We start from the raw sequence: 144,179 nt of genomic DNA, 5'->3' as shown, positions 1-144,179 counted from the left end.
ACATCAGAAGTGCACTTTATCCCTGAACGGTATATTAACTTCTAACATTTCTGACTTCCAGTCATGAGAATTTCAAAACCAATTGCATATAGCAGTGAGGCTTTTCACTTTTAATGGTGCATTCAGAAGGCCAGCTTTTCGTGTTTTCTATGCTATCTTCATTCATCCCATTAACTACTATCAGCTCTGATAGAAACCATCCCTTCTTCTTATAAAAAGGAATACCATACTAACTTGCTTCTTGCCTCTTAAAGAAAATATTCAGATCACTTAGGTAAACCATACTGAGAGAGAATATGTTGACTCCTGGTGTATATTTTCCCCAAACCATCTGTCAGCCTTTTATTTCCATTGAGTTTGGCTGATGGTTTTTAGCTTGGGCCCCAGTGGTAAGACTCAATATAGGACACTTCTTCAGAAATGTTATGGTACTTTTATGGACATTCTATTGTTATTTAGAAAACACCTACTTTCTTAATTTTTTTCAACAAAGTTTCTGAATTTACTGAGGCTTCCCAAACCTTTCAACTCTGTACATAATCACCTGAAACCAAGTTGGTTGAGTTTATTTAACAAAGGGCTGCCTATACCAAATTCTGTCCTACTTTTCTTTTGCGTTCCACATGTATTTGCTAAATCTATGTAATTTGGTATTTCGTTTCTCCAGAACACAATGCCAGTCTTGTGTAACCAATCATCAACAGCTTCAGGCCAACTGGCATGTAGAAATAAGTAACACAGCGGGAGGAAAATGCGAAGCCAGGTTGTAGAGTGGAATGGGCCGGCCAACATGAGATCTCAGAACTAAGGATTCAGCTACATTTTTGCTCCTGTACTTGCCTTCTTTCAAAATGGTTCTGGGAAAAGTCAAGATGTCACAAAATGCCTCCATTTCCACATCTAGCACAGAGCCAAGGTGTAGTTTGAGATCATATCTATGAACTTCTCCTGTCACTGCTTCACTCTGAGGCTTTGGAAAACCACTTCTCAGTTTCTGTCTTGTTCTATTGAATATATTCTGGAAAAATATGACATAAGCTGACATGATAGAAGTCAAATCTATGTTTTCATAGAAATAGTGTAAGATGGATTATACCCATCTTAATAAAAATACTACATTTACTTCTTCCTCCCACCCTCCCACTCTTTATTCTTTCCTTAGGAAATATTGAGTATTTAGTATACAGTGGCAATTAAGACCTCAAGTATCTTTTATGTTGTATAGTATGAATCTTTAAATAGTGTATAGAAATTACACAGAGCAACTCTGCCATCAGCAATAATTACATTTAAGTAGTTTATCAAAGTATATAAATAAAAACTTTTAAAAATCTCCATCAGTTGTACCTTATTTTGATGGTAATGATCAAGATGGCAAAAGAACACTTTCAAAAATTTAGCTCAACTTTATCCTCAAAATATGTTTGTTGAATTGAATGATGTCTATGGGATTCAGAAGGGCTTAGTTGAAGGGATTTATTTTTTTATTTATTTTTTATAAATTTATTTTTTATTGTTGTTCAATTAGCCAACATACAGAATAACACCCAGTGCTCATCCCATCAAGTGCCCCCCCCAGTGCCCGTCACCCAGTCATCCCCACCCCCCGCCCACCTCCTCGTCCACCACCCCTAGTTCGTTTCCCAGAGTTAGGAGTCTCTCATGTTCTGTCTCCCTTTCTGGTATTTCCCACTCATTTTTTCTCCTTTCCCCTTTATTCCCTTTCACTATTTTTTATATTCCCTAAATGAATGAAACCATATAATGTTTGTCCTTCTCCCATTGACTTACTTCACTCAGCATAATACCCTCCAGTTCCATCCATGTCGAAGCAAATAGTGGGTATTTGTCATTTCTAATGGCTTAGTAATATTCCATTGTATACATAGAACACATCTTCTTTATCCATTCATCTTTTGATGGACACCGAGGCTCCTTCCACAGTTTGGCTATTGTGGCCATTGCTGCTAGAAACATCGGGGTGCAGGTGTCCCGGCGTTTCACTGCATCTGTATCTTTGGGGTAAATCCCCAGCAGTGCAATTGCAATAGATCCTAGGGCAGATCTATTTTTAACTCTTTGAGGAACCTCCACACAGTTTTCCAGAGTGGCTGCACCAGTTCACATTCCCACAGACAGTGCAAGAGGGTTCCCCTTTCTCCACATCTTCTCCCACATTTGTTGTTTCCTGCCTTGTTAATTTTCCCCATTCTCACTGGTGTGAGGTGGTATCTCATTGTGGTTTTGATTTGTATTTCCCTGATGGCAAGTGATGCGTGAAGAGCTTTAAAAGGAAAATATCTGGGGCAGCCAGGGTGGATCAGCGGTTTAAGCGCCTGCCTTCGGCCCAGGGCGTCATCCTGGGGTCTCCGATCAAGTCTTACATCAGGATCCCTGTATGGAGCCTGCTTCTCCCTCTGCCTGTGTCTCTGCCTCTCTCTCTATCATGATAAATAAATAAGATCTTTAAAAAAAAAGTAAAATATCATTTATGATTTCCTGACTACAGAGTATTACTTGTTTATTATATAAAAATGGGAACTTTCTAGAAAACATGAGGAAGAAAGTAAAAATTGTGCATAATTCTATTACCCAGAGATAGCTAATACCATTAATATTTCGATACATTTCTTCTGGCCTACACACACATATATATATAGAGCAAAAAAGAAATATTATTATATATATTTATATAAAACAAAAAACCCCTGAAACAAAATTGATATCAGTTTATGTTAATTTTAAAATTGCTTTTAAAATTTAATATGTCACAAACATTGCTTTTAAGTAATAAAGTTTCATAAAATATGATTTTTAATGGATTACAAAATATTATGTGAATATGAATAAACTGGATATTAAGGTTATTTTAAAGTTTTGACTACTATACAAAACTTCTAATTAAGTATCTTTATATATAAATCTTTGTATATGCCTTTGACCATTTGTAGGATAAATTTCTATTTTTTTTTTATGATAATGAACATTTATTGCGAGGTTACCATATTACTGGCCTGGTTGCTATTGTGTTTCCTTATATGCCTTATCTCATTGAGTTGACTCTGGCTCCTAGCTTCTAGCATTATGCTCACTTATTGATGAGGAAACTGAGGCTAAAGAGATTATGTGACTTGCTCAGGGTCACGCACCAGGGAATAAAAAGCTAAGAGTTCAACTTATAATTATCAACAACTATGAACAAAAGAAAAAAAAAAATCAAAGTTTTTCCTGAATGGACAAGAGCCACACAAAGTGCAAAGAGATAGCTGAGGGTTTATATGGGAAGCAAAGTATCATCTTCCTCAGCTTCTCCTTACTCCTTCAGTTTCCCTCTTTTTTTTTCTCTTTTCCTATATATTTAAATTCAACTTTGTTAACATATAGTGTAGCATTGGTTTCAGGGGTAGAATTTAGTGATTCATAGGATAAATTTCTATAAGAAGAATTACTGGAACTACTGAGCTATAGGGATGATTATTTTTTAAGTTAGGCTCTTTTTTAAAAAAGGTTTAAGTAATTAAATAACTAATTAATTAATTAATTAATTTGAGAGAGAGAGAGACAGAACACATGCTCAAGCAGAGGGAGTGGCAGAGAGTGTGAGAGAGGGAGAAATTTAAACCCCACACTGAGCATGAATCCTGACCTGTGGTTCCATACCATGACCCTGAGGTCATGACCTGAGCCAAAACCTACTGAGCCACCCAGGCAGCCCTATTTTTTAAGGCTCTTAATTTCCCTTTATTATATTTCAACTAGAAATGGATGAGAATGATTACATCCTACATATATTTTTTTTTCATCCTACATATTTTTAAATGTTGGATATAAAATTTTTAAACTATTGTTTTTTGGAATATTTAAGCAGAACCTGTACTTAGATTATGGAAATAATAATAGACATGGTCTGAGAGAAAGAATCTTGAAATATTTTTCAATTAAATTTACATAAGCATTATTCAATTTATTAGTTGCATGGATAGTTAAACCAATCAAACCAGCTAAGCCACTGAGTCATAGAGGGTGACTGGAAATGAGACTCTTTCCCATAATATTTCTTACAGAGGGTTATTTAGTTTCTGCTTGAACATTTCCAAGGACTGGGAGTTCACAATCTCACCAGGCAACCCTCAAACTTAGTCTTAAATTATGTAGGTCAAGCTTGTGTGTGTGTGTGCTTGTTCACCTTTGGGTCTTTGGACAAGATCCAAACACACCTCATAGCCAATTTACCATTTGTTGGTTTACATTTCCCACAAATTGTGTGTGTGTGCTTATCTCCTCCATATTTTAAAATTTACGTTGAACTAGGGACCATCCTAAAAGAACCTAACAAAATTATGGCACTAGATATAGGTCAGTTTCAAGTTACCTAATTATGGTGTTATGCTTGACTATGTTGGGCTGTGTATCTTACCACCTAGAATGATGAATTAGTTATAAGGAGAATGGCTCCTTGTACCACAGGCATTCCCTGCAATAAGGACACTGGGGATTGTATCATGTAAAAGTTCCTAGTATGTAGAATTCTTGGAAGAAACAGTATACTTGTGGGGTTGGCAAACATGATGATTTCTTAGTTACTGTGTTGTTTAGTGTTACTTTGATGATTTCATTTACATCGTTCTTATTTACAAATTATTGCACAAAAATTATCTTTGATTTCCCAAATAATGTTGTGAGATAAGTGTAATAATTATGTTATTATTATTATTTGTATGATTATCTTTTCTCCATTTTTTTTCCATTTTTTGAGTAAAGAAGTCAAATGTCTTGCCAAAGTTTACACAGCTAGTTAACTTGAAATGAAATCAGTACTTCAATTCAAGAACAGAATTTCTGATTACATATCTTGTGTTCTATTCACCTCTTAACATAATGTAGTATTTAGACGGTCCATTTTTTTCTTACCTTGCTCATTTTTTTGGATTTTTTCTTTCTCATATTTTACGGATTCTTTCTAATTCTTTCATAGTTGATACAAAATGTTACATTAGTTTCAGGTGTACAACATAGTAATTTGGCAAGTCCATGTATTGTACTAAGTACAGTGCTATTACTATACCATTGATTATATTCCCTATGCTATACCTTTTATCCCTGTGACATATTCATCATGTAACTGGAAACCTGTATCTCCTACTTCTCTCTACCATTTTTACCTAGCCTCCTCTACACTTTCCGGATGGCAACTAGCAATTTGTTTTATATATTTAGCGGGTCTGTTTCTGCTTTTTATTTGTTTGTTTACTCATTTGTTATTTTATTTTATTTTTAAAAAGTTTTTATTTAAATGTCAGTTAACATATAGTGTAATATTGGTTTCAGGAGTAGAATTTAGTGATTCGTCTCTTACGTAAAACACTCAGTGCTCATCATAAGTGCCCTCCTGAATGCCCATCACCATTTAGCCCCTTCCCTACCCACCTCCCCCTCAGCAACTCTCAATTTGTTCTCTACAGTTATGAGTGTCTTATGGTTTGCCTCCCCCCCTTTTTTTCCCTTCCCCTATGTTCATCTGTTTCTTAAATTCCACATATAAGTGAAATCATATGGTATTTGTCTTTCTCTGATTGACTTCTTTGCTTAGCATAATGTACTCTAGCTTCATCCATGTCACTGTAAATGGTCAGATTTCTTTTACTTTTTTTTTTTAAGATAGAAAGAGGAATGGGATGGGGCAGAGGGAGAGGAGAGAGAGAATTTAAGCAGGCTCTATGCCCAGTGCAGAGCCCAACGTGGGGCTTGATCTCGCAACCCTGAGACCATGACCTGAGCAGAATCAAAAGTAGGTAGCTTAACCAACTGAGCCATTCAGGTACCCCAAGACTTCATTCTTTTTGATGGCTGAGTAATAGTCCCTTATATATATATTCCATTATATATATGTATATATACACATATATACCACATCATCTTTATCCATTTGTCATTGATGAACACTTGGGCTCTTTACATAATTCAGCTATTGTTGATATGCTGCTATAAAAATCAGGGTGCATGTGCCCTTAGAGTCAGTATTTCTGTATCCTTTGGATAAATACCTAGTAGTGCAATTGCTGGATCATGGGTTAGCTCTATTTTTAACTTTTTGGAGAAACTCCATACTGTTTTCCAGAGTGACCACACCAGAAAGCATTCCCACCAATAATGTAAGAGGGTTCCCCTTTCTGGGGAACCAGCATTTGCACCAGCATTGTTGCTTCCTGTGTTGTTAATTTTAGCTATTCTAATAGATGTGAGGTGGTATTCCATCGTGGTTTTAATTTGCATTTCTCTGATGATTGTTAATGTTAAACATCTTTTCATGAGTCTGTTGGTTATCTGTATGTTTTCTTTGGAAAAATGTCTATTCAGGCCCTCTGGGTATTTTAAAATCAGATTATTATTATGTTTTTGGTGTTGAGTTGTGTAAGTTCTTTATATATTTTGGATATAAACCCCTATTAGGTTTTTAATGCTTATTGATTTTACATGATTTTACTATGAAGTAAACATCTAAGAGTTCTACATAGGCTTAGTATTTCTTTTTTTTTTTAAGATTTTACTTATTCACAAGAGACACATGCAGAGAGAGAGAGAGAGAGAGAGGCAGAGACACAGGGAGAGGGAGAAGCAAGTTCCATGCAGGAAGACTGACGTGGGGCTCGATCCTGGGTCCCCAGGATCATGCCCTGAGCTGAAGGTGGCACTAAATTGCTGAGCCACCCAGGCTGCCCAGTCTTAGTATTTCTTAACCAAAGAATTATGTTCAAAATGCCAAGTGACGTGGGTCAGATAAAGTTGTTTTTTTAGAGAAGTCTGCAGTTGTGTATCATGTCCACATGGCCCAAGCCATTGTTTATTTCAAGTTTATACGATTTTATCAGCAGAAGAGAATAAAGGCCAAAACCTTTCTTGTTAGATTCAACTGCCAGTCACACTTATCAGAGAGAAAGTCTATTGCTAGAGAAATCACGAAAGGCAAGTGGTGACTGTATGCTGATATTGGGCATCTTTTGCTGTTGAAGAAGAGAGTAGATCAAGTTGGAGAGATCAAAGATGACCCTTTTTTTGTGTCTAATTCATATTTATTCATATGCATCTGCTGTATACTTATAAACAGTGGCATCTAGGAGATGGAAGACAGAGGGAACATAGGTATTCCCTGAGCCAGTTATGACTTTTAACTCCTTGAATAAGAGCACTGGAGTGAAGATAAAGGTCATGTTGGAAGTGAAGTATCAAGATTTTCATTAGTCCATGAATCAGAATTTTATTTCAACCTAACTCTTCATGCTGGCACCCTAGGGCATAGTAAAACCGAGTTCTAATCAAAACAGCATAATGAAATATAATCTAAAAAGGAATAGGTTTATAGGTTAGCTTTCAAAACAGACAGGTGTTTTGTTATTTTAAGAATAAAATTCTCTGACAAGTTTCTTTTGTAGTTGAATATGATCTATAAGATGCATTTTTTTTTTCATAGAACTACAAAAAGTCCCATAGTAAGGAGTTTAAAGGTCACATAAATAGAAATGAAAATGAGACTTGGAAAATCTTTCGAGTTAGAAGCAGTAGAGGGCAGAGCTAATATAAACTTTCTTAGGCATCAATATGCATTCTTTTTTATGTGGATGAACTGATTCAACTCAATTAATTAGTTTATTTGTTTAATTAGCAAATATTTATGGAGAACTATCTATGTGTCCAGAACATTACTAGGTTTTGGTCTTCTGTTGCCACAGTTGGAAAAGAATTCAGAAGGGAAAAGGTGATTGTGAACCGACAGAAATACATCCAGTGATTGTATTGAGCTATTTGCATAATACTATTTGCACTATGTCAGGGGACATTGTCTATGGAACTGGTGCCTTTATTTTTTAAAAATTCCATGATGCCAATAAAAATTCCATGATGCCAATATATACAACTTTTATAAGATTAAAATGCATTAAATGTAGACTATTTTTAAAACTGACAATAGCATGTGTTTACTTATACAAATTTATTTTATTTCCTGAAGTTTGAGTCTAAATCTTTGTCATTTTCAGAATCTAGCATTTCTCCTGAATCATTTTTAGTGTTCACAGTGATGCATAATATAATAATGACAGATGGTTTCCTATAACCCATACTCCTGCTCTGGACCTCCTTAGCACTAGGAGAATGACTGGCTACTATACCTTTGAGACACATTGAAGAATACTATGTCTAAATTTGTTGTTTCACTTTTTCCTTACTTGATTTATGAATTTCTGAAAAGTCTCTGAAAGGTAAACAACCCGATGCGTCTGATAGGCAGGTGTTTAGACCTTCAGAGGCAATTCTTCATGGATTCATAATAACCTTTCATAGCTCTAAAAATTCTAGATCAAGAGATCTAGCTAAGTTCATACGTGTAGAGGCCATAACAAATTACAACACTAGTTATAACACTAGTTACATTAGTTACAATAATAACTAGTACCTTGCAGATGGCAAATTTGTTTTGACAGAGATTGCAGAATTAATTTTTATTTCAGAAATAAGTATAAAAAACATGATCTTAGAATCAAGGAAATAGAGTGATTCAAACAGAGGGGGGCATGTTGTTTCGTAGGAAGGTGACTGGCTGGGCAAATGAGTTGGTAAACCTCATCTGTCCCTGCCTGATGTCTGATAACCTTTTAGCTGCATTTGGCCCCTCTGAGGGTAGGTGTGTATGTTTGTGGTTGACTGCTTTGACGTATTCCATTTCTATTTCAAAACACCACAAGCAAGAGTGTCTAAACTAATTTTATCAATTACACAAAAACACGGAAAGCAAATGTGGATACAGCAAGAAAGTCAGGGTTTTAAAGACATTAATATTTTCTGCTACCATCAATTTTTTAAAAAAAGCACTGAAACAAAACCAAAATATAATTTTTTTACTAGAAAAATTCAACACTCATATATAGAAGTTTTAAGAAAGAGTATTTATTAAGTAAAAAGTATATATATATTTTTTACAGCTAATGATATGCTTCAAATATACCAAAAGAGAAAGAAAATCAAAATGTCTTATTTCTGATACTTAGTACAAATAGTGTGCACATAGAACCAATGTGGCTGGCTGGTTTTCCAGTAATGATGCATTATCAATGTCAAGGAATAATTTATGTATAAACACAGTCTTATTGCTTTTATTCTAGAATTTACAGGAAAGTTATAAGCACAATGTAAAGAACGTTTTCCCTGATTCTCTTGAAAGCAAATTACTGATATGATGCCCTATATCTTTTAAATATTCTATGATATATTTCCAAAAAATAAGAGCATTTTCCTAGATGTCCTCAATATAACCATCAAAATTAGAAAATCATCACTGCTACATTACCACCATATAAAATGCAGACACCATTTAAGTTTGCCAATTGTCCTGGTAATATTACTCTTTACAGCAAAAGGATCCAGTGCAGAATCAAATGTTGTTTTCAGCTGTCATGTATATTTGTTTCGTTAAGTCTGGAAAAGTTGTTCCTCTTTCTTTCCTTAACCTCCATCATCTTGACACTTTTGAAGATTACAAGCCAGTTATTTTGTAGAATGTCCATCAATTTGGATTTGTGTGATGTTTCCCCATGATTACATTCAAGACATGCATCTTTGGCAGAAATATCAAACAAGTGACTTCATTCTTCTCATTGCATTCTACCCAGGGAAGCACAGTTTCTATTTGTCCCATTTCTGATAATGTTTTTTTTTTTAAAGATTTTATTTATTTATTTGAGAGAGAGAGAGAGAGAGAGAGAGAGAAAGAGAGGCAGATACACAGACAGAGGGAGGAGCAGGCTCCATGCAGGAAGCCTGATGTGAGACTCGATCCCAGACCTGGGATCATGCCCTGAACCAAAGGCAGACGCTCAACCGCTGAGCCACCCAGGTGTCCCTCTGATAATGTTTCTGATAATGTTTGTTCACTTGATTAATATAAGTGTCTACTAGTCTTCTAAAGTTGCTCATTTTCCTTTTGTAATTAACAAGTACTTTGTGGGAAGTACTTTGAATCTGTGAAAGTATTGCATTCCTCAGCAAACTTGAATTAATTTATATACTTGTTTATATCCATATGGATTTATGTTTTTCTACATTATTCCATGGACTAGAATCCATTGCTACCATTATTTGATGTTTCATTCCCCCCACTGGCTTTTGCTCCTGGAAGCCCCTTAATTTGGCTTTTGATCTTTTAGCACATCTCAGTGTGAATGTCCTTTATACCTCACTTGAAATCTAAAAGTATACCAGGTTTCCCTCTTGCCCTACCTCTTGGATACCCTCTTTTCCTTGCTCAGCCCCTGGCACCCTGCTCTGGGCATTTCAGCTGCATTCCCTCCCCTCCTCTCATAAATGGCATAGACTTCTTTCTTGCCCAGCCCCACCTAATGGCTTTTGGGGTGAATCGTTCAGGAGGGGAAGAGGAAGACAGAACTTTTGTTGTCATGGTTGTCCTTTGGTGCCTCTTCTAGATCTTCATTAAGTCATTCAAAAATGTTTGAGCACCAATATTTTGCTGGGTACTTACTTTGTCTAGTAGATACAAAGATGGGTCACCCAGTTGACCCTTTGGGAGTGTAACACAGCAAGGAAATTAAAACATGAGTATAGCCATCTGGAATTAATGGAACTAGTGCTCAATAGAGGAATGAGAGAAGAGAAACAAAGTTGTCATTCTGCCCACTATTGCAAGGAAAGCTTCGGAGCAGAGGGTGCATTCAAGCAAAGAGAGGATGTTCCAGGCTAAGGCAACAGTATAGATTAGAGGCAGGAGAGTCTGAAAGTGTGTGGAATCTTTAGGGAATAATAAGTGCTTTAGCATATTTGGGATCTGGAGGAAAGTGGAAGGAAATGAGATGAATATATATTAAGATAAAAGCAGGTAAAAGAAAAATTGGTGCCTGATTAGAAGGACTTTGAATGTCATGTTAAAGTTTAAACTTTGCATATCAGATGAGATTTGTGTTTTAGAAAGATTACTTTGGCAGCAGTGTGGAGGAGAATCTGAAATTACATGAGAGACCAATTTAGGAGAATATTGTTCAACCTTTCTTCCTAACTGAGAGGCCGAGGTATGGCCTACAGTAGGGTCTTTAAGAGTCAGGGAAGATGCAGGAATTCTGTGTCTGAGGCAAAGACAGTGGTATGCTGGTAAACCAGCTTTCCGGAAAAATAAAAAGTCCTGATCTGCAGGACTTGCTGAATCTCTGAGGTGTACATAAATATGCCTACTATGGCTACTTTCAAGCTCCCAACATCTCATTACTGAACAGAATTAGGAAGAGATTAGCACGGTCTATTCTCCCAGCAAGTGCAAACTGGCTCTAGCGTACTACTGGGAGGCGAAGAGACTTTCCTTTAATGTGAAAAGAAGAGAAAAGAAGCCAAAGTGAGTGTCTTAGTCTGTCTAGGGTGCTATAACAAGCTGGGAGGTCCAAGACAAGGTGCTAGCAGGTCCAGTGTCCGGGGGGGGGGGGGGAGTGGGGCGCAATTTCTGATTTGTAGATGGCTGTCTTCTCACTGTATTCCCCTGTGGCTGAAGGGGCAAGATTGCTCTCTGGGGCCTCTTTTATAAAGGCACTAATCCCATTTTCGAGCTCCAATTCCAAGGCCTAATCACTTCCCAAAGACCCTATCTCCCAGTACCATCACATTGGGGGTCAGGATTTCAACATATGAATTTCGAGAAGACACAAACATTTGGTTCATCGTAGGGACATAATAGGAAGTGGGTCAAAACCTTGATTTTTATGGAACAGGTCAAAACCTACTCTGCACCAGAAGTAGCTGAGGCCATCAAGCACTTGATGGGACTTGATCCAGGGAGCAGCAGGACATAGGCCTGGTTCCGGTTGCCCAGAGAGGAGATAGCGTGAATGACAAGCTGTGCCCCTGAGGGAAGGTTTTCTGAGAGCAGATTGACAAAAATCAGGAGCAAGCTCTGCTGCCCTAGAGGAATGTAGGGCTGTTGTACTAATCAGGAATGGAACTATGTGACGAAGCTCCTCCAGGGAGGGGTTCAGACCAGCGGCAAGCTAAGCACTCAGAGCCTCCTCACAGTATGCTAAGATATTGATTCCTTTAGGCCCTCAGAGTGATTTTTGGGGACATTTACACCATTCTCTGCCATATACTTCTGAGACAAGGAATAGCTACCAGTTTGAATTTGGGATAAGGAAATAAAAATAGCAAATAATAATGGGTAGTACTGAGCTACTATTGTCTTACAAACACCGTTCTAAATACTTTACATATATTGACTCTTTCATCATCCTTCATTGTATAGATGAGGGAATTTAAACGCAAAGATTAGCTTGTTAAAGTCACATAGCTGGTAGGGGGACAGCTATGGAATGAAGCATGATAGTTTGACTCGGTAGCCACACTCTACAGGATACGTACTCTGTTATATTGGGAAAAGGGAAAAATGCAAGGAGGACAAAGTATTGATATCTCAAAATATTATCCCTTGTGTAAATTAGGTCAGTTCAAAGCCTGGCATAAAATAAATGTGCAATAAATGTTTTTTGAACAAATAAATGAAAAAACTTCTCTTACATCACTTAATCTTTTTGAAATGTATGTTTTATAGTGTTATATATGCCTGTCCTTCTTTTTAATGTTGGGTATCTCGGCATTACAATGATGTTGAATAGTGCGTTGTATTTTCCCAAACAAGAATTTGAGATATACCAGAAGAATATGCATTTCTTCATTTTTGAAACATCGTGCCAAGTGTTTTGCTTCTGGACCAGGGAGCTCTTCTTCATCAGTAGACTTAATTAGTTCAATTAGTCATTTACAAGAGCTCTTTCTCTCTTGACTTATTTTGCCCTGAAGAATTACTTATGAGGCAGGCACGCCTGGCTGTTACTGCTGAAGCGTTTGTGAGGTGACAGTCAGTGCTCTAGGAGTCTGCCTTGATCTATGGGCAGGGTCCATATATCCTGCCTGAAACAAGTGCTCTGGGATCTGTCTTTACCTTCCTTTGAGTTTATTGTTTCAAAAAAGTCTGCTTTGTGGGAGAAGTCAAGAATGCATTGTTCCATCTCTATGACGAGAGGCAGATCTCCCACTAAAAGAAAAACTGCATTTTGAAAGGCTGAATAGGTTGGCACTTAAAAGGGAATTCCAGCTGGTTAATTTAGGGTGCTGAGAAAAAGATCCAGCATAAGAATGCTCTCTGGCAGTGGGCCCGTAGCATTTTCAACTGATTGTGAATTGGAGAGATTTTCATCACGTTAAGAACATCGCTTTTCACTATTGTGTTCTTCTGACATAGAAAACAAGTGAGGATATACAGGTTAGACCTGGTATCATAGCTACACTCATGAACATGATCAATGACAGTTGTATCAGAACCAAAGATGGCCTCATGCTTGCTGACATATCTGAAAAAAAAAAAAAAACTGAACAAGAATTCAGAACTATTTCTACTCAAGGTGGTTTTTTAATCCTTGCCTTCTGTTTTTCTTTCCTTTTGTATCTTAGAAACTATTTTAAAACTATGGAGAGAGGTTTAGGTAAAAGCAAACTTCAGAAAGTTGTTAATTTCCTGTGTTAATTTTTTTCCCCAAGTGGCTTGACACACAAAAAATTCATATGACCAGGCAACTTACCAGGGCAAGCGTGGTCCTTGTGATGGCTCAGCAGTTCAGACCGCTTTAATCTTGTCTACCAACTCCATACAAGACCTCCACATTCTTGGATGAAGATAAAAAGAAGCTAACGGGTTGTTAGAAATTTTTCATGGTTTCAGCTTGGAAGTGACACATACCATTTCTGCTGCTATTTCATTGGCTAGAAGTTTTCTTGTGACCCTATGTAACTGTAGGAGTCTGGGAAGCATAGTCTTCCATGTGCCTAGAAAGAAGAGAACTAGATATTGGTGAGCACAAAGTGGCAGCCGTAGACATGTTATCCAATGAAACTCACCAGACATCAGCATAATCCAAATGGCATGTAGTCTAAGTGAACATGATAAACTCCCAAGTTTGCTGCCACCCTACAAACTAAGTGGAACTCCTTCCATTGTGAAGTCCACTTCTTGTTTCTATGAAGCGTTAGAAGTTCCCAAGATGAAGTTCCTCTCACAGAATATCTGCTTTTTCCCTTTTCTCTTATTCTATGTTTTAGCCAGAGGAATGCTGCTCAAGTCCTTAGGCAGAGCCTGAATTCCTTTTGCAGAAGCTGTAGCCCTGGGAACTGATGTATTCATCAACACCTCCAGATGGGAATTACTTCAACTCTGAATCTTCCGTGCACTATCGTAAAGGTATCCAATGTTGTTATGATGTGGTTGGTCTCAATACCATTTGTGCACATTTTTTCTGGGTTTCCTGACATGGTTGTAGGACTGGTCCCTTCCCCCCACCCCCTTGGGGTGACTGTCTACTTAGTCTCCAAAGGGAAAAGACAAATTTAGGGATGACTGGGGCAGGTATTGGTGTCCAGGAGATCCAATATTTATTCATTCCATTTCTAACATACTTTATGGTTTTGTGTAAATACAAGTTTCTGTCTGCTATCATGTTCTTTCCTTCTGAAGAACTCTTTTAATATTTCTTATGCTCCAGTGTGCCTGGGTGGCATAGTCAGTTAAGTGTCCAGTTCTTGGTTTTGGTTCAGGTCGTGATCTCAGGGTCATGAAATTGAGCTGAGTGGGGCTCTGCACTTAGTGTGAAGTCTTCTTGAAATTCTCTCCCCCCGACCCTCCTGCTCATGCTCTCTTTCTCAAATAAATAAATAAATCCTTAAAAACTATTTCTTATAGTGCAGATTTGTTGGCAATGAGTCTTTTCAGTTTTTGCTTATCTGAGAAAGTCGATTTCTCCTTAATTTTTTGAAAGACATCCTTAGAATAGAGCAATGGGTTGACAGTTTTTTCTTTCAGCACTTTTAAGCAGTACCCCATTGTATTTTGTGTTGCATGTTTTCTGATGAGAAGTCTACTATAATTTTTTCATACTGTAAGGAACAGTAAAGGGTCCAGGATTTTACTCTACTTGCAGGCTACAAGTTTAGCTCACTACAGGTTCATCGAAGCTGGCAGATGATACAAGACTCCTGAGGGAGAAACAAAGAATTTTATTACTCATGGCACAGAAAGTAGCATGAATACCAGTATATTTGCATGTGTTCCACTTGCCCCCAAGTCCTACAATGACAAGGCAAATGGTCCCAGAGGGACCTCAGGAGAGGAACCCTTAATTTAGGGGAACCAAATCTTTTATAATGAGGAGTAAGCCTGTTTGACCTTTGTTATGGAGAGAGACACTGTATCTTCTATGACTGGAAGCAAACCTGCTCTTTGCTATAGCAGGAGACAGCATTTCTGTCTTAAGTTGTTTTGTATACAATTATACAGATAGTCTGTAACAATAGGCAATCAGTGCCTCCCTTTGTGAGACATTTAGAAACAAGAGACAAATGGAGAGTTGTCTCCCAATTGAAAGTATTTCTCCCTTTTTTCTTGTCTTTAGGATTTCCTATTTGTGTTTTGTTTTCATAGTTTGAGTATGAGGTGCCTAGGTGTGCATGCATTTGTGCATACACATGTGTTTTGTTATTTATTCCAGCTTAGTGTTCTCTGAGCTCTTGGATCTGACATATTCTTCATCTTTATTACTATGTTTTTCATGCCTAGGACTTGAATCTGATTGCTTTTCCTCTCACCCCCCCCATCACCCAAAATATAATGACATATAATTGACATATAATATTGTGTATGTTTAAGGTATACAATGTGATGATTTGATATATGTATATATTGTGAAATGATTACTACCGTAGGGTTAGTTAACACCTTTATCATCTCACATGATTACCATTTGTGTGTGTGTGTGTATGTGTGTGCATATGATAAGAATATTTAAGGTCTATTCTCTCAGAAACTTCAAGTATATAACATAGTATTGTTAAGTATAGTCACCATGCTGTACATTATATTCCCCAGAATTTATTCATCTTAAAACTGGAAGTTTATACCCTTTGACTAGTATCTCCCCACTTCTCCTTGTGTGTCAGCCCTTAGTAGCCACCATTCTATTCTTTTTCTGAAAATTTGTTTTTTTTTAGATCCCACATACAAGTAATATTGCACAGTATTTTTCTTTCTTTGTCTCATTATTTTACTTAGCATAATTCCCTCAAGATCCATCCATGTTTTGGGTGGCTGGGTGGCTCAGTGGTTGATCATCTGCCTTTGACTCAGGTCCTGGAATTAAGTCCCTCATCAGGCTCTCCACTGGGAGCTTGCTTCTCCCTCTGCCTATGTCTCTGCCTCTCTCTCTCTCATGAATAAATAAATAAAATCTTTAAAAAATCCATTCATGTCTCAAAACACACACACACACACACACACACACACACACACCATATTTACGTGCATAAAAAGATGGAACTTTGCCCAATAATCTTTTTAAGCAATTTCTTTCCCTACCTCAGAGATACCATATGTAAATGCCTCTCAATATAAAGCCATATGTAAATTGCCTTTGGACCTGTCATGGGTTGAATTATATACTCCAATAATTCATGTGTTACAATTTTAACCTCTACTTACCTCAGACTGTGACTGTACTTGGAGACAGAATGTGACTATCTGGAGACATAAGACAGAGATGTTTAATGCTCTGTCAAAAGGTAATCAAGTTAAAATGAGGTTTTTAGGTTGGGCCCTAATACAATATGGCTACTGTCCACTTATAAAGGGAATATTTGAGCAAAGACAGGCACAGAGGAAAAATAATGTAAAGACACAGGGAGGAGGAGCACCTGGGTGGCTCAGTCAGTTAAATATCTACTTTTGGCTCAGTTCATGATCCCGGGATCCTAGGATTGAGCCCCACTTGGAGCTTCCTGCTCAGCGGAGAGCCTGCTTCTCCCTCTGCCTCTGCCCCTCCCCCTACTCATGCTCTCTTCTGCTCTCTTGCTCTCTCAAATAAATGAACAAAAAATGAATCTTAAAAAAAAGAAAAGCACAAGGAGGAGACAGTCACCTGTAAGCCAAGGTGAGAGGCCTGGGACAGATCCTTTCTTGACACTCAAGGAAACAATCCTGCTGATACCTTGATATTGGACTTCTAAACTTCCAGAACTGTGAGACATGGGTTTAAACCATGCAGTATGTGGTACTTTTTTTTTTTTTTTTTTTAACAGCATTCTTAGAAAACTAGTGTAGGAGCTGTAGGCATATACTTCATTCAGTTCTTAGTGCTGCATAACAAATTACCTCAAATCTTTAAGACTTAGAACAACCATTTTATTACGTTAATTGATTATTTAGGTCAAGCACTCAGACTGGACAGTGTGGATGACTTGTCTGTATTCCATAACATCTCCTCTTCAGCTGGAAAGACTAAAGAGACGGTTGAATGGAATCAGCTGAAGCCTTCTTCATTCACACGTCAGATCTGGGGCTGGGACAATGCAAAGACTGGAGCTACTGAGCACTACAAATGGCCTTTCCATGTGGCTTGGTTTCCTCCTACATGTGGCCTTTCCATAACATCTTAATGGCTTTAGGATAGTTGCCCTTGCGTGGTGGTTCAGTACTTCAAGCATGAATGTTCCAGTGTATGAGCAAAAGTCGCATTACCTTGTAGAACCCATTTTGGGAGTTAGCCAGAGTTACTTCTGCCATTCTCCTTTAGTCTAGGTAGTTACAAACCTGTCTAGATTCAAGGCTGAATGTGAAGGAGGGCAATGTGTGCAATGTTTTAAAACATTCTCAATTTCCTGTAACTATTTCCTCTGTAAAGACAGCTGTGTTTAGTCCAAAATATGTTATTCTTTAATACTAGTCTTTGCAAGCCTTAGTCCACATGAGGTTAGAGAACTAGGGTAAGGTCAGACTAAATAATGTCTAAAAGCCAAGAGGAGAAAGCTAGAAGTGATTAGGTCAGAAAATGAAGATTGGCTTAGCTTTTAAGAGAAAATATATGATGTGCAATGAGTGGAACATTTTATCTTCTTTATAAAAAGAAGATCAGATGCACCAAAGTTATTCTCTGAGAGTGTTAATGTGGGAGACCTCACAAATCAACATCTTAATCAAAGCCTCATGCCCTAAGCTAAGGGAGAGTTCACCTGAGCCAGAAGCTCACTTGACAGAATCAGAAATACTGAAACTTACCTGTCAAAAATTTGGTTACAACTTGCAGTTTTCTGTAAAAGTCAATGCCAGATCTATGCTGATGAGAATGAATATATGATATACCCAATGTGAAAAAAAGACTCCTGATGTACCTGTAAATCAACCGAACACCTGGGCAGGGTGATATGCTAGGTGTTATGGCACATACTGAGATGTGTTAGGATATCTATTCTTTTGTTAAGTAAGTTATCATTTAGGCACCAACGTGGGTCCTTTGGTTGTTAAGCATCCAACTCTTGATATTGGCTCAGGTCATGATCTCAGGGTGGTGAGATTGAACCCACTTCGGGCTCTGTGCTCAGCAGCTGAGTCTGCTTGAGATTCTCTCTCTCCCTCTCCCTCTGCCCCTCCTCTCCACACTCAAGTGAGCTCTTGCTCTAAAATAATAAGTAAATCTTTAAAAAGGAATTAAATAATAGAACAATCCCCATAATAAGCTGAAATAACAGAAGTACAGAAAGTTAAGCATCTTAGCTAATAAAGGCTAGAGCTATGTTCTGATTCTGCTGTTTATTTTAAGCAAGAGCTCTTGCTATTATCATTAGTGCCTTTTTAATGAGAAATTAAATGATACACTGGACTTGTCTTTGAAAAACAAGAATCAATTTGACCAATGGCTTTTGATTATAAAAGCAGGAGGCACGTACAAGGAAGAGCTATCATGTTTCAAGACAGTTTTCATCTGTCTAAAGTGAAGAGTACCAAACCTAATTTTGAGTGAGTAGAGTGTGAGAGTCTCTGACTTTCAGGAAAAGGATTCCAGGTATGCTGGGATACTCTTTGAATATCAATTTGCTCACTTACAGTTCACAGCTTCCATTCTACTTAGGTTGGAGCCATGTCATTTGTACTGGCTGAGGCTGAATGTTGTAAAGTCATTTATGTGAGTTCTGGGATGAAGCTTAGACTGAGTTCATGTTTTCTCTTCTCTGTCTTGGTCGTGAGACCACATGCTGAGATGTGAGTGTCCATCACCTGGCTTCCTGAATAACTAGGTCAAGCAGAGGCCCTCTGACCTGTATTGGACTTGAGTGAGAAATACATCTTTACTGTGTTAAGACCCTGATAATTTGGGGGGTTAATTTGCTGTTATGGGAAAATATGGCTTATCATGACTAAATATACCAAATAATTCTATGAAAGGTCTGAGAAGCAAAACTAGTGTTGAGAATAATTGGAGAGTAGGAACTATACTTATCCATCTCTAAATAATTTTTAAAAAATATTTCAAGTTATACCTTATTATAAGATAATATAAAATGATAAGCAGTTAATAATTGATCAATGATAATGTATTATACGTTAATCAATATGATATATTTCAAACAGAGAACTTGGTTTTTATAGATAAATCTCAGGGAAATGTCTGGTTCTCCTGCTTCAGCTGATCTCTCAAATTTTCTCTCTTCCCTACAAAGTAGAGATGTTGGGGCTCTTGCTATAAAATGCAAGTCATAATTATCTAGCTGGTGAGAGTCCCTTGAATTGCAGGAACATGCAGAGGAGAGGCAAATCAGCCCTAAAGAGCACCCCTTGTTAATTCAACCTAATTTTTAGGGAAGGAACATTCACAATTTCAGAAAAATATTTTAAAATGAATGATGCAGTTCTACTTTTTAGAATTTCTTTCCCAGACTATTTCCATGTTTCTACTACCAGTAAAAGCTTAGTGGGTTTAAAAATAAGTGAAGGAAAAAGAATAGCTTGCTTTCTTACTGAAAGATAGTCAAAAGTCAAATTCCCTGCCTTTCTGTTTTACCAAGAGATGATACAAGACATAAATGTATTCCAACTCTGCAAATTTGCTGTGCAGTATAATTTGATGTTTGAAAGATCTTCCTTGGGATCTCATCCAAAGAGTTGAGTGACTATTTTATTAAAAGGGCCTCTTCTCTAAGGTGATATTTTGAATGGATCTTGGGGACACTGGGGTATTGTAAGTCTCTTTTTATAAAATCTTGGATTGGCCTACCCATATTTTCCTACTTCTAGGGATTACCAGAAGCTTGAAAACAAGTCTTTGTCTAATGTAGACAACTATACAAATGCATATGTCATTAAGTTATAAGTAATATAGGAATGTTCCCTGGCTGATTATGAACTTCTCCAGCAGACCTGACTTCTGGGTTTATAATTTAAGGAGAGATACACCTAAAATGTATGTTAACTGAGGTAGATAAAAGGAAAGTTTAGATTTGTGTTTATGTATTACTCTCTGTGGTGGAATATTTCTTTTAAACATATGTTTGGTTAGTACTTGAGAATGTTGGGGTTGTACAGTGCTATATTGACAAGTCAATACTCCTAAAAATATTATATTACCATTTTCTCAGAAAGCACATGGACATAGGCTACTACCAAAAAAATATTGTCAGTTTTTGAAAGGCAATGTATCTTCATTCATAATTAATATGTATGTGCAGGTATGACACCAAAGATGTAATGGTAATAATTTTTGTTTTCCAATGCAAATGCCTGGTACTGCTGCTGCGGCATTGGCACGTAAATAAATCAGGCCTAGTAAATCCAAAATCATTCTCCAGGCAGGGATTCTACTAAACTAATCACCCAAGTAAACAACACACCACAAAGAGTAATGGGGAAGCCTATGAAATCTGAGGGAGTAGGGGGTGCTTGCTGGGAAGGAAGCAGAATCGACACATGATGGGTCACCCATTATTAAATTTGGAAGACAGATCAAAGTTCCTTTCCAGCCTAATTAGATCAAACAAGGTGCTATTTGCTGTTTGTATTCATTTCTGAAAGACAACTAAGTTTATGATGAAATATCTTTGTAATATATTCTGGGAGACAGGATGCTTCGGATGCTGAATGTTGGCAAGGACTAAATTGTGGTAATATTCTATTATAGATCCTGGGCAGGGCTTTTTAATTCTGTAATGAATTCAGGAAAGAATATAATGAGGTTGCCTTCTACAAAGCATGATGTGACTGGGTGAACAATACTTCAACATTCCAAAGATGGGGGATATGGAGCCAAGGATAAGCCAAGAGATGGGGGCATTTCTGTGGCTAAACACCATCTCTTTCTCAGTTTTGCCAACAACAATTCCTTCTGACCTTCTGGTTTTATTTATTTATTTAGTTTTACACTAATGTGCTTAGCAGCAGTTTTGGGTAATGTATTCACATTCTCTACACAGAACATAAATCCTGCAGATTTTTAAAAGTTGTGTTTAAGACTATAGGCTTATTTCTATCCAGATATAAAAAAAATATCTCTAATGATGTTCATTTAAGGCATTACCTCAGCTGAGGCCTGATTATTATACTACCTTTCAGGATTTGAGGGGTGGATTGATCTACCAACCCCATATTATAAGTCAGCTTGTTCAGCAGTGTGTGCTTCAGCAAGATTTGGCTCGGGTAGGGTCAGAGAAGCATCATGATGTCTTTTGGAACCCACTGGGATAGGATTCTAGTCTTGGCTCTTTCTTGGGGCAAATAGACTGGGCCAAGGTTTTTTGTATCTAAAGTAAGAAACTGGACTAGGTGTTCTTGAAGTTTCTTTTACTTCCTATAATCATGATGAGATCATGGAAGCCTCCTATTTATTCCTCCCTATTTCCTAAGCACTTTAGAAAGTCTTATATAATAATGGTTTCAAAAGTACAGGACTGAAAAAAAAAAAAAAAAGTACAGGACTGGAAGGGACTCTGAGTAGAATCTAGTCCCTTTTCCCAGCCGGATTTAAGAATTTCAGATAGACGAAGTTTCGATCAAGTTAAAGATATTGGGGAGATAAAAATTAATGAGTATATGTTGAACATTTACCACATTAATTTGATCCTCAGAACAACACTGGCAGAGGGTTGTTACTGATCTCTTTAGCAGCCAGTATTCTTGGGCTTGCTGCTGAGCAGTGTTATTTGGTGGGCGAGGTGTGGAGCTGGGGTTCGCACCCAGTTCTGTCTACTTCCAGAGTCAGAGCTCTTTGCCCTAAGCAGCCCCCTTAAAGAATACTAATTGAAATAAGTTCTTCTCAGTACAAAAAATTTGCTAGTAAAAACATTTCATTTAAATGACTATGAAGTGAGAAAGATATGGGACTAATACTATTCCCCTTGTACAGATGTAGATAGTGAGGTTTAAAAAGGTTATGATGTATCCCAGGTTATGCGTATGTCAGTGGCAGCATCAAGGGTGAAGCTCTAGATATTTTCTCCTTGACTTTCCTTTCTCTATTAAGTGTAGAAAAGTCTCGTTGAGAGAGAGTCTAAGGTAGGGGTGAGATCATGTCTTTGAAGCCTGAGCTGGGAGGGTGGAGTGGTAAATGCTAGCAGTCCTTTCTGTATGTGTGCTTTGTTTTTTTTTTTTTTTTTTTTTTTTTTTTAAAGATTTTATTTATTTATTCTTGAGAGACACAGAGGGAGAGAGGCAGAGACACAGGCAGAGGAAGAGCAGGTTCCACTCAGGAAGCCCAATGTGGGACTCGATCCCAGGTCTCCAGGATCAGGCCCTGGGCTGAAGGCGGCGCTAAACCACTGAGCCACCCAGGCTGCCTTGTATGTGGGCTTTGAGTCTGTTCTCTCAGCTCTGACATGTATATAGCAATGGGTACCTCACAGTATTGCTATGGGGTTACATGAGATAATACTTGGGCAGAAAAGGGGCTCAGTAAATATTGTTTCCCTTGTCTTCCAAATGGGCTAGGTTTGGATAAAAACAGACATCAGTGGCTCATCTTTACAGTGATGTTATTATGGCTGGAAATGGAATATACTGATTTTTCAGTTTATTGAATATAGAAGGTCTTCATTGGGCCGCATTTGGAGTGTCCAGGACACAGTCAATTTATAGCCATGATTACAGACACAAAATGATTTTCAAAATAATTCATCCCCATTGAATTAAAAAAATGATATACACTATTAGTTTCAGGTGTACAATATAGTGATTCAGCAATTCTATACATTCCTCAGTGCTCATCAAGATAAGTATATTCTTTTTTTAAAAAAGATTTTATTTATTTATTCATGAGAGACACAGATAGAGAGAGAGAGAAGCAGAGACACAGACAGAGGAGAAGCAGGCTCCAAGCAGGAAGCCCGGCGTGGGACTCGATCTTGGGTTTCCAGGATCACGCCCTGGGCTGAAGGTAGATGCCAAACTGCTGAGCCACCCAGGGATCCCCAGATAAGTGTATTCTTAATCCCCTTATCCTATTTCACCCATCTGTCCCCTCTACCCTCTGTAACCATGAGTTTGTTCTCTATAGTTAAGAATATGGTTGTTTGTCCTTTTTTCTTCTTCATTTGTTTTGTTTCTTAAATTCAACATATGAGTGAAATCATATGGTATTTGTCTTTCTTTGACTGACTTATTTTACTTATTTCACACTGTACCCTCTAGATCCATCCATGTCATTGCAAATGTCAAGATCTTATTCTTTTTCGCGGCTTATTCATATTCCATTATATATATATAATGTATATATATATATATATATAATATATATATATACACACACACACATACACACACCATATCTTCTTTATCTTTTCGGCTATCAATGGCCACTTGGGCCGCTTCCATAATTTGGCTATTATAAATGACACTGCAATAAACATAGGGGTGGATATATCTTTTTGAATTAGTGTTTTCATATTCTTTGGGTAAATACCCAGTAGTGGAATTACTAGATCATATTGTAATTCTATTTCTAATTTTTTGGGGAAACTTCATACTGTTTTCCACAATAGCTGCACCAGTTTGCATTCCCACCAACAGTGCACAAAGGTTCCCTTTCCTCCACATCGTTGCCAACACTTGTTGATTCTTGTGTTTTTGATTTTAGCCATTCTGACAAGTATGAAGTAATATCTCATTGTGGTTTTGGTTTGCATTTCTCTGATGATGACTGATGTTGAGCATCTTTTCATGTGTCTGTTAGCCATCTGCATATCTTCTTTCCAGAGTTGTCTTCAGCCACATTGAAATTTAAGCATAAAGACAATATTTAAAGAAATTTTAGTTTCAAAAACAAACCAAATCTGTAAACAACATACACAAATGTACTTAATGGCTTGTATAATGTTGACCTGTGAAATAGCATTCTTTTAATTAATCCTGGTGTCTCCATTTCTTTCGACAGATGGTGGTGGTAATTATTTAGTATTAGAAATAAATGTCAATAAGCATCTTTCACGTTGACCAAAAAAATGCTTTTAATGTGAACATTGGAATTAAGAGCTCTTAAAATGAACAACTAAAATATTTTAAAAATCACTCCTTGATTTTAATATTAATCCAGTCTGATGTAGGTGAATGTGCACTGGATTATTTAAGCTGTCAAAAGGGTCGTGTATACATGGCATGGATTAAGCATTGTTTGCTTGTTTTAAGTAACAAGAACCTCCTCCAGCCACATGCAGCTATTCACAGTATTTCTCAAAAAACTTCTAAAGATAATTCAGAAATAGTCTTTAGTCTGGGTATCCACCAGAGGACAGTAAAGTCCCAGTTTTCTTTTCTGACTGGTTTCCTTTCAGATGACTGCAGTTGGGTAGTGTTCTGAAGCTCTCAGGTGGCTGACATGTAATTGCAGACATTAAACATTTCTGAGGAGAAACATAAAATGTATTGTGAGGTCAATGAAATTCTTTGTCAAGATTTCTCTGCAGATCTGACCCTTTAATATGACAGTGCAGAACTGGAAGATATGCCTAGCACTCATTGACTGGTGGTATCATGCATACAGTGAACTTCATGGGTCAAACATTTTTGTGTTGCTTTATTTTGTTTGAATAACCACAGTATTCTCTGCGACTGTATTAGAGTAAGATTTTACCTGGCTGCTTATAAAGGAATTATTTTTTCCAATTGCTTTTGAGCTTCTGCTTTCTCTTGAGTACTGGAATTTTAAAAGATGGAAGGAGGTTTATGTTCCTTCTCCCTACACCTCCAATTTCCTTCCTCCCTCCAAATTTTTCTTGGAAGTTTTCTGGCAATTTGGCTTATGTGGAAAACAAAGATCATTTTTCTTTTTTTCTTAAGAGAAATAAATCCTCAAAGGTCACAAAGGAATGTAGAGAACTATGGTGGGAGTCTGGTGCATTCCCTTGGTGTTTTGGGTGTCAACCCTTGTTTAGGTGGATGGAAATGCTATGTGGAACTTTTCAAAAAGGTTGCTGTATAATGCAGGTGCCACAATAAGCTATTTGTATGGTCAAATTGGAGTAGAATGCTATGGGCATAAATAGTTCAGAACCACTAATTCCTATGTTTTTTTTTTTTTTTTTGAGGAAATCATGAAAAATCTCGTGCAAAATAATGGAGTGTGGCATACCACTGTTTTATTTGTGCTTTCTGCAGCCACCCCATTGTTTGTGGTCCATGCTGGAGCTGACCAGGAGGCAGTCACGTTACATAACGTATCAATGACCTAGTAAATAAAAGGAGAAAAAACTGCAAAGGACTGCACACACTCACACACACACACACTTGCATATTTTTAGTTTAGAAATTCTTAAAATGACCTATTGTAGGTTTAGCTCCAAATAAGTGATGGTTCTGTGGCATCAGGAAACCCTTGAAGGTAAAGTTGCAGGATTTTGTCCTTCTTGGAGAGTTCCCAAATCAGAAGCTCTTCAAGGTAGACTCACTTCATGAAGGAAATACCAGCACTTATCCCATGGTAGATCCTCAGTACACAATTGCTGAATGAATGAATGATGTGGATTATTTTATTTATTTACTTATTTATTTGAGAGACAGCATGCAGGAGAATGGCAGGGGCTTGAGGGGCAGAGGGAGAGAATCTTAAGCAGGCTCCATGCTAGGTCGAGAGCCCAATGCAGGGCTCGATCTCACAACCTTGAGATCATGACCTGAGCTGAAATCAAGAGTCTGATGCTTAACCCAAAGAGCCACCCAGGTGTCCATGATGTGAATAATTAGCTTTTAAAAATAAGGACCAAATAAAAAAAATAAGGACCAAATCAATTGATTATTTGCACTAGACATACATGACCTATATATTTTCCCTTTGCAAACTGCAGTTTTTTCCTATTAAAAATATTATTTCAGTCCATTTATTAAGTTTTCCTATTACTCTTTCAGAAATGATTGAAATCTAATCTTTATGACATGAGTACATTATACAATAAACTTAAATAAAATATAAATGTCTTTAATAATTACCTGCTCTGCTAGGTATAAAGAAATAAGTAAAGAAATAGGAATAAACAAACCTTGCCCTTGAAGTTTACAATATAAATGGGGAATTGATGCCAACCCACATGAAAGTACTAAGGATCATATAAGAGAGTTTATCATTCAGAATTAGATTTCTTTATTGAAGATTAGGAGTATAATTTAAGTTAGGAGTAGAGAGAAAATGATGGAGACAGATGCGGTTTAGTGAAACCATGAGTGAGGTAGGATTTGAACCAGATATTGGAAGTAGAATACCACGAGGCAGGAAGGTGAGGGGTGTCCAGGGCACTAACTCTACTTAGACCCTGAGGCAGCCTTTACATATACCTTTGTCGAGTGCCTGTCATACTCTGGTAATTATTAACCTGGATGCCCCATCTCCCCTATTAGTGGTGTAAGCTATTCAGGGGGAAGGCCCTGTCTTAAATATTTAGGAGTCCCATAGTAGAAAGTTAATAAACACTGATTGCATAAGGGAGTAAGACTCAGAGCTGGAAGTGAGTTTGTCATGTATATGCAAGTGTAGGGTAAAGAGGAGAAGATGGGCTCAGTCAGGAAATGCCACTGGCTAGAGCAGAACTTGTGCGGAGAATATTAGAACCAAGTTTGAGAGGCACTGATGGATAGTACCATCAAGGTAATCAAGGAAGAATTTCAATGAGATATGGTAGCAGTAGGGATCCACTTAAGCAGGAATGTGATACAAAGGTAGTGCTGTAGGAAATTAATCTGGCTGTGTTGTACAAACTATCCTCAAAATTGTAAAACAATAGGATTTGACCATACAAATTCTTCTAAATCAGCCATTCTTGGGATGCCTGGGTGCTCAACAGTTAAGCATCAGTCCAGAGCGTGATCCTGGAGACCCAGGATCAAGTCCTGCATTGGGCTCCCTGCATGGAGCCTGCTTCTCCCTCTGCCTGTGTCCCTGCCTCTCTTTCTGTGTCTTTCATAAATAAATAAATAAAATCTTTTTTAAAAAAAAATAAATCAGTCATTCTTTTTCTCTAATCTAAAATAGTGGATGTATGTCTGTAAGTTAGTGATCAAAGAGAGACAACTTTTCTTTCTATACAAGAGAAAAAAAAATTATCCCTAAAAGACACAATAAAGTCAGAAGAGGAACTTTGAAACAATGTGGAACTTATTTCTTGAGCATGTTCCAAGTAGATTCTTATTACTTTGCTATTCCTAATTTTAGCAATGAACAAGGGGGTAATAAATGACAATCATTAACGTGTAATGAATAGACTTATGTGGAGCATGGGGGAACTGCAGTCTGAAGCAAGAGATGGTTATTCTAACAGGGTGATATTGAAAGTTCAGAGGAAAAGTTCCCTCAATATGAAGATGTTCTTACCAGGAATAGCTCCTACTGTCTACAGAACAGCATTTTTTTACAGAGGGGTGTTATAAAAAGGAAGTGTTAGAGAATGACATTAGCAAATTAGCTGTTTGATTTGTGACATGTGTGTATGTTGTTCAAAATGAGCAAAGCAGTCACGACTATGGAGTTAGGCCCTGAAACAGGCCTCCATCTGGGCTGCACTTGCAGGCAACCGTTGGGGACTTTAGTGGAAAGACATGTGTTTGGTTGGCAAGAGTTTATTAGTTTAGCCTTTTCACCTCATTTGTAAATGTGGGAAAAAAATCATCATTCAAGGAATATTTGGGGATTATTCATTCCTTCAGGTTGATTCAAATACCCTAACCCAGCTATAGTTTTCTCTCTGCTCCCTTGACTGTCCCTTCCTGTGTTCTCTCTCTCTTTTTCTAAAGGTTTTATTTATTCATGAGAGACACAGAGAGAGGCAGAGACACAGGTAGACGCAGGCTTCCCACAGGGAGCTTGATGTGGGACTCGATCCTAGGACGCTGGGATCATGCTCTGAGCTGAAGGCAGACACTCATCACTGAGCCACCCAGGAGTCCCTCCTCTGTGTTCTTATAGATTTTATACTACCTTATTTATACTGATCATATTGTATTTTTACCACATCCCATTTAATTTAATTTAATTTAATTTAATTTAATTTAATTTACTTACTTTTTTAGAGGGAGCGGACAGCCAGAGGGATAAGGAAAGAAATCTCAAGCAGACTCCCTGCTAAATGTGGAGCCCCAGGTGGGGCTCCATCTCATGACCCTGAGATCAGGATCTGAGCCAAAATGAAGAGTTGGATGCTTAACCCACTGAGCCACCCAGGTGCCTCAAGCACATTCCATTTTAATGGCCATTATGTCTCTCTCCATCCACTAGACTGATTTTCTTGGGGGGGGGGATCTACATTTCATTATCATTATTTTTGTATCCTTAGAACAATTACCCTGGGAAGGGACAAAAATGAGCGCTTTGCTGAGAACAGCATGGTATGGTCAGAGTGTAAGCTTTGGGCTCAGATTTATGTTTACACTTCATTGATTTTTTTTTAAAGATTTTATTTATTTATTCATGCAAGACACAAAGAGAGAGAGGTAGAGACATAGGGAGAGGGAGAAGCAGGCTCCCTGTGGGAAGCCCCATGTGGGACTCAATCCCAGGACTCTGGGACCATGCCTTGAGCCAAAGGCAGACACTCAACCACTGAGCCACCCAGGCATCCCTACATATCAACTTAGACAAGAGTTGAGAATTAGGCAAAAAACATTTTTTAGACTTGTTTTTCACCACTGAAAAAGGAGAATAATGGTTTATACCATACACAGTTGAAAAAAGAATTAGAAGAGATAATGTGTGTTACTGCAAAGATGAGGGCCACTATCATGATCTCTGATTTTCTCTGAGCCCTCAGTGTGACTCAGAAATCCTGTTTCCCTAATAGCACCTCTTTTTCTATTCCCTACAGCAGTCCTATATCTTCACCTGTCCACTGATTATTTACAGCCAGGTGACATGTATACATGTAAAATTAATGTGTCTAAGGTTGACCTCATTATCCTAAACTTGTTCTGCTTCTTGTGTCCTCCAGCTAAGTAAATGTCTATCCACTCTATGACCTGGGCATTTGTTCGTGATTTCTTCCTCCTCTTTTCTCTCCAGACCTAATTAACCACTAAGCCTTGTCAATTCATCCACTCTCTTCCCTTTACCCACTTCTACTACCCTAGTCCATAGTGTCAACATTCTTTCCTTGTTCTCCATGATAATCTGTAAATGGTTATCCTGCTTCCACAGTTGTGTCCCCTTCCCATCAGTTCATGTTTACAACACACAAATGTGAAAACTTCTAGACCATCCATGTTTGGGCTGTGTGCATCTACATGACCTTTGTGTTTCCTTGTCATGGCACCAATTGTGATGTATTAGGACACAGGTTTGTTTGTAATTTTTCCTCTCCTGTGAGCTCTCTGATGGAGGAGAATCATGTTTGCCCTGACAGCACTGTATTGCAAGCACAGTAGACCATAGGGATGCCATAAACATTTATTGAAGGAATCAAGGAACAAGGTAATTAGCCCAGCTACTAGAATATGGTAACTATTCTCTTTTTCATACTTTTTATTTTCATTCCTTTTTCTTTTTTTCCTTCTACTTATCATAGTTATTGAATATAATTGCCATCATTATTATCATCATCACCATGATAATTATAATAATCAATCATCACCTAATATCACCTCTACAATAGCCCAGAATAGCTAGAGACAGCTGTAACCAGGTTGGTAGGCTAACAGAAAAGGCTGCTGGAGCACTGCGGAAAGGCATTCAGAAGACATTAGGGGGAAAAGAGGGCATTCAGGACTCTCCTCTGACCCCTTGTTCTTTTATTTATTTATTTTTTTGAAGGCTTCTTTTGGAAGAGAGTAGCAGGTACTCTTCTCATACTGATCCCCCTGGAGCATCAGCCTGATGGCTCCTGGTGGAAACAGGAACGTGGACCACATCTCTGGTGGCCTAACCATGGGGCTCCAGCTAGTTTGCCTACAAGGCCAGGGTTTTGAATCAATTAGATGAACTTCATTCTTCATTTATTGTACATTGGTTCTCATTTTTTTCTCTTTCAGTGTCTTCTTGCTCTCTTTGTCCGTAAGGACCCAGTACTCCCATGCCTGGAAATGTTTAAGTCTATGCCCTTAGATACAGAGATTAAATGAAAAAAGATTAGGCAACTTGCTAAAAGTCACATACAATTAGCCATTTGCACAATGGAGGCTAGATTTTGGGTTTTCTGAATTTCAGGCTAGCCTTTTCTGCTATATTTATTTGCTAGATGAAGATTCACTAGCTGAAATGCATAAACGAGTTTCGAAAGTAGCAAAGTGGGACTGTGTGTGAGTGTATGAGCAACGTGTATATGTGTTCTGTAGGTAAGCAAGTATCTTTTGTTGTTTATTCCCTTCTTGTTGTCTGCCACCATCATTACCCTCTTCATATTCTCTTTCATTTTCCTCTTATCTTCCACTTCAGTTGCTCCATTCTGTGCCTATATTCTTCTTTCTCCATAAATTGCTCCCTTTCTAATGTCCTCTTCACTCCTCCCCAAATTCTTATATCCTTCATCCTTTACCTTCTTATTTCTCCTTTCCCTGATAGCTTTGAAGGTTCAGTGGGTCCTTAAAAAATATAAAATGCTAGATTTTTAAGGGACATTAAAGGTATGTAATTTTGATTAATTTATACTATAGCCAGTTTTATAAGGACTATTTGATGGCCAATGAGCCTTTGAAAAGTCTTAAAGATTGTTTTTTTTTCTTTCCTGAAATGGTAACATTACATTTTTTGAGTAAAACTATCCCAAACACTTGAAGACCAAATTTTTCTTGGGAGTTCTATTTCTTTGCTCACAAAAAGGTCGCTTTGCCTGTCTTTGTGTTATGGAAGCTACATGAAACTAATCCTCTGAAAACTGTGAAGCAGGAGAAAACTGTTTCATATGTATCTATGTCCAGTCCTTGAGGGACAGTGGCAGGTTTGGGAGGGCAAGAATGTGAACACAGATTAAATTAAGAGAGAGAGACAAACCATGAGAGATTCCTAACTCTGGGAAACAAACAAAGGGTTGCCGAAGGGGATGTGGGGGGAGCGAATGGGGTAACTGGGTGACAGACACTAAGGAGGGCACTTGATGGGATGAGCACTGGGTGTTATACTATGTTGGTATATTAAATTTAAATAAAAAATTAAAAGAGAAAGAAAGAAAGAAAGAAAGAAAGAAAGAAAGAAAGAAAGAAAGAAAGAAAGAAAGAAAGAAAGAAAGAAGGAAGGAAGAAGATTGTTGTCAAGATAGAGTCTGATAATGGCAGGAATCTGGAAAGGCAAGATTGCTGGATGAAGGGAAATTTAAGGCTTGGCCCAAGGGCTTGGGACCTTTGCTGACCAACGGGCAGAGATTAAGGCTGGTGAGCTGTGAGGCAGGCTCTGGTGCTGAGTCCAAGGTCAGCTATGAGTAAGGCTTCTTTCTCTGCTGGCATACTGGAGCTCTCTTGCTGTCCCTTCTACATGGACAATTCATGTCTCCTCTATCTCTCATGGTAGAACTAACTTCCTAAAGGGCCATCCTTATTCAAACAGAATCTGAACATGAATAAAAATATCTGAGTCCTTGTTTATGGTGGATCATGTGTTGTCAACGATATATGGCTATATGTCCAAGGAAATCAGTGCTTCAGCTCCACATGTTCTCTCTCTCCTTTTTTTTTTTTTTCTAGATTCTATCTATTTATTCAAGAGAGACATAGAGAGGCAGAGACATGCATAGAAGGAGAAGCAAGCTTCCCAACAAGGAGCCTAATGCGGAACTTGATCCTGGGACTCCAGGATTGTGACCCAAGCCAAAGGCAGATGCTCAACTACTGAGCCACCCAGATGCCCCCCTCATGTTCTCTTTTAGCAATCCATCTTCTGTGGTCCAGCACTTTCTGGGAGTGAAGAGGAAGGACAGTGATAAGCACTGTCTATCTAGGGTTCCTCTTGGCAAGAGATTAAGGTACTGAGCTTAGTAAAATATCCGAACATCTGAATTCAAGGATACCTGGTTGTGTGTACATAACCTATGCATGCCTCATACATCTCCTGTCTGGAGAGTCTGGACTGCAGGTTTTTCTGTGGTTTCCATTTATAGAGATTACACAAATTTTGGAGGCAGATTGCTCTGCCACTTTTTAACTTTGTCATCTGGGACACATTACTTCAGCTCTCTGTTTCGTAGTGTCTTCAACTTTAAAATTGGGATAATAATAATGAATTAAGTACATGTTACTATTAGCTATTATATTTATCATGTTTATACCTGTGGGTGTGGTTATGGGTCCAGGTTGACATAGGGAAGATAGACTTTGTGGAGTATTGAATACAGTTTGAGACTATTGGGAAAATAATGTTTTCAGGTCTATATGGTAAATTAGGTAGATTAAATTAATGACCTAATCTGTGGCAGGTTAAGGCTGAGGACATCTTCTCTCCTTTTACTGCATTGTCCTGTACTACAGAGGCTGCAGATTCCAAAAGTACATTTCTGAGACATCTTTCTGCCTAGAACCTTAATCAGTTGACCTTATGATTTGGACTTTCTCAGTAAGGTTTGGAAGGCAGAAATGAGAAGGAGGCAGTCACCCTGCTGGCAAATCTGGTAGTAGAGAGACTTTTTTCTGTAGCCTTGTTTGAGTCTGATCACTAGCTCCAATGGGTATTGAATGGCACTTGCTTTTTCAGTTCCTAACTTTCCTGATTGGGCTGCTTCCCCTGGATGACCAATTCTGCAGGGGTTTCTGGGAGTGCATCCTGGAGACTCAGTGCTGTACTCCTCCTCTCAATGTTGTTCACGCTCAGTGTCCTATATCACACTCTTTCTGCTGATTGGTTGTGGTTTGTGCTTTCTAAGCCTTAATTTTAGTCTAGAGAAGTGCAAAGGAAAGAGCAATGTTATTTGATTTTCCAATGCTGGAAGAGCACAGCTATTAATTTTATGGTCTCATTTGATGCTGTACCTGCAAGTACATTCCTAGGATTCTTTATTTATCAGCTTGGGCTATGAAGACTATCTTAGCCCTTGTAAGATAGATAGATATTTTCTATATTTATTCATATTTTTCTCAAGTTGACTACAAGAGGGAAATCTGACTATCAATCATGGTATTATTAAGACATATAATTATGTGATGGGACTTGGGTGTCAGGTAATAAGTCATCTTAGCATGGGAAGATTATGGTCTAATTGTTCTGCTGAAACAGTATATGGTGTTTACTATTTTACAGTTGCAATATTCAGTGAATTGAAGGGATTTATAGTGTGGTAATGAAGGAATTACTTAAGTTGGGACCATGTTTTTATTTTCATATTTTGATAAGATATCAACTTACGTTTTGAGGGATGGGAAAGAGATTCCGCTAGAAGGGTTAAGTGAGTAGATGCCCATGGTTGAAAATCTAGCTAAGGATTAAAATACTAGATAATATTTGAACAACAACTCTTGCTGTGGGGTTCCTATGTAATAGAACAAGGTGGGCACAGCTGTGCTGATTTGTTGCAGGGTTGAGTAAGATTATCCACGATGACTCTGAAGAGGGTTCTCTCTCCATAGTATATGTCAGTGGTAGCTTGGAGTTGTTCAAATGTACAAGCTAAACAGTTAAGCACATGTCTTTGTATTTTCAAAATCTAGGCTCAGTGGAAGTGCTTACATAGAATAAAACCCATCCCCTCAGATGCAAAAAACTAACTACTGGTCCAAGGGGAGGGAAGGGATTGAAGGTAGGGAAATGTGGTATTAGAATATCTTCACAAATTGAGGTCCAAGGTCTTGTGGGTCTCCTTGGTGAAATGGTAATGAGTATCTACAAGTGAGTAGAAGGCCAAGAATTTTAGTCATACACATTGAGTTTGTGTGGGAGTTGCCAGGACCCAGCTTAACTGAGTCTGTTTCTGTTTAGTTTAGTTTGTTTGCTTTGTTTTTTAGATTCCTCATATAAGTGAAATCTTATGGTATTTATTTTTCTCTGTCTGACTTATTTCACTTAGCATGATACTCTATAGGTCCATCTATGCTGTTGTGAATAGCAAGGTTTTATTTACATGGCTGAGTAACAGTCCATTGTGTGTGTGTGTGTGTGTGTGTGTGTGTGTATCTTTTTGAATTCATGTTTTCATCTTAGGGGGTAGATACTCAAAAATGGAATTGCTGGATTATATGGTACTTCTATTTTAAAATTTTGAGGAATCTCCATAGGCTTTCCATGGTGCTACGCAAATTTATATTTCCACCAATAGTACATGGAGCTTCCCTTTTCTCTATATCCTTGCTAAGTCTGGTTATTTCTTGTGTTTTTTATTTTATCCATTTTGGCAGGTGTGAGATAGTACCTCCTTGTAGTTTTAATCTGTATTTCCCTGATGATAAGTGATGTTGAGCATCATGTGCCTATGGGCTATCTGTATGTCTTTTTTTGAACAATGTCTATTCAGGTCCTCTGTCCAATTTTTAAAGATTTTATTATTTATTCATGAGAGACAGAAAGAGAGAGGCAGAGACGTAGGCAGAGGGAGAAGCAGGCTCCCAATGGGGAGCCCAATGTGGGACTTGATCCCAGGACCCTGGAATCACGACCTGAGCTTAAGGCAGAAGCTCAACCTCTGAGCCACCCAGGTGCCCTTCTGCCCACTTTTTAATTAGTTTGTTGTTGTTGTTTTGAGCTGTATGAGTTCTTTATATATATTCTTCATATATATTGGATATTAACCCCATATCAGATACACTATTTACAACTATCTCCTCCTATTCAGTAGGTTCCATTTTTGTTTTGTCGATGATTTACTTCACTGTACAAAAGCTTTGTAGTTTTATGTAGTCCAATTTGTTTATTTTTGCTTTTGTTGCCTTTGTCTGAGGAGACATATCCAAAAAAGTATGGATAACACTTCATGTCAGAGAGTTTACTGCTTATGTTTTCTTATAGGAATTTTAAGATTTCAGGTCTTACATTTAAGCCTTTAGTCAATTTTAAGTTTATTTTTGTATTTACTGTAAGAAAGTGGTCCAATTTCATTCTTTTCCAGGTAGCTATCCAGTTTTCCAGTACTTTTATTGAAGAAATTTCTTTTCAGTGTATTTCTTGCCTCCTTTATTATAAATTAATTGACCATATAAATGTGGGCTTATTTCTCTATGTATTCTTTTCCAATGATCTTTGTATGTTTTTGTGCCAGTATCATACTGTTTTGATTACTATAGCTTTGTTGTATAGTTTGAAATCTGGCAGGTTTGGCAGATGGTACCTCCAAACCTCCAGGAGGTACCTCCAGGTTTGTTCTTTCTCAAGATTGCTTTGGCTATTCAAGGTCTTTTGTGGTTCCATAACAATTTTAGGAATATTTATCATAGTTCTATGAAAAATGTCATTGGTATTCTGATATGGATTGCATTAAATCTGTAGGTTGCTTTGGGTAGTATGGACATTTTAACAACATCACGTCTTCTAATTAATTAGCTTTGTATTTTTTTCCCATTTATCTGTGCTATCTCCAATTTCTTTCATCCATGTTTTCTAGTTTTCAGAGTACAGGTCTTTTACCACCTTTGTTATATTTATTCTTAAGTATTTTGTTCTTTTCGGTACAATTGTATATAAGATTGTTTTCTTAAATTCTCTTTCTTATAGCTCATTATTAGGGAAACAAAACAGATTTCTATATGTTGATTTTTTTTAATCTTGCACTTTTACTGAATTCATTTATTCTAAGTTTTTTTGGTGGAGTCTTTAGGGCTTTTTATATATCTGCAAATAGAGTTTTACTTCTTTCTTACCAATTTCAATGTCTTTTATTTTTTTCTTGCCTAGTTGCTGAAGCTAGGACTTTCAATGCTTCATTGAACTAAAGTGGTGAAATTGGACATCTTTGTCTTGTTATTAATCTTAGAGGAAATCTTTTAGCTTTTACCCGTTGAGTATGATGTTAGTGTTGGTCATATATGGCCTTTATTATGTTGAGGAATATTCCCTCTCTACACATTTTGTTGAGAGTTTTGGAATGGATTTTGAATTTTGTCAAATACTTTTTCTGAACCTATTGAGATAATTATATGATTTTTATCCTTTGTTTTGTTAAAGTGGTGTACCATGTTGATTGATATGCAGATGTTAAACCATCCTTGCATCCCTGGAATGAGTCTCACTTGGTGATAGCATATGATTCCTTTAATGTATTCTGAATTTGGTTTGATGATATATTTTTGAGTATTTTTGCATCTATGTTCATCAGTGATAATGGCCTATAATTTTCTTTCTTTCTTTCTTTCTTTCTTTCTTTCTTTCTTTCTTTCTTTCTTTCTTTCTTTCCTTTTTATTTTCCCTTTCTCTCTTTCTTCTTTCTTTCTTTCTTTCTTTCTTTCTTTCTTTCTTTCTTTCTTTCTTTCTTCCTTCCTTCCTTCCTTCCTTCCTTCCTTCCTTCTTTCTTTTCTTTTCTTTTCTTTTCTTTTCTTTTCTTTTCTTTTCTTTTTTTCTTTCTTTCTTTCTTTCTTTCTTTCTTTCTTTCTTTCTTTCTTCTTTCTTTATTTCTTTTCTTCTTTCTTCTTCCTTTTTTTGTAGTATCTTTGTCCAGTTTTGTTATCAGGGTATACTGGCCTTGCAAAATGAGTTTGGAAGTATTCCTTCCTCTTCAACTTTATGGGAATAAGCTGAGAAGGGTAGATACTAACTCTTTAAATGCTTGGTAGAATTCACCTGTGAAGCCATCTGGACCTTGACTTTTATTTGTTGGGAGTTTTTTGATTACTGATTTAATTTCATTACTAGTGATCATTCTATTCAGATTTTTATTTTTTTTTATTATTCAGTCTTAGAAAATTGTACATTTTTAGAAAGTTATACGTTTCTTCTAGGTTATCTAATTTCTGTAGTATTGGCTGTAATTTTTCTTTCATATCTGATTTTATTTATTTGGGCTTTCTCGCTTTTTCTAGATGAGTCAAGCTGAAGTTTTGTTAAGATCTATAAAGAACTTCTTAAACTCAACACCAAAGAAACAAACAATCCAATCATGAAATGGGCAAAAGACATGAACAGAAATCTCACAGAGGAAGACATAGACATGGCCAACATGCACATGAGAAAATGCTCTGCATCACTTGCCATCAGGGAAATACAAATTTTTTAAATCTTTTCAAAGAACCAGGTCTTAGTTTCATTGATCTTTCCTATTTTTTGTGTTTGTTTTATTTATTTTCACTCTGATCTTTATGCTTTCTTCCTTTTAAATTTGGTTTAAAAACCAAGTTTGTTAGTCCTTATTTACCAGTTCCTTATTTACCAGTTCCTTATTTACCAGTTCCAGTTCCTTTACCAGTGTAAATTTAGATTGTTTATTTGGGAATTTTCTTATTTCTTGAGATAGGCCAAATCATGAAAATTTCCCTCTTAGAACTGTTTTTGCTGCAAAATTTTGGAAAATTTTATTTTCATTTTCAGTTGTCTCAATGTATTTTTAAATTTTTCTTTGATTTCTTCATTGACCCATTGGTTATATGTTGTTTAGTTTTCATGCATTTGTGTTTTCCCCAGTTTTTTTCTTGCTATTGATTTTTGTTTCATATTGTTGTGGTTGGAAAAAATGGTTGATATGATTTCAGTCTACTTTAGTGTATTGAGAGATGTTCTGTGGTCTAACATATGATGTATCCTAGAGGATATTTCATGTGCATTCACAAAGAATGTATTCTGTATATTTAGATGGGGTGTTCTTCATGTTTCTCTTAAGTCTATCAGTCTAATGTGTTGTTTAAGGTCAATGCTTCCGTATTGATTTTCTCTTTGGAGAAAATCTATTGATCTATTGATGTATGTATCTATTGATGTAAGTTAGGTATAGAAGTCCCCTAGTATTATTGTATTGCTCTCTATTTCTCCCTTTACTTTTGTTATTAATTACTTTATATATTTAGGTGCTTCCATGTTGTATGCATAAAAGTTAAAACTGTCTTCCAGCTCACTTATCTGTGCTCCTATTTCATCTATTCTGCTGTTGAACCCCTCTAGGATATGATTCAGTTCAATTATAACTTCTGTTTGCTACTTTCTTATATTTTTTATCTTGTGTAGAACTTCTTGGTTATTCATCTGTTCTTCAAAACCAGTGAGCATTTTTATGACCATTACTTTCAACTCTTTATCAGACAGGTTGCTTATCTCACTTCATTAAGGTCTTTTTCTGGGGATTTGCCTTGTTCTTTGGTTTGGAACATAGTGCTCTGTCTCCTCATTTTGCCTTTCTCTCTGTGTTTGTCCATTTATATTAGGTGAAACAATCATCTCCCTCAGTTTTGAAGGAGCAGTCTTATGTAGAAGCTGTTCTGTATGGCCCAGAAATGCAATCTCCCTTGTCACTAGAGCCAGGAATTCTATGGGAATCTTTCAAATGGGCTCATGTGCCCACTGGGCTGTAATAGGGCTGCAGTGACTACACTGGGTAGATGGCACTTGGTGTGCTTATCTGTTCTGGTTATGGCTTGGGTGCTAGGCAGGAATGGCATGGTGCAGAGTGCTCAACCAGCCCAGATATGGTATGGGGGTACAGAGCATGCCTTCTAGTACTAGCAGGCTAGAAGGAAGATTCCAAAGTGGCACTTATTCGTTCTATCACCAACAAGGTAGGATGAGATGCAACAATGGCGTCTGCCAGTATTTTTTTCCCTTATAAAGATGTATTTATTTGTTTAATTTTAGAGAGAGGAGTGGGGGGGGAGTGGGGAGAATCTCAAGCAGACTCTGCCCTGAGCACAGAGCCTGATGCAGGGTTCAATCTCACTACCGTGAAATCATGACCTGAGCAGAAACTGAGAGTTTGGACACTTAACCAACTGAGCCACTCAGGTGCCCCTACTACTTTTATCCTTATATAAGTCCCTACAGGTTCCTGTCCCTTTGGCAGCCAATTTAAAATGAGTTAGTGGGTTTCTTTTGATTGTGGTCTAGGTGCTTTTAAGTCTGTTTATTTTGCACTGTGTCTCAGGGTGAGTGGGTTTGTATGTAAGCCCTTTAAGGGTGGGGTCTTTATTCTTTGTGGTTCTCCTGATATTAATCCTGTTGAGTTTTAAAACCAGACATATTGAGGGCTTGTCTTTTCAGAACAGGCCACCAGTGTGAGGTGCCTTATTGGACCATAATCCCTTTGCCCCTTAAGGGGGAGTTCCATATTTTGGGATCTCTCCCAATTGCAGGGTCACCACACCATGTCTGGAGGAAGATCCTAGGTAAGGCTGTCTCTGCCTCTTCCATCCTTCTTGATGAGTCTCTTTTGTCTTTTGTTGTGGGGGCTGTTAACCTAGTTCTTAGGTCCTTTTCAGAGTAAGATTATTGTATGTAGCTATAAATTTTTTGTGTCTATAGGAGAAGGTGAGTTTAAGGTCTTCCTTTGATGCCATTTTGAACCCCTTACTATCTCATTTGTATATTTGATCTTCTCAAAAGACTAGACTTTCATTTTCCTGTTGGAGTGGAAATCTAGACATCTGTTTTTAGATAGGCTTCTAAACATTCGTCCACCTTCACCTCCACTTTGGAGCTATATGGTTCCCCAGATCTCTAAGGGTATTGCAATTTTAATCAAATTGTTGATTGGCTTTCTTTACTACTGACTGAGGAGTTGTCTCTCTTTGGTCCATCAATCAATTACCACATGACCCTCTGCTTTCCAACTCTGGTCTTTTCCATCCTTGTAGGTCTTGGCCCTGAAAAGTTCCTGTACTGATGTTTTTTTTTTTATTTTTTATTTTTTAATTTATTTTTATTTTTTTATTTTTATTTATTTATGATAGTCACACACACACACACACACACAGAGAGGCAGAGACACAGGCAGAGGGAGAAGCAGGCTCCATGACACAGGCAGAGGGAGAAGCAGGCTCCACGCACCAGGAGCCCGACGTGGGATTCGATCCCGGGTCTCCAGGATCGCGCCCTGGGGCAAAGGCAGGCGCCAAACCACTGCGCCACCCAGGGATCCCCTGTACTGTTTTAGTGGAATTTTGAAAGAGAATGAAATTAGGTATGTGGAATCTTAGTTTCTTTCCTAAGGCTGTTTCTTGGTCCTGAAAGGAGGTAGCTACATCTCCCATTCAGAAAGCCTCCCTTCTGTCCTGGAGAATGTGGGATTTGGTGGCCTATGGGCTAGTGAAGAATCAGATTTTTATTCATAGCTGTATTGTTCTCTGAGACTCAGTCTGCCTTATGGGGTCAAGACTAGTTTTCCAACAACAGGGCCCCAATGCTGAATCTTGTCACTGTCATCGTCGACTTCTTCTTCTTCTTCTTCTTCTTCTTCTTCTTCTTCTTCTTCTTCTGTATCCATCCTTTATTCTATGACCATGTGCAACCCTAGTTAGTCCCCTATCTCAGATAACCTGAATTGAATGCTTGCTTCCCTGAGGTTCCCAGAGCTTATTTTCTGGAGAACTTAAATGGGGCTAGAACTCCTAGAAATTTTTCTATGCCACTATCATATTTACCATTCTTTTACTTCCTCTCCAGATGATGGGTTACCTACTTTACTAGATATTTTTCAAAGACTAATAAAGCTGTAAAATGCATTATACCTTAAAACCTATTTGCTTTCAAGCACTAACTTTCTTACACCTATAGTTCAAAGAGTAATAAAGGTGAAATATTCAGGCAGTATTTTTGACAGAGAGTTTCTTCTTTAGCATCTGTTTATGTAAAGCCACCCTAGGAGAACATTTTAAAATCTTTGTTCTCATTTGAGACCTAATCTAGCTAATTCTATTGGGAGTAAAGTAAGGTAAGAGTACAGAGTTTTTGTGTTCCAAAGAGAAGATGCTGCTTTGACAATTTGGTTCTGCAGGGTTTCAATGTACTGATATTCCAATCTTGCAGAAATCAACAAGATTTCATGGAATTTGAAGTCAATTGAAAGACAGTCTGTTGGAATCATTTCATGAATTCAAAGCATTCAGAGAAAAAATGTTTGCTTAGCTACGGTGATTGAGAAATTGAAGGAAGCTAGAGTAGTATGTCATGCTTGGTTATGTGCTGCTCTGATGCCAGTTCAGAGTAAAAGCTGAACTTTGTTTTTGAAAGCCACCATGGAAAGTGGAAACATTGACTGTGGATTGCTGAGTGGTGGAGTATTATTTTCTTTTTCAGAAATAGAAGCATCCTTGCTTTAGTGGGCAAGGGAGATAGCATCAATCCTTACTATTGTAATAGAGCTCAGTTGCTTTCTTTTTTTTAATTTTGAAAGAGTAAATATTTAAATAGGTAATACAGAAAAATTATTGCCAGTTTTCTTCCATGGGCCATGGTTAGGAGTTAAAAGAGAGAGGCAGAATTTGCATATGGAGAAAAAAATATTATAGGAATTATATGTAATTCTTTTAAAGTAAGGACATTGAAATTCTTGATTTGCAATTGGCCAAATTGAGCAAACTTTTCTCTGAAAAGCCATTTTAAGAGAAAAAAATTATGAATTTTCTTAAGCCCTGTGATTAGAGTGTAATATGTATTTATGTTCCCCCCAGGCGCCACACAATAAAAATGGTTAAAACCTTTAGTCCTTTTAGTAGTTCACAGTTTTATTGCCAAAGTTATTTTGTAGATTTTATGCTTAAAGCAAGGTCAGTGTATTGCACTGTATAAATTATTCTAAGTAATTGCTCAGTTATTTTATAGCTTAGTCACAGGATTTTTTCATTATTAAACGTAGCCTTTCCTTTAAAGTTAGGATGAGAAGGGCAATATAAATCACAGGGCAGCTTGCCATTGGGGGTTTTAGTTTTACCTGTGATAAGGGTTTAATAACAATCTGGCCCAGACACCAGTTCCCTCTCAATTACCTTTCCACATGGGCATTAGTTCACACTGTTTATTAAAAACTCCCCTTGTAGTTTTTAAATGGAGTGTTTCAGATTAATGGCCCCCATGGAGTTTAACTTCATTGCACTTCATTAAAGCTAGATTGTACAAAAGGTTACTTCAATTAAATCCAGAACGCGACCTTAAATCTGTATAGATTTTTTCAGAAAATGTGATAAAATTGCTCTGCCAATCCTTTGAGATTAACAAGGCAACATCCCTTTCAGTAACTGAAGTGAAAAACTTGTGAGCCTGTTCTGAATTTTCATATTGCTATACATTTGGATTTTACAAAATTAGAAATCAATCCATGGAAAGAGTCTGGAGTTATAAATGGATCAAGTTACTGGAGAACAGACCCACCACGTGGGACTAGAGAGTTTGTGAAACCTTTAGTTATGCTTGAATAGATGCTGTAAGTCTGGTACTTTAGAAAAAAATATTTTTGTTTCCCACGTAATAAAAATATTTTTCTAAATAGCTTGGCTTGTGTCTTCCAGCACAGAAAGCAATATAAAATTCTCTGAGAGGTTTTTCTCCCTTGGCTATTCCAAACTGTAAAGCATAGCTTGTGGCAGTTCCTAACCATTGTTTCCTCTGAAAATTCATGGTAATTGGAAGCATTAATTACCCATCCTACACCCTGAGAATGTAGCCTCATTATCTTGAGGCGATGTGTGAATGGATGCTCATTAACACCATAAGTCAATAGCTCAATTTTATCTTTTTGTGGGTTTCAGATGACTCTGTGAAACCAGCCCAGATCTATTTTCTCCTCTTTTTGGATAGATGAGATGTGAGAGTAGTACAGTCTCTCAATCAGTAGTTGTATCGTGCTTATAATTTTAAGAACTCTTATATTATAAATAATTTTAAAAATGCTATTGATTTTTACTCTTAAAAGAAGTTAAATTGAAAATTACTAAATGACACTGTTATTCTTAGTCCTTGTATGTCAGAGCTATGGAATTTCTTCCTATACCTGAATTTGTATTTTTGTTGTTCTGTTGTTTTTAGCTAGTATCTTTTGCTTTTCATCTAGTTTTTGTCCACTTTCTATGACTAAAAGTGGCACTTACAAAGGGGATGCAAAATAATCTAAGCATTTATTCAAATATCTCACATATATATCTGACAATATTCACAGCCCACTTATGCACAGTCAGTACTAACCAAAGAGAGAAGAGGTGATGTTATCTGAGAAAAATGACACAAAAACACTTTGACTGGATATACTCACATATAAGTAACTTCTTTGGGTGAAGACACTGAAGTACTGAGTTTAAATATGATATTGTATGAAGGGTGGCTGAGCCATTAAATGATTACCACTAATTAACAAGTTAGTTTATTAAACTAGCATGTTACCCATTTGGACCCTCAGGGAATAATCAGAGAACGGATATATTATATTTTGACTTAAAGAAATCGGAAAGTAGGGAACATGGGCTACTATAAAAAGAAAAGCCCCACCTTGGAGTCATAGTGGGATAAGGATTTCTGGGCAACCAGAAGAGAGCATGAGGACCCCGAACACCAGATATTTGAAGTGCTAAAATAAGGGATAGGAATTTGAAGTGAGCTGAAAGCAAACTTTTTTATTTTAGAATTTGGTTTTGGGCCATCCTTACATACTGTAGGTTGGCTGTTCTCAAAGCGTGGTTTGGAGAACCTTGAAAATTCGTGGATCCAGGAAGTCAAAAATTTCACAATAATATCTAGAGCTCCTTTGCTCTTTTCACTCTTGTTCTCTTCCAAATATACAGAGTCATGTTACTATAACAGACTGACTAGAGAAGCGGATGGGAGGATTTAGTTGACTTCTACTAAGCAAGATTAAAGAAATGTGAAAAATTTGAAAATAATGAGCTCCTCTAACTACTCTCCTTTTGTTTTGGAAGATATTTTTCATAAAAATATGTTACTTATGTTAATATATATTAAACTTATTATTGTTATAAACTGAATTAATAAGTATTTCAAAAATTATTAGTTTTAACTATTAATTTTGATTTTAATATAGTAAATACCAGTAAGTAGAAATTAAATAAACAAAAGCTCTTTGAAGTATTTAACTTTTGAGTTGAATGGACTTCTTTTTTTATTTTTATTTTTTAGAGAAAGAGAGGTAGGGAAAAGGGCAGAGGGAGAGGGAGAGGGAATTTTAAGCAAGCTCCATGACCAGTACAGAGCCTGATGCAGGGCTTGATCTCATGATACTGGATCATGACCTGAGCTGAAATCAAGAGTCTGATGTTCAACCCACTGAGCCACCCAGGTACCCCACATGTAATGGGCTTCTGATCAAAATGTTTATGAGATATTCTTCTAGGTGATGAATAGACTCCTCCATACTATAGTTTGTCCTATCAAGAACTGTCTGTATGGAATGCTGGCACTTGGAATTTTGAAGTCCTGGAAATATCTTTATGCATGTACTTCTCCAAATATGGGGGGCAGAGGAGGGCAGAAAACATTTGCTAAATGGCTTTCTTTTATCACTAGAGTAAATACAAAGAAAGATGTTTGTGACTGTGGGGGTGGTAGGGAATAAGTAAGAAATAGGAGAATTAAAAAGATTTTGAGTGTGTTAAACAGGCTTACTCCTCATTTTTTTTGGTGTAATAATTAGAATATTTAGCCACTGAAAAGATTTTAGAGTGAAATATCAATTTGTATCAGACTTAATTAAAATTGAAAAAGAATGTTTGGAAATATAATGTCTCAAATGAGTATGGATGAGCAGTTACAAGTTGTGACCTGCCAGTTGAGAACTGGAAATAATTGGGATTCCTTGCATTGCTATGAGGCATGGAGGTGGGCATTGTGTAGTGATGTGCTGAGTGACTAGAGCAAACAGCAAATGGAGCAAAGCCAGCTCATAAAATGGATAATTAGAATTTAGTAGTACTATTGAGAAAAATTTTGCCATATGATTAAGCTGCCCAATTCAACTGACTAGACTAGTGGCTTTACTTTCAGGTAGGAATCAATTGGAAAATCCCACTAAAGGACTGTGATTGCTTTGGTTGGGATCATATGCCCAATCCTTGATCAGTGAGCAGAAACCAGGTGGAGTATGATTACATCAACTTCCACTATGTCTGTACAGGATGGAGAGGCAGAGGAAATCGTTCTCCCCATGAAGTGATGTCTTATTTGCAGAATAAAGGAGAAGCACAGGGTAGAAAACAAGCAAACAACTTTAGTCAAGTCCTAAATAACTTTGCAATTGGATTCTTATAATAATTTCTTTCACTGGTCTTTCCCCTTTAGTTATTCCCATCATTGCCAGATCAATAATCAATCTAAACCCATTAAATCATAACAACTTTGAAGTTTATATGCTGTACGTTAGATCTCCTGGACTATTTATCTACTGGTTCCAAGTTTGTACCTTTAAACAATGTCTCCCCAATTCCCTCATCCCTATTTGCCATCATTCTACTGTTTTTATGAGTTCAGCTTGCTAGATTCCATGCATAAGTGATACAAAATTCTCGGAGAGTGATCTTAATTTTCTTGTTTCCAAGTGGTTAGAAGAACATTTTATTGTTTTCCTGGCAACAATTACTATTTGACCTTCACAACAATCCTGTTAGGCGGATAGGGCAAATGAATCATACCCAATAAATAGATAAGGAAATTGGGGCTTAAAGCATTAGAAAATTTGTCCAAATTCACACATAGTGATTAAATAAACCAGTGTTCAAATTAAGATATTCTTAATTCAGGCTTGCCTGTTGAAGATCATTTCTTTACATCAACTAGAACACATGGCAAAGTGCTGGTATTACAGGTGCTGAATGTGTATTTATTTGAAAATGAATGAAAATACTTCTATGTAAACAAAGTGAAACAACTTATTAGTACCATGAGGCAACATTCACTAGGAAAGAATAGGATACAGACTTTTTGTTCCTCACTGATAACTCTGTCAAGCTACTAAACTAATTTCAGTTTTATGATTTGGAAAATGAGCATCATAATTCTTCTTGATGTGAATTAAGGTGTGACTGGACCATGAAGATTCAAGAGAGTTTATTGGAATGGTCATGAGTCATAGTCATAGGGATGAGAGTTTAGGAAGATAAAAAGCAGGAAGATTAGGATCACAACCAAGGCTTTCAAGGTCATACCGTTATAATGGAGGTGAGAACCTTGGATAGATCCCTGATCTACAGCAACTATAATTGTTAGAAAACCTTCCAGGTTAACATCTTTTATTTACATTTAGGCTTTCCTGGGTGACCTCTCACCCAGTTAGAATCCTGTGGTGTTGGTATTAATTTCTGAGTTTGGAGGAAGAGCATATCAATGAGGTACTCATTTGCAAATATTAGAAACCAATTTTGGCTAATTTAAGTTTAAATTCATTAGAAGTGATATTAGAAGAATCAGTTACAAGTCTTGAGAACCATACTCAAAATATCCAGGAGCCCAGTGAAACCAGGAAGCTTTGAATAGCTGCTTCCTTGATGCCGCTGTGCTATCAATGCCACTGTTACAATGGCTACAATCCTCCTAGCTTTGCATCACTTTCTCAAGATCCTAGGCCTGGGCAGAAGCTCTGATTGGTCAAGCCTTGGTTATGTGCCTCTGCTCAGCTCCTGGGAGCAAAGAGATCAGATGTCTGCTCTCTCTTTGACTTCTGTAATGGGAAACGTTCCAATTAGAAAATGTGGGCACTGCTTTTTAAGTTTTATTTATTTTGACTATTCTTTTCTCTGGACTTCAAAAATTCCCACTCTTTTAAAAGCTGGGTGGGCTCTGGAGTCAGCCTTGACCTTTGTCTTTCTATTTCTTACCACTTACTACCTACCAGGTTATAAAAGTTGTAGCTAAGGTTCATTGAGTTTGGCAAAAATCCAATGGTTACAACTCAGTTTTGGTCTTAGTGCTCTGCTTACTTTCCAGGTCTCTGGTTTGACTTAGGTTTATAATTCTTAGTATTTTTTACTTTCTTGCCAGCTCACCAGTGTACTTTAAAAAGGTTTAAAGATATTGTGCCTATTATATTACCAGTATGCCTATCTAGTATTTCTATAACCATACACAGAGAAATAGGAGTTAGGACTAGTTCTTTGTAATTGCTGTGTTAAAAAGAATAAAAATATGTGTATGGGAGATAGTGAAAAAAATGATTCCTGGATGTGAAAGAAGGAGGAGGGAATATATTTAAATAAACATGTTCAGGTGATGAATCAATCAACAGGGCCAAAGGGCTATTAATCAATGCACAGTAGACAGAGCCTAATATATACATCATGACATACTTTATTTGAAGTATTTATTGTGAGCCTGGTATTTCTTCAATTTACGTACTTCTTTATAGAATATTATCCCAGGTACACATAGACTTGTGAGATGAAAGAAGCAGATGGTAAAAATCTGAATATAACAACCATATCAAACCAATAGTATGCATTGGAGTTTAGTGCCATTTATGGAATCAGCTTCTGGCTGAATTCTCAGCATATCTCAGCTCTGAGGCCTAAGTAAACCCCCCAGGTAGATCTTCATGAAGAGAGCCATGCTGAAGTCAAAATGGGAGTCCTAAAGTTAACTTTCTTTAATGACAACTAGAAGATCAATGGGAAGAAATTGTTTCTATTCCTATAAGCGGTAGGATTGAATTTGGTCACCTTTCACTAAGTTAAAAAAGTCTAGCTAATGGAGTGTATTGATGAAGAAAAACATAATTACACATGTTGTTAAATTGTTCTGAACCTGCCATAATGGCTTCAGAGGAACCCTTGACTCAACTCCCATCTCTAATTCGCCTGTTGAATATGTCAATGTAGGCATGCTCTCTTGTGTAAGCCTGAACTGCCACACAAACTCTTCATGCCTCTGTTTCCCTCATACTGTATTTTGTAAACTTGTCGTGAGACTTAAAGTATTCATAAAACTTTTAGATATTATGTAGAATACCTAATTGATGCTAATTGATACAATACATTGATTCTAATGTAGGATTAATTTTTCATAGTTCTGCCACTTAAATTATATGATCAACTTGAGCAGTACACAACATATAGTATTAAATTGCACTGTTGAAGCTGCCAAAGGTCAAATAAATACCTTTCCTCCTGTAATACGTGCAATCATGTTTCATTTAACCAGCGATATGGGAACATATAAATGACTTTTTCAGGTTATTGAAAGTTACCCCCTAAAGAACTTTAACTTTTTCAAATTTTAACTTGTTTGAATGAAAAGATTGAAGAATTGCATGGCTCACCTCCTGAATTTAAAGATAAAAAGCATAAAGATTAATCAAATCCATGTTGCCATCACACAGATGTTCCTTTTATAAATATAGAATATTGAATACAATTTAAAATTTATAAAATTACCTCCTATTATTAGCATAAACACTATTATTACAGCCTTCGGTGTGATGAAGTATACAAAGAAGATTGTGGAGTACGTGGATGAATCAAAATTTTATTTACATGCTTGTAGAAAATATGGAAAACATAAAGAAGAAAGTAAAAATGACCTCACTAGGTCACTAGAACCTCACTAGGCAGACATAATCATTAATTCTTAATAAATTAATATGTTATTGTCTATATGCTTTTCTAGTACTTTCTTAACTTTTTAACATATCGTGAACATTTTCTCATAGCCTTTGATTGTCTTAATTGACTTACATTCTAATGATCACAGAATATTCTATTGTATGGTGGTATCTTTATTTTCTTTTTTTTTTTAAGATTTTATTTATTTATTCATGAGAGATACAGAGAGAGAGAGAGGCAGGCAGAGATACAGGCAGAGGGAGAAGCAGGCTCCATGCAGGGAGCCCGATGTGGGACTTGATCCAGGGTCTCCAGGATAACACCCTGGGCCGAAGGCAGGTGCCAAACCGCTGAGCCACCCAGGGATCCCCTATTTTCTTAATCTCCCATTGGTCGACATTTATATTTTCCCAGTATTTAGCTATTGTAACCAATGCTGTAGTGAATATCTCTGTGCATGAATCCCAATGGACATCTTAATCAATTAACATATTCAGCAAGACTTCATGGAGCACTGGCAACATGTTGGGCAATATTCCAGGTGTTTGGGATACAAAAGAGAATAAGCCTTGCCCTCGTAGAATTTATATTCTAGTAGGTGGAGACTGACAATTAAAGCTGTAACCCATTGTAACTACTTTCAGATGATAGTGATGTTTTGTGAAGCAGTGATTCACAAATTTTTTGTTGTCAGGATTCCTTTACATACCTTAAAATTATTGAGGACTCGTAAGAGCTTTTGCTTTTATGGGTTATAACTATCTATATTTATTATATTAGAAATTAAACTGAGAAATTAAAAAACTTTATTAACCCATTTAAAAATGATGAGCCCAATATACTTTAAAATACTATTTTTATAAAAATAACTATATTTTCCAAAAAATCAGTGAGAAAAATTGTTTTACATTTTTGTAGAATTTTTTAATGTTTGAGTAATAGATGGCAGCTGGATCACATATCTTTCTACATGTAGTCTGTTGTGATAAATTGTTTTAATTGTATAAGAGAAAACTCAGCCTCATATAGATATATAATTAGAAAAAGGAGTATTTTAATAACTTTTTCACCTATTTATGGACATTCTTCTTTGATAATTCACCAAAGCTTGACTAGTAAAAGCTTCTTAAAAGTTAATTACAATATAGAATCTGAAGTTATATCGATAAACTTTCATCCTATTATATTAAAACTCACTGTTGTGTCTTGAATGTTGAATGGATTTGTTATACATGCATGATTTTGTAATATTACATATTAGTCATTTTGAAAATATTGGTTATGACTTATGCATATCTTCCAAATATTGTTCCACTTTAAAATATAATACTCCAAAATCACATTCATTTCTCTCATCACCAATATCATTAGAAAAGTCTTGAAGTATCAGAAGCTTTCATGCTGGAAATGTATTGTTGGCAATAAACACTCTCCTTGAAGTCACAGACCCACTTCATTTAATTTTTGTGAACATGTGTTTGAAATTCTCAAGTCTGAACAACAATAGTTTATCTGCCATTCTTTCAACTAAAAATGTTTCCTTGGAAAACACTGGCTAGCCAAGTTCACAATTCAGACAGTCACACAATGATTTTCTTTAAGGCAATTATCTTAATTAAATGTGCAACAGAAGTGCTTTGTGTTTCTTATTTCATTACATAGAATATTAAAATAACCTTACACAAGGATTGAATTTGATAAAATTGATAATGTATGTTGCATCCTTAAGGCAATCCCTAAGTTCTTCTGAACATGTTTTCCTAATATGAGTGCTTGGAGGTGAAAATACAATGACTATTAGCAGAGTTTGCCATTTTCTTCCTTGATTTGTGCTAAGTTACCAGCAGTTTACCTGCCATTGCTATTGTAACATCAGTATAAATGTCAACACTGGGAAAAGCAAATGTGTCTTTATATTATTATGAAATAATAGTACTTGCCTAACCCATAAAGGTTCTCGGGGACATCCATGGGTTGGTGGGACCCACACTGAACATTGCTGTTCTGAAGAGCAGCCATAGAGTATAGAGTACCTCTTCCTTCCAAGAAAGGTTTTTTTTTTTTTTAAGATCAAGAGAAGCAGTTATTCAAGCATTTGATTTAACTTTCATAGCTCTAACACTAAAAAGAGTTTTTGATAATTATCTCTGTTGGAGTTTAAAAAACAAAATATGCAATAATGAATATTTAAAAGAATAAGTGTAGCAACAATAACATAATTTATTGGGTGCTTACTATGCTCCAAACACTGTTGTCAAACTTTGCATATGCTTCGCTTAACACACACAGCAACCTTTCAATAGGTAGGTAGTTTCTTGTTTCTATCTTACAATAAGGAATTTAGGTAGTAATGCAGTTGAATAATTTACTCAAGTTTCTCTTAGCTAGTAAATGGCAAAGCCAAGCACCCAACTCAGTTCTTTTTAAGTCAAAGACCAGCTCTATTCACCACTGCCTAAGGTTACTAATAACATATTTTTTATCCTAATTATCTAAGTGAAAATTTGGTATTCTTCCAGGCACACATATTAGTCGATTGTGGGTTTCTCTAACTATAATCATTCAAGTGTTGTGTCTTCCAGGAAGTCTGTTGTCCACTTGACCTGATTTAAATTTCCCATTTTAGGGCTTTCATAGTTTCATTTACTGCATGTATCACCATTTCCCATTATTACTGTTATTCTTAGCCCTTCCACACTTTCACTAATTATAAGGTCCTTTAAGTCAAATTTAACATCTTGCTCATCTTTTATACTATATAAGTCAAAGTAACCACTGCAGCAATAGTCTCCCATCCACTAACACTTTGTGAGCTTCAATTCAGCTGTGTGATAGACTGCAACTTGCCACAATCCCTTTGCACTTCCTGTCATCAGGAAGTAGAGCATATTTTGCTCCCTGCTGGATCTAGTCTGACCTTGTATTCACTTTGGACAACAGAATGCAGCAGGAGTGATTTGTGCAAATTCCAGGCCTGGGCCTCCAGAGGCTTTGCACGCTTCTGTTTCCTCTAGGAAACCTGCCCAGCCACCATGTGAATAAACTCTATCTAGCCTGCTGGTGAATGAAAGGCCCTGTGGAACAGAGATGAGTCATCCCAGTTAAGCCATCCTAAACCAGTCAGCCCCTGGCCAACCATGCAGCTGATTGCAGTTGTATAAGAGATCAGCCAAGATCAGCTCTATCTGGCCAGGACTGTCAGAGCTACCTTGAGGAAGGTAGCTCAAATTGCCAACTCACAAACTGTAAGCTAAATAAAGGTTGTTGTGTAAATCATGGTTCTGTAGAGAAACAGAACCAATAGGATGTGTATATTTATGTGTGTGTATATATGTATGTGTGTATGACTTTGTAATATATATGTATGTATATAAGACATATATATGTATATATATAGGCTATATGTATATGACATCTCATCTATCTATCTATCTATCTATCATCTATCTATCTATCATCTATCTATCTATCTATCTATCTATCTATCTATCTATCTATCATCTATCTATCCATCCTACCTACCTATCTACTTATCTATGGGGGGTATTATTTTAAGGAATTGGTCCATGTGACTGTGGGGCTGGCAAGTTTGAAATCTGTTAGAATAGGCTGGCTGGCTAGAGACCCAGGGAAGAGCTGATATTTCAGCTTGAACCCAAAGGTAACCTAGAGCCAGAATTCCCTCTTCTATAGACTTCAGTGATTTTTTTCCGCTTTCAGTTGATTGGATGATGCCCACCAAGTTAATGGAGGGTAATCTGCCTTACTCAGTGTCTACAGATTTTCATATTAATGTTAATATCACCTAAAAAATACCTTCAAAGTGACAAACTGGTGTTTGACCTAATACCCTGGTTCATTGCCTAGCCATGTTGACACATACAAATGGCCATCACAATCACCAGGTTTAGAATAGGGAACAAAAACTATCTCATATACTTTGTATCCATCATCTCTTCTAATCTCTTAACTCTGCACATTCACAGTTTTTGGAATTATTCAGCAAAGAGTTGCAAAGTTTAATCATTTCAAGAGAGGAAAATAATTTTATTCTCCATGAAATTTTAAACTTTGAAATATGTATTAATAGAGCAAATAGTTAAAAATGTTGGCAGTAGTTTACTATAAACCAACATCCTCTCTTTGTGACTAGTTGAATAAATTATATATCCAAGAGCAAATCAAAGCAAATATGTAGTTGTCTTTCCTGAAAGAGGTTTTGGTTGTTGTGTAGAAAATTCTTCTATTCCTCATCTAGTAAATGTTAATTGACCTCCTTATCTATTCCATGCCAGACCCCATGCTAGACATTCCCTCTCAGCATTAATCTCTGCTCTCCTGATACAAAAGTAAACTAGAGCATCTTTTTCCCATAGGAATTTATACTTTTCTTAAAACAATTTGCTGTTTTTTATGTTCTGTCTCTATTCTCTGTGTTTAAGTACTTTCACTAGAATAATATGCATTGGCTGTTCTCATGGAAGAAATTGCTCCTTTTTTCCCTCATTCTAAAAACAGTGTAGTATTGAGCTGGTCCAGCACAGGCCTTCTTGCCAGTTCTGTGTTTCTTCATTTTGTTCACAGATCTCTTGAGGCAAGGATTACAAGCAGTGCATTGTTTGTGTTTCTGCCTTTTGGCAGCAAAAAAGGAGTTTAAAAACACTCCAGTATGGGTATTTCCCGTGCCCTGAAATAAAAGAACTAGATGAAAGTGCTACTCACTTGAGATCTGCAAGACTTTCCAACAACAGCTAAGTCTTGGCTTTTGATTCTTCTTTAGTTCTGAAACAAGAGAATCTGCCTTCTTCTTAGAAAATTTCTCATTTGACTGTTAACATTCTAAATACATTCTACTATCTTTGAAGACAAAATTTATGTTAGAACGTAGATAAAATTCTAGGGGCACCTCCATGACTCAGTTGGTTAAGCATCTGCCTTTGGCCCAGGTCATGATTTCAGGGTCCTGAGATTGAGTCATGTGCCAGGCTCCCTGCTCAGTGGGGCGTCTGCCTCTCCCTCTCCCTCTGCCCCTCTCCCTCACTTGTGCTATCTTTCTCTCTCCTCTCTCTCAAACAAATAAAATATTAAAAAAAAAGAAAGTAGATATAATTCGGATAAGAACCATTTACAGGATCCTTAATATGTGGTTATGCTGGGTGAACACTTTGCAAACATTATCTAATTTAACCCTTATGACAGTCACATAAATTAGGTATTAAATTAAGGAAAATGAGGCAAAGATATTTACTTAATAAAGTAATTTGTCTAAGGATGCTCAGCTAGTAAGGGGCAGACTGGGCATTAACACTTGAGTCTGACACCAAAGCTCATAGTCCTGATCACTATATTAGTCTGACAAGATTAATAAGCCAGAGCACTGTTTGCGAGGTGGTGGTACAGTTCCAGCTCAGTGGTTAAGAGTGCAGGGCTCAGACCAAGACTGCCTCAGATCAATTATTTGCAGCTTTACTAATGAGGCATTATTGAATTGCTCTGTGTTTCAGTTTCTTTCTCTTTAAAATGAGGATAATGATATGCATTTTCCTTTGGTTGTTACAGGGATTAAATTAATACATGCAAAGTGCTAATACCATTTGGCACATACTAAATGCTCTCTGTTACCTCTTCTTATAAAAATGTATGAATCTTTTTCATCAGGATATCAATTTTTGGGTTTTCTATGCAGCTACATCAATACTCTTATATTTAGTTGTGAGTGACTTTTAAAGTTGTTTCTACATGATACCAAAGGACAAAAAAATGCCAGTTCGGAAGCTAGTCAAACCAATTGCCAATTCCATGAAAATATTAGACTCCTTATTTCCTGTTCTGAGGAAGAAAAGCAGCAATACCTTTTTTTTCTGAAAGATTTATCTATTTACTTGAAAGAGAGAGAGAGACAGAGAGAGAGAGAGACAGAGAGAGAAAACACAAGCAGGAGGGGCAGAGGGAGAAGGAGAGGAGAATACCAAGCTCTATGCTGAGCCCAGAGCTCTATGTGGTGCTTGATCTCAGGACCCTAAGATCTTGAGGCTGAGATCACAGCCCCAGCAGAGACCCAGTGTCCCCCGCCCAACTGACTATGCCAGCCAGGTGCCCCACAACAACACTATAAGATAGCTTTTAAAAAGTCTTTCCATTGGTTGCATGATTATGACAAAGGTAAACTTCAATTTATTAAGAAGAAAAAGGAAGGAAAATCCCTGGGGAAGTTAAGACTTTTTCAGTGTGGTTCCATACCATGCCCTCTCTAAGGGTAATGCAGAAAGTCTTGGAGCAAAATGTGGAGTGGTCACATGATAGGAGTTAGGCATAGTTGTTTTTCTTTTTTTTCCCCCAGGAGTGCCCAAGAGTACCTGTGCATCTTAGACAAATCAATTATTCTATAATTCAATTTTTCCTGTTGTAATTGGTGAATTAAAGTTTTTTACTTAACTGCTGCCTGAGGAGTTCTCAGAACATTTGTGTACTGGGCACCTTCTAAGTGGTTTTGATATATAGAATAGTAACACTGGGCTGGCTGGAGCTTAATCTTTTTTTTTTTTTTCTTTAAGAATGTTCCATTTACTAGTAATTTCATATTATTAAATGTGTATGTTCTCAAAAGGTAGTTACAGTTTCAACACAACTTTTCTTTATACTCCAGAAAACTGGAAAATACAGAAAAGTATTAAAAATAAAATAAAAATCATTGTAACCCCACCATAATGTATATATTGGTGCATTCATCTCCAGTAAAAGGCTTATGTATGTATGTATGTATAATTTTAAGCATTGTTTTATTTTTTATTTATTTATTTATTTTAAAAGATTTTATTTATTTATCCATGAGAGACACAAAGAGAGAGAGAGAGAGAGAGAGAGAGGCAGAGACACAGGCAGAGGGAGAAGCAGGCTCCATGCAGGGAGCCCGACTGGGACTCAATCCCGGGTTTTCAGGATCAGCTCTGGGCTGAAGGCGGCGCTAAACCACTGTACCACCCGGGCTACCCAACATTGTTGTTTTAAAGTGTTCATGTGGCCAGGTGATTTCTGAAGTTGGATGATAAAATGAAAATTGGTTATTCATGTCAGCCCCAAGAATGGAGTTATGTGGTACTTAATGCTACTTATTTTATCCTTAAGTTAAAAAAAAATATTTTGAGCCAAAATAAAGGTAGAATTTTTTAACTTGAAAGAATACTTCTGAGAGTTGTAAATCAAAATAAGGCTGCATTGCCTGGTAGGACATGGAAGTTGCTGGATGTGACTTCCCAGGAAACCGTGCCATAACTAGAGTGGGAGGCAGAGGGTAGCAGGAGCCCAGGCTGGAGATGGAGATGGAGGTATAGCTGCAGCAGGAGTGGGATTAGATGGAAGGAGGGGGGCATTGTGTGGTGGAAAGAACCTACACTTTTGTACAGATTATAGATTGGAGAAGTCGTTACTACTATTCCTACTACTGGATTTAAAGTTGAGTCTGTAACATACAAGAGCCTTAAAATTCCAAGTCTGGGAGTTAGGAGGAGAGACAAGTATCAGGCCATACTGGGAATGCTATTATTCAAACACAGATGCAATCATCTTGTAGCAGGTAGTTGTGATGGAGACAGAATTGGCATTTCCAAATAAGAGTTAGTTGTCACATTGGAGGAAGAAGAGCTGAGAAAAGCCATTTTAGAGGTGTTTGCAAGTGAACCGACATGGAACAGGCCATGACTCTCTCAGAGATGACAAATTCATTTGAGTTTCTTGTATGGAAGGAGAGCAAAGATGGCAATTATTCAAAACTTCAGCAACCAAAGGCATTGGCCTGATGAGGCAATGGAAAGGTTAGTTGGAACATTAGAGCAGATAGTCATTCAATGAATTCTGGTCCTTTGAAATGAAGACTATATCACATTTCCCTTTAGAAATGTGTTAAGAAAAAAAAAAAGAAATGTGTTAAGTGTGCTTCATGCTACTAAATGTTAAAAAAAATGTTAAATGTGTGATTGTTGACACATAGTGAACTGACTGCAATATTTGTAATAAATATAAAGAGTGAGCATTTGGTTGAAAGAGTAACTCATCACAATTGAACCAAATGAATGTCTATTCTGTGTAATGTAAAATCTTTCCTTACTTTCTTATGTTAAGTATACTATTTGTATGGAATTCCTATTCAAATAGAGTCTTATTAAAGAATGTACTCCTATTGGGGAAAAATAATCCTCCTATTTTTGAATTAGCAGTTGTGGCTTGTTTATATAAATGCTGATAAATAGCTTAGAAAAAACATAAGGCTGTATCATCAAACAATTTAAATAATAATAACATGAAGAGAAGTTGTAATCATGCATAAAAAAAATCATGATTGTATTACTTTCGGTCATGGAGTTTCCTGCTTGGGGTGGCACTTCTAGAGTGGGTGACTTTTGTTCTTTAAGATTTTATTTATTTAGTTGAGAGAGAGAGAGAGCAAATGAGAGAGCCCAAGCAGGGAAGAGAGGGAGAAGCAGGCTCCTCACTGAGCAGGGAGCTCAATGTGGGGCTCAATCACAGGACCCCAGGATCATGACCTGAGCCGAAGGCAGATGCTCAACCAACTGAGTCACCTTGGTGCCCCTAGAGTTGATTTTTGAGGACTGACAACTCTGTGATAAAGACATGAAGCTTGATGTTGGATCCAGCAGTTCAGGTGCTCCTGGGGCACCATCTCCCAGCCCTTGGGGGAATATCTAGCCACCCTGTGGTATAACCCAACCTTTTCTATAAAAGATCTTTTTTTTTCTATAAAAGATAAGATCTCATATCTCTCACGAATGGATGGAAATGTCAGAATTAGCTGCCCAAATGACAACAGCAGTGAAGTCACAGTTATCATCTGAAGCCACACCTGCCCTGATGCCTGACCAATTCTCAATTCCCTCTTTTCTTGGGCTAACAAGCATAATTGTGCTTAAGGTTAGATTTATGAAAAAGAATTCACTTCATATGTTTTCTCCATAGGCCAAAACTCTTCTGGGTGTCTGTGGAGAAGCTGAAGAACTAACATTTAGAACAAGGCAAGATGGTATCAAACTTCCCCCTTTGGGGCAGTCTGTGATGAAGTCAGTTATGCCAGCTGCCAGTTACAACTTCTACTTGCTTTCCCAGAGCAAGCCAAACCGTTTATTTACCACAATCATAACAGGCGAGCCTATCCATTATGTTTCTAGGATGTCTTAAGAGTTCAGGGCCACTGTGCTCTTCACAGCACACTTCATGTCCGTGATTTGGGATGTCTGAGATACTCTCATAGGCAAATAAATTACAGTGTCAAGTTAATGGTTTGTACTTGAGCTCAGAGAATGATCTGGAAGGTCAGTGCAACAGGTGTGGGCTATCATTGCGTTCAATAGGTTATGCTTCCTTACACAGGGCCTCAACATTGGAACATAAATTTCTGAATGCTGAACATGATAAAGGACAACTTATAACTTTTTGTTTGTTGAAGGTGAGAAACAGACCATGAACACATTTTCTCTACAAGTGCCTCTAATTCTTCCAATCATTTTGACACATAAAGGGAAGAAAGGCGGATGGCAGAGTCAGTAAAGGAGAGCATGGTCTTCTGTCCTGGTTGACTTCTCTGTTCATCTTTAGCCTACTTTCCTATTTGCTGGATGAAATACAGACAGATTCTAGAAACTATATTTGGTAGCAAGTTCAAAGCAAAGAGTATTAACTCTGTGAGGCATGTAAGATAATACCTGGTTTAACACCCTGCTGACAAATAGTCAGGTTTGGACTCAGGAGCAATTGATAACTGGGCTGAAGAGCTGGGTCTACTGTCCTCCAGACCACTAGCCTTTCCATTACGTTGTTTCATCTTTCTGGGATTTAAGCAGAAATGGATTAATTTTCCAATTCATTTATTGTATTCTTTGGCTCTGCGATTTCTTTTTGCCACTTTCTGGTATTGTCTCTGTTGGAGTTCTCACTGTGTTCAGTTATTCTTCTCCTGAGTTCACTGAGCATCTTCGTGACCATTATTTTGAACTTTTTTTTTTAATCAGGTGAAGTATCTCCATTAATTAAGATTTTTTCCTGAGGTTTTATATTATTCTTTCATTTGGAATATATCCCTCTGCTTCTTCACTTTTCTCGACTCTCTGTGTTGGTTCTATGTATGAGATGAAATAGTCACTTCTCAGTCTTAAAGGAGTGGTGTTGTATAGGAGATGAACCTCATCATTTCACCCTACCTGAGTTCTGGGTCATCTCTCAAACATTTGTGATTGTCTAAACAGCCTATTATATCTTTAATATACCCTCAAATCTGTAGTTGAGAGTGTGCCAGGTGTAGTCAGTGTCCCAAAGAGAAGAATGACATTAAGAATGTTTGGAATCCAGGGATCCCTGGGTGGTGCAGCGGTTTGGTGCCTGCCTTTGGCCCAGGGCGCGATCCTGGAGACCTGGGATCGAGTCCCACATCGGGCTCCCAGTGCATGGAGCCTGCTTCTCCCTCTGCCTGTGTCTCTGCCTCTCTCTCTCTCTCTGTGTGACTATCATAAATAAATAAAAATTAAAAAAAAAAAAGAATGTTTGGAATCCAGACCCTCAAGTGGCAGCTTTTAAAGTATAAACATACAGTCTTGTGGGACCACATATGTCAGCCCTGCTGGCCACCAGATCCAGGTGATCTGAAGGTCCCTTGGGTAGCAGTGGCAAAAATTAGGACTTCAGAAGAGCATATAAACTTCTATCTCAGAGATATAAGCAAGCTATAAGGAGACAGAGGGCATGCATCAAGATGGTGTCCACTAGCCTCCATTCTCTGAGAGTATCTCTGTAGCCCCTATAAGTGTGCCAGACCTGAAACCTGCCCCTAAGTCTGAAACTTTTAGATAAGCAAATAGGCCTCTTTCACAGAAAGACTGGGGACATGTTCAGTGTGCTGTGTATGCAGTGCCCTGGGGGTGGGGCCTGCCGAGAACTCTGCTTGTTGCAATCCCATGGGACCCAGGAACACAAGTCCACCCTCCTCCGCTGACATTCAGAACTAGATGATCAAGGAGCATCATCTAGGCAGCAGTCACAAAAACCAAGGCACTAGACATAAAATCTGGGGTACTGTATGTATGTGAAAGCTTCTTTCTGGCAAATACTGGCACTCTGGAGGTTGGTCAGGGAAGACCACAAGATAGCGCCCATCCTCCAAGTGTTTGGAAAGGTTAATTGGGGTAATTGAAAAGGGTAATTAAGCCCCACTGGCCCTCTGACTCAGGTGATTAAGGGAGTGTCCTTGGGCAGCAGCTGCAAATACCAGGACACTAGTCACAGGTAAAAGCTCTCTTCTGGGAGATCCTGGTGCTCTGGAGTGTGACAGAGGGAGAAGACAAAAATGGCTCCCATTGAATGCAGTAAGGCAAAGGGCCAGATTGTAGGTGGGGCCATCCAGGAAGAAGAAAAAAAAAAAAGGAAAAAAACCCCCCAAACTAAACATATGGCACCTGTCAACTGGAACCATGTCCTCCAAGGTTGAGGGGGAAGTAGAGAGGGCGCCTAAAAGAAAAAAAAATGGTACCTGCCAGCTAGCAGCCTCTAGATGTGTGCCAAATTTGATGCCTGCCCCTCGGGTGGAGGCTTTAAAATTAGCAAATGAGGCTTATTCACATCCAGTCGTCTTGGTTGCCTCTCAGCTGTGTCAGTGCTGAGTCCTGGGGCAGGTGCATCGGAGGGCACCAGTCCTTTCAGAGCTGATTTCTCAGATGGTGGACATAAGCCCTGTTGGTTTGCAAAGCTACATGCTTCGGAGGCTCATCTCTCAGGTACAGATTTTAAATGTTGGGGTGTCTGAGGCAGAGTTTAAACCCTCCCCTTTTCAGGGAGAAGCTCTGGGTTTTGAGTTCTCTCCTAACTGTAGGTTGCCGCAGTGGGGTGTTTATGAAGAAGTTGTGTTCTAGACCCTCCTACCTGCTTCCATGTTGGCCTGGTAGTGTTTGCTAGATGCTTAGAAGTTGCTTAGACACTTTTAATTTTTTTCAAAGGAAGTTTTTTTATATGCTGTAGATGTGGTGTATCTACTGGGAGGGTGAGTTCACCATCTTCCTACTGTTACCATCTTGAACCAGAACCTGCAAGATTATAGGAGTGGACTGATAACAAGTGTAGATTGTTATTTTTATATTCCTCTGCAAGTCATTTCACAGGACTTGAAATGCAAAAACAAAAACAACCCCCCCCCCCAAAAAAAACCCCACTGTTTAGATTTTTTTCACAGGGTAATGGATGGAATTAGATAAATTTGAAAGTCCAAAGGTTGTGATTTATCTTATATCTTATTGAGAGAATTATTTCACAATGAGTGAAATCTAGGAAGTTACAGGGGCTGCCTTCAATCTTGAGATTGATTTTATAGGAGATAATTATATCTAATCATTTTTGGAATCATTTTCATTGAGAGAAGCTTGGAGGTGGAGAGGGTAAGTTTGATCCCCATTTTGTTTGCTTTTTATTACATTATCATAGCACACAAGCTTGTATTCATGGGTATTCATGTGTATATCTTTGAGGAAAACAGATTTTTGTATTTCCTTGAAAATTTAGTCTATAAAGCAAATGAAAACAATACTGGTTTTCTGAAGGGCTTCATAAATCAATTCTTTTGTGTCGTATGGAGCAATACTTTGCTATTAGAAAAGTCTGTGACCCACAGGGATCCTTAATTTGCCTCATTAAAACACATGGAAAGACACACTTTGTTCCTCAGTATGTCAAAGAACCATGTCCAAAAAATAATCTTTTAAAACATTTTAATCAAGTTTTTAATATTAATTCCAGTATAGTTAACATACAGCATATGATATAGTGATTCAATAATTTCATACGTTGCTCAGTGCTCATCATGGCAGGGGTACTCTAATCCCCATCACCTATTTCACTCATCCTGCCACTCCCTTCCCCTCCCCTCCGGTACACAAAATAACCTTTAGAGTGAAGCCAGCTTCCTGAGCTCTGCTACTTACCATATCACTGCTGGAAAGAGAGGAAATGGGTGACAAGGTGTCTCTCCCTCAATTCATGCAATGAACTGATTCATTAGTGGGTAGGGGTGGTGGCAGCAGTAATGGTTCAGAATGTCAACGAGAAGAGGGAAGAAAAAGAAAACCAGCTACTAACCTCCTGAGCAGTTTGCTTTGCAGGAAAAATTAACAACTTTGTAAGTTTTACGGTCCTGTCTACACACTCAGTATCCTGCTGTTCCTGGTGTTCACCTAGATTTGCACACTCATGGCTCAATTGAGCTATGTGATTTTTGTCATTCACAGCAAACATGGAAAAGATTCCCACCCTTCTGGTGAAGTCGTTTTGGTATTTAGATTCATAAGGTATACAGACAATAATTTTTGAAAAGGCTGCCTATTTAACGTGTTGATTGGGGAACTGAAAGGCGGAACTGTCTAAGAAGGACTCAAATGCAAAATTTTGGAAGGTGCTGAGTGTCAGCTCAGCAGTCTTCTGGTAGGTCCTTTTCATTCATTTCTCTGTGCATGTGGTGTATTTGTTTTTAATTTGTTAAGAATTTGGTGCAAAACTTGGAGAGCAATTATTAGGACCAGTGACAGCCCACATATGTGGAGTTTTGAGGGCTTTGCAGATTTTATAGATTTGGTCCAGTTCCATAGCAAACTATAAAATTATTATTGCGGCCCAGAAGGTTGTAAAAGTTAAAACACAAATATCTGAATTAGGGGGCCTAGTGAAGCATGCAAACAGCAGTTAAGCCATCATGTACATCACTGTCACTTAATAGTCTAATGGTTCATTTGGGTAAATATTTTTATCAGCTCTTTGCCATAATAATTCCTTGAAATAGACTGATAAATTTATTTTTACAGTTGGTGATTGACCAAGAGTATGAAATAGGATGAGGTCTCTATTTTTAAGATAAAGAAGTTGACACAGTCTATTAGTTCTACCTCATTAGCTATTTATTCTTTTTTGGGGGGGATCCTTATTTTGTTTCATTTTTGAATTTGGGATCTGTTATACATTGATAGCAGTGGATTAAAAACATCAATTTCTGCCAGACATTTGTATGTTTTTGTTTTATACACTTTGAGGCTCTTATGGCTGGCGTATTGAAATTTATGAATGTCATCTTTATTATTAGTTTATTGATTTAGCATAATACCATGCTCATTCAATTTAAAATGCTTTAAATACTATATTGCCTGAAGTAATATTGCCAAGCCTCCTTCCTTTTTGTGTAAGTTAGGTTGATTAAAATGTACCCAGCCCTTAATTGGTTACTTTGTCTTTCAGCTTTCCTTGTGTTTCTAGTAGGCAGTATCTCAGAGTTCATGTCGGATTTCATTTTAACTCAGCTTGAGATGCTGCAAACATGGTGGAGGAATATAGGTCTTTAATGCCTAATGCTAATTTATTTTAACTCATGGTCCTCTATTGTCTGTCTTCTGTCATAGCTTGATGGGTAGAGACCTGGGAGCAGTGCTAAGAGATTTAAGAATGAAGCCAGGATATCTCTGAGCTCCACTTACAGCCTTAGTGGTGATTAGAAAGAAGCCTTGTCTGTCCTCCTTTCGTCTGCAAGATTGTCACCCACACTTTGTATTCTTGACTGTTCGTGCTCTTGTACTTTCATACTTTCTTCACACCTTTGTATCTTATGTACTCTATAACATTTTCTGGTTCCATAGCATTTAGAACCTAGCATTTGGAGGTGACTGAGGTTTCCTGTGTAACCTACTGAGCCATGTTAAGTGACTACAGGAGATCAAAATCTTCAAGATCCCAGATTTGGAGAGAAGTTGAGGGCGATTTTGGAACTGCTACCTCCTTGAATATCATGCATTTGGGTTTGCATCTTGACAGTAGAGGGCTAGACTCACTAATGTACCCTAGATCAAGATGGGCATTTCTTTATTTTCTTCCTCACTCATATAACCAGAAAGTGGTGCTATATCATTTATCATCTATTATTGGATTAAAAAGCTTTATTTCTGTGTAATCAAATTGTACATTTTAGTTTACACATTTAAAAAAATATTCAAAAGTCATCTGCTGAGAATAATTATACTGATAATAGTAGCTACCATTTACTGAGTTTCTTAATGTGCCAACTATAACCATTTACTTAGGATACATTATCACTAGCTCTTAGAATCTGGGATAGGTATTATTTCTAGTTGATAGACGAAAAAACTGAGGCTCATATAACTAATGAGCATCAGAGCACATAGTTGGCCCGGTGTTTGGCTCTGAAGTCTTCAATCCTTGTTGCTCAAGGAGGGTCCCATCTGGGTCACTCTCTGTCATGCACTAGGTAGGGCATGGTATGGGTAAGGGAATCTGCTGTATCAGGGAAGGCAACTCTTCCAAAGCCAAAGAGGAGAAAAGATGTGTCTCCCAGCCTCTCATTTTTCTCATAGAGAAAATACAAGGGCCAAGGTGCTTTGTTGACAAGTAGCATGTTTCCCCTCCTAAAAGGATGAGCCTGAAAGCAAACTTACAAGTGGACCCAAAGATACAGATGCAGTGAAAAACTGAGACATCTGCACCCCAATGTTTATAGCAGCAATGTTCACAATAGCCAAACTGTGGAAGGAGCCTTGGTGTGCATTGAAAGGTGAATAGATAAAGAAGATGTGGACTATATATACAATGGAATATTACTCAGCCATTAGAAACGATGAGTACTCACCATTTGCTTTGATGTGGATGGAACTGGAGGATATTATGCTGAGTGAAGTAAGTCAATCGAAGGACAATCATATGGTTTCACTTATATGGGGAATATAAAAAATATTGAAAGGGATTATAGGGGAAAGGAGAGAAAATGAGTGGGAAAAATCAGAGAGTGAGACAAAACATTAGAGACTCCTAATTATGGGAAATGAACAAGGGGTAGTGGAAGGGGAGGTAGGTGGGGGGTTGGGGTGACTGGGTGCCGGGCACTGAGGAGGGCACTTGATGGGATGAGCACTGGGTGTTATATGTTGGCAAAGCAAACTCCAATAAAGAAAATAGAAAAAAAAATCTTACAAGTGGGGAATAATCAGACTCTGAGCACCAAGAAGTCTGGATATGGGTGTCAGCAGTTTATGAGAGTGCCTAGGAACATTAACTGCACCTGGGGATCTTGGGACCTGTGAGATGTTACTGTAAGGAAAGGAGATGAGGCCACAAGTCCTATGGGAAGCTGAGCTTGTATATAGCCCCTCCTTCCAGGGAAAAGGTAGAGAGGAAAGTACTCTCAGTAAGCTGTTGTCCAGGCAAGTCAGAGTGAGCATCTGGGACCACTTTGGGACAATTTGCTTAGTGTTTCACACTCTTTCTATAATACCACACTGTTTTCATGTTGTTTGGCAAGTTTTATTTTTTTAATATCTTAGCAGGAGAACGTGCATTTTGTGGAAGAAATGATAAACCAGTAGAAAGCCCTCCATTTGTAATAAAATCCTTGCCAGATTTGAGTTAATAGCCTCCAAGGAAGGGCTATTTAGAATAGAACTGGCCAAAGTGCTAAATAATATGCTGTCCACCATAATCTACTGCCCTCAGGAGAGAGAACCAAATGACTCAATATGGGTTTTCCATCTTCAATTTCAATAACCTGATGTCAGAATTAAACTGCAGAGCATGCACACTGCCTCAGTATGCTCCCTGAATTTGAGGTTCCTTTTGCCTGGTCACTTTTGCTCCCGTGTGCCATCCCCAAGGGGCTTCAAGTGCATAGACAAAGAAGTCTTCCTAGTAGTATTGTGAAGTGAGGGGAGAATAGTGGTGCTCCATGAAAGAAATGAAACTGAATTTGGACCACGTCTCTGTGGGCCACACATGTGCTGGTCTCTTGATCAGCAATTAATACTACAGACTGGGTTTTAGTTGTTTTAATTGTGATTTTATGTATATACTTAGGTCATTTGTACAAGCGTGGGGAAAAAGCATAAAGGTTTTTTTTGTTTTGTTTTGTTTTGTTTTGTTTTGTTTTGTTTTTAGCTCAATTTACTAGGTGTTTTTAAGATTTGCTATAGAATGAGTGCCTTCATGACGCTCCCCTCTTTTATGCCAGCAGTTCAGTTTCAGGTGCATTAGAGCATTCAAAACTAGTCAGGCTGGTAACAACATCTCCAGTGATTTCTCAAGAGGGAAAAACTTGAATCTAGCTGAGAGGGAAATTTCTGTGGGTCAGAAAGCTGTGTTCTGGGGTAGAATTTGGGGGAAGAAATATCTTATACATACAGTATGCAAAAGCAAACTGATCTTTGTTCTAAATGAACAACAACTTTCATTGTTTTTTTGCAGTAAACCTGATGCCAATATGAATAGTTGGAGCAGAGAGAAAGGGAAGGATGGTTAATCCACCACATTTTCCATCAAGGGGGCCCTAGCCAGCTTCTCTCTGACAAGTTTAATTATTTACACTTTAAAAATTCTTTTTATTTGCTTTTTTAAAGAAAATACTTGAATATGTATTTTGCAACACCCAATAGATCACCAGATCCTGGAATTGGAGAAGGGCACATTCAGATGCACTTTTTCACCAGGGCTCCAGTATTCTGAGAAGAGCGTCTGAATGCTCTTCATCCAAAATGGGAAACACTTGTGACACTTCCTCAATTGTATAGTGAAGGTCCTTTGCCCTTTCTTAAGGAGCTGGGGAGTAAAAATCAGGCTTACTTTTCATGTAAAAGGAAAGATTTTCTAGCTTATTCCATTTTTTTCCTCTAGTCTACAAGGCTCCCTCTGATATATATTCTGATATGTACTTAAGGACCAACACTTTTCTTTCTTTTATTTTTTAAAGTTTTTAAAAAAATTATTTTATTTACTCATGAGAGATACAGAGCGAGAGAGAGAGAGAGAGAGAGAGAGAGAGAGGAAGAAAGAGAGAGAGAGAGAGAGAGGGGCAGAGACACAGGCAGAGGGAGAAGCAGGCTCCATGCAGGGAGCCGGACATGGGACTTGATCCCGGGTCTTCAGGATCAGGCCCTGGGCTGCAGGTGGCGCTAAACTACTGCTCCACCGGGCTGCCCTATTTTTGAAAGTTTTAAAAATTTATTTGACAAAAAAAAAAAAAATTTATTTGACAGAGAAAGAGAGAGAGAGAGTCCAAGCAGGGTGAGAGGCAGAGAGAGAGAAACAGGCTCCCTGCTCATCAGGGAGCCTGATGCAGGACTGGATCACAGGACCCTGGAATCATGACCTGAGCTGAAGGTGGCCCCTTACCCAACTGAGCCACCCAGGTGCCCAGACCAATGCCTTTCTGTTAGTTTATAAGTGGCTGATGAGTGAATGAGGGCTCTAGCTGCCCTAGGGTAGTCTACTGAGCAAATTTCAAAATTAAGTCTTCTGGTCTCTTCTTCTTTTGTAAAACCAGATGCTTGTGAAAAAGTGCAGTTATAGTTTAATCCATTAAATTATAGTTTAATTCAGGGTTTCTCTAATGATTTTTTACACTATTTTTTTTTTAAGCTGGGTACAGTATACTTTATTGATGGTACATGACAAGGTAGGACTCCCCAAGCCCCTCCCCTTCCTCGGGGTCCGGGATGTAAATTGGAGGTCAGGAGATTCTCAGTGTGTTGGGGGATTAAGTTGGGGCAGGGACTCCCCAGCAGCTGAGGGCCTCTCTCTTCCTCATGTTCTTGCTGGGGCTGGTGGTCCAGGAGGCTCTTACTCCTTGGAGGCCATCTGGACCATGAGGTTCACCACCTGGTTGCTGTAGCCGAATTCATTGTCATACCAGGGAATGAGCTTGATGAAGTGGTCATTGAGGGCAATGCCAGCCGCCGCGTCGAAGGTGGAAGAGTGGGTGTCACTGTTGAAGTCGCAGGAGACAATCTGGTCCTCAGTATAGCCCAGGATGCCCTTGAGGGGGCCCTCCGATAACTGCTTCACCACCTTCTTCATGTTATATTTGGCAGCTTTCTCCAGGCAGCAGGTCAGATCTACAACTGACATGTTGGGGGTGGGGACATGGGAGGCCATGCCAGTGAACTTCCCGTTCAGCTCAGGGATGACCTTGCCCACAGCCTTGGTGAAGCCAGTGGAAGCAGGAATGATTATCTGGGCAGCCCCTTGGCTGTCACACCACAGCTTCCTAGAGGAGCAGTCCACGTCTTCTGGGTGGCAGTGATGGCATGGCTGGTGGTCATGAGGCCCTCCACAATGCTGAAGTGGTCATGGATGACCTTTGGCCAGAGGAGCCAAGCAGTTGGTGGTGCAGGAGGCATTGCTGACAATCTTGAGAGAGTTGTCCTACTTTTCATGGTTCACGCCCATCACAAACATGGGGGCATAAGCAGAAGGAGCAGAGATGATGACACTCTTGGTCCTGCCCTTCAAGTGAGGCCCAGCCTTCTCCATGGTGGTGAAGACCCCAGTGGACTCCACAACATACTCAGCACCAGCATCACCCTATTTGATGTTGGCGGGATCTTGCTCCTGGAAGATGGAGATACTTCCCATTGATGACAAGTTTCCCATTCTCAGCCTTGACCGTGCCATGGAATTTGCCATGGGTAGAGTCATACTGGAACATGTACACCATGTAGTTGAGGTCAATGAAGGGGTCATTGATGGCGACAATATCCACTTTGCCAGTTAAAAGCAGCCCTGGTGACCAGGTGCCTAATATAGCCAATTCGTCGTGTCTCGGGGATGCAGCTGACACTGGACCAGCAGATGTGGCTGTCTGTCAAATGGGGAGGAGCAGACAGCCACACTGATTACTTTTTAGAGCAGTTTTATATTTTATATTCACAGGACCATGTGAACATAGAGTATGAAGAGTTTGCATAAACTCATCATATCTCCCATCACTGACTGTATTGCGTTATTATGGCGTATCTCTTGTAGTTAATGAACTAATATGGATATGCTGTCATAACCAAAGTTCATATTTTATTTGGATTTACTTTGTTTTCTATGAATGTGCTTTTTCTGTTCTAGTACCTCCTCTAGGAACCCTGATTACATTGAATTGTCCAGTTTCCTTGGGCTTCTCTTCACTGTGAGTGTTTTTCAGACTTTGCTATGAATGACTTGAAAGTTTTGAGGAGCACTAATCAGGAGTACTGTAGGATGCTCCTCTCCTGGACTTTTTTTTGTTGTTTCTCTCCTGATTTAGACTGAGCTTATAGGTTTTGGGGAGAAGAACCTCCGATGTTAAATGCCATTGTCATCATATCTCATCAAAAGTACATGTTATCAACATGACTTATCACTGTTGATGTTGATCTTGTGGCTAAGGTAGTATTTATCAGGTTAATTTAAGTCCTTTTTCTTCCTTTCTGTAGCATACTCTTTGGGAGAAAGTCACTTTGCACATCTTAAACTTTAAGGAGTAAGGAGTTATGCTCCACTTCCTTGAGGGTAGAGTACCCAATATAAAGTATTTGGAATTCTTCTGTATGAGAGATTTGTCTCTTATCTCTAATTTAATTATTTATTCAATCATTTATTTATATCAGCATGGACTTACAGATATGTATTTTATACTTTGGGTTATAGTCCCAAGTTATTCTATTTATTTTGCTCAAATCGTTGTAGCTTTGGCTAGCTTTGGAATTCTTGTGTCTCTTTGCCATACCTTCATCATTTGGGGGGAACATTTCCTTAATCTTTGATACTATAAGATGCTCTTGGATTGTCTTGTCTACATTTTGCCCTAGATCTAAAATCTACCACTTCTTCAAGGAGCCCTGGTTCCTTTTATTGGAGAATGGTACTAGAGACCAACATCTGAGTGCTAGTTATACTTATTGCTGGTGGGGTATCATTTCTTTTAGGCCCTTCCAGCTGACAGAGTGAGGGAATGTTTGTATGTATACAAATCCCTGTATATATACATTTCAGTATTTATACATATAATCAATTATATCTGTATTAAGCTAAATGTCATACATATTGACGTTTTCAACTCTAATCCATACTACATGGATCATTCTAATCTTTTTCCCTTGCTTATCTGTAAGTTTCCTCTCCAGCAGTGAGCAGCCTGCTTCCCACCATCCATGATTGATTTACCTAATTATTAAGTTTCAATACACTTGCATAGTAAAATTAGAATTTTTAACCTATACCCTGTGGGAAACAACTTTATTGACTAGAGTACAGTACTTATGTACAATTTATTTTGTCTTTATCCTTAGACTGCAGTCATTTCCGAAAATAGTCAGGTCAGCACCATTACCCCCCATTTTTTTCAGTAAGACTGTTCCACATATCTGTAATACAGTTTGATTCTTTTGTCACAGTCTGTGGACCATTAAGGGATCCCCAGCCTTCTAAATGATTTTAAAATATTTGTATGTGTTAAGATTTGCTCATTGTTCTCTAAAGTTTTGCTGGTTTTGACAAATGCAGAATGTCATGTATCCCCCATTACTGTATTATGTAGAATAGCTCCACTGATCTATAAAATCCCCTGTAATTCAGTTATTCAATCCCTCAAATCCCCGGTAACTATTGATTTTTTTTTAACTGTTGCTATACTTTTGCTTTTTCTAGAGTGTTCTAGAATTGGAATTATATTGTATACACCTTCTCAGACTGCTTACACTTAGCATCATGCATTTAATGTTCAGCCATGTCTCTGAGTGTATTGATAGCTCCTTTATTTTTATAATGGAATAATATTTCCTTGTATAAATGTACCACAGTTTGTTTATTCATTCATATTTGAAAGATATCTTCTTCCAGTTTTGGGAACTTATGAATAAAGTTGTATAAACATTTGCATGAAGATTTTTGTGAGGACTTAAGTTTTCAAACCAGTTTGGTAAATACCTAGGAGTGTGATTGCTGGATCATATGTTTAGCTTTGTAAGAAACTAACAAGCTATCTTCCAAAGTGGCTGTACCATTTTGCTTTCCTGCCAGCAGTGAATGAGAGTAGTTGTTGCTGTACATTTTTGCCAGGAATTGGTATCGTCAGTTTTTTAAAAAAAATGCTTGCCCATTTTAATAGGTAGGTAGTAGTATCTCATTGGTATTTTAATTTGCAATTCTCTAATGAACACTGTTATTGGCCATCTTTTCATATTCTTATTTGGTACCTGTGTACTTTCTTTGGGGGAAGGATGTCTATTCAGATCTTTCCCACATTTTATTTTTTTAAAGATTTATTTATTTATTTGAAAAAGAAAGAGAGGGAGAGAGAAAATCCTCAAGCAAACTCCCTGCTGAGCATGAAGCCTGCTCCGTCTTGATCCCAGCACCCTGAGATCATGACCTGAGCTGAAATCAAGAGTGCCACTTAGGCAACTGAGCCACCCAAGCACCCGTCTTTCCCACATTTTATTTTTTTATTTATTTTCATTTTTTTCCCCCACATTTTAAAATGAGGTTATTGTTGGGACATCTAGGTGGCTCAGTCAGTTAAACCTCACACTCTTGATTTCAGCTCAGGTCATGATCTCAGGGTTGTGAGATGGAGCCTTATGTGGAGCCCTGCATCAGGTTCAGCACTGGGTTTGGAGCCTGCTTAGGATTCTCTCTCTCCATCACCCTCTGCACCCCACCCCAACCCCACCACTTGCGTGTACACTCTCTCTCTTTCTCAAATAAATAAGTAAATAAGTAAAATGGAGTTATTGCTGCATTTTAAGAATGCTATGTATGTTTTAGGTGTAAGTTCCTTATCAGGTTTGTGTTTTACAAATTTTTCTCCCAGTTGTGGCTTGTATGTGATTTTGTTTTTCAATGTGTTTTTGCACTCCAATGGGACCTTTTAAGAGGAAAAGAAATTAATCAATTTGAAGAGCTCAATAGTATCTCTATGGGATTGTTCAACCTTCTCTCTCTAGCAATCTACTTTTCATTAGTCTTCCAAAGGCACTGTTCTTTACAAAATCTTATATATGAAGTGTAAGAAGATATAATAAGATATCAGTACTCAAATAAGTAAAAGGAAAGTACATTAAAAAAAAATCAGGTCTCCGGATGCCTGCGTGGCTCAGTGGTTGAGCATCTGCCTTTGGCTCAGGGCATGATTCCAGGGTCCTGGGATTGAGTCCCACATTGGGCTCCTTACAAGGAGCCTGCTTCTCCCTCTGTCTATGTCTCTGCCTCTCTTTGTGTCTCTCATGAATAAATAAATAATTAAAAAAAACAGTTCTCAAAATAACTCTGTGATGTAGATAAGACAGGCACTAGCATTCACATTTTATTATCAACTTTGAGAGGAAAGTTTATAGATGGGGGAACTAGAGCCCAGGAAAGCTATATATATGACTTGCCCAGAGTCAGTCAGGTAAAGATGGAGCCCTGTCTAGACTCCTAGCTTCTATCTCCTGTCCTCAAATTCTCTTAGCTGCATCACACTAGAATTATGTTAGCCAGAAGAACATTCTTGTTTTGATTTAAGATGCAAACTCAATGATAATCCACTTACTTAACAATTTTTATGATCTATTTAAGCATTGGCAGTGTCACATAAATAACTCTCACAACAGAATCAGTTAAGGTGCACCATGAGCCTTTAACTCTGCCTTTGTTTTCTTGGTGTTTTGTAGCTCCAGAGGATCTTTCATATTTTGCCATCTGATTCTTCCATAAAATCCTTTATTGTATCGAAATTTTTAGTGGAGATAGTCCTTGGTATTTGAAAATATTTTCTTTAAGAGTTTCAGAGGAAAATGTCTGCTATGTAACTATTTAAGCAATTTGAAAATGGAAAATTCCTTTACTGAAGCATTTTTCAATCTTGGCATTGTTGAATTTTGAGTCGGATATTTCTTTGTTGTAAAGGGCTCTTGCATAGGATGTTTAGTAGCATTACAAAACTCTACCCACTGGGTACCAGTAAGATCCTTTCCACTTGTCCACAAAGAAAAATGTCTTCAGATATTGTCAAATGTCCCCTGGGGATGGGATTCCCTTCTGTTGAGAACCACTGCTCTAGTGTTTAAATTGTGTGGTGACTATGATTTAGGGAACAGTAGATCATATTAGGTTAATGTCAAGAAGAAAGGGTTTATAAGTAAGCAGAGTTCATTGTTCTATATTTTTATTATCTTATTGCTATAGTAATTTGATACAGTAAAACAAACTTAAAAATTTATTTCAAAGTTAATAAAATGGAAGGAGTAAGGGTAAACCTTGGGGGAGGGGCTAGGAAAGATAAAGTAGAGCTTAACTAGGGGTTAAATACATTTTTGGCAAAATAAAACTAAAGATTTTTTATTTAAATTAAATTAATAACATATAATGTGTTATTAGGTCAGAGGTAGAGGTCAGTGATTCATCGGTCTTATACCCAGTGCTCATTACCTCACATGCCCTCATTAATGTCCATGACCTAGTTACCCCAATCCTCCCAACCCTCCCCTCCAGCGACCTTCAGTTCATGTCCTATGATTAAGAGTCTCTGGGATGCCTGGGTGGCTCAGTGGTTTAGAGCCTGCCTTCAGCCCAAGGCATGATCCTGGAGTCCTGGGATCAAGTCCCACATCGGGCCCCCTGCAGGGATCCTGCTTCTGCCTCTGCCTCTGTCTCTGCTTCTCTCTCTCTCTCTCTCTCTCTCTCTGTGTGTGTGTGTGTGTCTCCCATGAATAAATAAATAAAAATCTTAGAAAAAAGTCTCTTACAGTTTGTCAAAATGAAACATTTGTCTGAAACAAGGAAAAGTTCCTTATGGGAACATTTTTGCCCTTTGTCTTTCCATTGTAGAATCACGAAATTGTATAGCCTATAGGGCCCATAGAGATTATGTAGGTAAGTGCTAGAAGACAGAAGGATAAAATACTGTTGATGGATTCATGTTCCACTTTAACACGGTCTAGTAGCTTGGGGACTATAATATGCATGGCTTAGTTATAGAAAATCTATAGTTAATTATAGCATTAATTATAGCATAGAAACAATCTAGGAATCGCAATAATAACACATGGAAATTGACTTTAAAAATTGTACCTTCTGAATTAGAGTTCTCTAGAGAAATGGCTGATTCTAGGGCATCAGGGCAGAGAAAATTCACGATGAGCCTGGAGCATTTAGTGGTGCCAAAAAGGAAAAACAAAAAAGAAAGAAAGGAATAGGGCATGTCAGAAGAACACAGGAGTGGACTTATAAGAGCTCTCAATGGCCAGAGCTGGATCAATTCAAGTGACCAAGTAACTACTACTGAAATACAACCCCCAAAATAGAACACATACCCAGAGTTCATATTGATATAAATAAATAATTGAATAAATAAGTGGTGGAGAAGTGACCGATCTCCCTTATAGGAGAATTCCAAATATTAAATACAGAAGGAAAGAGGGAAATAGAAAAAGACCTGTGGAATACCATAGTAATAATTGCTGCAGGGAAACTTCATGTGTAAATGTCAAAGTTAGTGACTGAAGTATTCAGCAGCAACAGGATACTTGCTAAAATATCTTTCCCTAAGTATTTATTAATTACTGTAGTGAATTTAACCCATGTCCATAAATTCTTTGATACTCTTGTAGGAGGTGGAGCTTAATTTCTCTCCTGTGATAGTGGGCTGGGGCTGAGTGACTTGCTTGTAATAACTAGAATATGGGAATGGGAAACATTGCAACTTTACAGCAGAAAAACTTAGTGGATAGAAACTTAATAAAGTGATAAAGGTTACCATCACCAGTCATAGGTCATGTTAACAACTTTTACCCCTGATATGCTGTAATGAAAAAGGAAATTCACCTCTGTGATATATTCTTTCCAAATCTGTATGAGAAAACATCAGTAAGCGCAAGTTGAGGAATGTTCTACAAAATACCTAACTTGTATTCTTTGAAAGTGTCAAGGTTATGAGTAAAAGGAAAGACAGAAACTGTCACAGGTTGGAAGAGACTAAGGAGACATGACAACTAGATGCAGTATGGTATTCTAGATTGGATTCTCAAACAGAAAAAAGATTATTAAAAAAACTGATGAAACCCAGATATAATCTAGTTTAGCCAATAGCCTGTACCAGTGTTAATTTCTCAGTTTTGATAAATGTACCATGCTTATATAAGATGTTAATATTAATGGAAGCTGGATGGAGAGTATAGGGAAATTCTTTATATTATTAATTTTTTTCTGTAAATCTAATATTTCAAAGTTAAGTAGAACACTTAGAGTTTGCTCTTTAAATGCTTATTGGATATGTTTATAGAATGTTTATGAATGTAAATCACTCTGGAGAACAGTAAACATTACCCAGCAAAATTGATCATGTGCATTCTCCATGACCTAGCAATTTCACTAGACTTAAGAACAAAACCTCTTATACATTTTCACAGGAGACACATATAAGAGTGTTGATAACTACATTATAATAACAAAATCCTGGGGGAAAAAATCCACGTATCCATTCATAATATGGATAAATTGTATTTTCATACTGTGTATTAATATAATACAGAAGTATAAATTAATGAGTTATAGCTGCAAATATAAAAATGGATCTCAGCCACTCTTGATTGAAAAAAGCAATGGAGGGCAGCTTGGGTGGCTCAGCGTTTTAACGCCACCTTCAAGCCCAGGGTGTGATCCTAGGGACCTGGGATCGAGTCCTACACTGGGCTCCCTGCAAGGAGCCTGCTTCTGTTTCTGCCTCTCTCTCTCTCTCTCTCTCTCTCTCTCTGTGTCTCTCATGAATGAATGAATGAATGAATAAATAACAATGGATAGAAAAATACATGCAGTTTGTTTGAATTAATATAAATGTCTAAACCATGCTAAATTAACTAATATATTGTATGGGAATAATACAATAAGAAAAATTGTTTTCTCTGGTTAGAGACTGTGGCACACATTTTTTTAATGGGATTGGTACAAAGTGGTTCATTTTAAGGTCATTTAAATATATATATTAAATATACTTACATATGTGATATATCACATAATTATGAAAGATTATTTACTTAAATTTATCCCATTACTCTGTTAATCTCATTCTCTCTATGACTTTCTCCTCTCCTATTAATTTTGCTCCCACTTTGCTTTAGCCACCCTGACTTCCTTGCCTGTTCATGAACCCAAAGTGTCATCCTGCTTGATTTGCCTTTGTTCTAGTTCCCTCTGCATTCAAGTCTTTACTTACCTTGACCACTCTAATACTATATATCATATGGCCCTTTGGTGTTTTCTCCTACAATAGAATAAAAGCTCCATAGGGCAGATATCTTTGTCTGTCTTGTTCATTAATGTATCCTCTATACCAGAACATTTCCTGGCACATATAATAGGGATGATCAATACATAATGATTGAATAAATGAATGAATAGGAGAGATAAGTTTAATAGGAGAGTCTGGTCTTTGAGGTCACACAGACCTTTATTTACATCCTGTTTCTGTTATGTAGTAGTCATATGAATTTCACAGGTTATTTTCTCTTTGAGCTTAAGTCTTCTCATTTATATAGTGAAGATGCTGTGAGATTAGATGAGACTATGTATAGAAAGCACTTGGTGTATCACCTCCCACATAGTAGTAGGCACTAAAGGATGCTAAACTCTATCCTTATGATTGAAATATTGATATATAGTCTACAAAAATGAATCAGACATTAACTCTGGCCTTGTAGACTACTATAAGAAAGTGAAAGTCTTTTGGTGTTCGAAGGAGGGGGGAAGCCCATAGATGATATTAAACAGAATTTAAAAATGAATTATATTGATAAGAATAAATTAAACCCAAAGCTAGTAAAAGGAAGGCAATAATAAAGATCAGAGCTGGGATGCCTGGGTAGCTCAGCAGTTGAGCGTCTGCCTTTGGCTCAGGTCACAATCCCCAGGTCGTGGGATTGAGTCCCACATCAGGCTCCCCACAGGGAGCCTGCCTCTCCCTCTGCCTATGTCTCTGCCTCTCCCTCTGTATCTCTCATGAATAAATACATAGAATCTTCTAAAAAATAAGGTCAGAACAGAGATAAATAAAAGAGAATAGGAAAACAATAGAGAAAATCAATGCAAACAAAAGTAAGTTTTTCAAAAAGATTAACAAAATTGATAAACCTTTAGCTAGATTATGAAAAGCTTGAATTACTAAAATCTGAAATTAAAGTAGGGATATTACTATCTACAGAAATAAAAAGGATTACAGGAGAGTACTGTGAATAATTGTGTGCCAACAAATCAATAACCTAGATGAAATGGGTAAATTCCTAGATATTTAAAACTTTTAAAGACTGAATCACAAAGAGACATACTGAATATATCTAAAACTGGTAAGGATGTTGAGTCAATAACCAAGAACTTCTCAAGAAAGAAAGGCCCTGGGACTGGAAACTAATCCTTTTTAAACTCTTCCATAAAATTAAAGAGGAGAAAATACTTCCAAATTCATTCTATGAGGACAACATTACCCTGATACCAAAGCCAGACAAAGACACTATAATAAAACAAAACTGCAGACCAATATCCCTGATGGATATTGATGTAAAGTCCTTAGCCAAATACTAGCAAACAGAATCCAGCAGCATATAAAAAGGGTTATATACAATTACCAAGTGGAATTTATTTCTGGATGCAAGAATGGTTCAACACAAAAACTGATCAATGTAATATACCACATTAATAGTGAAAGGGAAATATAAGGGAAGGGAGAAGAAATGTGTGGGAAATATCAGAAAGGGAGACAGAACATAAAGACTCCTAACTCTGGGAAATGAACTAGGGGTGGTGGAAGGGGAGGAGGGCGGGGGGTGGGGGTGAATGGGTGACGGGCACTGAGGGGGGCACTTGACGGGATGAGCACTGGGTGTTATTCTGTATGTTGGTAAATTGAGCACCAATAAAAAATAAATTTATTAAAAAAAGAACCAATGGAAACAAATCATGTGATCATCCCAATTGATGTGGAAAAAATTTTGACAAAATTTAATATTCTTTCATGATAAAAAACATTAAAGGAGACTGGCATATCAGAAAAGCAGGTAAATATAATAAATCCACATATCAAAACCCCAGAGCTAACATCATACTTAATGATGAGACTGAAAGCTTTTCCTTTAAGATCAAGAATAAGACAAAGATGCCCACTTTTGGCATTTTTATCCAACATAGCCCTGGAAATTATAGCCAGAGCAAGGAGGCAAAACCAAAATGGCATCTAATCTAAAAAGGAGATGATGATATATGAAGAAAACGAATGATTTCACAGACTCCACTAGAATTAATAAAGTAAAAGGATATAAAATTAACATGGAAAAATCAACATTCCTATATACTCATAATTAAAAATTTGAAAAGGAAATTTAAAAAATAATGGAGAGGGGTATGGAAAGTTATTGTTTAATGGACTCAGAGTTTTAGTATGAGATCCTAAAGTTCTGCAGATGGATGGTGGTGATGGTTACACAATAACATGAATGTACTTAATGCCACTCAATTCTCAACTTAAAAATGATTAACAAAGGGATGCCTGGGATGCTCAGTTGGTTGAGCATCCAACTTTTGGTTTCGGCTCAGATTCTGATCTTATGGGTCCAGATATTGAATTCTGCACTGATCAGGGAATCTGCTTGATGATTTTTTCCCTCTATCCCTACCCCCACTCATGCTCGCTCTTTCTCTCAAATGAATGAATCTTAAAGAATGATTAATATAGTAGATTTTATGTTATATATAGTTTACCACAATAATCAGTTGGAAAAAACTTATTCATAGGGCAAATATAATTCTGTTCTCTATAACTCATAGTATGTCATGAACCACCACAAACAGAAATTCTTAGGATCAATGCTTTGTAAAATTTTCTTGTGGAACAGTACATATTCTCAAGTAATGGATTAGTATTGAGCCTGGCTTAAGGAATGCTTTCCTAATGACTGTTCAGGTGTCTGTTGACCAGCACACTGGAAAAATGTAGACATAACTGGGCCTCTGTGATGCTAATATAATTTCTATGAGATTTTCACTGGCAAAAATGCTGCTGTGAAATGCTAGAGTATGGGAGTAGCAGCTGGTACTTCACATTTCTGAACTGAAGCCTGAGTCATAGTATTCAGGTCGCATGAGCCTTGTTTTGACAATGTTGGTGAATGTGGCAGGGTGACATGAAGATGGAATTACTGTCAGCATCCTAGCAGCAGGAGGGCCAGAATGCAGCTCCAGCATTTGTTGGCTGCCGCGGGTAAGCAGATGGAATCAGACTGCGGCTTGAGGTCTCCAACAAGTTTCGAGTTTGTCTTATCCCAGGTTATGGTGCAGTAATGTAAGTCAGCTCTGGCACTAGTGATATCATGAGTTGCTAGCGAAAATAAGGATCTGTTCCTCATTCCTGTTTCCTGTGTACTTAACCTTTCTGTTTTTATTTTCTTGCAAGTCAAGGGGGTAAGCAGTGCCGTTTAGTGAAGGATATCTATTCTTTGGATATGAACAATTTCTCCCCACTCCATGTTCCACCTTCTCTCTAAAATGAAAAAAGGGGAGCTATACTTGTTCATGGCCACCTTTGACAACTATCGTTAATGTTTGTGAATGTCACTCTTATGTATAGGACTAGCAGTCACGACACATAGTTGGTGCTCAACGAATGACTCATGTAGTGGTACACAGCACCTTGTGACCAGTCAGCAGAAAGGTAAATCACCTAACACAGGCACACCTTTTCTGTAAAGGCTTAGATAGTAAATATGGCTTTTTGGGACATATGGCCTCTCTTGCAACTACTCAGCTCTGATATTACTGTGTGAAAGTAGCCATAAACAAGTTATAAATGAACGGGCATGGCTATTTCAATAATTATTTTAAATAATTATTTTAAACACAAGTGGACCAAATTTGACCATCAGGCAGTAGTTTTCTGGCCTAATATAACATTTTATTTAGCTATTCCTTATTCTTTAATCTTGGAATTCACAATTATCTAGAGAGAAGCTTTGAGACAAGGGATGAAATTCAAAGAAACAATGTTAAACATTTTATCCCCAAAATATATAGGTAGGAATAATAGAAATAACGACAGATGATAAGGTATCTATTTTAGTGAAAGACAAATAGGGTATGAGAATTATAGACAAAAGTAATAATAACTTTCATAACTTAAAAGAAAAATTCTTTTACTAGGTTTGTTTTATAGATGAGAAAAATGATAGTAGGTACTAATTGCTAATTTGAATTTTTTCAGTGTACTTTATGTTGATTTTGTCTAAATCACCAAACTCTTAGGCTCAACATATCATAATCCATGTGGGTAGAATCTTCGTGTATTATAAGTTCTGAGAACTGAACTGTTTATACCCTCTACTAAATATTAGTTTATGTCCTGTTGATGCCACCAGGCACGGTGGCTCTAAACCAAGTAGAAAGACCTTGAGTTTTGCACATGCAAAGGTTTGCTTGCTTCCTACATAAAAGGCATATTGCCACTAATTATGGGACATTTTAATCTTCTTAATTTATATTCATTAATTATGCATTTACTGAACACTAAAGAAGTAGAAAAGTGGGGAATGGTAAATGTGTGTGTGTGTGTGTGTGTGTGTGTGTGTGTGTTGTGGGGGGGGAGGGTTTCTAGTATTAAGTAGACTGTCGAGGGCAGCCCTCATTAAGATGAGACTTGAGGAAAGACTTGAAGGAGATGAAAGGATAGACAAAGGGTGTTTGGAACAAGAGCTTTTTAGATAGAGCAGATAGAACAAAGATCACAATGTAGACACTTGCCTTTTCATTCCTGAGCAAGCAAGAAAGCCAATGTGGCTGCAGTGGTGAGTGAGGGTAGAGTATAGGAAAGGACGGTGGACAGGAAGGGTGCCAGACCATGGATGGCCTTAAAGGCCATGCTGAGGGTGTTGGTTTTTATGCTGAGCATAGTGGGGAGTCATGCAGGATGTTGAGCAGAGGAGTGACAAGATAAGATGTAAGTTTTAAAAGGATACTTCTGATTGTTATGCTCAGAATAGACTAAAGGGGTCAAAGGCAGTAGCAGTAAGACCAGTAGGAAGCTAGTGCAAAATCCACATGAAAATGATGACTGCTTGAACCAAGTGGTAGCTCAGGAGGTGATGAGGAAAGTCAGATCCTGGCTGTATTTTGAAAGTAGGGCCAGCAGAATTTTCCAAGGGATTGGATGTGGAATGTGAGAGAAAGTTAGAGTTAAGGATGATGCTAAAGTTTTTGGCCTGAGTCATGCATTAATAGAAATTCTTAATATACAGAAATTTAAAAAAAATGTAAAAGATGGTATCTCATAATAGCAACCCCTGTTTTTATATTGTAATTGCACATGGTCATTTGAAAATGCCAACAGAATAACACTTTTGGTCTGAGAAAAATAGCCTTCTGTAAAAACTGTTTACAATTTATGGTTCTCTGTTAGAAGACTTCACTGTATGCGTGTTCGATCAGTTTGCTTATAGCAGAGGCACATCTCCAGAGAGAGCTCTGATGCTCATGTCTTGTTCTGCTCAGTACTGAGATGGGCTGTGTGTTTGGAGTACTATGATTTGTTCCCTGCTCTCCTTGGGAAAAACCTCAGAAATACTCCTGATGCCCACAATGATGAAAATAGTCATTACTAATTGTATTTGTGGGTACTCAAGGCATGAACACGTGCTTAATAAGGTAATAATAACACCATTGTGATCTCTATTCTTACTGTACAGATCTTTGGGCCAGAAACTATAGCAGGAGCTCCACACATTGTTCTTTTAATCCTCACAGTACCTTACCTTGCACACTATTATCTTTTTCTAACAGATGAAGATTCTAAGTTCAGAAAGGTTACTCAACTTGTCTGAGTTCAAGTAGATACTGAGGAGTGGGGCTGGGATCCCTGAACTCTAGACCTGTCTGTCTTTAAAGCCAATGTTTTTTATTTTACTGCTACCCAATCTTACAGATTTAGATGAATGATGTATTTGCAACATGTTACTTCAACAAACATATTGATTTAGTGCCTCCTATATGTTAGGAACAAGATTAGTTTGATATAAGAGGATAAGAAGATTGACTGATTTAGTTGATTAAATGGTTGTTGAATGCCTATGATATGCCCAGAGCTGTGTAGGGCTATAGGAAGACAAAGATGAATGGTCCTTGACTTTGAGGAAAAATGCTGCTGCTTAAAGGTTCTGGATGGTGGTGTTTGAATAGTGTAAGATAAGAAGCAGCAGAAACCTATAAATGAAGAGGCTTCTCTGTTTGGGATGGCTACCCTGTCTTATTTGGGCATTCAAAAATTTATTAATCAAGATAACTTTGTTCTTCTTTGTTTTTTTTTTTAATTTTTTTAAATTTTTATTTATTTATGATAGTCACAGAGAGAGAGAGAGGCAGAGACACAGGCAGAGGGAGAAGCAGGCTCCATGCACCGGGAGCCCGATGTGGGATTCGATCCCGGGTCTCCAGGATCGCGCCCTGGGCCAAAGGCAGGCGCCAAACCGCTACGCCACCCAGGGATCCCACTTTGTTCTTCTTTGAATAAGGAAGTCTTTATAATCATATTTTAAGAATGGTTTGGGGTAGGGTTATCTTTTTTTCTTGTAACATGTTCTTATTCAAATTCTTGTTTTCTCCAAAACTCACTACTAAATATATGATGAATATTCAAATTACTTGAAGATCTGAATATATCATCTTACAACACAATTATCTGTACTTAGGAACCTAAGTGTCTCTCTCCAGAGATCATTGTTGCTCTGCTGTGTAAATCAGGCTCACTCTCCAGCCATTGTATATTACACTGTTAAATCTTTACAGAGCTTTGTCATTATTAGATGTTATTATCCATACATCCACTTATTTATTGCCTGTCTCCCACCACTAGAATATAGTTCTCTGAGAAATTTTTATAATGATAAATAAAATTAGCTTTACTGTGTAAATAAGAGAAGTTGCTTGTAGCATTAGGATTTGTCAAATGTTTTAATTCTGAACCATTTACAAGAATATTTATAAACAAACCATAATAAAATAGAGTATATAATTTTGTTAGAATCAACTATTTTTTTCAATTCTGAACTTGCTTCTATAACTTTGGTGTTTAATTTTTAACAAGGTAGTGCTTTTTTTTTTTTTTTTTTTTAACAAAGTGCTTGATTCATACAGTATAACATTCCAGTGGAAGGAAAAGTCAGTGATCAACAGAATTAAAAATATTTCTCAACCAAGATAACTTTATTATTAGATAGTTTTTCTGTATTAAACCATATTTAATTAACTAAACTATAAAAAACATGCTTGTATTCATGAATGATCTAAATAATTGGGATTAAAGTTTACATAAACTCATAGTTGATCTAAGTATAATATAAATATGAAATATATGTACTTTAAACTCATTGATATGAATGTTTGCCACAAACAAAAATGAATGAAATTTTTAGGAATAGAGGAGACATAGATTTAGGAGAAAACATTTCAGGTAGAGAAAAGGCAGGAACAAAAGTTTTGAGAGTGATTAAGAATAGAATATGTGGGATCCCTGGGTGGCGCAGCGGTTTAGCGCCTGCCTTTGGCCCAGGGCGCGATCCTGGAGACCCAGGATCGAATCCCACGTCAGGCTCCCTGCATGGAGCCTGCTTCTCCCTCTGCCTATGTCTCTGCCTCTCTCTCTCTCTGTGATGACTATCATAAATAAATAAAATTAAAAAAAAAAGAATAGAATATGTGAAATAGTCACAGAAGGCCAAAGGAGACAAAACCAGAAAGATGAGCAAGAACCAGACCAGGTAGGACATTGTGGGATATATAATAAAGAATTTGAATTTAATCTGGGATGAACAGGAAGCTGCTGTATGGTTTAAGCAAAGAATACTATGATTTGGTTTATGCCTTAGAAAGGTTATTGTGATCCCTTTGTGGATAGGGATTATATAAGCAGACAAGAATCAAAGCCAGATAATAGGTTAAGAGGCCTTTCCAGTAGTTGGACAGTAGGTAATGAGTAGGCCTAGGGTGGTGTAATTACATTAGGGAAAATGCAAGAAGGAGAATTCGGATGGTGGGCTAATTATGGGGGATAAGGAAAAAAAGATGGAACTTCCAGATTTTTGGCCTTTAGAACTGGGTGGATAGTACCATTTACTTGGAGTGAAAGTCAAGAGTCTTCTTCTGGATTTAAGTTGCAGAAGCTTATTAGACATTTAAGTGGGAATATTGAGAAGGCAGTTAGACATACTCATCTGGATCTCAGGACTAGAAACTGTAAATTTGGGAGTCATTAGCTTAGAGATAGTATTTGATAGCATGGGCCTAAACTGGCTTAAGTAGAAGAGAGGAGAGGCATAGAAGGGAAGAAGACCTAGGGGTTTTAGATCCTGGTAGAAGAAGAGCAGACATTTAAGAAGACTGAAGAATATCGAAAACAGTAGGAGGAAAATCAGTAGAGTATAATGTCATGGAAACCAACCGAAGGAAAAGTTTCAACAAGAATGTTAAATCTATCAAATTCTGCTGGGTAGTAGAGTGAAATGTAGAATGAAAAGGAATCACTTTATTTGGCTGTGTGGAGGTGACTGATGACGTTGATAAAAGGGGCTTTATGGAATAGAAGGAGGAGAGAACGCAGTGTAAGGAAATGGAAATGGGGGAAAGAGCTGGAAAAGAGGCAGTAGGTCAAGGGAGTACCTTTTTAGATCATATTTTAAGTTTACATGGGTTTTAAATGAGGCGTATCTTCAGTTGGTTCATATGCTGATGAGAACTATTTAGTGTAGATATGATGATACAGGGAGAAGGTGACTGCTGAAGCCAAGCCTTTGAGCTGCTGAGAGATGATGGGGTCCAGAGTGCAAGTGGAGGTATTGCCTTGAGGTAGGAATAGGAACACCTTGATGCTGTTATAAGAAGAGGAGTGTTCATAAAGGCAAAACTGCTGGCAGGTTGTAGTTCACAACTACACCAGGTAGTTGTTTTATTTTTGTCTTTTATATTGAATAGGATGATAAAGTCTAAGGCATGATCATGGGAGTGGCCTTGTGGTGTGACCTTGAGTTGTAAGGGAGGAGGCTAAGGATTTGGGAATTCACTACTTGGTGCAATATTCATCTAGAACCTTAAGTCATAGAAAATTATAACACGAGTAGTGTAATGGGAAGGACAGAACCAGGTGCTAAATCCCTTGGTGGATACAGGAAAGAACACAGGAGGTCTGAAGATGATCACAGGGAGTAGCAAGTGGTATAGTCAGATGGCACATACCTCAAAGGACCCTAGTTGATATAGATAGTACATTTCTTCCAGATATAAGAATTTGGGAGGATGGGTTTGGGTGGGAAGTTATAGAAAGTATAGAAAAGTTGGGACATGAGTTAAAACAAAAACAAAAACAACCCTGTCAAATAGCTTTGAAAATCTAATTTTCAAAGTATACAAACTAAGAAACATAAAAATGCTTTGCTAAATTCAGAGTGGCCACACTAACCTCTCCATGTACCCATCTCCTGACTTTCTTAAAATGAATTTAGAAGTATACCTTCCTCATTAGTTTTTGTTTTGTTTTGTTTTGCTTTGTTTTGGAATAATTTGAGAAGGATAGCTGCTAACTCTAAATGTTTGCTAGAATTCACCAGAGTTCTGTTTGGTCCTGGACTTTTTTTTGTTGGGAATTCTTGAATAACTGTTTCAGTTTGTTCAGATTTTCTGTTTCTTCATGATTCAGTCTTGGAAGATTGTGTGTTTCTAGAAATTAATTCATTTCTTCCAGGTTGTCCAATTCGGTGGCATGTAATTGTTTGTAGCAGTCTCTTATGATCCTTTGTATTTCTGTGATGTCAGTTGTAACTTCTCTTTCATTTTTGATTTTTTTTATTTGAGCTCTCTTTTTCTTGATGAGTCTGGCTACGGTTTTGTTGGTTTTATTTTTTTCAGAGTCAGCTTTTAGTTTCATTGATCTTTTCTATTATTATTTTTTTTATTTTAGTCTATTGCATTTATTTCTGCCCTGATCTTTACTATTTCCTTTATCCTACTTATTTTGTTTGGTATTCTTTTTCCATTTCCTTTTGGTGTAAAGTTAGATTACTTATTTGGGATTTTTCTTGTTTCTTAAAGTAGCTTGTGTTATTGTGAACTTTCCTCTTACAACTGTCTCTGTTGCCTCCCATAGATTTTGCAAAGTTGTCTTTCTATTTTCATTTGTCTCATGGTATTTTTTATTTTCTTTGATTTCTTCATGGATCCATTGGTTGTTGAATAGGATGTTGTTTAGTCTCCATGTGTTTGGTTTTCCCCTACTTTTATTCTTGTGATTGATTTTAAGTTTTGTACCATTGTGGTTGAAAAAGGTGTTTGATATGATTTCAGTCTTCTTGCATTTATTTGACTGGTTTTATGGGCTAACATGTGATCTGTCCTGGAGATTGTTTCACGTGCACTTGAATGTATTCTGCAGTTTGGGTTGGAATATTCTGTACATATCTTTTACGTCCATCTGGTCTAATATGTTGTTTAAGCCCAGTGTTTGTCTATTGATTTTCTGTCTGATATATCTATTGATTTAATGGGGTATTAAAGTCTCCAGGTTATTGTTGCATTGCTTTCAATTTTTGTCTTTATGTCTGTTAAGATTTTATATATTTAGCTACTCCTATGTAGTATACATAAATATTTGTTAATGTCCTATCCTCTTGGATGGACCTTTTATCGTTATGTAATACATTTATCTTTTGTCACAGTCTTTGTTTTAAAGTCTATTTTGTTTTAATATAAATATAGCCACCCTAGCTTTCTTTTTATTTTCACTGGCATGGAATATCTTTTTCCATCCCTCACTTTCAGTTTCCGAGTGTCTTTTGATATGAAGTGAGACACTTGTAGGCAGCGTATAGATGGGTCTTTTTTCTTTTCTTCTTCTTTTTTTTTTTTTATCATTCAGTGTTATGTTTGGGTTCCTTTTTCTTTATTTTTTGTATATATATCATAGTTTTAAATTTATGGTTATCATAAAGTTCACAAATATTGATCTATCTATCACAGTCTATTTTAAGCTGATAATCATTTAAGTACTGCATTTTTATACCCCCTTCATTTTATGTTTTTGACATCACATTTGACATCTTGTTTTGTGTAGCTCTCAACTACTTATTTACTTTTAGTGATTTTACTATTTTTGTCTTTTAATTTTCATACTAGTTTTTCAAGCAGCTGGTCTACTGCCTTTACCATATATTTGCCTTTACGAGCAAGATACTTTCTTCCAGTGATGGCCTTTTTCTTCCACTAAAGGAAACCCATTAACATTTCTTATAAGGCCAATTTAGTGGTAATGAATTTGTGTAGTTTTGCTTGTTTGGGAAAATGTTTTTCTTTCTTTCTTTCTTTCTTTCTTTTTTCTTTCTTTCTTTCTTTCTTTCTTTCTTTCTTTCTTTCTTTCTTTCTTTCAAATATTTTTATTTATTTATTTATGAGAGAGAGAGAGAGAGAGAGAGAGGCAGGCAGAGGCAGAGTCCATACAGGGAGCCTGACTTGGGGACTCCATCCCGGACCTCCAGGATCACGTCCTGGGCTGAAGGTGGCACTAAATCTCTGAGCTACTGGGGTTGCCCTGTTTGTCCCTTTCTATTCTGAATTTTAATGCAAAGTATTCTTGGTTGTAAGTTTCTCCCTTTCAAAATATATCCTGCCACTTTCTGCTGGCTTGCAAAATTTCTGTTGAAAAATCAGCTGATAGTTTTCTGGATGTGACTATTTATTTTCCTTTTGTTGTCTTTAAGATTCTCTATCTTTGCTTTTTGCCATTTTAATTATAATGTGTCTCAGTATGGATCTCTAGATTTATCTTGTTTGAGACTTTCTATGTTTCCTGGGCTTCGGTGTCTGTTTTCTTCCACATTTTAGAATGTTCAACCATTACTTCAAATATGTTTTCTACCCCTTTCTCTTTCTCATCTTCTTCTAGGACCCTTGTAATATGAGTGTTAGCATACCTGATGTTGCCTGATGGTTCCCTTAAACTATCTCCATTAATTTTTTTTTCTTTTTGCTATTCTGCTGGGATGATTCCCACTACCCTGTCTTCTAGATCACTGATTTATTCTTCTGTATTTTCTAATCTGCTATCAATTCCCTCTAGTGTATCCTTAATTTTAGTTTTTGTATTCTTCAACTCTGATTGGCACTGCCTTACATTTTATCTTTCTGCTGATGTTCTCACTGTGTTCCTCCATTCTTCTCCATTCTTCCTCCATGAAGATTTTTATGACCATTATTTTGAACTCTTTATTAGGTAGATTATTTATCTCTCTTTCATTCTCATCACTGGAAAGTGATATGCAAGAGAAGCAAATTCTGCCTTTTTGGGTCCTAAATAGTGCACTGTGGGTCCTCAGCTGTGGTTTGGAACTCTTGCTAATTGCATGCTAATCCTATTATGCTGCTTTATAAGATCACATAAATCACCATTTAGAAACCAAAAGTATTTCTGCCCAAGACTAAGATACATTTTGAAAATGTAAAAAAGGCTGTAAAATTAAGTTGTTTTTTTTCCCCCATGAATTCCTTACTACTCAAGGGGTTAGTCAACCGAGTTTAGTAATAGCATCCACAGATACTTGAATTAAAAAAATGAAAATATGATACAATTCTCTTTGTGTTTTTTGAGTCATGTGACAGGTATCATATGTGTCATGTGGCCTTCTTCTATTTGGGAGAATAGCATTATGGTATTTCTGTAATTTGGGGGTGAATTCTGTTGTCTTCATCCTGTTGCATGTACACAGAATGAATGGGGGCATATAACACAGTTTTCTTTTTATGAATCCCTTGGATTCATCTGTAGGCTGAGCAGGTCAGCTTTTGCAACTTTCTGCCAGTTCAACGAAACACAGGTCAAAAGTTCCATTTCACTGGAGCAGTTTTGCAATCTCTTTTTATTCAGGTTTGAGAATGTAGCCTTACAGAGGACTGTTAAGAAGCAATAATGCAAAGTGTCTCTGTTCTTGGATGGAATGGCATTAGTCATATTTCTGGCTTTTAAAATTCTGTTGGGGGAGAAACATTTTTCTTTGTTTCAAATACAACATATTTTATGCAATTCAGTAAGAAAAAAACTCTTCTACAATTTTCATTTTTAAAAATACATCCATTCTTTGTTACTTTGAAAAGTTACATTATCCTTGTCTAGCAACTTCTGTGGCTCTTAGCAACAATGCTAATTACATAGCTTTGCTAACAAGTAAATGGTTAATGCATTGTGTGAAGGTTTTTTTTTTTTTTTCCCCTTTCCCTGCTGTGCAGCCTTTATTCCTAACCGTTTCTGAATAGGAAGGGTGTAAGTTTTAGTAGGGTTGCATGCATATATACACATTTAGGGGAGCAGTATGTAGTGTTGTGGGTAGGGCAGACCTGGAGGGCTCTCCTGGTAAGGATTCTGCTCCTGTGCCATAGGACCATTGAAAACTTTGGACTGAATCTGGAAAAATGTGGATTGTCCATCCCCCTTGATAGAGAAGAGAACAGATTTGCCCTTGCTAGCTTTGTGTATTTGCAGAGGCCACTTCCGTGGCCTGGGATTCTTTTTTCTCCCCCTTTCACCTAGACTCCATTTTTTAAAAATGGATTTTTCCCTTATTGTTTTCTTTCTAAAGAACAGCTTTATTGATATGTAATTCATGTACCATACAATTCACCATTTGAAGTATACAACACAGTAGTTTTTATTATATTCACAAATATATGCATTCCTCACCAAAGTCTATTTTAGAATGTTTTAATCACTTAAAAAAAGACCTTGTACTCTTTAGCTATCACCCTTTCTTATCCCCCATTCCCCTCACTCCCAGAGCTAAGCATCTTGGAATCTACTTTCTGCCTCTATAGATTTCTCTATTCTGGACTTTTATATGATTAGAATTGTATACTATGTAGTCTTTTGGTGACTGTCTTCTTTCACTTAACATAATGTTCTTAAGTTTAACCATGTTATAACATGGAATAGTATTTTTTTATGGTTTAGTAAGTTTCAATTGTAGAGATATACCATATTTTGTTTATTTTTATCTGTTGATGAACATCTGCATTATTTCCACCTTTGGCTATTCTCAATCATGCTGTTATAAACAAGGATGTACAAATAACTCTCTGAGATATTTCTTTCAATTCTTTTGGATATATGGGTAATTAGGACTTTTTTATTTAAAATTTTTTAGTAGCCACATTAAAAAAGTCAAAACACAAACAAGTAGAGTTAATATTTAATTTAGCCCAGTCTATATATTATCATTTCAACATGAATAATTGAAATTTTAAATATTTTCATTATTTTTTCATATTAAGTCTTTGAAATCCAGGGTATATTTCTGTACTTCTAGTACATCTCAACTTGAACTAGCTCATTTCAAGTGGTCAGTATGCACATGTGATTAGTGGCTACTCTACTGGACAGCATAATTCTAATCACTGAAGTGCTGGGGATTCAGGAAGAACTGACTGTATCCTGATGGCTGCCCCTGAACTCCAAATTGTACTCTCTCACTTTCTGTCTCATTCCTTGAGAAATACCCACATGCAAACTCTTGGCAAAACTTCCAATCTCACTGCCAGTTCATCTGACTTGATTCTGTGAGAAGGGTTATATGACCTAGTATTTGATATAATGAATTAAGTTCCACTTGGTTTTCTTCTATGAAACTTTTGAATCTGAAACACAAAATGTGGTGCAGTGAAATGCCTTTATATTCTTATGCTCACTTTGGAAAAACTTGAAATCATGACAGGGAATGATGGAAACCTTGCTGTTACAACTTTTTTGTCAGCTCTAACGACTGTTTTATTTATAGCTGGTGACAATGCATTTTGTAGGATGGGCCTGTCCATATGGGTGGGGATTGCTATGAGAGGGCTGTCATTACAATTTCAGCACATGTTTTTAATAGTGGCATTTTGTGCATTTTGAATAAGTGCTTGAAATAATTTGACATTAGGAATATATAAGGAAGAAAAAGAGCTGCTTCCAAGACAACTAGTGTAATGTGTTAGTTATTAATATATTACTCCTTTTCATTTGAATTATTATTCAGATACATAGTTAAGAGAGGATATGACCAGTTGAATATCTCATCTATGCTCATTCTGTGTCCATATCTTTATATCTGACCCTTTTAGTGAAATTTTTTAGAAACTGTCTTCTAGATCAATAGAAGTTGGTAAAAATCCCAGTTCGGCACTGGCCTGGGCAAATTTATTCATACTCTCTGGATCTCCACATTCTTATCTGCAGCACAAAGGATTGAAGTATGAGGCTAAATGTCTATGAAAGTATCTAGCACAGTGGTAAACATGCAGTAGGCTAGGATATCCTATTTTTTTTGCCCAGAAGCCAAGGTGCTAGTATATAGTCTTGTCCATCTCTGTTCATAGGTAGAGAGGTATGGGGTCACAAGGTGCATTTTTTTTTAAAGAATTTATTTATTTATTTGAGAGAGAAAGTGAGCAAGAGAGAAACACAGAAAGAGAATGAGTGGGGGGAGGGGCAGAGTAATAAACAGACTTCCTGTGGGGCAGGGAACCCAATATGGAACCTGATCCTAGGACCCTTGAATTCAGACCTGAGCTGAAGGCAGACACTTAACCGACTGAACCACCTAGGTGCCCCATACAATGTGCATTTTTAAAAAATATTTTATTTATTTATTCATGAGAGATACAGAGAGAGAGAGAGAGAGAGAGAGAGAGGGGCAGAGACACAAGCAGGCTCCATGCAGGGAGCCCGATGTGGGACTCGATCCTGGGACTCCAGGATCACACCCTAGGCCGAAGGCAGGCGCTAAACTGCTGAGCCACCCAGGGATCCCTACAATGAGCATTTTTAAGACAGTAAGGAAAGTGTCACTAAAATAAAAGTTTCTTTCACAGGCCATTGGGATTAACTGGATTTAAAAATCACTGGGAAAAATTTGTGAGCTATCTTAATTATTTTAACATTATAAAAGCATGTAATTTTGTACTTGTGACATCTGGGTAATTAAGCTTTGAACACTGGTGCCTTCTAGTTCATAGTTGGGGATTTCTTTCACTACAGATTGGCTATTACTCATCAGCACCTTTCTGTTCTAACTGAAACCATTTTCAATGAGACCAGGATGGGAAAAGATGGCTTTGATTTTTGAATCACTGTGAAAACAACTTTTATGTGTTGAACTGCATTGATTTTTTATTTATTCACTGAGTTTTATGGTTAAAAAAGGCAAATAACAAGGTAATTATATTTAGCAGATGAAAAGAGACATATGAAAATGATAAATTTAGCTGTGGATCCCTCTGACCTAATATAATAACATTTCAGTTTCAAAAGCCTAATTATTTCTCAGAGAAACTTCTTACTTTGCTTACATAACTCAGTTAAGAAGAATTCAAATAGCCCCATGGGTATACCCAAAATAGAAAAATAATATTATCTATTAATTGCTTTTCAGGTTAAGAAAAATGGCAAAAGAAATTAATTTTAATAGTCATTAAAATAAAAGTGGAATTTAACATTCACATACTAGTATTATAAATTATGGGAAATTTTTGTACATTAGATAACTTGTCTGGAGTTTTTGAAATATCTTTAAACAGAAGTTGTTTCTTTTAGGTTTATTTTTCTAAGAAAGTGCTGGCAAGTGAGAAATAAAGTTCATTTACTTGGAAATATATATAAATAATGAATGCTAAATATTTGTTTTGGAGAGAGAAATGGCATTAAAGCATCCATTGCCATTCAGTTCCACATTTTAAACATATTATTAAAACAACAAAACAAATTGTTTAAACATACTGTAGTGGTTTTCAAAATTATAACAAAATTATATCATGTTAATATAGCTCTCCTCTTAAAATATTGATATATAGATTGTATATATTATGAAGTATGATATATAGTATATGCTGTATTTTATGTATACATAAACACATGCAATTTTATAGAAATTGCTTTTTCAAGCAGAATGCCATTTTTGTGGGGGGATTTTATATGAACTCTACCTTTTGACTAACATTTACCTTTAAGACATGACACAGCCCTTTGGACAAAGAAATTTGAACCAATTTTTCCCTTTTGTTTTCCACTGAGCTGGTTTATTCGAAAACATCTAGTTTTCTTTTCTTTTCTTTTTTTTTTTAAACAGCATACATATGAATTTAATTTAATTTTGATTTAGGCCAAGTTGGGGTTTTGTCTTTTCTTCACTTTTGAGCTGGGAATTAAGTCTCAAGAATGACCATGTCTGGGGCTCCTGACTGGCTTGGTCAGAAGAGCACTGAGACTCTTGATCTTGGGGTTGTGAGTTCAAGTCCCATGCTGGATGTAGAGATTACTTAAATAAGTAAAATTAAAAAAAAAATGGCCATAAATAGGGGCACCTGGGTGGCTCAGTGGTTGAGCATTTGCCTTTAGCTCAGGTCATGGTCCTGGGGTCCTGGGATCAAGTCCTGTATCAGGCTTTCCACAGGAAGCCTGCTTATCCCTCTGCTTATGTCTCTGCCTCTCTGTGTGTCTCTCATGAATAAATAAATATATTTAAAAAAATACCATATCTAATTGGAAAGGTTGTCAGAGACAAATGTGTTAGGAAGAATAAAAACAGAGAATTATATTTGGGGAGGATGTTTGGTTGGCTGTCCCATTGCACTAGGAAACATTTGACTAGTGTATAAGTACAGTGGAACAAAGCCAGGTCACCTTCAGTGATACCTAACTATGAGTCAGCAGCTCCAGTAAAAAACACAGCAGCTGGGATGCCTGGGATGCACAACAGCAGTTGAGCATCTGCCTTTGGCTCAGGGCCTGATCCCAGATTCCTGGGATTGAGTCCCACATCAGGCTCCTTGCATGAAGCCTACTTCTCCTCCCTCTGCCTGTGTCTTTGCCTCTCTTTCTGTGTCTCTCATGAATAAATAAATAAAATATTAAAAAAAAAAGAACAGCAAAAACAACAAACAAAATTGAATACATTAGAGTCATGCAAAATATCTGCTACCCCCATCTAACTGATCACTAAGATGCTAATATTTCAGTCAGTTCAGGTGAAATTTGTATATCATAAAGGGACATTGCCACTGACTCTTTTATTCCTATATTAATGGAGCTGGATTCCCCACTCACTGTCTTCCAAGGATCTTGTAAGAGCCCACTCTGATTGCTAGACTCTGCTCCTTAGCTTCTCTGTGCCTCAGCAACTTCATCTCTGAAACAGGCTAATTCATTGTATTAGCTCCTAGCAACCTCACACCTTGATAGGATGGTTTAGAGATCATGAGTCTTTTTCTTGATAAGGGGTGGGGAAGAGGGAAAACCAGAGAGCATTTAAAGGTAGTGGAATATAGCTAGAGGATTCATTGAGATGATAATTATGTTTGCTTTGAAATGACTTATTTATTTTACAAACTCTTATTGTTTAGCATCAGCCACTTACCAGGCACTATGCTAGGCTCTGGCTATACAAAAATACAGAGAATCCAGATTCAGGGGCTCCTATTTTCACAGGAAGGGGTGATGGGAGAATATGAACAATTAGATATAGATTCAAAGTGTTAGAAGTTCTATGTCATGCAAGTAGGAGACACCAGAGTAGCACAAATTTCTGTTTGCAACATAAGAAGTTGTGAGAGAGTAGCATAGGAAGTTGCCAGGAGATATTTTTCTCTGAATTATGAAATTTGGGTAGGGACTCAGTAGGTAGGCTGGTGGGAAGGACTTCTGGGCAGAGTAGATGGCATGTGCAGAATAGAAGAGTTTAGAGAGCACCTGGCTTATTTGGGAATCCACACAGTTTGCTTGCATGGCTGGAAAGCGAAGTGTGAGTGGAAGACCTTTGGGATTCAATGGCAGACATGTGGATAAGAGCCTTGGGAGCTGGACAGAGGTATTCAGATTTTATCGTGCAAGTACCAGTGATGATGCCCACGAAGTGAGGAAATCACAGAAACAAGAAGAGAATGCAGTTTTGAAAAGCATTTTTGTTTAAAAGCAAAGAAGAAAAGAGAGACTAAAGTATCTACTCAATTTTTCTGTATGAGAATTGCGTGTGACTTCTGCAAGAGCAGTATGACTAGAACAGAGAAAGCAGAGAGCAAATTTCTTGTGGGTTCAGCAGTGAGTGGGAAGGGTGATGGTAGAAAATCACTGAGGGTATATGACGTGGCAGGAAGCTTAGCTGTGAAGTGTAGAGTGATGTCTAAAGCAAGATTTCTTAACTCCAGCACTGCTGACATTTTGGGCCCTGTGATTCTTCTTGTGGGGGCTGTCCTGTGGATGTTTAGCAGCAGTGTTCTGGCTTCTACTCCCTAATGCCAGCAGCAACCACTCTCCCCTAGTTGTGTCCCTAGACGTTGCTCTGTTTGAGAACCACTGGTAAAGAGCAAGATGCAGGAAAATATTCTTTTTCCTTTTGGAAAGACATCATCTTTCTGGAGAACTAAGAAGAAATGTGGGATAGGCTGAGGATAAAGGAAAGAGGTGGAAAATGAAGAAGAAAGACCTCAGAGGTGAAATTGGTGAGGAAAGACCTGAGATGACCTGTTGTACATGGGCTCGGGGGAGGGGAAGCTAGCATCCAGTAGACAGCTAATGGATCATGCCCTCAATTCAATGGCTGTGCTTAGGCCTCTGCGCACAGGGTCTTGGCAGGTGCTACATTTTCTCCCTATGTGGTCAGATGTCATATTTTGAGTTTGAACTCCAGTCCAGCCATCTGTGGTTACACTATGACCTGAGCCCTGTTACCTGGTCTGCTGTTTCTGGTTTCATTTGCTGGTGCCCTGACCTCTGGGGGAGTGAGGCTAGTAGTAGACTGGGAGTAGTGTGGCTGGCCTGGGAAGGGCTTATGAAAGCAGTAGGGTTCTGAGGGCAGAGGGAAGGGTATGGTGAGATCAAGTGGGGAATAGGATTGTACAAAGTAAGGGAGATGCTGAAAGGGGACTTGCCTCCGGCGGCATTTTATTTTGCACTAGTTTGGGTGATGATCTAAGCTGTCCAACAAATATCTACCTATTACCTTCTGGTAGCTGGTGCTGTTCTAGCTGTTTGTGGAAACATGTCAATTATTGTAACCTGAGAGTGGCTTTAAGAATCTAGATTTAAATTTGCTATTACTCTTATGATTAACAATTTGTGTATGTGTGAATTCCGGTTTATGCTTGAAATGAAAAAGATGAATAGTTTCAATGTACTCTTGAGAAAGGATGAAACAGGATTGTTCCCATCCAATATTTATAGTTTCTTCCTATATAAAGTAAGCGAAGGTTTCTATTTGGATGCTCATCATGCATAATTCCTGTAGAATTTCATTTTGGTAAAGTTGGCTAGATTTATCTCTCATTTCTTTTAAGCATCAGATTTTAAAATAAGCCTTTTTCCCCTGTCAGTGACTTAAAAATAGTTTTAGATTTATATTTTATGACAGGAATATTAAAAAGGGCCTTGTCAAGAGGTATATTTGGCTAAGGAGACATTTTAATTTTTTCCCTTTAGTTTTTAAATGATGATTATATAAATACAGTAGCTGAATTTCCCATGGAGTATTCACTGGGCTTGGGGACTGAATAACGTTGCCATTCTGAGGGTTAATAAAAACATCAAATAACTTGTGTCTGGGAAATATCAATTCAACAGATAATTGCTTATTCCCATTTCTGCTTGGAAGGGCTGGACATGTTAAATTTCTATGCCATAAAATGAAAACAGCTGAGCACATCAGGGGCCCTGGGTTACATAACTGATGCATGCTGAAAGGAGCATCAATAAAGCCTGGAGGTTATAAGGGAGAGATGAAATCCTTCTATTAATTGGGAATTTGGTAACAAGGGGATAGAGAGCATCTGCATGAAAACCTCAGCAAATAGCAAGAACTGAGGGGAAAGAGCATTTTAAGGAGTGGAAATCTAAACAGCCAAGTAATCAAAAATGTAAAATATATAAATATGTAAAATATATATTGAAAGCGATTTCCACAGTAGGAGACCAAAACAAAAAGTTCTGGGATTTTTTTGTTTGTTCGGGATACAATTATGCTTAAGCAGGAAGATCATTCATGATTATTTTCTGATCCCCCTAACCTCTTTTAAGTACTGTACTTCCAATCAAAGTGGTTAAATAGAAGAGTCAGAATGCTGTAGATTTCCATCCCTACCAATGTTTTTCAACTGAATTTAAAAGAACACTTAATGCTTATATTCAGATCTACTTTGAGTCCTACTCCATTCCCTGATATCTTTGCTTAATCTTTCACTACACTAATATTTACCAACTTCTCTGAATTTAGGTAACTAATTTTGTGTATTCATATATTTATCTGAATTTCCTTCAAATGCTAATTGTCTTTAATTCTCATATAAAATATATGAACTATAATTTCTCTGTTCCTTCAGGAAATAACATATACCTAAGCAGAAATTAGGTGGTTCTCCAGTGGTCTTTTCTTTCTTTCTTTCTTTTCTTTTTTTTTTTTTTTTTTGGTATTTTGGCATTTTTGGTCAGAAATGGCCACATGGAATTACTCTCTAAGATCTTGCGTTTATCCCTCTCTCTTCCTTTTCTCTTTCCTTCCCTCTCTCTCACCCACTTTTTTTTTCACCTTTCATAAACATTGGTTAATTACTTATGATCTACTAGATTGCATGTCCAGTGCTAATTAAGGGAGATCTGATCTTGCCTTTGTGGAACTTGAAGCTTGCTGTTTAGGTGGGGAACATAAGTATCACAAGGGCCCTATGTCACTTAATGCTCTTCAATTTCAAACATTTGAAAATAGCAGTAAAGAAAAGGGAAGTTATTGCAAAGATTGGTGGAAGTGATGGGAGCAAGGCTCAAAGAGTCAACTGGAGGCTGGAAAACTAGTCTTGGAAATAGAATCAGAGGAAGCAGGAACTCTTGCATTTATCTTTGAGCAGGAAAAATCAAATTGACATCCTGTTCCTGGGATAATGTCCCATGACACTGCCAGTCTAATTTCTGTGAATCAGAAACCCAAGCCCTGCGTGGTAGGAATGGCCCACCTCAGTCTGGTTGCATGCCTACTTACAGGACCCTGAGGCTGGAAGGGGAAACCTCTTTTTGATTACAGTGTGAGACAGATGTCTGGATTTACTTTCCAAGAAACCAACACAACAAGGGAACTTAAAACAAGGCACTGCTGGAAGGGAAAAAAGTAGCAAAACATGATCTCCCTTCCTCATCCCTCAAAACTAAAACCAAGAATGAGACAAATATTTGCTATGAATGGTATAAATTTGCAATGGAAATAAGTCAATATGTGATCAGAGCCTTATTACAACTCCACCTCAGGAAGGATTTGAGAGGTCTGAGTAGAAGACAGAAGTAAAATAAAAACATTGAAATGGTAGATAAGAGTCAATATTACTTCATGGAGTTCTAAGAATTTTGTCTGTCTTATTAACACCTGTATCAGCCACAGCAAGACATTGGCTTGATAGAGTGGATGCTCAGTAGATATTCACTGAGTGGATGTGGGCCAGAGTATGGGAAATGATGATTCATTTAGATCATTTTTTTCCATTTTGTTTGACTGGCTGGGAAAGGACCAGGTAAAGTGGGTGAAGGAGACCAAGCTTAGAGACTGAAGGAAAGAGACAGGGGATTTAAAGTGCCAGCATAGGGGATCCCTGGGTGGTGCAGTGGTTTGGTGCCTGCCTTTGGCCCAGGGTGCGATCCTGGAGACTCGGGATCGAGTCCCACATCAGGCTCCTGGTGCATGGAGCCTGCTTCTCTCTCTGCCTCTCTCTCTTTCTCTCTCTGTGACTATCATAAATAAATAAAATTTTTTAAAAAAGTGCCAGCATAGGCAGCATTTAGGGTACTGATTTTTAACATGAAACATTGAGTCTCTTTGGATCTTGGAGGCAATTTCAGAAGGAGGTGCTGAACAGAAAAGACCTGATTGGTTCCCCTTAACTCATAAGTTGAACAAACTTTGGCAAGTTGTTAGCCTCTTTTTTTAGTTCTACATTTATAAAATTGGAAAATACTTAGCTCACGATATGAATATGGAAGTCAAATAAGATAAGGAATTTGAAAATACTTTGAAGACTTCAAGGGAAAAATACTGTTATTTATAAAATCACCCAAAGGAGACATCTTTACTTGCTTTAGAAAATAATTTAAAATATAGACCCCTAGCACAAAATTAAGGGCTACCCCCTTTTTTAGTCAGGTTTTTTAAGATTTTATTATTTATTTATTCATGAGACACAGAGAGAGAGAGTGGGGGGGTGGGCAGAGACACAGGCAGAAGGAGAAGCTGGCTTCATGCAGGGAGCCCGACGTGGGACTCGATCCTGGGTCTCCAGGATCACGCCCTGGACTGAAGGCGGCACTAAACCGCTGAGCCATCCAGGCTGTCCAGGGCTACCCTTTTTTTTTTTTTTTTCAGGGCTACCCTTTTTATAGAAGAAAAAAAAAACCTCTATGTTTTATATGAATCAGGATCAGCTCTAGGTATCCTTTATTTCAAGTAGCTCTTCAAGGAGAAACCTGGACGCCCCCCACCCCCCCCTCCAAAAAAAAAGTTCTTATGAAAAAAAGATTGGGACAAATTAATTAGCACCAAGTTTGTGAATTTGTCTAAAGAGTGTGAGTTAGTCAAAACAAAATTGATAAATTGATTTATACCTTGAGTGAGAAAATTCAGTTTCTTGTCAAAAACATATTCCACAGCCCAATGAATGAATCCTATTTCCCATGACAAACAATTTTGCTAAGATTTGTAGTTATTATGGAGCCATGGCACATGGGGCCAACTTCATGCTTCAACATTATTTGACTGCTTTCCTGGAAGATGAAAAAAACAAACAAACAAAACCCCCTAAAAACAAAAAGAAAAAGAAAAGAAATAAGACACTAACCACAACTATGATAAAACAGCCCACACTCATTTCTCCTTCTTGAATGAGAGTAATCATAAGGAAGAATTCTAACAAAAAATAGAGCATGCATAGTTTTACATTTGAAGAAGTTCCTCCCTCGTTGATCTCTAATAATTTATTGTCTTACATCCCCAAAATAGTCTTCCACCTTCTCTCTTTTATGTTGCTGAGAAGAATTATGACTGTCATACCATTTGAATTCTCAAAGTAATTACGGTCAATATCATTATTTCCTTCTTAATTTTCCCATCAAATATAATTGCAGCTTGTAGTCTTTTCATTTAACCCAAAATGTATTAAAATATTGAAGCTTATAATTCTAATGCCACACTTGATACGTTTCTTTCACACCTTTTACAAAAAACTCGGGCACGACGGTAAACACTTTTTTATGCCCAGTATCCAAAATTGATTAATATATTTGTTGAATAGAATATAGAATTGAATAGTGAAAGAAAAAAAAACTTGATAGTCTTACTATTCTTTTTTCTTATTAAATCATCTGGCTGTATATTTTGGAGAAGTACTTTGAATCGTATTCAATTTAGTAATTAATCATAAGCACCTCCAGAACAGATAGGACTTTCTGTGCATTATAGATGACAGTAAATATGTTTGAGACACAGCTGTTTATTCAAGTAGCTTTCAGATTAATTGGTAAAAAGAACTATATATATAAAATGTACTAATATAAAATTAGTACAGACTAAAAAGTTTATAGAAACTCCCAGTGAGAAGTAAATTTAAAATTCATGACAACAATCTGTGCATATTTGCCAAACTCATTGTCATCCTACCCACATTTTGGAAAGACATTATTAATTGAGATATTTAAGAACAGTAGTAAAACTCTTTCCTTAGATTGATACTTAAAGGAAATTTAGAATGAAGTAGAATTTTTCCGATGGAAAGATTGAGATTATATAGTCCAGTGCTTTGACTTGAAGGTAAAAAAACTAAGGCATAGAGAATATTCATAACTACGGCAAGGTCACATTACTTGTCAGAGACATTGAAGCCAAGCTCTTTAGTCTTTCTTTGTGTCCAGAAAGACATTGGTGACATTCCTTCTAGAAATGGGGGCGGGGGGATCGTGGGAATCTCTCTTCTCCCCAAGGTAATGGGAAAGTCACCCCACACTTTGTGAAGTCCAACTCTGATGATACCTTATTAAAGTATTCCCATCAAATATCACTGCAAAATAGAGTTTTTTGTTTAATCCACAATGTATTCAAAATATTGAGATATTTTTGGGATTTGGGGAGTCATGGGGATCTATATTGAGGGATACCACATAAAAATAACACAAGTGTGTTGATGTGGGGTAGGTGACAAAATAAACAGATCACTCCAGTGATGTATTCCTTCCTCCCTTGAGACTGTGTCACTGGTGTCTTTGAGAATTTTTTAGTTCAATTGAACAACATTAATGGAGTATCTACTATGTACAATGCATGTGACTAATAAGAGCCTCACGGTGATCAAGGATAATTAGATCGTCCTGGGCTCTTAATAGTTCACATTTGCCTTTCTCAGGAGTGATGCGTGTGATCTTTTTTTTTTCTCAACCCAACATTTGGAGCTAGAAGTGAGTAGACAGCCACAGTGGGGATAGTGTGTGAGCCATCTCATGCCCTGACTCATTCTCTCTGCCCACCTTTCACAGGTGCATCTGAAAGCACCTCACCTCAGCTGTACTAAGGTGCTTTTCCCTTGAATGCTCTGGGGCTTCTCTGATGCTCTGGTGTAGAACACTAAGGGAAACTTCCTGACATCTGGAAGTATGAGGGCATTATTGTCTAGGGCAGTGGAACTAAAAAATGACTAACATTGGAATCTGGGGATGATTAAAAAAACATATTCCTGGGTACCACCTGTGGATATTCTGACTTAGTTGCTTTATTGTGCAGCCAGAATCAGGATATTTAATAACTATCCAAGTGATTCTGATAAACAGCCAAGGTTGAGAATTGTCTAGGGCTTTCTGCCCTCGATCAACGGTGGATAGAACTGGTAGAAATTCATCTCTTGGGTGGAAATTTCTCAGTGCGTTCTACAAAGACAACTCATTCTACACAAATTCCTCAGTGTCCCAGTAGGGTTGAGCCTCTATTACCCACAGTGGTGATGAGTTACATGATGTACCTTTGGAGTCACTTTCCCTCATTCCCTGCTTCACTATTCCAAGACCTCACTCTTATTTCCAGGAATTAATTACAAACTATACTACTTGCACTCAGGCCCTTATGTCAGGATCTATTTTTGAGAAGTAATCTAGGCTGATATTAGGCAGGAAAACCTAGAGCTTAAATCTGGCTCTCATTGCCTGGCCCTCATAGGAACATATGGAGAGGTTTTGTTTCACACAGTAGGTAGATGTAAAAGAGCTCTCCTAGCTCTACCTCATGGTCTGTTTTATACATATGTTTAAATACACCAAAGGTAGGTATTCTGAGACAGTTTATTAGTGTTATAATTTCTAAATTTCCTTGTCATAGTTCCTGAGTATTCATCCTCTTGGGTAACCTGTATTGCTCTCTCCTAAATAATTCCTCAGTTGCTGGAAACTTTTCATTGTTTATGAGTTATAATAGGGATGAAAGAGTACATTGATGTTAATTTTCTCAGTTTTAAATCTGCCACTTTATATTCATCTTTCACCTCGTCATCCCAAATTGTGACCCCTGCAATCTTTCCTACTGTGCTCTTTTTCAGTCTTTAAGTTATTAGAAGGAACTTCAGGTCTCCTGCAGTGGAGGCAGAATAGGGAACTCTGTGTGGACTCACTTGAACACCATGGAAAGAGCCCTTTGTGTCCACTTAGGGATTTCATGGTCCCTTCTCTTTATTTAGGCTAAGAGATATACATCTATATTATTTATAGATGTAGATACAGATCTATATCTATATAGATATATGTAGGTATATGAGAGTTATTAACATTTCAATACATTTATGGAGTTAAAAAAATAAGGTTAGGGGAACCTGCATGAGTCAGTTGGTTAAGCATCTGCCTTTGGCTCAGGTCATGATCCCAGGATCCTAGGATCAAGCCCCATGTAGGGACTCCCTGCTTGGCGAGGAGTCTGCTTCTCCCTCTCCCTCTGCCCCTCCACCCAACTCATGCTCTCTCTTTCACTCACCTTCTCATTCTCTCTCAAATAAATAGTCATTTTAAAAAGATTTATTTATTTGATAGAGTATGCATCCAATCAGGGGGATCTCTAAAAAATAAGGTTAAAATTTCTACAGTGGGTAATGTTGAAACATCATATTTATTGGAACTGAACACACTACATAAGAATTTACAAGAGTTACGTAGAATTCTGAGCATGCATACATTTTAAAGGTATAGCTCAATGAATTTTGACAAATGTGTATATCTGGGTAATCACCACTGCAATCAAGGTAGAGAACATTTCCTGTCCCCTCAAAGTTCCTTCATGTTATTTTGAAATTAATCCCCTTATCCCCAGTCCCCGGCAACTACTGACTCGTTTTATGTCAATACCTATTTCAGAATTTAGTACATTTGGACTCCTACAGTATGACTCTTGTGTTTGTCTTCTTTTGTTTAGTATAAGGTTTTTGAGATTTATCCAAGTTGTAGCATGCATCAGTAGTTTATTCCTTCTTCTTTTATTTGGTTTCTTGTACTGCTGAGTAACAGATGTACCACAGTTCATCTGTTGATGGACATTTGGATTGTGTCCAGTTACTAGATGTTATGAATATAACTGATGTGAATCAGCTGGTACTGGTCTTTGTGTAGACATATCCTTTTTTTAAAATAATTTTTTAAGATTTTATTTATTCATGAGACACACAGAGAAAGAAAGGCAGAGACACAGGCAGAGGGAGAAGCAGGCTTCATGTAGGGAGCCTGACGGGACTCGATCCCGGGTCTCCAGGATCACGCCCTAGGCTGAAGGCGGCACTAAACTGCTGAGCCACCCTGGTTGCCCTAGACATATCTTTATATTCTTGGATAAATGCCTAAGGAATGTAGTTGCTGGGTCATACGGTATTTTTAACTTTATAAGATATTGCCAAATAAACTGTTTTCCTAAGTAGTTCTACCATTCTGCTCTGCCCCTTGCCAAGTACAAGTTTACCAGTTGCTTCACATGCTCACTTACACTTGATATTTTCAGTTTTTTATAATTTTCATTATTCTAGTGGTTGTGAAGTGGAATCTCATCATAGCTTAAATACAAATTTCTCTGATGACTAACGATATGGAGAAATTTTCATGTGGTTATCAGCCACTTGGATATTTCTGCTCAAGTGTTTTGCCCATATTTTGCTTAGGTGTCTTAAAGGAATTCATATCATCAAAGTTGTTGAATTTATTGTCATAAAGTTGTTAAAAATATCCTTTATTAACTCTTTAAAGTCTACAGCCTCAGTGATGTCCCATCTTTTATTCCTGATTTGAAAATTTGTGTCTTCTTTCTACTTTTCCCCCCTTAATCAGTCTGACTAAAGGCTTGCAATTTTAATGATCTTTTATGAGAACCAGGTTTGTTCTGTTGTTTTTGTTTTGTATATCTCTGATTTCCTATATTATTTTCTTCTACTTTTGGTTTAATTTGTTCCTTTTTTTTAAGGTGGTGGCTTAGGTAGTTGATTATAATGGAAGTATCTAAAAATATATATAATACTTGATTTGCTACATTCCATAAATTTTGGTATTTGTGATTTAATTATTAAAATTACTTTCTAGCTTTTCTTACAGCCCCCTTTCTTCTGCCTTATCTGGCTTATTTAGAAATGTGTTGTTTAATTTTAAAATATTTAGAAATTTTGAATATTTTTTGGTTTACTTTAATTCTGGCCAGAGAATTAACTGCAGGATACTAAACTAATCCTTTTAAATTTATTGTTATTTGAATGCCAGAATATGGCTCATATTAGTGAATGTATCATGTGTAATTGAAAAAAATCTGTGTATTGTGCTGATAATTGGTCAAGTTATTTGACATTATGAGTCTTCATTATCTTACTGATTTTCGGCCTACTATCAAGTTTCAAAAGAGGAGTGTTGAAATCTCTATTTTTCCTGTTCTAGTAGTGCTTGCTTTCTGTACTTTGAGGCTATATTATCATACATATTTAGGATTGCTAAGTCTTGATGAATTGACCATTTGTCATTTTGAAATTTCTTTTTTGTTGTTGCTGATAATATTTCTTCTTAAGTCTGCTTTTTATGATATTAAAAGCATTCTCCTTTTTAATTATTAGTGTTTATACTGTACATCTATCTTCATCCTCTTATTCTCTTGTATTTAAAGTGGGTTTCTTGCAGACAGCATATTATAGATTCTTGAATTTTTATCTAATCTCATGATCTCTATGTTCCTCTGTGTGCATTGTAATTTTTCTCTGGTTGCTTTTAAGATTTTTCTCATTATCTCTATTTTAATTAATGTCATAGCATGCCCTTTTTGGGGTGTATGTATTTATCTTTTTTCAAATAAACTTTTTACTAAAGTATGGTATACATTACATAAAAGCAAACAAATCAAAAGTGTACAGGTTGATGAATCATCCTGAAGTGAACATGCTCATATAACCACAATCCTGATCAAAATACAAAGTGTTACTTGCCCTTTTGAAGCTCTTTTATAAGTCCCCTTCTAGGCATTACTTTTACTACCTACCTCAAAGAAATTGCTCTCCTGATTTCACACACCATAGATTAGTTTTGCCAGGTTTGAAATCTTATGTAACTGAAATTATACTTTGAATTTTATTTGTGGCTGGATTCTTTTGCTTTACATTCTGTTTGTGAGATTTAATACATGTTATTGTATGTAGAAATAGTATTTCCATTTTTGTTACTATTGTACAATATCCCCACATAAATTTACCACTCTGTTGTTGATGGACATTTTAGTTGCTTCCATTTTTTACTGATTTCAAGTGCTATTAACATTCATTTTGTGGATTTTGGTACACAAATATAATAATTTTTGTTTAGTATATCATTAGGATTGGAATTCCTGGGACTTAGGTATGAAAAGTTTCAGTTTTAGTATCAACAAATAGTATACCAAAATGGTTATACAAGTGCTCTCTCAGCTTCCTTTCTATTTCTGGCAGGCTATCCCTAAACTCCCAGATAACTCCATATTTATTCACATCCAGGAAGAAGAGGCATCAGGGAAAGAAGGCAGGATACAAACAGGGGTGAGGGCTGATAGAAAAAGATAGTTCGGCAGCTGTTTCATGGTCATGCCACTGGCAACTTGGGATATTGTTTGCATCTGGTCTGGTCTTTTGACATGCAAGTAGGCGCTGAAACTTTGTCTATTGGAGAGAAATTAGTGGTCTTAGGTACACAGAGAGGTTTACTTTCACAGTCTTCATTCCTTTCATAAATATCAGGCAATTCCATGTACATATTCTCCATGAAAATCCATTTATCCTATTTGAAGCCCTTAAATGAGGGAGACTAGTAGGCCACCTGTTATCTAAATGTCTTCTGTGGCTTTTCTATGACCACAAATAACCTGAGAATCTTTGACCCACCACCCTTTACTTTTTGGGGATCCTGGTGTGATCCAAATTTCACAGATTTTTCAAGTATGCTGGCCTTAGATTCCCCACCTATCATACAATCACATCAATTGGAGGAAGATTAAGTGGCCTATTCTCTTGGCTTTCTGAATGCCTTCCTTCAAAATTCTCTTTGTCCTTTATTATGTCTTTCTGTGGTGAGTAAAAGTCTCTAAACCATTTCTGTCTGGGCTTAGTACAGTATGGGAGTTTGGCACTGGGGAATATAGCTCCCTTTGAACTGGGCAGTTAAAAGTATTATCTGATCTGAGCTATAAATTGTCTCCATGTATTTCTGTACTCTAGCTCAGACTGGAGGTTGGGGAGGGCCTAGCAGTTAGTCTGCATTCTTGTGTTAACCTTGGCTCACTTTTGGTTCTTCTCTATCACAGTTTTTCCACTTGAGCTTCTATTGCCAAGTGCATGATTTCTACACATTTCTAATTTAAATTGCCAAGGAAGAGAATCACACTGGTTCATTTTCTATCTTTGCACAGAATTTCTAATGTCTGACAATCTCCCAGGTAGCTGGTGAATCTATTGATTGGCCTGTTTGCATTCTGCTGTGCCAGAAGTGGGGTGGGGAGCAACCGGTAGTCCACAAAACAGTTAAGACATGTTAGGTGAGGTTTTTGATGTTCCAGAACCATGTTTTTGCTTTGACAGTCATCTGTACCATGTCTCTTTTGTTCAATATTTCCAGTTAGAGTGATGAATTTGTACTACCTTCTGTATCTTATAACCAATAGCCTGAAAATGCAAAGTTCTGGGGTCAGGAGTGCAGTTACTAAGTGTTTCTCAGTGTGAAACTAAGAAAAATACAGCCAAGAAAACTCTGTTAGTACTTTCATTTTGTTTCTGTATAGGTCTGTGTACCTGATCAAAATAGATGGAAAAGAGGCACAAGGGGGCAAGAATCCTATTCCCTCACTTCTTGAAGTTTCAAGACTTGTATTGAGAGAGCTTTTCTCTCACTATCCATTCTCCCTGTTTCCGCTCATGATGAGGTCATGTAGAGTTTACTAGAAATGTTCATGTGTATATTTACCTATAATCTTGAATAGGCCCATATCTCAGTTGCAGGCAACATTACAACTTTAAAGTCCAGCAGCTTGTTAAGAATTTTTTTTTATTAACTTGATAATTCTAAACTTGATGTCTTTTCATAGGACTGTTAAAGGTTACTGGTATTGCTTTTACCTTTTGATTATGTATAGGCATCCTAGATATTTAACCCCATGTTATATACTTTTTCCCTAAAGTTTTTGATAAGAATTTTAAGGTTGATATTATCATGATCACAATTATGAACAGATATATCAAAAATTTGCAATGAATGGCAAGGCTGCTATTATGCCTGATATTTAATCCAGTGAAGGTGCAATTAATAATTACATAAGGAACTGGAGGAGTGTCAGCCTTTAAACTGAAAATCTTAGGAAGGTTTTTGAATATTTGAGAGCAGTGAATTTCCATAAATGGAATGGTTAATCATTTTGGTGCATCTTGGAGGAAAAATTAGGCTAATTTTCAGCATGATCCACTTAGCACTATCCTCGCAAGCTTTTCTGAGATAACACAGCAGTCACAGTTGCTAATAGGCTTTATATCTACTAAGTTGTTGGCATTTTATTTTGATACACTGATAGAATAAACTTCAAGAATACTTAACAGAGTGCAATAGCCTCCAGCTGCCAAATGCTAGATTTAATTATTTATTAGGACTAGCATGAGTGTTTAGACATACCACTTGCAGTACTGTGCATAAGCATTATTAAAATTGAAATTAGGGAACAAGTCACACTCCATATGGATCATGAGAATGCCAGTATTTTGGGACTTTGGAGATGACCTATTTCATTCTTTGTAGAAAGGAAATTAAGAGTTGAGGAAAAGGGAATGAGTTATATAAGATTATAGAACAGTTTTGAGGCAGAAAAATAATATAATTCCAGCTCTCTTTTTCCTCAGTCCCAGGATTTCCCCACAATCCTGGGATATTTGATTTTTTTTCCAATTCCTTTATTTTGTCTTTTCTATGTATTTTGCCAATGCAATCTTATCAAGATTATCCTTTATTCCCACATTTAAATTTCTTACCATTACTGTCTCTTTATAAATATAAATATTGTTTTTGGAGAGAAAGCCTATGCTCCTTCTCTGGTGTGTATCTCCTCTGCTATCACACTCAGGACACTTCTAACACCAGATGTATGGGGATTCCTCCTCCCTCCATGCCCCCACCTAACAATTCTGTGATACCAGCTGGATGCCTTACAGTTTAACTCAATTCTGACACTATCTACCTGGAGATGGCATCAGATCCCATAAGACTGCCCCGCTCCAATTTGATGTAATCAAATGATTGCATTTACCAGTTTGTTATATCATAAAAGCTATATAAAGGATACAGAGGACAACCAGATGAAGAGATACATTGTAAAGTTTTGGGAGAGTCCCAAGTGCTAAAGTTTGTACTTCAGTCCCTTTTATTCAAATTCTGTATTTTTTCTTTTACAATTTTCTATAACTAGGGTAATGAAACATGAAGTGAAATGTGAAGAAATTGTCCCAGTTACAACTAAAACTAATTTTGGCTACTGGAAAGCTACCCATATAGCTACTATGCTGTATCTAGGGTCTAGCCAGCTTTGCTGAGTTGCAAGGAATTGCTTAGGTACTAAATGCAAACTTATTGATGCATATAGAAAGCCATTTGTATTAATATAATTAAGAGACCCTACCTAACCCTGATGAAAAATTACTTGTAAGTAACAGAGGACAGAATCCTTATTTTAAAGTAAATGAACTATTGGCAGAAATTACAATTAGTCCAACAATAATTGAATTTAATGAGACTGAATAGAAACAAATTAGGCATAATTGGAAGTTAAGCAAAAGTCAATTAATTCCTCATAATTTTAACTTTATAAAATTTATTGAATTAAATGACCAGAATCAATTAGCAAAGGAAATAAAGCCATGAAATACATTTCCAGGAAATTGGTATGTTTTTGAGGGGAAAAGTACTGTTTTACTTAATGATTAAAATTCAGTGAAAATCAGTTGAGTCAATTTTGCAGACTTACTTCAAATGAAAATTTTAGTTTTACCTATAAAGTGCTGCAGAAGTTGTTTTAAGGAATCAAGGAATAGAATTTGATAGAACAAAATAGCATATTCATAAAACTCACTGATTTTGGGATTTAGAGTCAAGATATGGTCGCTTTTAACTGTATATTCACTTCAGGGTTGGATTAGCTCTCTGGAATACTATGTGCTCATTGTAGAAATCGTGTGATTGAAAATACATTATCACCTTGCCATTTATAGATCTGCTCTGAGCATTGGTCCTTATTCCTCCAGCACCATTGTCAGTCCCAAATACCATCACACTAATGGCCCCTAGTCAATTTTTATTTGGTAACATAAATGAAGTTCTGTGTAAATGGTTACACAGGAACTCAATGCTAATAAGCCGTATTTCCAGGTACCAGTTCCTCATATGGTAGCCAAATCAATTAGAGTGTTGGGGTTTCTGCTTCCTGGATGTGCAAGGAAACTTATGTCATCACTCATTCTGTGATGCTTAATGACCTTTGAAAGGGGTTCTAAGCATGTACTGACTTCAAAATGTGATGAAATAAGATGATAGTTTTGATTCTCTAATAATGACAAAAATATTAATTCTGCAGTGATGGCAACAAAGGTAAGAACAATATCAAATCAAGCTGAGGACATTAATCTATATGAAATGCATGATGCAACACAGATTTATAGACACTATCCTTTAAATACATTATGTCTAAAAGAAAACTAGTTCCATATATACTGTAGGCATGGTAAATTCTTTGCTGGAAAAAAAAGTACTCTTTTTTTTAAAAGATAAGTGCATATAAAATCAGATTAAAGTCAATGGAATTATGACATCAATGCAGTGAGATTTTGCGCAAAGATATGAAGAATCTGAGGGGTGTGAACACAGATTCTGGAGAATAAAGAACAAACCTTTGTAAATAAACATCTCCCAGGAGTGCCTGGCTGGCCCAGTTGGTTAAGCGACTGACTCCTGGATTCAGCTCAAATGGTGATATCAGGTTTGTGGGATTGAGCCCCATGTCCAGTTCTACATTCAGTGTGGGTGGAGTCTGCTTGAGATTCTCTCTTCCTCTCCCACTATCCCTTCTGCTCATGCTTTCTCTCTCTCTCTAAAATAAGTAAGTAAATCTTTTTTTTTTTAAATAAATACCTCCCACTTTCATCTTTATAAACCATTAACACATCCAGCAGCCCCACCCAACTATGATTCTTATATAACACAACGTCATCCCTGACAAAGTAGGCCTACTGATCCTTTGCATCTAAGGAGAAAGGTGAGGAGGCACAAGATCCATGACAAGGGCTACTACTGCTTTTGTGGTGATGTGTGGATGCATTTTTCTGTGTGTATGTAGATGCCATGTTGAAGGTGATGGATTTCTTAAGAATTAGTTTAAAGTCAAATGATTGAAGTATCTATCACTGATCTCCAACCCTTTCAGGGCTTCAGTTGTTCCTTTGTGTTACGAGATGATAGAAGCAGTGTTTAAAGTCAGAGCAGGTGACCCTTTGATAGGAGCCAGTGAAAGAAAAGGAGGAACTAAGAAAGATCCAACACAGAAAAGCACCTAACAAGGAGGTCTGGCCCTGTGTAATATGGGTCAAAAGGTCATCTTGGGCCCCATTTTCCAGGTCTCATCAGTCTGTGATTTCCATCCCTTCCTGTTCTGTCACTTTGAGTCTGAATGGAAGAAAGGAAAGCAGTATCTAGATCTAGAAATAGAAATAAGAAAGATCACAGAGCAGGGAGGTAGAAATGGTGGTGGGGGTGGAAGATTGAAACCTTGAAGTATGAGATAGAATACAGTTTGGCCTTCAGCTATTACTACTATAGTTCTTTTCCTAAAACCTCTATTTTTATTGAAAATGTAGATTGAATGCTTCTTGTATACATGATATTACACTAAGATTTGATACACTTTTGATGATGTGAGTCCTCAAGAGGGAGGATTGATGGACTGGTTATTTTAGTGGTCGGCCCTTTACCAGTTGGGACAGAGTTCCAAGGTCCTTGGGCTCTAGGCTGAGTTTGAGTTGTCGGCTAGTCAACCCAACACGTTTCATCATGAACTTCAACTCAAAAGATGGGTAAGATCCAGATCAAACTCCAGTTCCAACTATGTGATGTTTTATAAATTCCTTAACCACTCTGATTCTCAGATTTTTCATCTATGAAATGGGTAGAATATCTATTTTACATGTTTGAATAGACAAAAAAAACCTAATTGTCAAATGTTTAGTAAAAATCTTAGAAGAGATAAAGTACTTGCTAAAGCCTAGGTATTATAATTTTTAATAATTTGATCTCTGTTTAGACTTTATTTTGGAGAATGGATTTCAGTAAGGTTATACAAATGATGTTGCATCATAAGATCTTGTCTGAGAATTTTTTTTCTTCATGTAAGAATGACAATTTGGCTATTTATAGAATGGTTGGTTTATGCACTTTACCCTTCAAAAATCTGTACTCTTCTCTCCATTGTTTTTTGTTCTTTAGACCAGCTTGAGTAGGATTGGAGTTTTGAATTTACCCATGAAACTGTTGAACTCAGTGTATTTTTTATTAGTTTAAATTTTGGTGAGGAAAGAAGAATGGTGAAGTCTATTTTTAATTGCCAGTTAAACCTCTGTAAAGGCTATTATGCCATTCTTATTTTCAGCTTATTCTTCTTCAGTATTGTACTTTTACAGAAAATCATCCATTTCATCCATGTTTTCAATTTTATTACTGTAAAGTTATTCATATTATAATCCTATAAATTTCGGCTATATCTACAGGCATATCTTGTGTTTCAGTCTTTTTCTTTTTGAGAGATTCTCATTTAAAAATATTTTATTGAAATATACTTTAAATATTTTATTTTTAAAAGTTTTTATTTAAATTCCAGTTTGTTAACATACAGTGTTATATTGGTTTCAGGTGTGCAATATAGTAATTCAACACTTCCATACAACAACCAGTGCTCATCACAAGTACGCTCCTTAATCCCTGTCAGCTATTTCATCCACCCTGCACCCACCTCCCCTCTGGTAACAATCTCTTCTCTATTCCCTTCTTTATTGGTCCATTTTAGATAGGGTTGATTATCTTATTAATCTGTTGAAAGAATTAACATTGAGTTTTGTTGATCCTTTTCATTGAAAACTTTCCCCATTTAATTACTATTTGCTCTTGATTTTATTATTTCCTTTCTTCTGTTTCTTTAGATTTACTCTACCTTTTCCCCCTTTTTACCTTAGATACTTCATTTCTTAATTTTTTTAATGAGGTACAAATAAATAATATAAAAATTGCTATCTTAACTATTTTTAAGTGTAGAGTATAGTAGTGTTAATATGTGTATAATATAGTATGACAGATCCTTAGAACTTTTTAATCCTAGAAAACTGAAAGTCTGTACCCATATTACAAAAGCTCTTTTCTTCCTTGCCTAGTCACATTGACTGTATTTCTACTTTCTGTTTCTAAGATTTTGACTACTTCAGATACCTCATATAAGTAGAATCATGTAGTATTTTTTTGTAAATGACATTTCACTTAGCATAATGTTCTCAAGGTTCATCCATTTGTAGCATATGAGAGGGTTTCCTTTTTTAGAACTGAGTAATATTCCATTGTATGCGTATTTCATATTTTCTTTATCCGTTCATCTGTTGATGTACATTCAAGTTACTTTTACCTTTAGACTATTGTGAATAATGCTGCAATGAACATGGATGTGCAAATGTCTCTTCAAGATCTTGTTTTAAATTCTTTTGGGTGTATACCCAGAAGTAGAGTTGCTAGATCATTTCATTCATTCATTTTTTGTTTATTTTCATTTTTTAGCTTCATTGCAGTCTAGTTGACAAATATAATTGTAAGATATTTAAGGTGTACAACATGATGATTGAATATACATATACATTGTGAAAGAATTCCCTCATTGGCATAATTTACACATGCATCACCCAGCATATTTATCTTTTTAAAAACTATTCTGTTGAGAATATTTAAGTTCTACTCTGTTAGCAAATTTCAATTATAGAATACATTGTTAGCAACTACAGTCACCAGGTTATATAGCAGATCCTCAGACTTTATTCATTTTATAACTGAAGGTTTGTACACTTTCACTAACTTCATCTTGTTACCCCTAGCCCCTGGCAACCACTTTTTTACCGTTTTAAGAGTTTGACTTAAACATTTTTTATTGAGTTTTTAATTTTAATTCCAGTATAGTTAACATACAGTGTTCTACTAGTTTCAGGTGCATAATATAGTGATTTAACAGTTCTATATATTACTCTGCTCATTAGGATAAGTGTACTCTTAATGCCCTTTATCTGTTTCCCATGCCCTCATCCACTTCCCCTCTGGTAACTATCAGTTTGTTCTCTATAGTTAAGAGTATATTTATTTGCTTCTCTCTCTCTCTTTTTTACTCTCTCTCTCTCTTTCTCTTTTTTTTTCTTTTACACATGAGCGAAATTGTATGGTATTTGTCTGATTCTGACTGACTTATTTCACTTAGCATTATACTCTCTATATTCATCCATGTTGCAAATGGCAAGATTTTATTCTTTTTTATGGCAGAGTAATATTTCATTGTGTATTTTATATATTTATATATTTATATATATATCATATATATATAATATTCTACTACATCTTTATCCATTCAAATACCCAGAGACAATAGGGTTGCTCCCATAATCTGACTATTGTAAATAATGCTGCAACAAACATATAGGTGCATATATCTTTTCAAATTAGTATTTTTTGTATTTTATGGGTAAAACCCAGTGGAAGAATTACTGGATCATAGGGTAGTTCTATTTTTAATTTTTTGAGGAATCTCCATAACTGTTTACCACAGTGGCTGCACCAGTTTGCATTCCCACCAGCAGTGCACAAGGATTCCTTTCTCTCCACATTCTTACCAGCACTTGCTGTTCCTTGTGCTGTTAAGCCATTTTGATAGCTGTGAGGTGGTATTTCATTATAGTTTTGATTTGCATTTCCCTGTTGAGTGATGTCAAATATCTTTTCATTGTCTGTTGGCCATCTGTGGTTGTTGTTTTTTTTCCTGAGAAATAGCTGTTCATGTCTTCTGCCCATTTTTGATTGGGTTATTTGTGGGGTTTTAGTGTTGAGTTATGTAAGTTATTTATTACTTTGAATACCAATCTCTTATTGGTTATGACATTTGTAAATATCTTCTCCCATTCCATTAGATTGTATTTTAGTTTTATTGATTGTTTCCTTTGTTGTGCAGAACCTTTTAATTTTGATGTAGTCCCAATTGTTTATTTTTGCTTTTGTTTCCTTTGCCTCCAGAGACATCATTAGAAAAAAGTTACTACAGTCAATGTTAAGGACTGTATTCTCCTCTAGGATTTTTGTGGTTTCCGGTCTCATATTTAGGTCCTTAATCCATTTGTTCTAGTTTCATTCTTTTGCATGTAACTGTACAGTTTCCCCAACACAATTCGCTGAAGAGACAGTCTCTTTCCAATTGATTATTCTTGCTGTCTTTGTTGAAGGTTAACTGACCATATAATCATGGGTTTATTTCTGGGCCTTCTGTCCTATTCTATTAATCTATGCATGTTTTTAATGCCAGTATCATACTGTTTTGATCGCTGCAGCTTTGTAATATAACTTAAAATCTAGAATTGTGATACCTCTAGCTTTGTTCTTTTTCAAGATTGCTTTGGCTATTACAGGTCTTTTGTGGTTCCATACAAATTTTAGGATTATTTGTTCTAGTTTTGTGAGAAATACTGTTGGTATTTTTGTAGGGATTCATTCATTCATTTTAAAATATAGTGATTTTAGCACTTACATACAGTACCTAGTGTCTATCAGAACAAATGCATTCCTCAATTTCCATCACCTATTTCACCCATCCCCCCCATGTCCCTCCCCTCTGATAACCATCAGTTTGTTCTCTATAGCTAAGAGTTTGACCATTATAATCTCATATTGCTTTTAACTTTTAATCTATTTTATCAGATATTAACAATGTTATATCAGTTTTCTTTTGGTTAATATTAACATTTGCTTGGTAACTCCTATCTTTTAATTCCAAGCTTTATCATCATGATTTTAAAGTAGTATTAAAAAAAAATAAAGTAGTATTAAGTTTACAATAAAATTGAGAAGGTGGTACAGAGATTTCTCATATATTCCTTACCCTTATGCTTGCATAGCCTCCTTCGTTATCAGCATCACTGCTAGAATATATATATATTTTTTACCAATGATGAGCCTATATGAACACATTATAATCACCCAAAGTCCATAGTTTACCTCAGGGTTCACTCTTGGTGTTGTACCTTCCATGGGTTTGGACAAAAATATAATGATTTGTATCTATCATTACAATATTATACAGAATATTTTCACTCCTCTAAAAATCATATGTGCTTTTTGTTCATCCCTTCACCATTCTCTTTCCCCAAGCAACTGTTTTTTCATTGTCTTCATAGTTTTGCCTCTTCCAGAATGTTGTAAGTGGGAATTATACAGTATATAGCCTTATTAAGATTGGCTTCTTTCAGTTAGTAATATGAATTTAAGCTTCTTCTATGTTTTTGCATGGCTTGATAGTTTATAAACTTTTATTGTTGAATAATAGTTTTTTGTATAGATGTGCCACAATTCACCTACTGAAGGATATCTTAGTTTTTTCTAAGTTTTGGCAGTTAGGAATGGAACTGCTGTAAACATCTGTGTGCAGGTTTTTGTGTGGACATGTTTTCAACACTTTTGCGTAACTGCTAAGGAATATGGTTGTTAGATCACATGGTAAGATCATGTTTAGTTTTTTTTTAAGATTTTATTTATTTATTCATGAAAGACACACACAGAAAGAGAAAGAGAGAGAGAGAGGCGCAGAGATACAGGCAGAGGGAGAAGCAGGCTCCATGCAGGGAACCTGACATGGGACTCCATCCCGGGTCTCCAGGATCACGCCCTGGGCTGAAGGCAGGCACCAAACCACTGAGCCACCCAGGGAATCCCCACATGTTTAGTTTTGTAAGAAACTAAACTCTCTTCCAAAGCGGTTGTACTATTTTGTATTTCTTCTAGCAGTGGATGAACATTCCTGTGATTCCACAACATCCCAGCTTTTGGCATTCTCAGTGTTCTGGATTTTGGTTATTTTAATACGTATTTAGTGGAACCTTGTCTTAATTTACATTTCCCTGATGACATGTGATGTGAAGCATCTTTTCATTTGCTTATTTGCCAACTGGATATCTTCATTGGTGAAGTACCTGTTAAAGTCTTTGGTTCATTTTTAAATAATGTTGTTTGCTTTTTTATTGTTGAGTTTTAGGAGTTCTTTGTATATATATATCATTTTGGGTGGCTCTTTTATTTATTTATATTTATTTTATTTTTTAGAGAGGAGGAAGGTGTAGAGAGAGGGGGAGAATCTTTTTTTTTTTTTTTAAGAAAGGAGATTTTTTTTTTTTTTTAAGAAAAGATTTATTTATTTGAGAGAGAGAGAGTACAGGGAGAAGGGACAGAGTCTTAAGCAGACTCCTTACTGAGTGCAGAGCCTGATGCAGGGCTTGATTTCATGATGCTGAGATCACAACCTGAGCCAAAACCAAGAGTCAGAAGCTTAACTGACTGTACCATCCAGGTATCCCAAGAAAGAGAGAATCTTAAACAGGTTCCATGCCCAGCACAGAGCTGGCACAGGGCTTGATTTCACAACCCTGAGATCATGGCCTGGGCTGAAATCAAGAGTCTGATGCTTAACCGATTGAGCCACCCAAGCACCCATAATGGGCTCTTATACTTACACTGCATATTGCTAGATTCATTTTTTCCTTTTAATATTTTATTTATTTATTTATTTATTTATTTATTTATTTATTTATTTAGAGGCATACAGAGACATAGGCAAGGGAGAAGCAGATTCTCTGTGGGGAGCCTAGTGTGGGCCTTGATCCCAGGACCCCAGGATCATGACCTGAGTCAAAGGCAGACACTCAACCATTGAGCCACCCAGGTGCCCCTAGATTCAGTTTTTGAGCCTTGTCTTATTGTGTTTAGATGATTGGGTTAAGCTATTTAGATTTATAGTGATTACAGACATTTAAATTTATTATACTCCTATTTAGGTGCTTTTTTTTTTTTTTTTTTTTTTTTTTGCCTTAAAATTTTTACGATTCTCCCCCCCTTTCCTTTCCTTCTAATAGATCAATGAAGTTTTTAAAAATTCTTACCCCCTTCTACTTCTACTTAAGGAAATTTGCTACCATGGACCAGAGTCAGCAGAACCAACAAATTTTTTGTTTTGCCATTTTGACTTGTGAGTGCTTGTTCAGCTTTTCTTAATTGATGGGAAGTCTGAGGTCCCCCTTGTGAGTATGTCACTAAGGTAAGTTTTACATTTGTTTAGCCTGGTGTTCTAAAACATTCCTACTTGGGATTTCTATGCCTTTTTTCTAGGCTTAAATTTTCTTAGACCCCGCTTTGTACAAATTCAAAATCCAAACCTGTTTGAAGGTAGGACTGTGGTTTTTCATTCTCAAGGAGGAATTTTTTTTTTCCCTTTCCCAGGACTCAGACTGAGATGGACAAGCTTCCCTTTCATCTCTTTACTTTCACTAGGGGATTTTCTTTCCTGATTCATGACTTTTTTTTTTTTTTTTTTTTAGATTTTATTTATTTATTCATGAGAGACACAGAGAGAGAGAGGGGGAGAGAGAGGGGCAGAGACACAGGAGGAGGGAGAAGCAGGCTCCATGCAGGGAGCCTGACGTGGGACCCGATCCCGGGTCTCCAGGATCATGCCCTGGGCCAAAGGCAGGTGCTCAACCGCTGAGCCACCCAGGGATCCCGATTCATGACTTCTTAATTTATACAGAAATTTATACTGAATTTATACTCTACCTTGCTGGGGTCCAAAGCCTTTTCCTCTGTCCCCTGCACAGCCTTGAAATCCACATCCCTAGAGTGTTGGGATTGGCAAATGTTTGCAGAGCAGCCATGGTGTTTGTATTCATTGATCATTCAGGTTTTCTGCTTTGTCTTATTGTTTCCCCTTGGATATTTCCCTTGCTCTCTTGGAAGCACAACTATGCATTTAAATGGATGTTTGCTATATTTTATCTACTATTTCTATGTGTTTTGCAGTAAGGGCTTTTCAGAATATCCAGTTCAACTTATTGCTAGAAGAGGTTTGTTTTAATGTACCTTAGAAATATCCAATTCCATTCAAGTAATAGCTTATATAAAAGCCATTCTTGCCTCTTGACACATGGGACTCTCAAGTAGTCCTGCTGAGCCACATAATAATCTTTGTTCTCTTAACACAATTGTACTTCTTTGAATGAACTTTATAATTTTGTTTGTTCCTTATGGACTATTGGCTTCTATTACCATCAGTATACATTAGTGTGACTCTTGTTGCCAGTTATATAACATTCAAATCATCCTTAAATCCATGCTGGTCCAAGGTAGGTCATAAATGAAGATTGCTAAGACCTTAATGACCTTAATGAGATCCTGTATCCACTGTTCCAAGGCAATTGTACATTCTGTAGGCAACTTCTGTATGACCTGAAGTGACCAAAATGCTCCAGTAGAGCAAAATAAGCAAAGTTTCATATGGGTAGTTTATTTGACTCATTACTTACCTCTATTCTTGTAGTGCAGTGCATTCTCCTTTTTTTTTTTTTTTTTTTTTTTTTTTTTTTACAGGAACTATTCTCTTTCTTCAGCCCCATCATAAATCCTTGTGCCTTGTATAATGGTAGGCCCATGACCCAATCTGGACCAATGGCAAAACACCCCACCCCTAGATATAGCATCAGTCTAAGATTAGACAGGTGATTCGATTGGACCAAACACAAAAATAAATTAAGAGAAGCTTTTCATCTAAGATGCCAGCAGAGAGCCATTGGACATATGTTTCCTGCTGTGGGGGAAGAAATAGGTTTTAGGTTGGAGAAGATAAAGCCAACATACCAAGAAATTGGCAATGCAAGAACCAAAGAGATAGGGAGTTCTGGCCTCTTCTCATGCCTTGGTTCCCACTTGAGGTCCAGCTTTGCCCACAATCATCCTGAAGTTTGGTTAGGGAAGCTGCCAGTTACTTTTCTTGAGATGGCTGGTTTGGGTTGGGTAAATATCTCTTCCAGTCAAGAGTTCTGATTCCTTAGCATCTTCATCAAAAAAATATTGGTAAATACTTTGTTACTCGTGGACATATTTTTGGTGACAAAGTGATTTATGTAGATACAGTCTCTGTATTTTAATGGTTTGCATTCTAAGAGCTGTAAGTCTGGCACTCTCTCTAGGACTGCTAATCTCAATGAATCTTTAATGTTCACTTTTGGGGTACGTGTTAAAAATTAATAGTTGAAAGTCATCATCCATCTTTCCAGGAGATTCAGACCTACTCCAATGGAGTTCTAGGTTACATTTAGGCATTGGTATGGATGGAGCTCTTGGTTAAAGTTAAACCATTCCCTTCTCTAACACATAGGAAAATTGATGCATAAAAACTTCTGGTGTAATAACTATCCTTCCAGGCCTCTAGGCATTAAAGATTTGGTTATCTTTCACTCAACTGACAATTGATCCATTGTTTGCATTAAATAATCTGGCTTTGTTCAAGCACACCACTGTTTGTATTCTTAATTCCAAATCTTACCTCATTATGAACAATTTTCTTCTCTTTCCTCTGGGGAAATGCTAATGATGCTTGTTTATATAGAAAGTAAAGCAAAGGAGTCAGTTCTGACATTTTGGCTTGCTTTCACAGGCAAGAAAGAGAAGTACTGTATTCATGTGTTGCAAGTTTTTTTGTTTTTTGTTTTTCCCACTTTCCCTCTCTTTATGTTGAATTGTGCCTGCAGCAATAAGTGAGTACTTCAGGTTGCTTCATGCAGTGGTCATTAACTACTGACAGTAATGTCTTTAATGAATGTTTTGTTTCTTCTGATTAATTTGTCTCTATTTCCCTTGTTCTAAATCCTATAGCCAGCAACCATATTTTAAGTGGATATTTGGAATAACAGTGAAGTTTCCCACTGTGTTTCTTTGGCTTACATCAAGACTTAATGTGTTCAGGAACTGGGACAAACTGGTGGGAACTAGAAAGTTCTTTTGAGCACCCTGCAGGGACTTGAGGAGCTAAGTAGACTTATGTTGTCAACTTACTGTGTGCTCGACACTCAAGGACACTGCCAGTGGGCCACCAGGAACAGCCACAGATAGCTGTTGTGTTTTGGAATTGGTCATTTTATTGTTTTCAGTGAACTGGAACCTTTTCTTTTTCCTTTGATTTTTTTTCCTTTCGAGTTGTGCTGTTGATTCACATTGTAGAGTTTTACAAAAAGTCTGTTGAAACTCATCTTTGATTCTTATAAAGTTGTTGCAGATGATAGTTTAATATTTCACAGTGATTTCTTGATGAAGAACTAAAGAAAAATTGCTTTCTGGACACACTATCCAAAAAACTTTGTGCTATATTGAAGCAGCTGTTTTATTTACTCTAAGTAGACAGTATGAGTTTTGTTACCTTCTTTGGAATGAATACAGAGCATAAAACCAAACTTGTTACTCTGGCAAGTAGAAGAGGACCAGTTGGCATGCTCCATATGATGAGCCTGTCTTTTCTTATCCTTTGCCTTACACTGTACCTAATTTTTCTTTACTTAGAAAAAGTATTTTATTTTGTGATTTTGTATACATTTTAATAAAATTCATTTTTTATTAAAAAGCAAGGCATAAATAGGGTAGATTTTTTTTTTTTTACACGAAGTGATGCCTAATCTTGCTCAAACTCACATATTCACACGGTGTTCCATTACACACAGACCTAAGCAATGAACAACAAAGCCCTACACATCCAAAGTGAATGGCTCTAAGTGCCTGCATTAAAATCTTATGGTCATGGCTTCCAGCAATTCCTTTTAGCCCTTATTTCAAAGTCTAATCTTATGTTACATATTATTTGAAGAAACTTCAATATATTATCTCAAAGCCTGCAGTAGATATAAAATAGGGAGAAAAACTTCTACATGGGGGTGCTGACAGCAATCATGACATAGATGACAAAACTAAGCAAAACAAACCCATATACTTTAGTAATTTATCTATTGTGTATATGTGCATAGAATAAAATTATATATACCTAATATAGGTATAACTTAATATTCATAGTTATGAATAACTCAATTATTTAGAATTTTTGGCTGCCTAGAATTCTCCTATTCCAAAGACTTCAGGGAATTGAGTTTTCTATAAATTTTTACTCTACATTTAAACTTCTAATTTATATGTACTATGAATAAAATGGAAGAGCCACACATGGAAATATTCAATCTCTGAATCTCTCATGGCAACATTGGACAAATAGATTGGGAAACACATGGATATAGGTTTAATATTTTCTAGTTTCACTAGAAAAGTATCATTTAATATTATGGAAGTGATTTCATAGATGTCTCTCCAGGGCCTCAGTAGCAAACAGCTTCTGTGTCTACCCTAGCATGCAAAAACGCTCCATTTAAAATTTAAGCTATAACTGTGTGTATTGTAATATCTATAATTACATTTCTACTTGGTTTAATGTTAGAGTTTTTCAAGTTACAAGAAATATATGCTCATTGGAGATTCAATTCACGATGGTTATGTATATTCAAATATTTATTGATAGGAAGCATTAAACTCATGTCTTCTGTAACTAATAAACTCCTGAATTTACCCTTGGAAAACAAACAAACAAACAAACCAGTTAGTTCCTTCAGGGATCATGGGGCTCTTTCTCTAACCTCTTGTTTCTGAGTGTCGATTAAGGATACTAACATCCATTTCCACAAAACAAAGTATAGTGTTCTAATTTTGTGATACTGATAGGTTCACATTTTCTATAGGTTATAAATCATTGTGTTTTTGGTCTTCCTTTTCATTCTAACCACCATGTCACTGAACAGATAGTTATCTCCTTTTAGATATTTCTAGGAGGAGGCAGAGTGAGGGCTTCACAGCCAATGTTGGTATCTGCCTCTAGCTTCATGGCACCCTGGCCCTCAGCTATTGCTCTGACTGGCTAAGGCCTAGGTTAATGCTGGGCTTTGAAGAAAGTGTTGTTTCTGTCCTCTTCCTGCTTTCCTTTTCTATCGGCCTGGTGGGTATGTAACTCTGAGATTCACATTTCCTTTCAAGAAGTAGTAGTCCATTTAGGTTTTAGTACAAAGCTGTATGAGTTCTTCAGGTGATTCAGCCTGTGGAGTTTGGACCCAAACCTCACTCATCTAGTAATCAATAGTAATAAATGTTGCTTTACTTTTTAAAAAAAATTTTACAATTGTTCTCTGTGGGTATGTTTTTCTAGAGGGTTTCACAGGAAGGAGTGATGACTGGTTTATGGAGAGTGAATTACTTGACCTATACCATAATTTTTTAAATTAAAAATTGTATTTTTATTAAGAAACTAATGCATGTGGCTAAATATTTAAAATATTTAAAAAAGTAAACACTGAAAATTCTGCCTCCGAATCTCATACTTGTCCCCCGTCCAGCTGCCATGGTCCCACATCATTAAAATATTATTTTTATTTGTTTGTTGTGCATCCTTCTTGAATTTCTATTTGCACATGCAAACAAAAATGTATTCCCTTCTTGCTTTTTACATAAAGATATCATAATAAACACACTTGTATTAAACCTTGCTTTTTCTCTAAACATATTCCATATCAGCCAATATGCAGTGTTTTTGCAACTAAAAAAATATATTGAGGTATAATTGAAATATAACATATTAGTTTCAGGTATACAATATGATGACTTGATACTTAAACGTATAGTGAAATGATCACCATAAAGGTACAGCTAACATCTGTCACCGTACATATTTGCAATTCTTTTTCTTGTGATGAGAACTTTATGATTTATTCTCTTAGCAACTTTCAGGTATACAATACTATATTATTAACTGTAGTCACCATGTTGTACATCATATCCCCATCTGCAATTCTTTTATGATTGCATAGCATTACATTGTATAGATATCTATATGCTATAATTTACTTAACTAGTCCCTTTATTGAAAAATGGTAAGGTTAATTTCCAATTGTTTGCTAATAATGCTTCAACAAGTATGCTTATGCATACATTATTTTGCACACATTCATGTGCTTATAAATCCAAAAGTGAAATTACGTTGTCAAAGATTATATGTATTTGTAACTTTGATAGGTACTATTTGCCCTCCATAGGGATATAAAATTTTATATTCCATAGCCTCATGTATGGCATATGTTATAAAACTGAGTTTTTGCCAATCTAAAAGGTAACAAATAGTATTTCAGCATAATTTAATTTGCATTTCTCATTTTATAACTGAGGTTGACATCTGTCAAACAGTCATTTAAATTTTTCTGAGAACTATCTGTTTATATCTTTGGATATATTTGCTTATTGTTAAATCTTTCCATTTCAGTTTTTAAGAACTTACTATATATTAGATTAGCACTTTAGCTTTGATATGGTTACAGATGTTTTTTCCAACTTATATGTCTTTTAGTTTTGCTTATTGTTTTTGCCATTAGAAACTTTTTATGTTTGTGTAGTAAATTGTTAATATTTCATGGATTCTCATTTTTCAGAACTAGGTAGAAAGGCTTTACTCTCTATTAGGCTTTACTCTCTATTAGGCTTTAAAAAATTTCATACTATGTTACTTTTATGGTTTTATCCTTATTTTATTTAAATTTTGAGAGAAATTTATTCCAGTATGTAATGCGAAAAATGGATTCAATTTCATTTTTTCATATTTCTACCTAGTTATCAAAACACCGTTTGTCAAAACGTTCCATCTTTGTTCTACAATTTGAGATGCCATCTTTATCTCATTTACATGAAAATGGGATGGAGAGTGACCCAGGTGAGAAATCCTGGCAAATTGCCCTCCTGGGGTGAGATCCTAGCTTTTTAACTGTCAGTGATGTTAAAAAGGAGCTCCCATTTTCTTGGCCGCCAGATATGGGGTAGGCATTCTGTAATATGTAGCTGAGGAAGGAATGGGAGCAGGTTCTGCCTCAAATGTTATAGCCTCCCACCATTCTTATGGACATTTAGGTGACTTTTTGGAATAAATGCTTATTAATTTACTGTATGCACTTAGTTTCCAGATACTTTTTAAAAACATTTCCAGGTACTTTAAAAATTTGTATTTTATAATATGCAAGTTCCTTATGCAGCTATTTTGAAAGTCTCATCAAATTTTTTTGTGTTCTTATCAATGTTTTAATATAACAGTTTTTTATAAATATCACATTTAAATATGTGATGTGTGTGTAAAGATTTACTGATATAATAGTTATGACTGGCTTTTCATCTGTTTTTTATGTGTTTATCAATTTTCAAAGTTTTTCACTATGTGGTCTGATTTGTTTACGAACAATCTTTGTGGCAGTTAGGTTTGCATAATTGCTTGGTAGTTACTTTTTAAATGATAACTTTATATAATATTTTAAATCATCCATTAATTTACAGTGCTGTTCTCCTATATTGCTCAGTATTAAAATTAGGTTTCTCTTTATGCTTCTTCCTCCTATCTCTTTCGCTTCTGGAATTTAATCAATAAGAATCTCAGTGTTTTCCTATTTAGTATTTGCCATTTTACTGTTAAATATGATTTAATTTCTAAAATTTGATTTATCACTTTATTTTTTAAAATTTAATTTCTTTTTTTGCAGGTGATTCTTTAATTTTAGTTTTTAAATTTAAATTCAGTTAATTAACATATAATGTATTATTAGTTTTAGAGGTAGTATTTAGTGATTTATCACTTTAAATGATAAACTTTGACTCCTAGTGATTATAGATAAGGTAATTAGGTAAATCTCAGGATTACTGTGTTTGACTACATTGTCTCTACACAGCTCTAGAGGTTGCCATTCATATTAGAATTTAGGAGAATGATATAATTTGGCATTGTGAATTATACAAACTGCATATCTGTGTGCAGACTCTTAATTTACTCTCTGTATTACATTCTTTCTCCTTTTGGTTTTTGTTAGCTGTAATATTTGTATATTGCCTGAGTTCTTGTGTATTTAAAACTGCCTGAGGTCTGTATTTGAAAGCCAGTTTGGCTGGGTATAAAACTTTTGGTTCTCTGTTTCTCTTTTTAAAAAAAGATTTTATTTATTAATTTGAGAGAGAGAGAATGAGAGGGAGAGAGAAAGAGGGAGGAGAGAGAGTACAAGCAGGGAGAGGAGCAGAGGGAGAGAGAAAGAATATCAAATAGATTCTCTGCTGAGTGTGGAGCCCTAGGTGGGGCTCAATCTCATGACCCTGAGATCATGACCTAAGATGAAATCATGAGTTGGACACAATCAACTGAGCCACCCAGGTGCCCCTTTAAGTTTCTCTTTTAGAATAGCTTGTAAATGTTTCACTGTATTTTTGGTTTTAAATGCTGTTGTGAAAAAAATATGCCAGATAGTTGCATTCTCTTTTTTTGCGAAAGACTTGATCCTTTTTCCTGACAGACTAAAGGATTTTTTTCTGTGAGTTTTTAAGAGTTTCTAGGATATTCTTAGTATTTTCCTTTTTTGGGAACCTAATCTTATTTTTGAAAAGTTTTCTTGAATTAGCTCTTCAAGTCATTGTGCTGTTTCAATACTTTGATTTTCTTCTTTCAATACTCCCCTCTGTTTGGGGGAGGTGGTATCTCATCATCTTGGCTTATTTTCTGTAGTCATTATTTTCTCTCTAATCCCTTTAAAACTCTTCCTTTATTTCAATTTCATTTCATTTATTTCTTTCATTTCTATCCTCTATATATTTTTTCTTTAAGATTTTATTTATTTATTCATGAGAAACACAGAGAGAGAGGCAGAGACACAGGCAGAGGGAGAAGCAGGCTCCATGCAGGGAGACTGACATGGGACTTGATCCCAGGTCTTCAGAATCATGCCCTTGGCTGACGGTGGCTCTAAACCACTGAGCCACCAGGCTGCCCTATCCTCTATATTCTTTAGTGTGTTTTCCATAGTCTCTTTTCATCTTTGTATTTCTTTCATGTTTACATTCATTTCGGTGATTTTTGAGTTTTATTTTTTCCTAGCTTTTTCCAGCATATATTTGACCTCTTTTTATCATATTACCACTTCTTCCCTGAGTTCTTGTATTTCTGCTTCATGGTCTTCTATTTTTTAAGTGCCATCATCACTAAATTTTATCTCATGGCAAAATATTTGGACAAATTTTTCATCTTATCTTTGGCAAAGATACTTGTTATGTACTTTTTAATCCATACCTAAATTTTGCTTTTACATAATATAGTGATTTCATATAAATCAGTAATTATTTGTTACTGAATTAATTGATTTTTTTGAATCAATAATTCATGGGAAGTTCCTGCAGAGAACACGGGGGTGGGGGTGGGGGGGTGGGGGGGGGCAAAGTTTCTTGCAGGCTTAACAACCCAAAGAGTCTGTCTTCTGTTACCATAGAAACAGACTGCTGCTGCAAATGTGGCTAATAGCTTTGTTTCTTTTTTAATAGTACCACTTTTTTTATAGCCTAGATAGATTGGATCCAAGAGGGCTTCTGGTGACATATTGTTTATCTCAGTTCCTAAAGCCATTGTTGCAAACAAAGTGTATAATTTTTGTATTTCAGAGTGACTCTCTGGCCTTTAGGATGTGTGATTTTTGCCAACACTATCTGAAATCAGCTACCATTGCGCCTAGCTACATGACTTTCTTGATCTCAGCTATTTTGAGTTTCTACAGATATTTTTGGAGTCTAGAGTTTGTGTATTTTTCCCTAATTTTGCTGAAAATGGTATTTGTATTTTAAAAAAATATTTTTGCTGCTTTTAGTGTCATTTCTAGGAACAGTGGTGAGAGATGCTGTTTATGCACTATGGTTGGCATGTCACCTAATAGTACTCTAGTCCACATCTCTAATGGAGCTCCTAGACTTTTCTAAGGCTTGGGAATAGTTTAATATGTATTGCCAATGCTTACTACATTTTTATTCTTAACATATTTTACATATGATGTATCAGTAGGAGATGTCAATGTTTGGCAAAAGACTACCTATCTCTCCAAATGTGTAACCTTTCCTTTTCTCTGCTTTTATCATTATAGTGGGTACTACTACTACTGGGGCAATTAAGTTTGCTTAGAACGTTGTGGTCAGTGCTGGTTAGTAAGTTGGAGTGGGTCAGAATGAGTGCTTAGGTGAAACCTGGGTATAGAGGTGTTAATAGACATTTTATGCTCAAATGGTACCTGGGAAAAATTAGAAGGCAAAATGATCAGAATCATATGCTTTGTGGATGACCAAGGATTTCCCTATGTTTAATCATCAGGAAAGCATAGAGTACTAAGTGTCCCTCATATTGAGAATGAAAGTAATTTTGAGAAAAATTGGCATCAGACCACTTACTCATTTCACTTAACAAGAATTTATAAAGCATCTTTCATATCATATACCATTACCATGGACTCATATAAAAGAGAAAACAAATGCAAAAGAATATACATGTGGAAAATGGTAAGTGGAGGAAAAATCTACTTCATTTGGGAGTATATCAAGAAAGATTCTCCAGAAGAGGTATTATTTGGAGGTATCAATTACACTGTGTGTATTGACTTCAAGGGAATTGTATGTTTTTCTTAAAGAACAATTGTTTAAAGAAGGAATGGGGTCCTTTAACAATATGTAGAATAGATAAAATGTAGTCAATTTCCCTATGGAAAGTCACCTTTCACACTGTGGGAGAAAGCATCAAGTGATATTCTAACTTTAGCTTTACAGTTTAATAGAAAAATGCCAGTGTAGAGTTTTCACTACTTACCAGCATCTTAAGGGAAATATTCATATGTACTGCATTTAAAAAATGGAATTATAGGATGCTCTAAATTATTTCATTAAAACATTTTAATAATCAGCATTCAATGGAATGCCAATGTCAGGAAAAAGCTGGAAATAAACAAGAGCTTACATTACCAGGAAAGGTCTTCAGGGTACTATCTAGTTATACTTTTAAAAGATGGACACACATACAAAGGCACATTTAAATAGAATAAACTTGTTAACGCTTTTTTATTTAGAGTAAATAACATGAGTCTGGCATAATGGTTTACATGATGATCACTCCCTTTGTGTTGGGAACTAATTAGAAGTATTCTATAGGTGTTTTCCTTGTACCAACCAGCAGTGAACAATGGAGGAAGCACAAGGACTGGAAAGGTCACATCTTAATATTTTGAAAGCTTGAGTGGTTACAAAATGCAGAGGTCCCATGCAGAAAGATCATTACCTGCTATGTCTGTTTTCAAAATTCTTAATCAGGTTATCAGCAATAAGACTGCTTTTTTCCTTTAGTCCCCAAACAATGAGGCATTTATAACAGCAGGTCACCTGAGTACAGCATTAGCCAACATTAATAAGTTGAAAGTACCATTGGGATGAGAGAAGAATTGGCAGGACTGCTGATCTTGTTTATACTCTCTTATCTTTTTTTCTTCTTCTTGGTTCACTTTCTAGAGAGTCTCTTTTCATTGCTTGTGTGCTCATCTGTGCAGATTTAAAATGCCTTAGTGGTGGCAGAGAGTAATTAATACATAGAGCCTGGAAACTTAACTTTTAAATTTTATTAATGAGCTAAGTTGAGTTCTCCTTTATCTTTTAACTGACCCCAAGAGCATTAATGAAAAGTATCTAAATATGAATACAGGTGTAGTAATAAAGGAGAATTATCAGTCACCCTTAATTTAATTGGTGTCACCTTAGCTTTTAGTAGGGTAATAGGATAGTATTGCCACCTGCAATCATTCAAGACTACCTTGCTCACTAATTAGCTCACTTAAAAAAATTTAAATGACCTTTCAAAAGTGAGTAAAATAGAATCTGGTAAGAACCATTAAATACATATATATTTTTGTGAAATAGCATTGATAGAATATTAAATCACATATTTTGAGTTTTGAGGGACATTAGTGATTCATTTTGTGCAACCTCTATCTATGAATCTCTTGAAACACTCTCGTGGTGCACAGACTTTCTAAAACTCTAGTAACTGGAGCTTATTTCACTATGTCTGATACTCCAAGGTCTTTCATCTAGTTTTATTAATTCTTAAATTCCCTGGATACAAAATATCCTATATACATGGTAATATGTTTGGGAAGGGTAGTTCATGCTTTTGGCTAAAAGTCCAATTTATTCAATATTTATTGTGTGTGCACTGAACTTTACTATGACTACTTTTGTCATGAAGAATAACCCCAAACATGATTGTGCTGCCTCTGAGGAACTTGTATTATGAAGATTTAGAAAGAGACATACACAGAACAACTCCATGAAAAAGTTAAATATTACATCATACAAGTTAAACACATTTGCTAAGAATTATCAGTAACCATGCACAATCAGCAAAGGTAAATGTAACTACATATCAAGCTAGTAGGCTTCTCTTGTTCCTCAGGAAAAGTTTTTGTACTAAAGTCTTCAAAATGACAGTTTTATTTTAGGAGATACAGAGACTATTTCATTTAGGAGACATTCAGAGCAGTTCACTAGCTTTGTTGTATATGTTCTTTGAAATGCTTTAACAGAGCATGTGATTTGGATAGTTATTGCCATATCAGAAAAGGATCCAAGAAAGCATTGTTGGCTTTTCACTTTAACGACTACAAAGCAAAATTTATTAGGAGCCAGTGCCTCTCCTAAACACTAATCCAAAGCATCTCCGAATGAGAAGAAATCCTGTTTAAGTGCCCAGATTATGAGCTATTGATGGGTGCAGTTGGTTTTTCTTGGAACAGCTTGACTTCTGAAATTTTTCTAACCCAACTATATACTAGTCCACATCTTCCTATTTGTTTATATAAACTTGTTATAGTAATAATTAATGCTTATATTTGCTTATCTCATTATTTGTGAGGAATTGTGGGAAAAACCTTATATTCATTTATTTCATTTTATCTTTGCCTCAACACTGTAAGTTCTATTTTTGTACCCATTCTACAGGACAGCAATTGAGGTAAAGGGGTACATTTTCTGATAGAAGACAAACGAGCAATTTAGGCTCAGATTTGTTGGACTCCAGAGCCAAAAATGGCAGTGGAATTTCTCACCTGGAACATATTTCCAGAATTAATTTCTTGGAACATACTAATAAATTTCCATTTCTATATATTTGCTTATATTTCCTCCAAACTGAAACTCCTACTGCCCATATAACTTTTCATTTTCAAATGCTGATTTGTATGCTTCTCCTACTTTGGTGAGATCGGTAGGAGCTATTCTAGAATTACAAAAATGGAACTGTGCTGTGAAGTGTTAGTGTCAGTCTAACCCTCTTTTCCTCATGTTTAGCATAGTTTTATTTTACTTTATTATTATTATTTTTTTAAGATTTATTCACTCATTCACGAGAGACATAGACAGAGAGAGAGAGGCAGGCTCTTCACTGAAGCCCGATGTGGGACTCGATCCTGGATGCCGGGATCATGACCTGAGCTGGAGGTAAGCCACCCAAACACTGAGCCATGCAGGCATCCCAGTTTAGCATAGTTTTAATACTTAAAGTTTTATATTGAAAGAGTCAAAGATTATCCCAGGAATATATTTTTAAAGAATCTCTGAAACTGGCCTCAATGTTTGTGGCCAGATGTAAGGAAATGTTCAGCCTACAAATGGTCTTTCCATTTTATAAGCTTCGTTCTATTCAGATAGCACTTTGGGACTCCTCAAATGAAAGGAAAAATAGTATCAAAAGATACATCTATTTGAAATTTGGAGTCTTTATTTTCAAATAATAATAATCCATGATATTTGTTAGGTAATAGGCATACTTTTCTTTTTCTATAATGAATATTTTTTTCAGTTATAACTTGCTTTCTGTAGGATTGCTAGAAAAAGAATACTGAGATCTATTTTTTCTTTGTGGGTTTTTGGTCTGAATTTTATTGATATATATTAGATTATAATTGGTATGAGAACAATCTTTCAAGTCCCACTTGGAATCAGAGATATGGGTGCTTATAAGAAAGTGCTATAGCCATTCTGTTTGTATTGATGTTGATTATGTCAAGGATGAAGATCATGTTTTCTATGTAATATTGTAGGGCACATCTGCTGGCAAATCCTTGATTGATGAATTGACTTTACTGAAGTATTGAGCTGGACTGGAAGTCAAGAGATCTGCTTAAGCACTTTCTTTCTTTCTTTTTTTTTTTTTTTTTTTTAAAGATTTTATTTATTTATTCATGAGAGACACAGAGACAGAGAGAGAGGCAGAGACACAGGCAGAGGGAGAAGCAGGCTCCATGCAGGGAGCCTGAGGTGGGACTCAATCCCAGGTCTCCAGGATCATGCCCTGGGCTGAAGGTGGCGCTAAACCCCTGAGCCACCCAGGCTGCCCAAGCACTTTCTTTGTTATCCATTAGCTAAAGACCATGGACAAAACTATAGCAGCCTTGCTTTCCTCAACCATAAAATCTGTGAGCTGTACATTTGTCTTTAAATCATCTTCCAGCAATTAATATTTAAAATTTCACTTGTTCTTCTATCCACTAGATTCTTTTTCTGTATAAAGTGGTTCTGTGTGGTCTTTCCTGTTTCTTATTGGATTGAAGGGGATCAAAATATGCCATTTTGACATATAGATTCTTTTGAGCTCAAGGCAATCGAGAGTCAATAGATACAGAAAGATGCCTCAGAGCTTTCCCTTATCTGACTAAATGCAAAAAATGCTGAGAAATGATGACTGCCATAAATCTTCTTTCTGGGGGAATTGTATCCATGAAGATGACAAATTGGCATCAAGAGTCTGTACAAACAAACCTTACTTAAATAATCTTTATTTTTCTTTAGCTCCCCCATATATTTTCCTTCCCACAATTTAACTCCCTTGAAGCACAAACCTCCCCTTTCCTTTGTCTAGTCAGTTCTCCATAATTTATCATCCTTTGTTAAAATAGTATATAAGCTTCCAAGTCTTTTTTTTTTTTTTTAGGTTTTCACTACTTTTCTGTGTTGCCCTTATGCATGTAAAATTCAAAGCATCAATTATATTTGTATGCCTTTTTTCTTCTGTTGATCTTTCTTGTGTCAGTTTAATTCACAGGGCTTCAGACAAAGAAAATAAGAGAGTAGACAAAAAGTTTTTTCTGCTCTACAGAATGCTTAGGATGAAAATATTTCTCTCTGATTTACAATAATGATGGATTTGATTCTTTCTCCTCCATTCTTACATTTTGAGGGTACTATAGCTTAAAGAGCTTCCAAGCTTATGTGCGCCCCAACTGCTATCACTAGAATGCAGACAGCACTTTAGGATTTGAATACTTAGAAGTGACTCATACTGTCATAAGGTGGGTAAGGTAGAAATTATATTATCCTCTAGCTTGGGTATATTAAGCATGACATGGCTTATTGCTAGCTTTATTTCACATCTGTCTCTGGCTTACTGTTTTATAAAGGGTCACATGATCAATTCTAGACACATTAAAAACCACCTTATATCTGTATTTCAAATGATTCACGAGGATTAACATTCTTTTAAGTTATTCTGGGACAATAACTTTGGCTTCCCAAGAACACAAAATTATTAGTCTTACAGTAGAAAAGCATTTGGAATAGAATCAGGAAAACCTACCTTTTGGTTCAAGCTCTGGTACTAATAGACAGTAGTTCATTTAATGTCTTTGAGCCACAGTCTCCTAAACTTTAAAACCACAACTTTGACCTAGATGGTCTCTTAGACCTATCCTGAATATAAAGTTTGTTTTATGCTCTAAGGCCATAATTTAGTTTAATACTCTGGAAGTAACATACTTTCAGGCAGTAACTTAGAATAACATTCAATTTTTATAGAATCTGCAGGTAACTGGAGAAAAAGAGAATTTTATTTTAGCATTGTTGTCCTGAAGATTGGAATATGTCTCAGGTTACATCATAATTCTTAAAGCATTGTAAAATATGATAAGAGCCTAATTTAATAGGGTTAGCCAATAACAAAGACAATGGTCCTGTCTCAGAATAGGCCAGCTATCTATTTCTAGAACCAAGGGGAGTTGTGTAAGCATTTCTGCATATGAGCCAAGATACCTATGAAGGTAGAAATACAGTTTATATAAAGACTATTCATTTACATTGCCAACAAATATAGAAACATTTGAATGCTCAATTTTAGTCCATTCGTAGTACATAAAATACTCTGGGCTTACTTGTCCCTCACTGTTGATTTAGAAAGAAGAGGAATCTTGTTTTTACTGAATATGAAGAAGCCTCAGGGAAGTCACATCTCATCATCAGATTCCTGAGAGCTTTGAAATGCAAATCATCCTGCTTCTTACCAACAACTTAATTTGGGACAGGATTGATTGACTAGAATGTTTGCTAATCAGTTCGAAACAAGAGTAGGCTAGGGGCCAATGGAAGTTTGCCAGAACCTCCCTTCCAAAGACAAGGTCGACAGCTGGTCTCATTTTGGAAATGCTTTTGCTCATTATCTTATCATTTTGTCCATTTTGTATGGTCTACATCTCAAATTACAATAGTTATTTTTGAAGGCACTCCAGAGAAAAGAAAAAAAAAAAGACCACATATAACTTGAAGACATGGACTTAACAATTCATTGAAAATTAGGTTATTTCACTATAAATTTAATCCCTTCCCACCTCCTCACCCCCTCTTTTTTTTTTTAGAGTTGCTAGGTATATTGACAGTTATGAATTATTGCTGAGCTCTAAACTTTGTATGTAGCTAATGTGGCAATATTGCTGGTGATGAAGGGAAAGGAATTTAATTTGTTCATCAGACCATGTGGATTCTTTGTATCACTCTCCAAAGTATTCTTTGTATTATTTTCCAAATTTTAAAAATCAAGTAATTGTGCCCAAACCAGGAAGTCATTGGCAGAATCATAGGATACACTCATTGCAAATTCTGAAATTTCCAACCTTGTAGGAACTAGAAGGGTGACATGAATACATGAATCAGATAGGATGTAGGACAATAGAGAATGGTGAAGTCTGTGGAGAATTAAAATTATATGCTTCTCCTAAGGATTTTCAAGTTTAGGTGTGGAAAACAAAGACTGTGCTCATAAAACAACAATAAATTATAGCCTTATAATTACCAGTTTTGAGTAAATTAGAGTTTGAAGAACTATTTTCATTCTTATTTCAGAGATATCTATGCAATTTACTATCTTTCCTGATTTTACAATAAGAACTTGCATGAGAAAGGACTAAAATTTATTGAGTGTCTAATAAACATCAGGCATCATATTAGGTATTTGGACTTATGTGATTGCCTACTTCTTCACAGTGACCAAATGCAGTGGACAGTGTTATTCCCATTTCGTATATGGCAAATTTCAATCTCAGAGTTGAGGTAAATTATAAAGGGTTAGTGGACAAGTTAGGATTTCAAAAAACTCATGTTCTGTCTTCAGTTCTAACTGTATGAACTTCATCAAACTACTTAATCTCCCTGTGCCTCATTTTCAAATGGGCATATTAATAATTTCTTCACAGAAATATTTTAAGAATTTCAGGAGTTAATAGTTGTAAAAATGTTTCACATTTTTTCACATTTCACATGTTTTTTTTTTTTTTTTAAGATTTATTTATTTATTTAGAGAGGGGAAAGGAGAGGCAAAGGGGGAGGAGAGGGTCCCAAACAGAATCTGCACTGATCACAGAGCCCTAGGCTGGGAGCTTGATCCCATGACCCTGAGATTATGACCTGAGCTGAAACCAAGAGTCGATGCTCAATGATAGCATCACCCAGGCACCTCAAAGTCATGTTTTCTTAATATATTTATTGCATATGAAAGTATGACAATGACACTACTGAGCAACCATCAGCATATCAGATGTTTGAATTGTTTTTGCAGTGGGGTTTTGGGCAAGGCACCCTAAGTTCTTTTACCTGGATTGTATTGTGAATTATATTCAATTGACTGGCTGGCTAGAATTTGGAGTGCAGCCCATGGCTATGCAGTGGCTGAGGAATATTAACACATTATGGCTATTGCAATAAAGAGAGTAATATCTTTTTGCAATAAAGAGTAATATTTTTAAACTAAGGAATAAGAGTGTTTTGGTGTTCTCCACAGATATAGAGCAGACAGGATGGATGCATGCATGTGTTTGTGTGTTCATGTGTACTTATTATAAAGAGTTGGCTTCTGTGATCATAAGGCTGACAAGGTCCTAAGTCTGAGTCCGAGGTCCTGAGAACCAGGAGAGTGAATATGTAAATTCCAATCCAAAAGCTTGTGGATTCAAGACCCAAGAAGAGTACTTGTTTTGGGTCAAGTCCAAAATCTGGAAAAGACTGATGTTCTAGCTCAAATAGGCACAAGGAGTTCCCTTTCATTTGCAGGAGGGTCCTTTGCTCTACTCAGGCTTGAGGCTGATCAGATGAATAGTCCATCTACCTCAGGAAATGCTTTATTCTGTCAACCAATTCAAATGTGAATCTTGTCTAAGTCGCCCTCACAGACACACCTAGAATGTTTGCCCAGATATCTGAGCACTTCATGGCCCAGTCAAGTTGATGCATAAAATTAATCATCAGAAAAAGTAATTGGGATAACTATTACTGGACTAGGAAATGATGTGCTGTTAATAGAGTAGTAGCGAAAGCCAATATGTCAAATGAGTATGTGAACTTGAAAGGGGATAAGCATGTGCATACTGAAGAATTTTCTTGGCTGAAGGAGAATTTCAATTTACGTGCTTATCTAAGGTAACTTTCTCAGAGGAAACCTTGGCAGTTACCCAGGTGTTATACCCTCTGAGAGCAATCTACCACTGAACGACAGTCTGCCTGTAACCAGCATTAGCTGATATAATTACAGGTACTTCTATCAAAAGAACTAGTGAGCTAGCCCAGACACTACTGGATCCCATGCAAAGAGCCCTGGAGAATGGTCATTCTCTGAGGTTTTATATGATACTTAAAATATATACTGATGCCCTCACTTTTATATTCAGTGGGGCAAGTTGGAGTCTATTCACTACCAATTGATCTTTAATTTATCAATTTCATATATTCTCAACAAACTTGTCCCTCTCTTACCTCATGATACCTACCTGGCACAACTCCAACTTTTGAAATGCCACTTTTCCAACCCAGCTAAATGTGGCTGGAAAAAACCCACCGGCACGTTGATTGGTCTTGCTTAAAATTCATGATCACTAGCCAGGTTGGCTTCATAATTTGCAGGTCTAGTGCCAGATGAAACTGTGGGGCCCCTTGTTTGAAAGGCAGGAAAAAAGTCATTAAGTGCACTAAAATAATCAAAGTTTTTTGACTTTAAAAATATTTTATGACTTATAAACCATATTACAGGGTAATAGTGGTACATGAATAGTAATAACCACCACCTGCGGCGTTCCCAGTACTGACCTCATCCGTCCCCGCCCCCCCCCGCCCCCACTCCCCACTGCTTTTGCACCCCTCTCCTCCCCATATACACGTACACCAGTTTTATTTTTTGGGCCATTATCCCACACCCCTTATTGCTGTCAAAACCACATGGGCTGGGGGCTGGGGGTGGATGGACAGACATCTCCCCCTACCCAAACCCCTCTTGTGTGTGGTTGGAAAACTTTTTTTTTTTTTTTTTCTGAATAAAAAAGATTCTACTAAAAAAAAAAAGTGGGACATTTTATAAAAGACATTTGTAAATTGCAAGAAAATTAATATTTTTGGTGTCACAATTTAATACAATGAAATTTATATTAGATGATCAAAACATTTTTTAATAAACATTTTCAGTCAATATAATTAAAAGCAACTTCAAGCAAACAAGACTAAATTTTTTTAACAAATTTTAATTTTGAGAAGGATCTTTCTGGTGATGCAACTGCTATTGGAACTTTCAAAAGTTTCTTTATACTATGACAAGACTGGCCTATATTCTGAAAAATTACTTTGAAATACAAATTTTAGTACTGCTGGAACTAATGATTCTTTTTGACCAATTTTTCTAGAAATATTTAACTTCATAAAATAATTTTATTTTATTTTTTCATAAAATCATTTTAAAATAAATCTGAATTTTAGATACAAATTTATACAATAGCATTTTAATATTTCTTCTGATATTTCTTGTAATGGCTACAGATTGCATACGTAACTGAAAGTATATGTAATTCACAATGCTAGTTTATATACGCTCTTGCTGTGTCTTCAGTTGCAAGAATAAAATCGTTTCTTCATTAGTAATAACTTCATCTGAAGCTTCATATGAAAATAATATTTTCTGCTGAGTATGATGATTTTTAATTTCATTCCTATTTCTAAGCTTGTGGCTCTTTGCTGTGTAATGTAGCAGCAGGTTTTGAAACTAGAGATTCTACATTTTTTGAAGAGTTCCAATAATTCCCTTCTATGCCTTGCTGCAGTATTCATGTGTATTCTTTTATTTTATAACAATTTACTAACAAGTTTGCTGCCTGAGAGCCAACAGTTCCTGTCCCACTGCGGGGGCCAGTGAATTAATACTTGGGCAGACAATGCAAGGCAGGTTCCAACAGAGGGGCAAATGCCTTCTCTTCATGGTTCCAGGAGCTGCCTGAATGCAGAGTTTTTTCCTTCTCCTGGGGCCCCTACCACTTGTGCTGCTGTCTCTATAGTTGTGACTGCTATTCTGAGCCACCTGTCTAGACTGTGGTGCCCAGGACTGCCCTGAGTCATCCATCAGGCTAACTGCAGTGTAAGTCTGCAGCCCTCATCTGCCCATAGGTTGGGTTCTATGCCTGTGCAGGCTACCAGCGGACTACAGCCATCTGTGTGTGCTGCACCCTGACATATCTCTGCTGATTCATGTGCTCCATTGTCCCACCAGGCTTACACAACAGGATTTCAAAGATAATATTATGAATTTTAAGATGGAAATAGCAATACTTAAACTAACCATGGAGCCTTTCTGAGTATAGGGTCCTGTGTAATTGTATAGGTCACATGTCAATGAAGATGGTCCTGTGACCCTCATGGACTCCTGTGGACACCAACATCCTACTCTTTCCATAGTTCGTTCATGCTTGCCTGAGGCCACTTCAAAGCCTCCAACATTTCCTCTCCCATCTTCACTCTCAGTTGGTGACCTTGGACCATATTTCACTGAAAAAACAAGAACAGAAGTACAAAGATGACAGTTTCTATAGACCATCGTTCCCTCATCGACACGGCAATCTATCTCTGTGTGCAGACACTCCACCTTCTTTCCCCTTACTCTATGGGTTATGCTGGGGCACTAAGTCTCAACATCTCCCTCCAATCCAGCCTTTCTCTCCCTGCCCCCATAGCACCGACTGTTAGTTACCTCTCTATGACAGTGGAATTTCTCCCACTAAATGTAACTTTTCCTGATCTTCAGTTTCCCTCTAGCTACTGCCCTATTTCTGTTTTCTTTGGAGTGAAATTCTTTGAGTTTCCATATTTGCTGTCTCCATTTCTCACCTCACTATTCCTCTTAAACTCACTTCAATCAGATGTTTGCTTCCATCATATCAAAGGAATTTCTAATGTTAGAGTACTAATAACTCCCATGTTAAATCCAGTGGTCAGCTGGCATTTGCACAACTGGTGATTTACTCTCCTCCCTCGCCCTCCCCCTCTCCCTCCCCCTCTCCCTCTCCCATTCCCATTCCCATTCCATTCCATTCCATTCCATTCCATTTTAGTAATCTTCACACCCAACATGGGACTCAAGCTCACAACCCTGAGATTAAAAGTTGTATGCTATGCCAACTGAACCAGACAGGTGCCCTCATTTCCTCTCTTTCCTAAAACACTTTCTCACCTAGTTTTATCATACCATACTCCTTCGTCACTGGCCATTCCTGGGCATGCTGGTTTCTTCTCTTCATCTTGACCTCTACTCACTGGAGCTCACTCATCTAACATCTTCTACAACTTCACTTATTGCCTCAGAGCTCTCACACAGTCTTAGAGCTTTAAGTACCATTTATACACTGATCACTCAGATTCAAATTTGAGCCCAGACCCTGTCCCTGAGCTCTAAACTTGCATATCCAGCTGTGTTGGATATAATTCTTGCATTCCTCTTTGTCCTATGCACTACATTCAACCTGTCAGCAAATTCTGTGATACCACTTTCATATTCCGATAACTTCTCATTACCTACCTTGCTGCACCTTGGTCCCAATTACCATCATCTTGCACTTGTATTATTGCAGTAGTCTTTTAACTGGGCTCCCTCTTCTATTTGTACTTCTTGGCAGACTATTTTCTATATAGGGGTCCTGTTAAAAGGCAGATCTGGTAATATCAGTTCTTCGTACAAAACCTCCAATGGCTTCCCACCCTACTCAGTAGAAACCAAAAACCCTACAACAGCATTTAAGACTCATACCACCTGGTTGCCACTTTGCCCTTCTTCCTGCACCTCCTGTATCCTCTTGTTCACCCTGTTCCATACACCTTGCTACTCTTCAATCTTGGGAGGTTATGCTCCTTTTTTGGGGCCTCTGCTTGGAACATTATTTCTCCAGATACCCTTGTGGATTGCTCTCTCACTTCTTTATATCTTGCTCAACTGGCTTCTAAGTGAAGCCTTCCCTGATCATGTTTCAAACGGCAAGGTTGCACTCCCTGTCTCTGCACTGCTTTATTTTTCTTCATAAGGCCAGGCATTTTTATTGGTTTTATTTACTGCTTTAGGCTTAGAGGCTAGAAGTGCCTGCCCATACTAGCATTTAGTACAGACTTATTTGTTAATTGAGTAAATGAATAGCATTTTTGAATCAAGGTGGGATGGAAGATCTACCTCCAGGACTTTATGATTAATAAATCCTGTTAAAAATATCAGAATTTTGTGGTTCTTGGTAATATGTCTTAAAATCTTTCTTAGGAATTTTCACACTATAAAAGGTATCACTTCAACATGACAAAGTACTGACCTTATGATCTTGTGTTAATGAGCATATTGTGATATAACCCAATGACAGGAAAGAAAAAGGATTGCTGTCATTGGATTCCAGTTGTCAGTGTCCATATTGTATATGACTGCATGAGCCATCAGGCCCTGGAGCATATGAGCATTTCTGCAGGAATTCTGATCAACTCTTTCATATAACTGTAGTGGTATTTGTGGTAAAGAAATAGCAAATATGCGTCCTGTGCTGCTTGAAAGAGCACCAATGGCTTTAGGGTAGAAAGCCATCCCACTTCTTTTCAGCAGAGCATGAAATCACCCTATTACCTTTTACCAGGTTACTTAGATAAAGGGATCATGCCTATTAATAAAACATCATGCATTCTTGTTTCTTCAAGGGACATGATAACAAAACTGTACTATTTCCCTCTTCCTGACTACTTCTCCAAAAGTGGAGGTCATTTTGCTGTGCTGCATTATATTTAGCATGGGTTGCATGAGGGTTTCATTGTTTGTGTGGATGACTTTTTTTTTTTTTTTCATGAGAAACACAGAGGCAGAGACATAGGCAGAGGGAGGAGCAGGTTCCCTGCGGGAAGCCTGATATGGGACTCGATCCTAGGACTCTGGGATCACGCCCTGAGCCAGGGCAGATACTCAACCACTGAGCCATCCAGATGTGGATGACTTTGAAGTGGGTTTCTTGTAGTGAAACTTTCTTTGAAGTCTGCATCATAGAATCTTTGCTATGTCTGACCAGGAGAGAAGGTACACAGAAACTGCCACACATATCATAGCTGTCATGTGCTCATTTTGCTGAATGATATCATAGATGGTTTTCTTTGCTTTCCTGGGATACGGTTTTAATTGATGCTTGATTTTTCTGTCAGGTTGTGCTTGTCTCCTGGCTGAGTCACACCCACTCAGTGATTTTATTTTAATTTTCTGCCCTTCTGTTCAGTTGGTGAAAGCTTTCCCACACCCATTTTATTACCAGCCAATTTGAATGTCCATTAGTGTCTGACACTCAATATTTAAACAGAATTTTGTTCAGGACTTCTGCACAGCTGCTCATGTAGACATTAATTACAATAAAATAATAGCAGCCTGTTAGGAAGGTTGCCTTGACGTAGTAATCCAAAATACCCTAATGGAGATACAAAACCCCCTAAAATATCACAGGAGTTTAAAAATGAGAATACTATCCCAAAAAGAATGGTGCTACCCAATATTTGGGCACAGATCCATATTTTGGATGTTTCTGTGTAGTTTAACATAGACAACCCTAATGTATTTAAAATGTACCACTTAAGATACATTTCGGGGATTCCAATTTCAGTTAAATAGTTTTTTTAGTTTTTAACTTGGGATATGAGATATTCATCACCATTTTTTATGATAAGAAACAATAAACCTAAATATTTAACAAAAGAAATAATGCAGTATGGCAGATTCACACAATGAAATATTACACAACAGTTGACCCTATGTTTAAAAGATTTTTTAATGATGTCAAATAGTTATTCTAAAATAGCTAGGGAAGATAACGGAATTGTAATTGTATTCTTTTTTTTTTTTTTTTTTTTTTTTTTTGTAATTGTATTCCATATATGATCACGACTATGTCACACTAAGCATAGGAAAAACACATTAAACTGTTGAGGGCTGCCATTGTGTGGTGAGATTGGGTGATTTTTAGAAATTTTTTGCATTTCAAGTTATATTTTTCTTGACATATAGAACATTCTTATCTTGGATTTGAAGAGGTTTAAAGATTATCTTGATGACAGAAGTCTGTCTCAGAGCCTGCCCGGTGAGGCACGTAACAGATGATTGGGGCAGGTAAGCTGTAAATCTTAGAGAGCAAGAAATCTGTTGAATCCACAGTCTGCAGAAACAGACTAGGGCTCCTTAGTCCCAGCTAGTTTGCTGTATTACAGGTCTTTTGTAATCTGTTATAGCAGTTATTTTCAAGTTTCAAGAGCAACTGGAAATCCAGATTTTTTCATAAAACTTTCTAGATTAAACTGCTGGCAGTTTTTTGTTTGTTTTTATTCTTTGTTTTTGAGGCTTTTTTTTTTTTTTTTCTTTTTGGAAAAGCAGCAAGTAGACCAAACAAAACCTATCTTAAAGGCAAATCTATTTACAACATGTTAAGTAAACAAACACATGTTACGTTTATATGTGACAGTATTGACTATGAACCTGATAGGAATTGAATAAATAACTCAGTGGTCCTTTCAGGGCACATTCCTAAGCAGTTTAGTACATTTCCTCTACTTCTTTAATCTATCTCTTTCCTCTTTTCCTTCCTCTTTCTTTTCTTTTTTTCCCCCTTTTCTTCCCTCTCTCCCTTGCTGGCCTTATTTATGAGATACAGGTTCCATGAATGTTGTAACTTAAATATCGCCCAGAAGAATTAAACAGATAAACTGCACAGAACTGACAGGGTCAGAGCAAAGATGTCCAATTCAATGGTCCCCAAACTGTTTGGTCTCAGGAGCTTCTTTACATGCTTCAAAAATTATTAAGGATTTATAGTGTCTGGCTGGCTTAGTCACTAGAGTGTATGACTCTTGATCTCAGGCTCATGAGTTACAGACTTATGTTAGGGGTAGGGTTTACTAAAAAAAAAAAAAAAAAAAGGAAAGAAAGAAAGAAACCAAATTGGTGAGAAGGAGCTGGAGTCATTAAAAAAAAAAAAAAAAGTATTGAGAACCTTAAGAATTTCTGTTTATATAGGATATAAATTTACAAAGACATAGAATATATGTTAATAAAATTATATATTTATAAACAAATTTGTAAATATTTGTTATTATAACTAAAAATAGAAAATTTAGAAAGTATTAATAACCAACATAGGTAAAATAAAGTTTTTTGTTAAAAATTAGGTTTTTAAATGTAAAAAATTTTTAAAATTTTAATTTAAGTTGAATTGAAAATTAACTCACTTTTTAAATTTTATTGAATTTTTACTTTAAAATATTTTTATTAAACATTTTTTTAAACACTAAAATCAAAATTTTTTTTTTTTTTTATTGGTGTTCAATTTACTAACATACAGAATAACACCCAGTGCCCGTCACCCATTCACTCCCACCCCCCGCCCTCCTCCCCTTCTACCACCCCTAGTTCGTTTCCCAGAGTTAGCAGTCTTTACGTTCTGTCTCCCTTTCTGATATTTCCCACACATTTCTTCTCCCTTCCCTTATTTTCCCTTTCACTATTATTTATATTCCCCAAATGAATGAGAACATATAATGTTTGTCCTTCTCTGACTGACTTACTTCACTCAGCACAATACCCTCCAGTTCCATCCACGTTGAAGCAAATGGTGGATATTTGTCATTTCTAATAGCTGAGTAATATTCCATTGTATACATAAACCACATCTTCTTTATCCATTCATCTTTCGTTGGACACCGAGGCTCCTTCCACAGTTTGGCTATCGTGGCCATTGCTGCTAGAAACATCGGGGTGCAGGTGTCCCGGCGTTTCATTGCATTTGTATCTTTGGGGTAAATCCCCAACAGTGCAATTGCTGGGTCGTAGGGCAGGTATATTTTTAACTGTTTGAGGATATGGAAAAATTGAAAAACAATTTTTAAAAAATTTTTTTTTAGGGTAAATTTTAGTTATATCAGATAAACTAAAATTTACCCTAAAAAAAATTTTTTTTTAAAAATTGTTTTTACATTTTTCCATATCTCCTTTATATGTGGCAATAGATGTCTGGATTCTCCCATTTTGGCATTTGATCTGTTGTGATACTCACTGTCATCAATCTCTGGAAAACTTTACTGTGTGAAAGAATGAGAGTAAAAATGGCAAATGATTTCTTCTTATTGTATAAGTAGTTTTGACCTTACATCATCACTGACAGATTCTCAGGGTCTCTGAGTGTCCCTGCCTGCACATGGAGCAGTGGTCTAGGTCCCTCCTGATCTAATTCTGTAAGCTAGCCCAGTCAGCAAACCACAGGAGGTTGAGAACCTGCCCTTCTCCAACACTTCATCTTTTCCATCAACCTGCCCCAAACAATTCATCCTTTTGAATCTAAGGAATTGTTGCAAAAATCAGTGGGAGAGAAAACACATTAAGCTGTTAACAGATATCAGTTCCTTAGTGTAAACAAAATTGAATTCATTTCAACTGAAGAGTACATGAGAACACAAGAAAGAGAAAGGCCAGAAATGGACTATGGAAAGGCCCCTTTC

At 36.8% G+C, this 144,179-nt stretch overlaps 2 long non-coding RNA genes and 1 pseudogene across 3 annotated transcripts; 1 reads left to right on the top strand and 2 right to left on the bottom strand.

Annotated features, from left to right (window-relative positions):
- Nucleotides 1–12,608: 12,608 nt before the first annotated feature.
- On the bottom strand, nucleotides 12,609–14,017 carry LOC140605491 (uncharacterized). Its single transcript, XR_012008140.1, has 3 exons — nucleotides 13,936–14,017; nucleotides 13,620–13,863; nucleotides 12,609–13,391 (listed from the first exon to the last, which is right to left on the bottom strand). It is a non-coding gene; the product is annotated as an uncharacterized lncRNA (long non-coding RNA).
- A 15,661-nt stretch (nucleotides 14,018–29,678) lies between these two features.
- Nucleotides 29,679–58,542, top strand: LOC140605492 (uncharacterized). Of its 2 annotated transcripts, none has more exons than XR_012008142.1 (3): nucleotides 29,679–29,783; nucleotides 31,985–32,262; nucleotides 57,632–58,542. It is a non-coding gene; the product is annotated as an uncharacterized lncRNA (long non-coding RNA). The 2 variants fall into 2 exon arrangements; XR_012008141.1 differs by lacking the exon at nucleotides 57,632–58,542 and adding an exon at nucleotides 37,232–37,420.
- Nucleotides 58,543–67,110: 8,568 nt separating this feature from the next.
- Nucleotides 67,111–139,240, bottom strand: LOC140604496 (glyceraldehyde-3-phosphate dehydrogenase-like; annotated as a pseudogene).
- Between the last annotated feature and the right edge of the window lie 4,939 nt (nucleotides 139,241–144,179).

This window comes from Canis lupus, chromosome 15, assembly GCF_048164855.1.
Source record: "Canis lupus baileyi chromosome 15, mCanLup2.hap1, whole genome shotgun sequence".
Taxonomy (NCBI): Eukaryota; Metazoa; Chordata; class Mammalia; order Carnivora; family Canidae; genus Canis; species Canis lupus.
This window is presented reverse-complemented; position numbering and strand designations above follow the sequence as displayed.